The following is a 134,247-nucleotide window of genomic DNA, read 5'->3' as shown; positions in this document are numbered from 1 at the left end:
GTGAAAACTCTTACCATTATGCTAAATGGAATGGTTAACTTGGGGGAACTCTTGGAATGTTTTACATAATAGATATCCAACACAACCAACCTCAATAACTATGCATTATTCAATATCTCTCCTTCAATCCATAATTAAAAATGACTATATTTCTTCAATTCATAATATTCAATTAATCACAACATTGACTCCCCTCCTCCCTGTTTCCTATATAACACCAAATGAATTATGCAAACTTTTTTTTTTTTTTTTTTACAATTCATTATTTCTGTTTCATTTTCAGATGGGAGACATTAGCACAGCCGAGGATTACTTCAATAAATCCGAACAGCTTTTACCAGCTGGAAGCAAAGTAACAGCCTCCAAAATAGCACTCAATAAGTAAGCACCTTTTAAAAAAAAGTTTATTTTTTATTTTTATTCACCTCAAATGAGGCATATTGCCACCAAGAGGCATAAAGGAATACTGTAAATTAGGGGCCAGCTTTATAGGAACATTCTAAGTTGTGCAGCAAGATGCTATTCACATTAGACTTAAATTTCTACATGCTGATACAGTCAAAAACAGGGTGCAGGGATGGAATTTAAACAGCAAGCAATTTGAGGAGAGAAGCTATTATCTGGGAACATCTACAGTGAAGGGGTGAGATTTTGCTGTTTTTCAGGTTTGTTGGTTTATGTTAAGAAGCACAAGTGCAGCAAGTTTGACAGCGCACTTTCTTTGCAGCAGATTTGGTAGTATCTTCTATGTATTTATTACAATTCATGCTGCTTATGAATGTTAGACTTGAGGAGCTTTGTCTTTGTAGCATTAAATGTTACCATACATTTATGATCGCACTCTACTACAGACTGGAGATCATTTTCTATTCATTTCGTTGCATTGGATATGAGTGCATTCAATTTGTCCACATGTTTTGAATGGTAGTGTCATCAGCAAATATATCAAATGTGATTGCATCAAGACGGTTGTTTCTGACAATCAGGAATTATAAAGGTCCATAGATCAATCCCTTGATACATCTGTATTTATGCAACATTGTTTGGATGTATGGTAATTGAGGAAGACCTGAACTTTTCTATTAGCTAAGAAGGATCTGATTATTTTAAATATCCATCTAGTAATACCATACAAATTCATTTTCCTGAGAAACTTTATTTTTGTTATTAGATTCAGTATTTATCATTAATAGGTGTTCCCTTCCCTTTCTCCTTTCACATACTCTAGTTGTCTGTCTTATGTATGACTTAATTTGCAGATGAAGATTCAGCAAAGAGTGCTTCTGGTGGTGCCACAACAGGTGCAGAAGTGTTGGTGACTCATGAGACTTATTTGACAGGGAAAACAGTACAAGGACTACTTCCAAACAAATAGCATGATGGCTGAATGCTGAGTCTTTTAATCATGACCTCTCAACTGAGTTTAATGCTAAGTCTCTTGGCTGTGATCAATTGAACTTAACACTGAGTCTTAAAGCTGTGACCTCTCAACTATTTGAATGCTGAGTATTTGGGTTATGACCTCTCAAAAGTGGATGCTGAGTATTTAGGTCATGACCTCTCAACTATTTGAAATGCTTAGTATTTTGGTCATGACCTCTGAACTGAACTGGATGCTGAGTATTTTGGTCATGACCTCTCAACTATTTGAATGCTGAGTATTTTGGTCATGACCTCTGAACTGGATGCTGAGTATTTTGGTCATGACTTCTCAACTATTTGAATGCTGAGTATTTTGGTCATGACTTCTCAACTATTTGAATGCTGAGTATTTTGGTCATGACCTCTGAACTGGATGCTGAGTATTTTGGTAATGACCTCTCAACTATTTGAATGCTGAGTATTTTGGTCATGACTTCTCAACTATTTGAATGCTGAGTATTTTGGTCATGACCTCTCAACTATTTGAATGCTGAGTATTTTGGTCATGACTTCTCAACTATTTGAATGCTGAGTATTTTGATCATGACTTCTCAACTATTTGAATGCTGAGTATTTTGGTCATGACCTCTGAACTGAACTGGATGCTGAGTATTTTGGTCATGACCTCTCAACTATTTGAATGCTGAGTATTTTGGTCATGACTTCTCAACTATTTGAATGCTGAGTATTTTGGTCATGACCTCTCAACTATTTGAATGCTGAGTATTTTGGTCATGACTTCTCAACTATTTGAATGCTGAGTATTTTGGTCATGACCTCTCAACTATTTGAATGCTGAGTATTTTGGTCATGACCTCTGAACTGGATGCTGAGTATTTTGGTCATGACCTCTCAACTATTTGAATGCTGAGTATTTTGGTCATAACTTCTAAACTATTTGAATACTGAGTATTTTGGTCATGACCTCTCAACTATTTGAATGCTGAGTATTTTGGTCATGACCTCTGAACTGAACTGGATGCTGAGTATTTTGGTCATGACTTCTCAACTATTTGAATGCTGAGTATTTTGGTCATGACCTCTGAACTGGATGCTGAGTATTTTGGTCATGACCTCTCAACTATTTGAATGCTGAGTATTTTGGTCATGATCTCTCAACTATTTGAATGCTGAGTATTTTGATCATGACTTCTCAACTATTTGAATGCTGAGTATTTTGGTCATGACCTCTCAACTATTTGAATGCTGAGTATTTTGGTAATGACTTCTCAACTATTTGAATGCTGAGTATTTTGGTCATGACTTCTCAACTATTTGAATGCTGAGTATTTTGGTCATGACTTCTCAACTATTTGAATGCTGAGTATTTTGGTAATGACTTCTCAACTATTTGAATGCTGAGTATTTTGGTCATGACCTCTGAACTGAACTGGATGCTGAGTATTTTGGTCATGACCTCTCAACTATTTGAATGCTGAGTATTTTGGTCATGACCTCTCAACTATTTGAATGCTGAGTATTTTGGTCATGACCTCTCAACTATTTGAATGCTGAGTATTTTGGTCATGACTTCTGAACTATTTGAATGCTGAGTATTTTGATCATGACTTCTCAACTATTTGAATGCTGAGTATTTTGGTCATGACCTCTGAACTGAACTGGATGCTGAGTATTTTGGGCATGACCTCTCAACTATTTGAATGCTGAGTATTTTGGTCATGACCTCTCAACTATTTGAATGCTGAGTATTTTGATCATGACTTCTCAACTATTTGAATGCTGAGTATTTTGGTCATGACCTCTCAACTATTTGAATGCTGAGTATTTTGGTAATGACTTCTCAACTATTTGAATGCTGAGTATTTTGGTCATGACTTCTCAACTATTTGAATGCTGAGTATTTTGGTCATGACTTCTCAACTATTTGAATGCTGAGTATTTTGGTCATGACCTCTGAACTGAACTGGATGCTGAGTATTTTGGTCATGACCTCTCAACTATTTGAATGCTGAGTATTTTGGTCATGACTTCTAAACTATTTGAATACTGAGTATTTTGGTCATGACCTCTCAACTATTTGAATGCTGAGTATTTTGGTCATGACCTCTGAACTGAACTGGATGCTGAGTATTTTGGTCATGACTTCTCAACTATTTGAATGCTGAGTATTTTGTCATGACCTCTGAACTGAACTGGATGCTGAGTATTTTGGTCATGACCTCTCAACTATTTGAATGCTGAGTATTTTGGTAATGACTTCTCAACTATTTGAATGCTGAGTATTTTGGTCATGACTTCTCAACTATTTGAATGCTGAGTATTTTGATCATGATTTCTCAACTATTTGAATGCTGAGTATTTTGGTCATGACCTCTCAACTATTTGAATGCTGAGTATTTTGGTAATGACTTCTCAACTATTTGAATGCTGAGTATTTTGGTCATGACTTCTCAACTATTTGAATGCTGAGTATTTTGGTCATGACTTCTCAACTATTTGAATGCTGAGTATTTTGGTCATGACTTCTCAACTATTTGAATGCTGAGTATTTTGATCATGACCTCTCAACTATTTGAATGCTGAGTATTTTGGTCATGACTTCTGAACTATTTGAATGCTGAGTATTTTGATCATGACTTCTCAACTATTTGAATGCTGAGTATTTTGGTCATGACCTCTGAACTGAACTGGATGCTGAGTATTTTGGTCATGACCTCTCAACTATTTGAATGCTGAGTATTTTGGTCATGATCTCTCAACTATTTGAATGCTGAGTATTTTGATCATGACTTCTCAACTATTTGAATGCTGAGTATTTTGGTCATGACCTCTCAACTATTTGAATGCTGAGTATTTTGGTAATGACTTCTCAACTATTTGAATGCTGAGTATTTTGGTCATGACTTCTCAACTATTTGAATGCTGAGTATTTTGGTCATGACTTCTCAACTATTTGAATGCTGAGTATTTTGGTCATGACCTCTGAACTGAACTGGATGCTGAGTATTTTGGTCATGACCTCTCAACTATTTGAATGCTGAGTATTTTGGTCATGACTTCTAAACTATTTGAATACTGAGTATTTTGGTCATGACCTCTCAACTATTTGAATGCTGAGTATTTTGGTCATGACCTCTGAACTGAACTGGATGCTGAGTATTTTGGTCATGACTTCTCAACTATTTGAATGCTGAGTATTTTGTCATGACCTCTGAACTGAACTGGATGCTGAGTATTTTGGTCATGACCTCTCAACTATTTGAATGCTGAGTATTTTGGTAATGACTTCTCAACTATTTGAATGCTGAGTATTTTGGTCATGACTTCTCAACTATTTGAATGCTGAGTATTTTGATCATGATTTCTCAACTATTTGAATGCTGAGTATTTTGGTCATGACCTCTCAACTATTTGAATGCTGAGTATTTTGGTAATGACTTCTCAACTATTTGAATGCTGAGTATTTTGGTCATGACTTCTCAACTATTTGAATGCTGAGTATTTTGGTCATGACTTCTCAACTATTTGAATGCTGAGTATTTTGGTCATGACTTCTCAACTATTTGAATGCTGAGTATTTTGATCATGACCTCTCAACTATTTGAATGCTGAGTATTTTGGTCATGACTTCTGAACTATTTGAATGCTGAGTATTTTGATCATGACTTCTCAACTATTTGAATGCTGAGTATTTTGGTCATGACCTCTGAACTGAACTGGATGCTGAGTATTTTGGTCATGACCTCTCAACTATTTGAATGCTGAGTATTTTGGTCATGATCTCTCAACTATTTGAATGCTGAGTATTTTGATCATGACTTCTCAACTATTTGAATGCTGAGTATTTTGGTCATGACCTCTCAACTATTTGAATGCTGAGTATTTTGGTAATGACTTCTCAACTATTTGAATGCTGAGTATTTTGGTCATGACTTCTCAACTATTTGAATGCTGAGTATTTTGGTCATGACTTCTCAACTATTTGAATGCTGAGTATTTTGGTAATGACTTCTCAACTATTTGAATGCTGAGTATTTTGGTCATGACCTCTGAACTGAACTGGATGCTGAGTATTTTGGTCATGACCTCTCAACTATTTGAATGCTGAGTATTTTGGTCATGACCTCTCAACTATTTGAATGCTGAGTATTTTGATCATGACTTCTCAACTATTTGAATGCTGAGTATTTTGGTCATGACTTCTGAACTATTTGAATGCTGAGTATTTTGATCATGACTTCTCAACTATTTGAATGCTGAGTATTTTGGTCATGACCTCTGAACTGAACTGGATGCTGAGTATTTTGGGCATGACCTCTCAACTATTTGAATGCTGAGTATTTTGGTCATGACCTCTCAACTATTTGAATGCTGAGTATTTTGATCATGACTTCTCAACTATTTGAATGCTGAGTATTTTGGTCATGACCTCTCAACTATTTGAATGCTGAGTATTTTGGTCATGACTTCTCAACTATTTGAATGCTGAGTATTTTGGTCATGACTTCTCAACTATTTGAATGCTGAGTATTTTGGTCATGACTTCTCAACTATTTGAATGCTGAGTATTTTGGTCATGACCTCTGAACTGAACTGGATGCTGAGTATTTTGGTCATGACCTCTCAACTATTTGAATGCTGAGTATTTTGGTCATGACTTCTAAACTATTTGAATACTGAGTATTTTGGTCATGACCTCTCAACTATTTGAATGCTGAGTATTTTGGTCATGACCTCTGAACTGAACTGGATGCTGAGTATTTTGGTCATGACCTCTCAACTATTTGAATGCTGAGTATTTTGGTAATGACTTCTCAACTATTTGAATGCTGAGTATTTTGGTCATGACTTCTCAACTATTTGAATGCTGAGTATTTTGGTCATGACTTCTCAACTATTTGAATGCTGAGTATTTTGGTCATGACTTCTCAACTATTTGAATGCTGAGTATTTTGGTCATGACCTCTCAACTATTTGAATGCTGAGTATTTTGGTCATGACTTCTAAACTATTTGAATACTGAGTATTTTGGTCATGACCTCTCAACTATTTGAATGCTGAGTATTTTGGTCATGACCTCTGAACTGAACTGGATGCTGAGTATTTTGGTCATGACCTCTCAACTATTTGAATGCTGAGTATTTTGATCATGACTTCTCAACTATTTGAATGCTGAGTATTTTGGTCATGACCTCTCAACTATTTGAATGCTGAGTATTTTGGTAATGACTTCTCAACTATTTGAATGCTGAGTATTTTGGTCATGACTTCTCAACTATTTGAATGCTGAGTATTTTGGTCATGACTTCTCAACTATTTGAATGCTGAGTATTTTGGTCATGACCTCTCAACTATTTGAATGCTGAGTATTTTGATCATGACTTCTCAACTATTTGAATGCTGAGTATTTTGGTCATGACTTCTGAACTATTTGAATGCTGAGTATTTTGATCATGACTTTTCAACTATTTGAATGCTGAGTATTTTGGTCATGACCTCTGAACTGAACTGGATGCTGAGTATTTTGGTCATGACCTCTCAACTATTTGAATGCTGAGTATTTTGATCATGACTTCTCAACTATTTGAATGCTGAGTATTTTGGTCATGACCTCTCAACTATTTGAATGCTGAGTATTTTGGTAATGACTTCTCAACTATTTGAATGCTGAGTATTTTGGTCATGACTTCTCAACTATTTGAATGCTGAGTATTTTGGTCATGACTTCTCAACTATTTGAATGCTGAGTATTTTGGTCATGACTTCTCAACTATTTGAATGCTGAGTATTTTGGTCATGACCTCTGAACTGGATGCTGAGTATTTTGGTCATGACCTCTCAACTATTTGAATGCTGAGTATTTTGGTCATGACTTCTAAACTATTTGAATACTGAGTATTTTGGTCATGACCTCTCAACTATTTGAATGCTGAGTATTTTGGTCATGACCTCTGAACTGAACTGGATGCTGAGTATTTTGGTCATGACTTCTCAACTATTTGAATGCTGAGTATTTTGGTCATGACCTCTGAACTGAACTGGATGCTGAGTATTTTGGTCATGACCTCTCAACTATTTGAATGCTGAGTATTTTGGTCATGACTTCTGAACTATTTGAATGCTGAGTATTTTGGTCATGACCTCTGAACTGAACTGGATGCTGAGTATTTTGGTCATGACTTCTCAACTATTTGAATGCTGAGTATTTTGGTCATGACCTCTCAACTATTTGAATGCTGAGTATTTTGGTCATGACTTCTCAACTATTTGAATGCTGAGTATTTTGGTCATGACCTCTGAACTAAACTGGATGCTGAGTATTTTGGTCATGACTTCTCAACTATTTGAATGCTGAGTATTTTGGTCATGACCTCTCAACTATTTGAATGCTGAGTATTTTGGTCATGACTTCTCAACTATTTGAATGCTGAGTATTTTGGTCATGACCTCTCAACTATTTGAATGCTGAGTATTTTGGTCATGACTTCTCAACTATTTGAATGCTGAGTATTTTGGTCATGACCTCTCAACTATTTGAATGCTGAGTATTTTGGTCATGACCTCTGAACTGAACTGGATGCTGAGTATTTTGGTCATGACTTCTCAACTATTTGAATGCTGAGTATTTTGGTCATGACCTCTGAACTGAACTGGATGCTGAGTATTTTGGTCATGACCTCTCAACTATTTGAATGCTGAGTATTTTGGTCATGACTTCTCAACTATTTGAATGCTGAGTATTTTGGTCATGACCTCTGAACTGAACTGGATGCTGAGTATTTTGGTCATGACCTCTCAACTGAACTGAATGCTGAATCTTAATAGTAACTGTTCTGCTGCTCTTATTTGGAGAATGTTTTCAAAATGGATGGTTGCTTTTATTTTTGTTTTCATTCTAGTATTAACCATGTTTTTTTATGAATTTTTGCATAAGAGGTTAGAGATATCTTAATTTTTCAGCAAAGCATCTTTGTAGTAGTCAGTAGACAATTCTTTGGCATTAAATCTTCAGGCAAGTCCCATCTGGAAACGACGGATTCTTGGCAGTATACTTTTGATACAAGTATAATGTGACCCCCAAAAATGCCACCCATGGAATCGTTGATAAAATTCACAATTCTTTCTACAATCCAAACATAGTTGTTATAATGTACCTGACTTATCCACCAAGTTTCTATCATGAATGTTTAACAGTCTTTTTTTATCATTGTTCAATAAGCACACAGATATGATGTGCAAAGTTGTCAATAATTCTGACACTTTTATCTTGGCACTGCCCTTATGTCAGCTGCAATGACTCTCTTCAGTTTGAGATGAGGCTATCATCCTTGTACAACAATAAAACAAAAACTGTTTGATATTCATGTGTGAAACTTGGTGGACAAGTCAAGCATGGATCAAAGTTTATTTGTACGAAATATAGTTGGATTGTATAAAAAGAATTTTAAATTTCATTACCAATTCCATAGGTGCTATCTTTTATTTATCGATCACCCTATAGTTGTATTAATTTCCAATTTGAGTGTCTAGATTGTAAGAATAACTGACTAGTTGGTTGTTTGAGGAGTTTCTTGGCTTTCGTAAGCCAGTTTTCCTTGACTAGTTGGTTTTTATGAGTCACTAGCAGGGTGTTTTGAGGTGTGTGTGCTTGGGCGGGGGGGGGGGGGTTAATCAAAACATAAGAATAAGCGAAGTAAATATTTAAAAAAAACACAAAAAAAAACTAACGTAAGGCAAATGAACAATGTTAAATGTAAAAATGGGAAAAACAAAAAAAGAAAACGCGAAACAGAAAAATGAACGTTAAAACTTTGTTAAAAAATCTGAAAAATTTTAAAAAAAAACCCAAAAAACATGTGAAATATGGCTTAAATAACCCTGTTTCAATATTAAAATTTAAAATTTAAAAAATCGAAAAAAAAAAAGAAAGACATCTCACACCACGATCCGAACCCAAGACCTTTAGATAATGAGGGCGCGCTCTAAGCAACTGAACTAAGACGACGTCGACGAAATTGTGTCTGTTTTTTTAATATTTAAAGTAAATCATGTTCCGACATCGTATAACGCATGCGTAGAAGCAAACTTGTCATGAGAGGACGGTTTTTGCTGACCCCTCCCTGTAGAAAACTGATGATTTTAGGGTGAAGAAATTAATGTTTTTGGCCAATTTTTCGATATTTGTCGGGCAAAGGTTGGAAGTTTAAAATGATACCGATCTCGTGAAAATCCGTGACCCGTGTCAAAAGTTTTTGCGAGACAGACAAACATACATACACACATTTTCGCTTTTGCCCGGGTGTTTGGAGGTAAATCAAAACTCCGGGGGTGGGGGTTAAAATAAAAAAAAAAAAAAGTTTTGTGTAGGTGAGTATGAGGATCGAACCCTAACCCTTGAGGCAAAGTTGGAAATTAAAGTGTTATAAAAAATCATGCGATGTTAACGATTGGGCCACCACGAAATACTAATGGAAATACATTTGAATTTATTTAATTACTTGGAATTTGCAGGTGCACGTTTTAATGACTTAATGAGGTAAACTTTGATTGCGGGGGTTTTTATTTTTATTTTCCCAAGATTTTGGGGGTGGGGTGGGGATCAGCTCCCCTTGTCCAAATTGAATGTCAATTGTCTGATATAAGGAAAATATTTCCACATTGATCAAATCTGATTGCTTTCGGACATTTCCGGCGAAGGCGACTGGAAAAATACTGCCAGAATTAGTGCCGCTTTTATTATAGGAAAAAGCCTAATCCACATGCGGTGAGCGAAAACTGTTGAATATTTATCTTCCCGAAGTCGAGCAAATTAAATAGATAGGCGAGCTCCGTTGTTAACTCGGAGATATTATGATTTAAATGTGATATAAAAAGTTTTAAGAAGTTGTGAGCTGACCGGCCGCTTCTCTGAAAAAAGCCTTTCTTGGACATACACAAAAAAACGAACATACATACACACATTTTCGCTTTTATATATATATAGGTGTATAAGGATTAGAGAAGATCCTCATTCAATACTTTCTTCATAGTCATCACTCCGATGCTCATCTGTCTCATAATGGTCAGCATTGCTTTGCTTGGATGTTGTCGCAGCTTTTTTGTTTCATGAAATTTCTCAAATTCATTGTGCAGACAGTCAGAAGGTCTGCTATGATACTTCCTGTTAACTACATCTCTATTGAAATTCTCACAACCTTCAAGGTATTCAAGGAACACTGAGCTGCAGTTAAGATTTCCAAATTTGTGAATCAGACATGAATCATCATCATGATAAAGGTCACTCTCTTCCAATATTCCAATACTTTCCAGTCATCCATTGTTTTCAGCTCCCAAATTTACCAAATAATACAGAAAACCAACCATCCATTGCACTTTCCCACAGTTAAATATTTGTGAAATGAAAGAATATCAAAAAATTTATCTTGAACACCTTATAGAATATTAGACAGATTGTTTTCTTTTACTTTTATTTTTGTCTGTAATTATATTATACATAAATTAATATCCAAGGCGATGCTGGGTTGCCTTGTTAGTATATATATAATATTTAAAGAAAAAAATGCTATCATATTTTGGTATCAATATCATTAGATCTATGATTGCATTTAAATAGCTAACTATTCATCATCATCATCATCATATTATTATTATTATTATTATTATGATTATTAAATTCTAATAATATTATTGAACAACATTGAAATAAATAACAAAAACTCACCCAATATATATTTCAATGTATTATATTATCTGAATACTCTTTCCCTTTCATTTTCCCTATTGCAGAGGTCTTGTGGCATTGTGTACAAGTAACTTTCTGGAAGCTTTCCAACATTTCAAGTCAGCTGTCATTCAGGATCCCAGCAACCCTGTTGTAAGTTTAGACAAATGAAAATGTATTCATTTAAAAATTGATATATTAAATGTGGTGGGACAGATGAATAGATGGGCATTTTACTGAATATTCAACATCGGTTACAAATGAACATTAATAGTCTTTTTTAAATTTATATACTATTAAGAGTTTATAATGTTTTGGGGTTTCATCTATTCATATGCAAATAGAAACATATGATTGGTTGACAAAAAGGGAATAGGCAGAGTATACATTACTAAAGCAGTAGTTTTTACAATGTCAATACCTGAGTTCAAATCTTATGTAAGTTTAAAGTTTTAAACTGGATATGTGTTTTATAAATTTAAAGAAATTAACATAACACATTTTTTTTGATAATCTGAAAACAAAAAATAACAAAGAAAGCAAGATATGAAGTAAAGATTTTCCCCTGTTTCTTTGACTAGAATAGCCTTCTTAATAAGAGGGATGAAACAGTAGTCATCTTTTTTCCCTTGTTAGTTGGTTTGTACAAGAAAATTTTCACTGGAAAACGAGTCTTATTACTATTTGGCTACATCTTATGATGTTCTAATATAGAAATGTTCTAAAGATTTTATTTTTGAATCTAAAAATGCCAACCTGTGATTATAAGTTTTACAAAATATTATTGGCAGTAATATTCTATGACTACTATCCCACCTAAATAAAAATTGGCCAATATGCAAGATAGAGCAAATAAATTAAATTTAAAATTTTTAAATTTATTGAATGACTAAAATGTTATATATATATATATATATATATATATATACACACACACATGCACATATTTTCATATTTTCTTTTCATTTTCAGGCTGTAAACAACATGGCAGTGTCCTCATTATATCTAGGCAAATTGAAAGATGCCCTCGACACTTTGGAACATTTAGTGCAACGAGATCCCAGTCACAACCTTCACGAGGGAATTCTCTTTAACCTGTGCACGCTATATGAGTTGGAATCATCCCATGCCCCACAGAAGAAGCAGGCTCTACTCAGCCTGGTTAGCAAACACAAAGGTGACAGTTTTCATGTCGCCTGTCTCAAAATGTCATAAAATGTGGCTGTAATGAAGGACTATGCATCAATGTTGCACCTTTTGTAAATGCTACATCAGCATTCCATGAAATCAATCATTGGATATTTTTTCTAAACAAGGGTGCTCATAACTTTGTAAAAAAAAAGAATGAAATAAGTTTCATACAATTAAACGTGGATTTCTGTATTATTTAGATTATTCGGACTACTGTTCGCATCTTCCAACATTTCAACTGACGTAATCACCAACCTTCTTTAGGTGCATCTTGTTGAAATTATGAATCTGTGCAGAATTTCAGACATTAATAACATTACACACCTGAAAAATGTTGGCAGTTACATCAGCTGAGAGATTTTGAGACTAACATCCAAGATGAGAACGATAGTCTAAATGATCCAAATTATAAATCCTCATCTCAAAAATTCCAAAACACGTTCCATAATCTAGTTAAACATTCCAACAATCGATTGTTTATCTTCCATCGCGTAATGCTTTCTGAATATGACCGATGTAAAAAGTACACAGTTTCAATCTTTTACAATGACAAGCTTAAACATCTTTGTGGAAAAAAAGAAAAAACATATATCATAATTGCATATTAATTTTTTCAAAAAGTAATGGCAATTTTAAAACTTTAAAAGAAAAATTTAAAAAACTTTTTGTGAAAACGATTGAATTCACTTTTGCCAATGTGGAACACAATAATTTATGCTTTTACTATAAAACCTCAGCCTCTATGACATCTGTAGAGTCGATGAGACTTTGACATCTGTAGAGTCGATGAGACTTTGACATCTGTAGAGTCGATGAGACTTTGACATCTGTAGAGTCGATGAGACTTTGACATCTGTAGAGTCAATGAGACTTTGACATCTGTAGAGTCGATAAATGTCCTAAAAACTAGTGCATTTGTTTGGTTTTGGAACCGTTTATTTTTTATGAAATTGTCTCTATTTTTGAAAACATGGGAGATGAGTCTGGAGAATAAGGTGGATGAGCAAAACTTTCATTCTCAAAATGTTTAATCTTGTAAATGTTATGCTTGCCGCATGTGAACGCATGTGAATTGACTGAGAAAAAAGAAACACCGTCTAGACGACCTAATACTTATTTTACTATTTATAAACAACCTAATACTTATTTATTTATAAAAGAAAAAAACAATTTTTCATTCATTTCAACTTTTAAAGATGTGATGTGGATAAGAAAAAGTGAAAGATCCTAAAATCACATTTAAAAAAAATTCTAACTCTTGCATGATCAAAGCAGATCATCCGTTATTAACTCATGATGAAAATCTAATAATATTTGTTTACAGCAAAGATTTCCTCTCTGGCAAACTTATGAATAGATGTTTTATTTTATTTGTTTTTAAACTAATTTTGATGGTAAATTCAGATTACACAAAAGTTTTGTTCTGCATCATTTTTTCCTCTTCACATATTTCGCGTTTTTACTTGAATGTATATATTTCTAATACAAGTAGAAGAATACCTGTCCCAAGACAAATTAATTGCCCAAACAGAACAGTTTCGTACAACCTTTATGTCTCCGTATGAAAATGAAAGTTAAAATGTAATGCTATTAGAATCCTTATTCCCATTTTGACCAAAAGCCATTACATGATTTTGATTCTAGAAAATGTCTAAAATTTAAAGATTAAGCTTTGAAGGTGTGTGTTGAGCAGAAAAAAAGTGGTAGCAGGTAGGCAGGCTCAACCCATACCGCGAAGGAGGAAAAAAACATGAAAAACAAGTGACATCTTTGCTGTTGCATTGATTGCCAAACTTGAAGTGATGAAGGTTTCAATTAAGGCTAGTCAATCGAAAAGAGAGGATGACTTCCGAAAATATCAGCAAAAAAAGCGACCCCCACCTTGTAGAAAAGTGCTCAGTTGAGGGTGAAGGAATTAATATTTTTAGCCAATTTTTCGATATTTGTTGTCCGACGGGTCGAGCTTCAAAACGATACTGATTTCATGAAAATACGTTGCCTCTGTCGAAAGTTTTAGACAGATATGCATACATTTAAACAGACAGGTGAGATTTATATTATAGATGACATACTTGGAAGCATTATACAACAATTACTCTGCCACAATCTTCCATTATGATCTTCATCTGAATGATGGCTATGAGGTGCACTTTATCTGCTGCTTCAGATTCTCAAAACACAACGTTCTGGCTGTTGATGTGGCCTGATAAAAGTGAGCTTTGTCACTGAACCACATCCATTTTTAAGTTAACTCCATCAATATTAATGATATAATTTCTTTGTGTGATATAGTGGTTGTTCTATCCCTAGCCCTGACTATTTTTTTTTGGGGGGGGGGGGGTGACTTTTCATGTCTTCTCTGTTTGAGTGTCTGGCTAGAAAAAAGAATTTTCCCTTTTATGGAAATTGTGGTTTCATCACTTCCATTTGCTAAGGTCAATTTTTGACTCTTAATCCATCAATCATTCTCTCCATATAAGCTTGCAGCCTTAGTTACTTGGATGATTTTGAAACATTATTCTATTTTCTGAAAAGTACAAAATAATCATTAATATTGATAGTTATTAAATAGGTCACATTTATACTCATCATCATATCTTCTCGCAATAGAAATTAACCCATTGCATGGCGGTGCTGTTTGCCTCCTTAAGGTCTTGGTTTGAGCAATGAGGACCCAATCGGCAGTTTTCCCTAAGGTGGTGTATCGTTTGTACCTCTCCACATGGATATAAAGGTGAGGTGTCTAGGCCCCACTTGTGGAGATTGTCTTTTGTTTTGCCTACTTTGGCTCTGGCTCTATTTAAAGTCACCCAGTTTTTTCTACCAAGGTTTGAATCCTGAGAGAGTGTTTCTTTTGGGTCTGGTAGGGCTTCATTTTTATTCCTGCTGTTATAGTCTCACCATCGTTCCATCCTATAGGAGACAGCTTGCTTGGGATCAATTTCCTCTATATTGATGAAGCTACTGCGAGATTTTAGTCTTTGTCTCACTGATTGGTGGCCAAACAGTGAATGCCTGTGGTCGTTAAGCTGTTTGTACCGTTCTATTCTGGTGATGACTTCTCGCCTGATATGTGGTGGTGGAATACCAGGTAGGCAGTATAGAGCTGGCAAGGGAGTTGGTCTTAGGGCACCAGTTATGGTCCGGTATGCCTTATTCAGCTCTACATCAATTTTATGGACATGGAATGATCTTGCCCATACTGGGGCACAATACTCCGCTGTGAAATGGCACAGTGCGAGAGCTGGTTGCCTCAGTGTTTTGGGGTCGGCACCCCAATTGCTGGTGGCAAGCTTACTGAGAAGGCTGTTTCGTGATGACAGCTTGCCTTTCAATTTGATATGTTTTCTAAAAGAGTGTTCTGTAAGATTAGCTATGCTTGAATAGAATATTCAAATGAATTTGCTAAACATGTGGAGTGCTACTAAACATGTGGAGTGCTACTAAACATGTGGAGTGCTAAACATGTGAAGTGCTAAACATGTGGAGTGCTACTAAAAATTTTGTGCATTACTTGGAAAGTATGCACACATTAAAATAAAAAAAAAAAAAAAACATTGTCATAATTAACAAAGATATAACGTTTTTTTATTATTTTGACTTAACAAACTATAACGAGAAATGAGACATGTATATGATTACATAAATCAGTCCGAATACAGATAAAATGCTCAAGTAAATAGAAAAGATATATGATAAGCATGGAGTTGATCTTGTATTAGAATCATATTATCGTGGTCACTTTTAAGGTTAGCTAGCAAAAGAGAACAACGTTATCATTCTTGATCACATGCTCATATGAGAGTTTCCACAAAATCTTGTGCATAGGGCCTAAGGGAAAACAGCTGATGGTCTACTAGTGTTGTATGTCTGATATTGCCCAGCACCCCTCACTCACTCTAACTGAAACTTTTAAATTAAATAAAAGGAAATGACATTTAAAACAAAAATTATGTTTAAACCAGGACCAAACTCCAAGAAAACCAACCTGCCTCCTGCCTTGAGGCTTGCATTTACGAATATCCATGGGCTTAGAACTAACTTAGATGATGTTGAATCACTTCTCCTAGTAAACACCCCGGATATCTGAGCATTAAGTCAAACTAACCTACACTCTTCCATTCCCTCTAACCACTTTAACATGCCTGGTTATCTCCCACTCTGCCATAAGGACTCAGACAGACATATGCATGGGCTTGGAGTCTATATTCATAACACCCTCTCCCTGACTAGAGAAACAAAACTAGAATCAGATGACCAGGCCTTTATGTGCTTCAGGCTAACCATGCAACATAATATTAGCTACTTGTATTTTCTCTACCACTCTCCCTCAACCCAGGACTGTACCCTAATAAACAAAGTCTCTGACAGCATAGATATGGCACTCTCCCACAGCAACTGAGGCTAACCTGCTTGCCAGTGTGTTTGCCTAAAACTCCACATTGGACCCGGCACACAACTCCCTCCCTGACTTTCCTTTGCGGACAGACGCCACACTAGATGATTTGAAAACTACTACTTCTCAGATACATGGTATCATAAAAAACCTAGACACCTCAAAAGCATGTGGACCTAATCTCATCCCGGCTGTGCTATTAAAAAAATGCTCCACTGAGGTTGCCCCAGTTCTCTCCAAACTTTACAACAAATGCCTTAACGAATCTTGCTTTCCCGACTGCTGGAAAACTGCTTTTGTGGTACCAGTTTTCAAGAATTCTGACAAAAGAACTGACCCATTAAATTATCGCCCCATTAGCCTTCTGCTTTTTGCCAAAATATTTGAGTCCTTAAATAATCAAGCTCTAGTCCAACACCTGACAGCTGCTAAACTCCTGACTGACAAACAATATGGATTTAAGCAAGCCTGTTCCATAGCAGATATCCTAACTGTAATCTGTGAGCATATATACCGTTCACTGGAAAAAACAGGGGAAGGTAGAGCAGTAATCCTCGATATATCTGAGGCTTTTGACAGAGTATGGCACGATAGTCTTCTAAGGAAAATTAGAACATATGGTATCACTGGAAGAATACATAATATAATTAAATCCTTCTTAAGTAAGAGAAAAATCCAGGTTGTCCTCAACAATCGTACATTTAAATAATGATATAAATGCAGGAGTACCTCAGCGGTCTATCCTTGGACCTTTATTGTTTCTGATATTCATAACTGACCTCCTTGATAAAATTGTTTCTGAAATGGGTATATTTGCTGATGACACCACTCTCTATAACAGGCACAAGGGGAAAACAAATAAACACGTACCTAAGGAAATGGCAGAAACACTAGAGGATAACCTCCAATCTGTAGTGGAATGGGGACAAAAATGGATGGTCACATTCAATGCTGCCAAGACTAAACTTGTTTCCTTCAATAATTACAAGAAACTTTCTCTACCACTAATAGCAATGGCCAAGAACACATTACCTGAAAGTACTTCTTTTAAACTTCTCAGCCTAACGTTTACAGGGAACATGAACTGGAATATATACATTGAGAGCATTGCCAAGGCTGCTGCAAAGAAGGTGGGCTCTCTCTACCATGCTAGAAAACTATTTATGCCTGAAAGTATCCTGTACCTCTATAAGGCAACCATTCGTCCATGTATGGAGTACTGTTGTCACATTTGGGCTGGTGCATCTGCTACTTGACTCTCACTCATGGACAGGGTTTGAAAGAGAGTCGCCAACCTGATAGGTCCTGAACTGTCATCTATGCTTCAGCCTCTGTCCCATCGACGAAATGTTGCATCCCTCTGCCTATTCTACAATAACTTTAATGGTGAATGCTCTGACAAACTATAAGCAATTATACCCCCAACCTGAATACCCCCGACACACCCGATAAGCAGCTAAATCCCACCCTTTCACAGTAGAGATCCCTAGGTGTAAGAAAGCCTTCTACTCCAATCGTTTCTTCCCAAGAACTGCTAGACTTTGGAACTCCCTTCCGGGATTCTGCTTTTCCAACTGTACTGATATGCAGAAGTTCAAGTGTAATGTGAACAGACATCTTGCTGCTCATCTACCTTCATAATACACCTGCAACTTATGTCCCCGATAGTAGCCCCCTACTTCAAAATGGCACTGTGCCTTGTTTGGGGTGAAAATTGAATTAAAAATAAATAAAAATAACTGAGTCCATATCTACACAATAAGGATCGCATAAAATGAAGGCTTGTTAAAATATGTGTACATCTATTAAATGAATTTAGGATTAAAAAGTAAAAATGGATATCATATTTGAAATTTCAGCATCCCACAATTAAGTAGGGATATTTATTTTACGATTAGGACATCATGGAAATTCCACATTTCCCATCTTTATTTATATGCTTTTTATAATGATATTTCTCTTGAAATAAAAGATATAGATAATTGTCATCTTACTAATTTTTAAATGAATGAAACAAACGTTTTAACATTAAATTTTATAAGTGTAAATATTTTAAAACATGTCTTTTCTTCTTACTATAAAAATTGGTGTGCAAAAAAAAAAAAGTCGCCTTTAAAAATAATTTATTTAAAATTGTAACAATTTCGTTTACTAAAATAAAAAAAAGAATGAAATAGAAGGTTTTTAAAAACTAGCTATATCGACAGGATGACAGAATTCAATTTTGGAACAATTCATTTTAAAATAGATAAAGTCAAAATCTTTGTACCTTATTTAATTTTCGATCCGGTGCACTTATTTCTAATGGATGTAGTAGGTAATAACAAACATGCCTCAGTGTATTGTTGCATTGTTGCCTTTTGTAAATCCATTTGATTGAATTTCTTGATCGCAACTATTTTTAACATAATTGTTATTTAAAGGAGTTTCTTATTTTTTTTCTTCTCTAAATCATTTTTCTTTTCAATCGACTGAACTCCAATCTATGGTTCCTCATTGCCAAACTTTCACAAAAAAAAACATTCGACTAGCTACAACCACTATATACAACTTCCCCTACTCCCTATCTGTGCCTAAATGTAAATGTAGATTCCATGAACAAAGCTTCCTTAGAACTGCCTACCTATGAAACACTTTTGCTGTCCTACTTCTCGGTTGAATACAACATAGTAACCTTCAAATCCAATGTAAACAAATTCTTGTTGAGCTGTCCCCATAAATAATCACATTCTACCCAATTTACACCATTAATGATTACTACACTATCATCTTACCTTCATTAACTATTATCCTGGTTTTCAGTCGTGGTGACTCTAAAGTAAAAAAAAAAAAAATATATGATCAGATTTTATTGTAGGGTGTTCGGGATAAATTTGATACTTTTTGAAATGTCAAAGAAATTTCTTGGCCAATAATTGATTTGTTCTCAAAATTCAAAATTTATCTATTAGCAAATCTTTTGCTAATATAACTCACGAAAAGAATTCACCTTGAGCTTCCAGAACATGAAGCATGTCGCCTTCACAGTTTTATCCTGGCAATCAAATCCTTTTTGGTATTATGGATGGTACCATTGGTGCCTTTCTCAACTGCACCTTACACATGCGACTGTAATCAGACAAGTTGCAATGGGTGAAGTCATGAAAGTTCTCAGACACTCGCGTCTGAGTTTTCCTGGAGATATGACATGGAGTTCTGCTACCACATATATGGTTTTCTAACAGTCACTTTTCTGTTTCAACTTTTTTTTATTACTTAATCATGCACTTTTTTCTTGTCCTTATTTGTTGTCTTTTCTATCAGATCAAATTCAGTTTACTGAATTTAAAAATTCTTTCAAATAAATCACAAAATGAAAATTATCAGTTTAATGGGTTTTATGGTTTTTCTTTTTTCCTTTTTGTTTGTGAAAAGAATGACGTTTTCTTTCACTACTTTTAATAGAACATTGATTTGATGTAATTCATATTTTAACACAGACAAATTGACACTGTCTGCCTCTCTCTTTCTTATGAACAAAATAAAACAAATTTTAGCTTGCTATTTCCAGCAATATGATTTTTATGCTTTTTAACTCAATTCCACCTTTTTTTTTAATCTAGAAAAAATGTGTTTTCACTTAAATTGTAAAAACTCTCATGAATGTGAGTTTTTTCTTTAATAAGAAAAACTGATTTATGCCAAATCGCTAAAGCCTCCATTTTTTTTTTTTTTTTTTTTTCTATGTGACTGAATTTTATTTTTCTTTCTTCCTCTCTCTCATTTTATCTTTCTTTGTCAATATTTCTTTCTTCCTCTTCCTCTCCTGCCTTTTCCTTCTTTATTCAAAGTTCTGTTTGAAAATTAAAAATGTTAATTTTACTGTGAAAGATAAAACTTAAAACAATTCATGATATTAGTTAGGAGTTGTGAATTTTTATTTTGAAATCAAGATTCTACACAATTCCAAACTGAATGTTTTATTTATTCTGCAGGTGTAGATTGTTCTCATCAATATAGGCAATACTAACTAAGAATATCACAAGTTATGGTTGACAGAATGAAAACAATGGAGTAAAAAGGATTCAGTTTGAAATTTTGTATAGATTTTCAATTGTACCATAAAAATTCCCAAGTTCAAGAAGATGCACCTAAAGAAGGTCAAAGGTCTAATCGAAAAAAACCAAAAAAACCTGGACTCGATTCTCAGCAATACTCTCCGCTCTAACCAGGTTCCATCCGATTCTCGACGACTCAACGGCTCGACTCTCCCAAACATCTTAACTCCCGGCCTTATATTATCTCATTTATGCAAATTAATGCGCAATCGAACCTGCTGATTTGTCGCCTTCTCATCTTCCATCACTCGGGTTTCGAGTTTGCACATGCAGCCCACCTCCGTGACTGCAGTCACACTCAATTTTCACTACAGTTACCTCATCTGAAATGTTATGAAAATAACAATTGCGATGAAAATAGTAATCCAAACGATCAGTCCTCATTTCAAACTTTATGAAACGTTTGAGCATTGTTCCACAAAACGATGTTTGGATTTTACTGTTTTCAGTTCCATTTTATTTTCCATTCCAATAAGAACACAAATTTCCCAGACTCCTTTCTCTTCTATTTTAAATATTATTGAATTGCCTCAGAGTCATGTGATAGTCATTTTCTATATTTATTTTGATTGTTTTATTTGATTAATTTAACGCACATATCTTCATCTGACTTGGACTTGTTTATCATGATTCAAGAAATATAACTTTTAATATTGTTTTATACAGGTTGTTTAGAAAATGGATGGCGTAACTTTAACAAATGTTCTATATGCTTAAAGGAGCCTCTTTCCGCAGAGTGGGGGTGCCTTTGTAATAGCATTCTGTTACGAGTCTAATTTTTTTTCTGGTCCATTTCTTCATCTGTATGATTTTTGGTTTGTTCTGATCATATTTATTTTCCTGTATTTGATTTGGTGTATTCTGTTAATAGAAATAAGAAGAATCAACATTTTTAGGATGGCAACCGCGTCCACCATGTTGGATATCTGCTCAGATCTTTCTTCTGAACCCGACAGTTTTTATATTTGGTGTCAATTTTTTTTTTTTTTATGGTTTTATTAGTGCACGTGGCAATACCAGATCAAGGCTTATTTTACATGTGATCTTGTCACAGAGATAGTGCTTATCTATTCCATATGTAGAAAAAAAACAAAAACAGTGCACATTGCATGTGTTAGTGTAACACTATTTCTAATCCCAAGTGACACTCGCTCATCTTGCTGGCAAACTTGGTGGTTGTGCATGTCTGACACTTGGTCAAAGACTCCAGATTGCCGGGAAGATGATAAAATATTTCACATGTTGGAGAGTCAGAAAATAAATCTCAATAGTAAATGAAAAGTGACACTCATAGATAAAACAAAATAGTCTTTATCGCCATCTGTTGTGCATTAAAAGAGAAACTAAATAAAATTTTGACTTATTTTGGCCAACAGGAGAATTGTGGGTCCCTATTGAGTGACAGACTTTCTACGTGGCTTTATAATGGAAGAACCTTAGACGAACGAAAGAGAATTAACAAAGAGGCTTAGGAGAGAGAGAGAGAGAGAGAGAGAGAGAGAAAAGATTCATAAGAGAGAAGAGGTAGGAAATAATAATCTTACCTAGAAAAGACGAGAAACTGCAAATTCATAAAAACCAGTTGTTTTGACACATAAGAGATTTGCTAGCTGGCTTCGAAACAGCACACTTCTGCTTTGGGCTGACAGCCCTAAGTTGGAGACTCCCCCCCCCCACAACTGATCGACACTGTAAATTCAGAGAATCTAAAAAGTTAGTTTTGAAATCCAAGCACAAGAAAGCTAATCAACTTTGTTTTAAGCTGAAAAGCCTGCATCTGAAAACATTGGTTTGATCTTCTTAAACCTGAGAGAAACCTGAATCGTTTAACCTTTCTTGCACAAAATGGTTATGAAATTATTTTATGCAAGTTATCATTGATTATTGACTGAGTTATCATTCTGAGTTATTGATTGACTGCTTGCTGATTTTGAAAATAACACAGTTGATTTTAGATCTACCTTGAACCGATGTCAAACTGCAGCTTAGAGTAGCAGCATACCAGCCATTCACCAGAGTATCTATGAAGGAAGAACTCAACCACAGCATCTGAAAACAAATGTTCAGCCAATAGTGTAAAAGATATTGCCATCCGGACTTAGAGTCGTACACGTTTTGTGTGCTCAGAGCATCAGAATGGTAATTTCTAGTGACTAGAGAGTGTCTGGTTATATTTTGAAAGGTCCTTCACTAGATGAGGTAAAAGTGTAACCACTGGGATATTGGGTTGGTGCACATCGTTTTACTGTGTATCTGGCCTGTCAACCATAGCACATTGCTTATATTAGATGTTTATAATAAAGAATGTTGATCAATATTTGTTAGAATAACTCAGAAAAATTGTATAACTCTAACGTTGGAATTGAGCAATAATTTTAGATCAGCACAACGAGCAGATGTTCAGCCTGTGCAGTAGATGCACATTCATAATATTTGATGATAAAAATAAAATGGTGTCTCAAGTTGATAAAATGTTCAGGAGTGTTTCAGTCCATCATAAACGATCTCTGCTTTGCATGTCACAACCTATTGCACTTATATATACTGGTTGTGTATTTTATCTGTTTCTTTCTTATATACGATATATCCTAAATATTTCAGTGGATGAAAATAATAAAACTGAAAACTTTTTTCATGTGTTTTATTTTATGGTTTAATTTCTTTGTTTTTATTTTTTGAGAGAGAGAGAAAATAATAGTTTAGTGGTCAACCATATTCAAAAACAGACCTAAAGGCTCCCATTTTATTTATTACATTGCAATGTAGAGGAAGGCATGATTCCTTTGTGGATTCCTCCACTTACCCTTGATACTCACCTTATAATACTGAGGGTTTAGTTAGGTTGGTTGGTTGTTTTTGTTTTACGGCATATCAAACTTTTTCAGGTTATTTAATGCCGAATCTAGTTATTTTGAGGAACGATTTTTAATGGAGTATATTTTTTTTTTAAGTCAGATTCTATTTAACCCATAGTTGGGACCCTAACAGGTACTACCACTCCGGGTCAGAGTGGACCTGGGAGCAATGGCAATTAAAGGGTGGCTCCACACTCCCCAAGGCCCGCAAGGTGGGGCCTCACCATCGGATATAGTTTTAGGTCATATCCAGGACCGGTTTAGTTAGGGGATTATCAATATTTATATATATATATATATATATATATATATATATATGTAGTATTTAAAAAAAATCTTTTGGCATGTGTTGACCAAAGACTGAACCCTGATTTTCCAGTTCGTTAGTGAACACGATAACCATTATGCCAAATAGGGCAGCTAAAATGAGCATAAATTAAAAAAAAAAAATAAATAAATATAATTAACATTTCACGTTTTTCAATCAGGAGTGAACAAAATTACAGAATACGTCAAGGATCTTTTTTTATATTACTGTAATGCCAAATCTTTATATTACTCTAATGCCAAATCTCTTACCAAGTAGAAAAATAATGTATGAGAAAAAAAAAACAAAAAACAAAAAAAAAAAACGAATGCCGCTTTTCCTCTAGCTTCAACAAGAACACAACAGACAAATCTTTTTATTTTTAAGTTTTTTTTCCGTTGATGAGGTTAAACTTCTCCACAATTTTCTATCACTCACGTCTTGAGTCGTTAATCCCTTCAGCTACAAACTGTTTCCAATTCCTTCATGTCAGTCCACTTTTTGTAAATCACATACGTCATACGTTAAAACAAATTTACTGAATTTTTGGACACATCCTTTGCACATGACTAACATTAAATGAAATACACTACTGTTTTCATCTCAACCTCAACCAACATCAAACTGGTCTGGACTTCGTTCTCCTACGACACATTGGTACTCTTTCAGCTAAAAAGATACATTCATCATCATCATTATATTCAGCTTAATGTCCACTTTATATGCTGGCATATGTTGAACGGCTTCTAGAGATTGACTAATTTATCTCTGGCCAGGTCTTTATTTATCTGTCTTAGGTCCATCCTTATGACTTCCTATGTCAACTAACCTGTTACCCATTCTTTCAACATAGCCATACCTTTGAGGTTTCCAGTTCTACACACATCTCATACTGAGGTTATTATTAACAAGTGCTCAATATAATTAATAGAGCAGGTTGTTTAAACACCATGTTAGCGAAGTTAAAGATACAATCTTTTTATAATGTTGTATACAAAAAAGTACTTAACATTGTCCAGAAACCATAATAATCATACAGTATCATCTTCATATTATTGTGAAATGGGGGTTGGGGAAAGGGAATAAGAAATTAGGAATTGACCTGGACCATTTGTTCTACTCGGCATTGTTAAACATCAATAATTGTAAGATTCCAGTATTACTTTTAGTAAGTAATATATACTAGACTACCCGTGACCTGTTGGGTCAGTATGTTATATTAGCTATGGAATTCATATATGAGCGTGACACTTGTGACATAAAGAAAATAGGGTTTTTTTTTGACATAACAGAAACATTTCTATGAAAGTAGATTAAAATGAAAAAAGAATATAGATAGATTTCTATGAGTCGTTCTGTGGTTGGCCATACTTATAGGTAAATGTGCACTGAACAGATACCATAGTACTTATTATAGTTAAATTCAAATTTTGATATATCTGCTTTTTTTTTAAATTTTTTTTTTTTACATTGTTCATTTCTGTATTACGTTTAAGTCATTTTAAACCCCACTCTTCCCATGTTAACTAATAATTTTGAAATAATAACGTTAATATTTCAGTGCGCAGGTCATGTGCGCATGCGCAACCGGAAAGTGGGTTACATACATCGTTACAAGGTCATTTGAGTTTTATAATTATATAGATTAAATCTCTTTAGACTATTGTCATCATCAACATCATTTCTCTTCATATTATTGTGAAAGGGGAGGGATAATGGAATTACCCGGTATCAAGAATGTCAGTGTTTTGTTTTATATATATATCTATATATATATATATAAATGTAATTCTTGGTTCGTTCAAAGTCCATAAAATCATATTTCTACATTACCAATTTAATCGAAATTTTCAGAAAATTTATCTGTAAAGTCAAGGAATGTTTGCATGTTATTTAAATAAATTAAGATCGTTAAGATCGCAAATTATAAAAATATATTAAATGTATTTTTCGTAACTGCGAGACTGTCCGACATTTCATTTCCGGTAGAAATGAGCCTTTCACGTACACCACACGATGACGACTTTCGAATTACAACATTTAACTATCTAATTAATGGATGAGTAAAAAAAAAAAAAAATTCCCTAATTTTTAAATTATATATATATATATATTTTTTTGTACTTTAACCTTACAATTGAATAAAAAAACATAAAACTTTAATTAAACTTGGAAATACGATTTAAAAAATAGCGCGGATCAGTAAGTTTGTTTATCTTAATTTTTTATTTTTAAAAGCTTTCTGGGCGAAGTCTACCTAAAATAAATTTGTCTAATTCTTATTTCTTATGTTATTGGAAAGAAAAAAAAAGGTAAATATGAAGAATTACTCGAAGATTCCTTTAAAATTACCACTCTTATAGGTTTTCGGGGTCGCTGAAAACGAAAATAACGTTTATAATTAAGGCAAACGAGTAGTTTCCAAGATATGAAAAAATGTTAGTTTTAAAAAGTGGAGGATCACTTTTCCATAATAATTTAACGTAAAATGATCACCCACTTTGTGGCCACGATTTTTTTTTTGGGGGGGGGCTGACTTTCTTTCTACCCTTGGAAAATCCTTTAAAATTACTTATTTAAATTGCAAAAGAAATCAAACAAAAAAACTTTTTAGGCAAGAAACTCAGAAAAATTTAAAAAAATAGCATCCATTTTTTTCTATCGAATTCATTTGCTGTTTTTATTGAAAACTATTTTCTCCCGGATTTTTGATAAAATTTTCCATAAAGGGCCGTGCATCTCACGTTCGTATATAACAAAAAATGTTTTTGTATATTTCGGTGTGCTAAAAACGAATCTGCAAATCGTTTCTGTCACAAAAAAATAGTTTTTATGATATGAAGAAATTACTTTTTCGAAAAGTAGGCGATCACTTTTCCATGTAAATTTAACTCAAAATAAGCACCCACTTGAGAGGGGGGGGGGGATTTTTTCCCCATGTTTATTGGCTAAACAGCTTTTGTTTATGCTTGCGCATAGCATAAATGAAGGCTACGGCTATGAAATGGAAAGTAGTCCCAGAGTTCATGCAAAAGAAATCAAACAAAAAAACTTTTTAGCCAAGAAACACAGAAAAATGCCCCTCTCTCAGATGGTCAGAAAATGGGTGCTCATTCTAAGTTAAATTTACATTGAAAAGTGATCACCCACTTTTCGAAAAAGTAATTTTTTCATATCATGAAAACTTTTTTTGCGATGGAAACGGTTTGCAGATTCGTTTTTAGTACACCGAAATCTACAATAAAATATTTCGTTATATACGAACATGAGACGGGCCTTAAAGTAAAATAATGCCAGATTTTTGTGGCAGATTTGCCGTTTAGTTGTACAAATATCCTCAAACCAGGTAATCACTAAAAGGGACTCTTAAAAGTCGTCACCTGTATCGAGCAAAAGTTTAAAACCACTGATTATATGTCAGCCTACGTCACAGTAACATATATTGAGTGAGTTCCTAACAGTATTTTGTATAGTTTTTTAGTTTAAACTCATTTTCCCAAAATTTCCCCAAACTTAATGTGTTCGATACAGTCTGCTGCCATTTGTATTTTTCAAATATACCAATAAACACTGCATGTTTTTGAACCGATTAAACATTATACATTACATAAAAACACTACAATGTTATCCAGTTAGGTAGAACATTTACTTTTCTTGCCTTTGATAACATTTATTTGTTATATATTTATTTTTTGACAACTTCTTTGTATCTGTGTTTAATAATACAAACCCTTTTCATTTAATGTAACGTTTAGTCGGCTCGAAAAACAGTGTTTATCGGTGTATTTGAAAGATACAAATGGTGGCAGACACTGTTGATTATGTTAAGTTTGAGAAAGTGAGTTAAAACTAAAAAACTATACAAAATACTGTCACAAACCCACCGATTATGTCAGCCTATGTCATGGTAACATATATTCGGTGGGTTTTTGACATTGTATTATATAGTTTTTAGTTTTCAACTTACTTTCCCAAACTTAACGCATTCAACAGAATCTGCAACCATTTCTGCTTTTCGAGCCGATTAAACATTTTACATTACATAAAAATAGTAAACAATTATCCAGTTAGGTAGAAATATAACTTACCTTACCTTTGCTTTCATTTATTTGTTTTTGGACAACTTTTTCGAATCTGTGTATAGTAACCCCCCCCCCAATCACTCAAATATCAATTACTAACTCACATTTTTGTATACAGGAAACAAAAAACAAACAAAAAAAACATTTAGCGTTTCAACATTTTTGCTACGTTCAGCTTTATCCACTGATTGTTGGTCGAGCCCAAGCCATGATTGACGGTAATCCCGAGGATCAGTATCCAATTCTGCAAAAGTACCATTTTTTCATTTTCGCCTTTTCTTTTTTTTTAAAACTTTTTGGAGTGGATTGCTGTACTAAGAATATAAGAAACATACATTTTCTCTTTTTATTAGAATTTTCCATTACACCAAATTGAGCCACAGCAACGCGTGGCAGGGTACAGCTAGTGTGTGTGTGTGTGTGTGTATATATATATATATATATATATATACACACACACTTTTTTTTTTTAATATTTATTATTTTTACCTACTGACGATAGTGATTCATGCTTATGCAATAGTCAGTGTAGGAAATGATAATTAGTGCTGGGAGAAGGATTTGAACCCAATGTTAGTCACTTTGCAGCCTAATATTCACCCCTCCCTAGACAATCATTAATTAACATATGAAAGAAAAGAATTTAAAGTAAATATTATATCAAATGGACGGATATATACAGTAAGCTTAGTCATATATTGTTCACCAGCAGAGGCTGGAATATTGCATTAAACATAGATTGACAGTTTATCACAAGTTCTCATAGAGGCCCAATCCTCGTTGAAGGGCATGATGTCTATTTTTTTAAATGTTATTTTTATCTACAGACACTAGTGTTTCATGTTTACAATCTTTAATGTAAGAAACGATCATTACTGCTGGTTGAAGGATATTACATATAAATTTAGATTAAAGAAATGATTAAACATCACAATAATAATCTACTAGTAAGACCGTGGAAATTCCACAAAATGAAATATAATAAATCAACAAATTTTGATAAAGCAAATATTTTTCTAGATAGTGCAAAGAAATAGTTTTGTGGACATTTTTTTTAACATTTTTATGGAAATAGTATCCACTATTTTAAATATAGAATTGATCCAAATGAGATAAATTAATAAGGACTAACAAATACTCAGAAAGTAATATTGTGCTACATAGTTCAATACAAATAAAATCACATTGTAAGAAACAATCTTTAATTTACTCCTTTAGTCCAGCACCTCTTGGCAGACAATGTTCTTTTTTGTCCTGTTTCTTTTGAATGTTACCTTTTTATATGTAACATTTTACTGACTGCCTTTCTTCTGTGAAGAACCACTGCACATCAAAATTACTATGACTTCCTTTTTCATACCATTACAACAATGATCATATAATGATATTTGAAAACGAGGCTACATCAAAGGGAGGTCACTCTTATATTCTTGTCCAGGGTTGCCAGATTGGCCTTTTTAAAGCCAAAAGCAGTTTTGCCTTCAAAAATTGTATTTGACGTTTTTCAAAGCATAATGTACGGACTAAGGAACAAGCAGAATATTATAAAGATTAAAATATGTAGAACAATTATTAGTAAGACCATACCTTTTACATATGTATCTATACAAGACTCAAAGATGAATAAATATACAAAAATGCACATCTAACCAATGATTCATAATAGGCAATCTATACATGTATACCAGGGTTCTCTAAAGTATGACACGCGGGCCAGATCCAGGCCACCAAGGTCTTAAATCAAGCCCATGGAGCTCTTAGGACGATACAAAAATATAATGCAAGGGGAGTAATTTTTTACTTCTTTGAGCAAAGTTGCCTCCCCTTGTCCATAGTCCTGAACTTTAAATTCTTATGATTTCTCATGAGATCAATGACCGGAAGTGGAGAGGGAAGGGAAAAAACAGAGGGACATTCAAAATGGAGAAATGAGCATCATTCCCGTTGTTCCAGTTGGACTTCTATGTACTATGTTTGAATTGTCGTTACGTATGCATGTGTGTGTGTGTGTGTCTTCATAATAAACCTATATCGTTATGTAACAGCAAGTGATTTTCTTATTTGTTTATAATTATTCCATTCTTTCATCATGTGCTGCAAACATGCCCACGTAAAGGCTGGACATCCTCCGGTAAGATATTTTATGTTATATTGATCCTGACCACATCGAACGATATAACATATGGAAAATGCAAAAATATTCAGGAAAAATGTTAAAAATGGAAATGTGTGAAGTGTGTAGTGATTTTTCTTTTTATTCAGAAACAAAGATTAAAAGAATGAGGTTTTGGAGCACCAGTTTCAGTAAAAAGCAGAACTTCCTGTATGTGTATACCATGTCTTCTTCATCTTGATTCTCTGCTGCCGATCCTCATTTTTAAATCTGAGACATGTTTCTCTATTTAAATCTGAGACATGTTTCTCTATTTAAATAGAAGTTGGGGGTTTGCTAATAAACCACTACAATAGTACTCCCCATTCTTATATTTATTATCAAATTAAATATTAACCAGTAGAGAGTAGCATGCCAGTGAAAATTCAATGTACTTTTAAGGGAGTGGAGGAAGTTAAGTTTTTCTGGGAACTGGAAAAGAAACAAACTCAAGATCATGTTGGCTTTTTAAAAACTTTTGGCTTAACAACGTAAGGAGTGCCATCTATTGACTGGATAAAGGAGACTCCTTTTCACAACAAAGACGCCACATAGTCAAGAATTTGAAAAGAAAATTTTATGCTTAATAGCTTTCTCCTCAGATATAAAATTAAAAGTAACAATATAATTAATACATTTTACATTTTTTAAGGTAGGAATTGTAGCACTTAAATACACTTTTGACTATGAATCTGGAAGTTTTAAGGAACAGTGAAATGTGGACTATTTTGTCATTAAATCAGTGTTAGATGATCAAGCATTGTGCTTTATATGCAACTAGTGGGGGTACCCGGCGTTGCCTGGGTGTTTGGAGGTGTGTGTGTGTGTGTGTGTAGGGGAGGGGGTAAAGAATAAGCAAAGTAATAATCTTGTTTAAATTTTTTAAAAATCGGAAAAAAAAAAAAAAAAAAAAAAAAACAGCGAACGGAGGTAAAACTTCTTCCAAAAAAAATTGGATAAACAAAAACCAAAAAAAGAAAAAAAAAAAAAAATGAACGTGTTCAGAAAAAATGGTATAAATAGCCTTGTTTCAATATTAAAAGTTTAAAAATCGACAAAAAAAATATATCTGATTAACTGGGATTGAACCTGGAATCTTGAGATAGAAACACTGTCCGGAAAAAAAAAAAAAAAAAAAAAAAAAAAAAACAGCGAACGGATGTAAAACTTCTTTAAAAAAAAAAAAAAAAAATCGGATGAACAACCCCCCCCCCAAAAAAAAAACAGTGAAAAGCAAAAAAAATGGTATAAATAACCTTGTTTCAATATTAAAAGTTTAAAAATTGAAAAAAAAAAAAATATATATATATATCTGTCTGATAACTCGGATTGAACCTGCAATCTTAAGATAACGACGCTGTCACTTAATTCATCATGCTATGGACGCGTGGGCGAATGTAGGTTGATTTTTATAATATTTAAATGAATTCAAAGGTATGTCTTTTGCGCATGTTGATGCATGCGTAGAAGCCATCTTGTCATGAAGATATGATTTTTTTTCCACCTCTCCTGGTAGAAAAGGGGTTGAGGGTGAAGGAATGAATGTTTTCAGCTAATTTTTCGATATTTGTCGGCCGAAGGTTAGAGCTCGAAAATGATACCTATCAGGCAAAAATCCGTGGTCTCTGTCGAAAGTTTTTGCGAGACATACAAACACACACACACACATTGTCTTATATATACAGATAACAATATTCCATTATTTAAAGATTACAATATCTGATGACATTTTGAAATGAAGCATGCATCACATTATTCATAATTCACTGAACGAGCACGAATTTGAAAAATTTAAGAAAAATTTGTCATCAATGCAGTCCATATTTATGAGGAAAATTGCAGAGAATGAGGCAACAACGTGAGCAAGTTTTAATATGGTGCACATGTTAAGAAAGATTAACCATTTACAGACGATGAACTTGTTAAAAAATGTTTAACAGAGGTTGCAAAGGAAATGTATCCAGAAAAAGTTGATGCATTGTCGTAACTTTTTTTGAAAATTTGCTTGTAAATGTGTCACAGCTGAAAGACAAAGAGAATTTGAAAGCTTTGCTGTTGCACCTGATGTCACACACATCTCAACTGTTGTATTTCAGAGGAATAAATGCCAAGCTTGAGATTATCGAGAAACTAGCATACAGATGCATGAAAAAAAAAAAAAAAAAAAAAAAAAAATGGATATTTTTGTAGTGGGAAAGTCATTGGCCAAATAAAACCATAAATGGAAGAAACTGAAGTGCATAATACTGAAATATGTGTGGAAAAAGAAAAGACATTAAAATGCATATTAACAGTTGTTGAAGATTCTCGTCTGAAACCCCTAACATTACACTGCATCATTCATCAACACTTACTATGTGCAAAGCATCTGAACCTAGAGCCTGTTCCTACTATTTCGATCTTATGGACTCAATCATCACCAATTTTATGACTTTCTTCTGAAAATAGATGCAGAATTTCGAGATCTACAGTAACACAAAAAAAAAAAAAAAAATATCCTTTCATTTCATTCATGGAAGAATTGCCTCCTGAATTACAGACGAAAATTATTGATTTGAAATCAAATGGCATTCTAAAAACAAGTTTAAAGAAGGAAGTTTAATCAAATTTTACAAAAGTCTTCCAGCTGACAAATATGTTGGTCTCAAAGAGTTTGATTGTAAATTAATTTCAGTTTTGGCATTTGGATAGGATCATGTCAGAAATGCACCAATTTCATACAAACAAATAATGACAGTTTTTAACAGAAAATTCTGCATGGTTCAGAATTTGGAAATAAATGGTATGTTAACCCTATTTTATAGGTATTCATTTACTGTCTTGGTTGATGTTTTTATAAATATAGCTCACATAACTTAAAAAAAAAGTCAACAATATAACACCCCTCATAAACTTTGGGGACCCCTGATGTATACTCATCCATGCAGATTGTTTTTGCCACGAACAATACTTAAGACCAATGTGTATATTAATAGATCCACTGGTAGCGACATCAACTTTAATAGTTGTGCAAAAAAATGCACTTGTACTGTACTAAATGTGCATATATTTATATACATCAGATTCAGTAGCTCACATGAGAATATATCTATATAGTAATCCAAGTAAAATTTACATCCAAAGTAAAAATCCGGAGAAATCTTACTGTGTTCAATAATGGAGTTGTTTGATAGGTATAAACATTCTTTTTTTATCAAATAGATTTTTATTGCTAAACAATGTTTGTATAAATAAAGATTATTATATCCAATATCATTAGTTCTTAAACTTCAAAATTTATTATTGAAAATTAAAAGTACATAAAAAATAACATTAGAAACAAATCTGGCATTTGTTAGTGTTCCCTTTCAGTTGAATATTTTCTATTATTAGTCGATCAAAAAACTAGAATAGTGTTTTCTGTTATTAGTCGATCAAACAACAGTTATAATTTATAATCTAAATCTTAAAGAAAAAAAAAAAAAAAAAAAAAAAATCAAGATTGTTTTTTAGTCTAATCATTGGACATTTAACATCCTTTTCATTTTTAAATGAAACTTCTTTTGTATTTTAGACATTTGGACTATTTTAGATCAACCTGCAAACGTAAAACAGATTTCTAATTTTGTATCCTTGTACCAAACTCGTAAACACAGTTTAGCTAGGATAAAAAAAAAAAACCAAATATTTTCATTTAATCGGTGGATAGAGTATTCATCTTCAGTTTCAATATTTAACGCCATCTTTCAGGGTCGAAATAGCACACTAAATTGTTTCTATAACATTCTAGTTATTTCCTAATCAATATCAATCATCATCATAAATGTAAACAATGGTTTTGTTTAATTATGATCATTTTTATTCACATCTTAGTTTAATATCCATTTTTGTTCAAACTAATTTATCGCTAGCCAGGTTTTTGTTTATTCCTCTTTAGAGTCCATTTGTATCGTTTCTTCCAGTGTTTTGCTTGGCCTTCACCTATAAACTGAACCTGTCATCTTAACTGTTCTAAATCTATTAACCAAGAACTCATTCATTCTTTTAATGTAGTCATACCTAAAATCTTCTGTTACTGACCAGCAGAGCATTATCATTGTTGACCAAGGGGGATAAGAGTCTATCAGGCGTGTGTGCATAGTCTTAAAAATTCTGAACTCTGAGGAATATTAAATCTAGACAGTATAGGCATCTGCACTATGACTATGCACACACGCCTGATAGACTCTTATCCCCCTTGGTCAACAACGGTAATGCTCTGCTGGTCAGTAACGGCAGAAGTTCTCTGAATTTACTCCATCCACTCCTAGCACTTGTAATCACACAAGCATTACCAAGATAATACTTTGACAACTTCAATAGGTTTGCTATCTAGATATACTTTCTAAGTTCTCATCCATTTCCATTATCTTACACTTTTTGCACATAAATAACTCTCAACCTAACTAATTCCACTACATTTCTTGCGTACCCAATGCTTACAAGTAACACAAAACTATTAGATTTGGAGCTTTTCTCAACTGCAGCACAGACTTCAACATTATGCAGAGCTATATTTGTTTTTTAAAGTATAACATTGAGTACTCTAGGAAATGTTTAACTATCATTTCATTATTTTTAAAGCTATTTTTCTGTTCTCACCGTTGTGAACCTGTTAAAAAGGAAAAAAAAAAAAAAAAAAAAAAAAAAGGAAAAAGTTTGTATTTTTGGAAGGTAAGAACAAAAAAATACAAACGAAGTAAAATGTTCAATTTTTTTTTTTCAAATCTTTTATTAAATTTTCCAATTTTTTATGCAAATCTTGTTTTCAGTTATTTTTTGAATAAATATACTTTCATTTTGTCCTTAAATTTTTTTTTTTTTTTTAAAACCAATATCCAGTTCACTTCTAATCATAAAAATATTGCTTGGAACTGGTCAGTTGATAAAACTCTTAGCAGTCAACTATTTTTTGTTATATACATTTGAGGCTGGTCGTGAGTGATTGCAAGAAAATGAAGAATGTGAGCCAATTTCTCTCTTTTCATTGTATTATGTAGATCTTATCTACAAAAGTTAGTTTGCATAGTATTTGCAAGGGAAACGGGGGAACGTAATGATTTTAGATTAAAAAATATTTTTAAAAGTATTTCAGATGACTATTCTTATCACAATGTTTTAACTGATTTAATCTCCGAAGTTCAACTTCGGAATTTCTACTTAAAACTAGGAATTTTAAACGGAATACTTTATTTAATCCATGGAGCTTGATTGTCGTAAATCCATCAGTCATGATCAAATACTAATTATTTTATTCTCGGTTATGTTGCAGTAAGGATTGAAACTTCAACCTCTTGACCTGTGACTTAGAACTGATTGTAAATCATGAGTTTTAAATTGATTAAATGTATCGATGATAACTAATAAAACTAACATTTGTACACGGTCATATCTCTTGGAATAAGAACAATCTATCTCCATGGATTAAATTAAGAGACCACAAATTCGAAAAGATGCACTTGAAGGCGAGGGAGGGTGTTACATCGGCGAAAATGTGAATATAACAACTAAGATGAGAATAGTAGTTCAAATAATATAAATTATCAATCATTATTTAAAAAATTCTGAAACATTAAAATAAAAATATACTAAGAATTTTTTTTTCATAGTATAAAATATTTATATATTTTATACCACTGTATCTATGCAGGAGTTATATATATATATATATATATATATATATATATATATATATATATATATATAATTCTCTGGTACATCTCTATCTCACGACTAATATATATATATATATATATATATATATATATATATATATATAAGGATTAGAATTTGAAAACGCCTATTTATTGTTAGATGTGAATACTTCAGAAGAGTTAAACAGTTAAAATATTAAATGTCTGATTTCATCTCTTATGTTAAGCATAAAATTTATCACAATATTCCATTGAAATTCAAACCCAATAAAATATACATTTTATCAATCCTTGTCAAATATAAACTTAATTCCAAAATCTATTTTACAAAATAGTTGGAATTCGTTAACCCTTTTTATATTTTAGAAAATTATTTTCTAAAATTCAAATTTATCAAAATGGGAGGGATGAATTTTTTTCAAGATACAAGAAAAAAAAAAAAAAAAATTATGTCACATTATTTCAAGAAATAGTTTCAATCTAATGATTAATAATTTTTAAATTCTTATAAACATTATTTGTTCTCTAAAATAGTTACCAACATTGCAGTAAATCTTAAATTTCAATATTAAAACAACCACAAAATTTTGTTTTACAATTTAAGTGTTTTACATTCACCAAATTACTTTTTACTTAAAAATATTTCAAGCGTTTTTATTTCAAACTAGACAAATGCAACTAAGATTCATCAGGTAGGATTTTTGTAACATTTTCATCCACAAAACAGAAACACTTGTATACATGACAACTATATCAGAATAAAATTTAATACAAGATTATCACATTTTTTTTTTCTAATTCATTGTTTTACTGAAAGTATTTAGAGATATCAAGGACATCTCTAAATACCTTGTATTTAGAAATGCCCTTCAATTTTCATCACACCCACCATAATGGCATTTTCTTGCTGGTCCATCACACCTAAAGTCGGAAATAATATTTTCTTGCCGGTCTTAAGTTTGAAGCGCTATTTCAATCTGCATTAAATGTACAAATTGAATCGATGCATTTCAGAACGAATCCATTCTTGTTTCATTTCAATTAATCTTAATTGGCAAAAAACTATTCAGACAAGCTTTTCTTTATGGATAACAAAATTACTATTTATATAATACACAAACGCAATTTCATGGTAGTTCGTATGTTATCACCCTTAACCCATTTTTTAAAAAGATCAGATTGCCAGATCAACAAAGTGACAATGCAAAAATATAATTGAAAAAATTCCATCTAATGTTGCTGCTGTATCAAACGTGAAACTCATTAAAATACACTTTATTAGCCTTTGGGCTAGGACCAAAGATATTTGTAATATCCAAAAATCATACAGTAATATTGTGGAGTCTGTATTTGTGCTAGACATCCATAGAATAGAAATATATTGGAAGGTTCCTACAAAGGTTTTGAAAATAGATCTCTATAATCAAATATATTTTAAAACCGCATTAACCAGAATATTTAGATAAGTATTTTGTCAGTTTGAACAAAGGTAGCACAAATAATATTGTAGGACCTACATTCATGCTAAATGTCCATTGAATAGAAATAGGTCACAAACTGCAATCAAGCAAGGCAACATATACAACAGATGAAGGGCACAACTGAAATTTCCATAGATTCTGCTAGTTATAATTCTTGCAATTACAATTTAATGACAAATCACTAAAAACAAAAATAAGTCAATTTTTCTATTCAGAATAAAATTTATTTTTATGATAGTTTGTAAGTACAGAATCTTTGATTTTTTTTTTCCATAAAATTTATTCAAATTTGATCTTTGTTACTTTTAATGAAAAATAAGTTTGAAAAGCATTTTGTAACATGTAACAAATGCTAAAAGTTAATCAAAAAATCTTATTTTGTTACACAAAGATCGAATTTCAATTGTATTGAATTATAAATTTCATTTAGGTATTAGGGTGGTAATCCATTCATACTTTCGTCCTGTTAAGTACAAATATAATGAAATAATGGCAACAATTTTTGTATAAAAAATGATTTTATTTCTTGCTTATTACATACACAAGACAATTAAACAGTACCCAAGCTTTTGTGTAACACCTGACCCCCACATATCCTCACTGCGTCTGTCAGTTTTTTCGGACTTAATCTCTTTGTTAATACAATAGGTGTTTACATCATATCAGATCGTCTGATCAACTTTCCCCCCTTCCCTACTAATTGTCTGTCCAATTTTTGTCAGAATTTAATTTCTAATCACATCACAATTAAAGGAAGGTTTCAATTTCTTCAAAAATAATTCTCAAGTTTTTTTTTTTTTATATATACGTGGCTTAGAATTGTCTGTGTTTACTTCTTAAAATTCGAAAATACATTGTTCTAAAAAAAAAAAAAAAAAAAAAAAAAAATCTGAGAAATATTTCAATTCTTATTAACTAGAAAGTCCATTTTCTAGTAAAAAAATTCTTTGTATAGAAAAATATAGAACATGAAAGAATGTAGATATGGAATAAAATCTAATATTTTACCCCCTCCTCCCAAGAAAAGCAGGTTCAAGTTATCCCATCTTTCAGTGAACAAACTTTTTAAGTTTGTTCATTGAAATCATTAGAATAATAATGTAATGGGAAATGAAATCTTTACAACATTTGTAAAAGATTCAGGAAATACATCGATCTGTTCCAATGATGAAGCATTTAGAATGAAAAGTTGACCAAACATAACTCAAGATTTCAAATGTTTTGAAAGCGATTTACATTTCCTGTTGACAAACTTTAATTCTATGAATCTTATGAACACGAACAAATTCCATCAAATGTATGTTAAATATCTAATTAATGAATATGTTTTTAATGAATATGCTTTTAGTAGTTTGTTTAAAAATTTTGCAAATATAGTTTTTTGTCTAGGAAATTTCTGCAGCTTAATACCAATAAATTGATGGTTATAGCAATAATAAAACTAACAAAAAACGAAACGACTCTTAAAATAAAAAAAAACTTTGAGAGTAACAACTCAAGCAATAATGGAGATGCAGATTTTATGATCTTAACAGAGTTCAATAGAATTTCTATTTAAAACAAACATTTCTTGAAGAATTAGAATAATTCTGGATGCTTTTCTGCAATCACCATGTAAAAAAAAGTAATATTTTTAAATAGTCATGAACTCTTACAATCTCTTGATCTTTTAATGACAAGCAGATCAAACTTTTCTTTCCTTTTTAATTTTGCTTTTACATTCAGTGTAGCCATGTTGTTTTGTGAAACTTATTTTTTATACTTTATACATCTAAACATCAAATACCTCGAAATTTTCAAAGTTTATGACTACTAAAGAATTCACTCAAAAAACCGGTCTATTTAAAGCAAAACATGGTGTAATTGCAAAGAATCCTATTCTGTGAAAGATTAAAAAGAAAAATTAAATAAATCCTACAAAATATGGCCTTATCTTAAAAATAAATGTGATGAATGTTTGGAAAGAATATCATGACAACTTTCGTTATCCTTTCATATTTTGCCTTCTTTATGCATAACATTTGCTAATTTTATTCTGTTAATTGGGGGAAAGTCTTTAACTGACAAAACGCAAATTCCTTGAAAGCACTTTTGTGTATATAAAAAGATGATCGTGGCCTTTTTCTTTTTCAGGTGACAACTTCAGTTGAGTCAGTAAATATCACAGTATTCAGGTTTCTATTTTGCTGTTGCCAATTTTTGTATTTAATCTTTAAGATTTTTTTATTTATTTTATTTTTTATTTTTTTTTTTTACATAGTTTCTTTTGTCTATTATGGAGCTTTATTTTTTCTTTTTCGAAATCATTTCTTTTTCCAAAAGACTAAAGAGAAAATAAACATTAAAAGCGAGATTTTAAGCAATAGCTTCTACTTCTTAATAAGCAGAGGGGACAGGTGAGATATATGTAATAATATTAGGTTTCATTTCAGAATCATATATATATATATATATATATATTATCCCTTTTCAGAGAATTCTTTGCAATTTCTGGCAAAAGGGATACATTTTGTTATGGAGAAAATTCTTTGTCACCTCATTTAAAGAAGCCCGTCTCAAAAGTTGTGTAAAAGAATAAAAATAACCCCTTTCAGAATTGGTCATATCTCACAAGAGTTCGATTTTGTTTTTCAAGAAGTAACACTTTACAGGAAAAATGTATCAGTATGAGTTGTAGAGGCTCAAAATAAGGTAGAAACAGAAGAGTTAAAAATATAAAAATAAGAGAAAACAAATACATAAAATATTGAGCACATTTTGGTCATAGAAAAAATATTTTCTCATATGCGAAAAATTGGTTACTTCAATTGATTAAGCATTAATATTCTGGAAGCAGTTTTCTTTGTTCAAGTCAATTGCAAAAGAATTGCAAAAGCAAAAAGCACTTTTCCAATTGTGTATAAAAGTCAAGGATGGACTGAGGTGAAAAAGGATAAACAGAAGAGTTGTATTTCATCATCTATGTAGAAAAGCTGGAGATTAGAATTTGAAAGTGAGTGTGTATGGGGGAGGGCTTCTTTCTTTTAGAAAATATATATCTTAGACCGGAGACAATACATGTGTCAGTGTAGATACATCATTTCAACATTAGTATTTGGCAATAGTAACATTACATACACATCACAATGCAAATCTAGGCAGGATATCCTTATAACATAGCAGACATGTGTTTATCTATAATGACATTCAAGTACTGTACAATGACTTTGTCAGACCAGGATATTGGATTGGGAAAGACTCCACCGCCTTCAAGGTAACCAAGATGTCCGCCATGAGTGGTAACAGCCATCAAACATTTGTCATTGTTCACTAAAACAAAAAAAGAAATCACGGTAAAATTCAAGTATATGAGCATCTTTATATCACACATTTTAAATGTGATGCATATATTGAAATTTAATATCATATAAACTAAAAATTACACTGGTAAATTCAAGTTAATTATAATGCAACATGGGAATAAAGTAAAGCCAGTCTATTCATATTTCCCACTAATAACTTTAAGTATCATGCTTTAGATGTAAAATTGTATTTCTAATAAATGTTTATATTTGTTAAATATTTAATATTCTTCAATATTTCATTTTTGTCAGAAAAAAAGCATAGTTTTACTCTTGCACTCCAATGTTCTTTCACAGTCACTTGTGAACACTGAACACAAATCAAATCAGATATTTTTTTAAGATTCACCGGCAGTAAATCATATTTCATGCTTTTTCATTGGCTAATAGTATCTTGGATGGAGATGGAAAAGATATAGGGCCAACGTTTTACAATTTTTAAATTGACTTTATTTCAACAAATTTGTGTTGAATTCACATTTTCTCTGCAACAAATATTAAACTACAGGATATTTTAATAAATTTAAGTCTAGTAATTATTAGCCAAGTGAAATAATATTTTGAGATATAAATTTTTATAAATTCTGAAAATAAAACAATTTTTAGACTAAATAATTTGGTTTGTTCGTTTTGATGAGTTTGATGGCATGTTAACCCTTTGGGTTATTTTATGCCAAGTGTCTATGGGTTCAGGGAGCTTTTGTCCCCCCCTCCCGGCTCTGACTGTTATATAAGTAAGTTTTTTTTTGATAAAGAGTAATTTTTTAAGGTATGAAAGTATGATGTGGAGATTGTTTTTATTGAATAAATCCTTAATATTTTTTCTTTATAGAAATGATTTCTTGTTACACAATCAATGCATTCAATTCGTATGTTTTATTGTCAGTGGTGTTTAACAAGGTATACAGATGGGTTGACTTTCTTTTTTTAGGAGATACGAGTGGATTAAATGTGTATGGCCTATTTGTATCCTTATCCTTGTTTGACTTTTGTGTTTAGTTTTGTATATTGTTCTTGTTTTTGAATTTTTGGTATAATTTTGTGAAATTTGCTGTTAGGATATTCATTCCAATAAATTTTCCATTTCTCCATTGTGTATGTATTGATATGTCTTTAGAGATCGGTGTATGAAATTTTAAAATTTGCATCAATTGGTTAATGGATAGCAGTTTTTGCTGCTGAATCTGCTAATTCGTTACCTTTGATACCGGACTGGCTTGCTATCAAGCAGAAAATAATTTCTTTTTGACTGTTTAACTGTTAATTTGTGGAGTAATTATGCAATTAGAGGGTTGTTCATCTTTTTATTTTTGATAGATTTTAAAGTAGATTGGGAGTCTGAAAGGATTATAAATTTGGATCCCCATGTGTAAATACTATGAACCAACAAAGGAATTCGGGGGTGGGGGCAGTGTCGGTCAGATAGAATTAGATTTATTCTTTGCATACTAATCTGGTGGCCAGTGATTTACAGGGCTACCAAATACAAATGAGATTTTCTTAATTAGCATAGTGGAAAAACTATACAAGTCATCATTTTAAAGAAAAGTGTGGATCTAACGTAAAAATTTATCTTTAAGAGAAAAAAAAAACAAAAAAAACAAAAACTATTGGTCTAATCAAAAGAATAAAGTATGGTTGTTGTTGCCGAACCCCCAATCTGCTCATGTTAAGAACAGCTTTCAGGATAGACACCCCTAAACTCTTCATGTTAAGTACGGCTTTTGGAATGGACACCCCAACCTCCTCAGGTTAATTTACAGCTTTCGAAATGGCCACCTGCAACATCTCCTATGTTAAGAACAGCTTTCAGAATAGACACCCCACCTTGTGAGTGGGGGAGGTGTAGTCAAAATATTTGCTTCAAATTTAATCTTGATAATCACTGTCAGGATCCCCACATGCAAATACTATGAACTAAAAGAAAAAAAAAATCGTCATTTTAAAGAAAAGCGTGTCTATAATTCGTCTATAATCAAACACCTGTATATAATATTGGGGCATTAATTAAATTCTAAGCGGTTAATGCTGAAAACGAAAAATAAACAATGGTACCCGTAAATAGTAATGTTATGTTTCAGTTTTTTTTTGTTCATTTTATTTGGGGGGGGGGGCATATCTGCGCAATGTTAATGTGTGCATAGATATAGAAAAATATATATATAAAAAAAAAAGGAAACACTGTTATAACACAAAGTAAAAGAAAAAAAAAACCAACGAAATTACATCGTTTTTGGTCTGGTAATAAGATTTGAAATTAAAAAGATAAAAAAAAAATGCTATCCGTAATTTTTTTGTTTCAGGGATTGTTTTTTTGTAGGAGAGATAGTTGCATGGTGTTAATGTGTGTCTAGGTAATTGAGGGTATCAGTACATATATTTCTGATTACAAGTGGTTACTATTTTTGTATTTGGTCTAATATTTATAAAACGATTGCTTCGTGGAGAAAGAGCTGCCATATTTGTAAAGGTCTGATGCATTCGTTCTTGTAATAAAGGGTGTAATCCAGAATAATCGATTTTTCAATTCTCAGCCAATGACAATTGCTGGAATTTTAAAAGGGAGAAATTACTTCAATAATCCAGTTACGAAGGGTGCCAAGACAATATAGTTATGTGTATATTTCTTCCTGGTGATGAGTGGGGGTGGTAGGACTTCACATTTAGAGGGAAAAATAGGAACTACTTTGTCTGAAGATGGTGTGATTGTGATATTGCTCCTAGGATGAAATGTAGGATTTTATTATAATACATAAATGTATCTAAAAAGTTACATAAGATAGTGACTAATATTATAGACATAATAAATTTGTATGTGGCATGTTCTTGCAAACCTACAGTATTTTGGTCCAGAGGGAAATTTCTGCAATCAAAATATATAAGAGATTAAATGAAAACCACATCTAATAGTTATTTTGAAAAAGTTTTTTAAAAAATTTACAATTGTGTATTTCAGCATTAAGCAATCCAAAATTCTAATTATAAGCCTTAAATAAAACTGCAAATCAAACTAAAAATATTTACTAGTTGGTATTTAATTGCTACTTAAATTACAAATGGAAATGTTTTGGGAACAAACAGGAACTAAAGCTAGGTATGTATATTTTTACATGTAAGATTCTCTAAGCTAATCAACCGATCATTATAAATTTTGTAGCAGTCGCATCAGATCCAAATGTGAACTATATATTTAATTTTATGCAAAGGAGGTGAAAATCTTTTGTGAAAATTCAGATATCTTGGATTTTAGTGAAATTAACAATCTTAATAGGTATTAGACATACATTAATATCTTAGATTTTTGTGAAATTAACTTATATTAGACATACATCATTAGACACCAATTAAACAAGATTTCCTGTTCAACTTTTTCTTAAAACTTCTTTTATAAATCTTTAAAAACTTTAAATTTTACACATTTTCTAAAATCTAAATCATGTAATGAATTTTGATCAAAATGAAAATAAGGATTTTAGACATAAGGTTTAATATCATATCTTGATTTTAATTTTTGTAAGGAGACATAAAATTGATGCAAAACTTCAAAACTGTTCATTTTCTTTGTCCTTAGATGCATATTTATATATACTTGGTATTTGTTACTATAAAGTTGTGCTTTGCTTTTAAAATAATGTTACTATAAAGTTGTGCTTTGCTTTTAAAATAATGACTTAAAAAATCCTCATGAATTAATATATTTTTAATTGATATATTTTTAATTTGGACAAAAACAATTTTTTATAATCGATATTAAATCAGATTAAATTTGCATCAGATAATGTCTCTGGAAAGCTGAAATACTCACAAGCATATTGTTTGGGAATCCTTAGAAGATCTTCAGGAACCAAAGGATCATCAGCAGAATTCAGCAGCAGTAATGGAATTTTGATCTTAAAAAAACAGAAGCATTCAAAATATATCATTAAAATACAGGTAAAGTAAAAAATAGTTAATAAATCTCCAGACTGCAAATACTGGGTGACCCCAAAAAAACCAAGCCCCAACTAATTAGGCCACGTTTTTTAGTGTTTTGTCTGAATGAAATGAAACTTTGGTCATAACTGGTTTATTATATTCAAAACATCACATCAAAACACTAGGGTCTTTGACCTTTTTTCTCCGTTCTACAGCATATGTTCTAGATGGCCTTCATTTAGCTCTTGTTTTTTTGGGTAACCTTGTATATATCAACCACAAAATATGGCCTGGAGATATCCAATCATCATAGTTAAGCTGGTCAGCATTAGCTTTTAACTTTCTTAATGTTCTAACGTTTTGAGATGAGGATTGATTATTCATATTTGGATTCTTTGAACTACTGTTCTCATCTTGAGTGTTATTTGCACAACATTTCGGCCAACGTAACCTGACTTTTGTCAGGGGTATCTTGGTGAACTCGGAAATCTGTTAAACTCAAGAATCTACATGGAACCCTTTATTTAATTCACGGGGGCGTAGCATGCTCTCGTTTTGTCAGCCATGACTGGGTAGAAGTTCTAAGTAATTTGCAATTGTATTTTTGGGTCGCCTGCACTGAGAATTGAACCTTGAATCTCTAAGAATGAAACTGTTACAATTGAATTTCACCAAGTACTCTATTCATTCCACTGTAAAACCATGGACTACCTTGCTCGATAGTTCATTGCATCCAACATTGTGTGCAGTGATTTTGTTTTTCATTGTCTTATCTTCTTATGGTCTTTCTGCTGTAGTCTCTCATACTGGCAGATGTTGAGGAGAGTGCATGAGTTCACACACAAAAGTCAAACAAAAAAAAACAAAAAGCATTTTCTGTGAATGTTCATTGCACTCTAGAAGTGTGTGACACCATCGACCCTCTAAATGCTAAAGTCCTTCTAACGTTCTATTGTGGAGTCTGTATTGGTCAGTCAGTTGGTTAGTTCATGTCCTCATCTACTCAAAGCCACGATCCATCTTTAACTGCGTTCAAACCCCAACTGCTGTCAAGTGTCCAACTTACGACTGTTGTAAAACCTCTGAACCGCCCGTAAACCATTCCCACAAACCAAATCTAAATATATCTCAGGTCTATTGTTCAAACCTCTTGTTACACCCTGACAAACAATCCCATGTCAAGTTTCTTTTGTCTACCCCCAGTGAACAGCTTCCTATCTATTGTCTACTGATAAACCCTTTTTCTCATTTTTGTTATATTTTTCCCTCTTTTACTTACCAACACTTAGGGTAGGTGGGTACCTATAATACCACAGCGCCATGGATTCTTATAAACAATTCTAGCGTGAATTTTAAGAGTTATGAACCTATTTTTGTTTCTAGATGTAAATATCACTATGAATACACACACACACATAATTAACTGAAATCTTGAAATACTTTCAGATTACAGATTGTGTACTGTAAACTTAAAGTCCATATAAATATTAGTATCAATATTTAGAAGAGAATCCTAATCAAATAAAGAAACTCAATATACAATATAAATCAACATATTTAAAGATTGTACAAATTTATATAAGTTCCTAAAAAAATCAAAGATGAAAGCCTTATCATTATGAATTTAACTCTAATAAACTATTTTTATACACACACACACACATTATATATATATATATATATATATATATATATATATATATATATATATATATATATATATATATATATATAATTTAGAAGCATTTAAACTTTTATAGGGAGTAATTTTTTGCTTCAAAATTCAAAACAAATCCTTGTATATTTAAATTTAATTTTTGGAAATTATACAAATTCAATAATCATCTAGACATTAAATCATTTTGAAGTTTCTGAATTTTTTAGATGAGGATTGGTTATTTGTATTCGTACAATAGTAGATGGTTTCCCTTTTACTATTGAAAATTACACTCAAGATGAGAACAGTAGTCTGATGAATCCAAATACGATTAAATCATCTTTATCTTGACAATTAATTTAGTTGAATTAATGATTTAATGACTAAATGATACTGCAATAATTAAATCTTTCAAAATTTTAAAAGACTAAAAATAAAACACGAAATAAAGACTCAGGTGATGGGGTGGGTAGAGCTAATTTTTAATATGGCAGTTGAAATAGGATTGGCTTTTTTATCAGACTAAAAAAATTTCAACTTGGTTAATATCAAATCTAGTAATTTGGGAAAAGTTTTTATGCTTCAAATTCTTTATATATTCAAATTTTTACTCATGGTGTTTGGTTTGGTTATTTTGTAGAGGAAAAGTTTTGTTTTTGACTTCGCAGAACATGATTAAGTTTTGCAAAGGCAAAGAAACAAAAATATCAACGTTTGGTGCATTTTAGTGCAAGAAACCAATATTTTCAAACAGTCTTATCTGGTAGTACCAGGTATGACTTTAGGAAATGCTGGAATGAACAGCTATGTCTGCTTGTTGGCTTAGATGAAGTTTTGTTACATTATATGCATGCATTTGAAGGGACAATATTTTCTCTGGGCAGGATTAATAGACCACATTAAAAGGAATAAAAAACTACCTGTTGTATTTAGTGCAACTAGCATCTAAAAATTAATTTATCACTACTGAAATTTCAAAATCATTTTATTTCCATCTCTCTCTATATGCTACTGCCAGAGCAAAGAATTAAAATTGCATCTAACTAAGCGTTTTAGCTGGTGAAATCAGTTTAGCAATACTCAATATTTGAAAGGAAGAAAAAAAAGTGTTCATAAATCTCTTTACAATTAAAATATTATATTATATTAAAATATTATTGCAAAGATATTTAAGGATATATCATAAGATCTTTTGTTTAAATTGGAGGAGACTTTATAAATATTTGAAAGAAAGGAAAGAAAATGTATTACTTACATTATCAAGATAGTGAATACAACTGCACCATCGATAATATTCTTGAACACTGGAAAAGCCAGCCACTCTTCTATTAAATAAATGATACAAAATAGAAAAATACATGAATGGCTCAACTTAGCACAGTAATGGATCCAGTCTGCTGCAGATGTCCCCACTGAAGGGATATTTCAGCAGTACTCTCAGGAAATTTTTTCGTTAGAAAATAATGGTCACTTTTAACAGTAACAACCTTAAAAAAAAATTAAAAACTTACTGCACATGTGCATTAATCTGACCTAATCTGAAATCCTGTTAAACTTCTTAAGTTTAATGTTAAAACTTGTATTCCTTATAAATATATAATTTATTGTTCATGATATATATACACACAAAAGCATTTTTTTAATTTGGCAGATGAAAAAATTATCTAGAACATGATAGCAAAATGTTCAAGTAAACATTAACTTTTTAACTTGTTGAAAATTGAACTTTTTAAATCTGATGCTTTGTCAAATGCTGAATTATGCATCTATTGAATTATTGAATGCTCTAAGTTTAATTAGAATCGATGATTTGGTGATTTACAAAGAATATAATCAACAATTTGTTCATGTATGGAGTATTGTGGCCACAACTGGACTAGTGCATTTACTACTAGTATCTCCCTCTTAGACAGGATCAAAAAAGGCAATTTTAATAGAAACTGCACTATCTGCCAAGCTCCGACTTCTATGAATGCAATGTTACATCTCTGCCTGTTTTACAAGTATTTTAATGAAAAGTGCTATGATGAACTCATAGCACTTGTGTCCACTCGCTGTGCATACTTCTGACCAACTCAACAAGCAAAATTCCATGCCTTCACTGCAGATGTCCCTAGATGCTGGTACATTTTTTACTCTAATAGTTTCTTTTTTCAAACTGCCAGACATCATAATTTACTTTGTCTTCTGCTTCCCTGACTGTACTAACATGCACAAGTCTAAATGTAATGTAAACTGACATCTTGTTACTCAACTCCCCCAAATCCCATGTTAGACATAATCCCATGTCTAAGTGAGAATACGTCTTGTTTGGGTGTAAGAATAGTTCCTTTGATTTGTATGTGTGTGAGTGGAGAGAGTAGCACGAGCATTACAGACAAACTTTTCTGGAACCTCTTCAGTGTGAATTAGGTCCAAAGTCTCCAAAGTTGTGTTGATACCAGCAAATCAATCCGTTTAGAGATCTTGTATTACAAAGAAATGAAGAGAACATTTCTGTAAAATATTCAATTACAAAAACTGAGCAATTTTAAAACACATTTTCAAATTTTTTATATATAACCCCCCCCCCAAAAAAAAAAAACATTGTATTTGATAACTTTCCATACATGATTTTTTAATATTTTTTCTGTTCAAATTTCAGAAACCTACAAAGTTGTAAACATTTCAACTGAATTGCTTGTTGATGAAATAATTTTATCATAAATGGAAAGATTAATCGATAAAAGCTACATTTTAGGAAGAATTGGGATACACATTAACTGAGTCTGACAAAAATGCAAGGTGTTAGTAAAGTAATGCAAGAGTGACAGAATTATTATCAGACAATTTTTCAATGTTGATATTTATCTGAACTTGTTGCAAAAAGATTTTTTTTCTTCTTTTGGATATACAAGGATAAAAGTTCCCAGTTCTGTTTCAGCAAGATGGCGGACATCTCATTTACACAGTGGTAAAATCAACAGTTTTCAGTTGCTGTGAGGTAGCCATGTAGATCCTCAAACATTACATCACTTGATTTTTATCTTTATGAATATTTAAAAGAACAATTTATATTTTGTATACTTTTCTGATAGACTGTCTCCAGCAATGCATCTCATCATAAGCACCAGTTCAGTTGTGCTTGGGAAAGTTCTTTGTCTGATGGACATGCAAAATTTATATGAATAAGAAAATATTTTTTTCATATAAAAATATTTTCCCATGTCTAGAAATTTATGGGGACACCCTGTAATATATTAAAATAAGATGTTTTTCTTTTCACTAGATAAACCATATCTTTTTCATTATATTTGATTAAATTTGAATTATGCGTAATTTTCTAATAGTGTTTTTATAATTTTATTTTATATATTTAGTTTATATTTTTGTAATAATATATAATTTTATAATAATATAACACAAAAAAAGAAAAATATTAAGATAGAATATTTGATTTTGGTACAAGTTTTGCAATTTCACTCACACATTTTCATTATGAAAATGTCTCGAAAAAATTCAACATTTTAAAATAGCTTAAAAGAAATAATTTTCATTAGATTTCTTTTCAGCTTTTTATAATATGATCAAATGTAAATTATTTTTTGAAGTTTTTCATTATTTTTATTAGACAGAGGTGCAAGATGTAGAAATAAAAAAATTGGGCCATAGAGAATGAACAATAACAATCAAATTGTTTTTGGAGAAGGAAGAAAAATGGAAATGGAGGTATATACTGCTCACAGCCATGTTGGAGGTTGAAAAAATTAAAAGTAAATAAATGTAAATTTTTTGATGGAAGCAGAGGATGGGTGGCTATGGATGTTGTTCAATTCTCAGGACTGACACTCATCTAGATAGCTTCTTCTTGGTTGCATACTGGAACAAGATAATAAAGACTTCATTTTATTCATTATTCTAAAATATTTGGGATAGCCACTCCTTAACTGTGGATTGCTTTTAGATAGATCATACTTACTGCAGATGAGGTATTGCTGCTCTTATCTAGGATCTTAATTTAGTACATCAATAATGGGTCTCAAACTCATCTGATCTGCAACGTCTTCAACATAATGATTGTGCCATGGTCAGATGTACAGGGTGTCCCAATAAAATGTATACACTTTTTAAAATTATCTCAACTTGCTACATGAATATGCTATACCATGTTCCCAAGAGATGTTTAGGAATAAAGAATGGCACTTCCAGCAGGATTGAGCACTTCCCCACTATCATCATGACGTAAGAGCATATCTTGATAGTCACCTGAGAAACAGTTAGGACGAAGAGGAAATATCCAGTACTGTCCATGCTCCCCAGATTTGACCCCCAGCCTGGATTTTTCGCTTTTTGGGTGAGTGGGTATTTGTTGGCATGTTAAACACAGGGTTCACACCACAAAATGAGTTACAATGAATGAGTTGAAAGCGACCATTGAAAGAAGATGTGTCAACATACCAATTGAACTGATTAGGAACGTTTTTGATTCAATCAGTGAGCGTTGTCAGCTGTTCATGGACCACAATGGCCGATAATTTGAACACTTGATAATTAGCTGGTTTCTATATTTGTTCAGTATTTCGATGTATGAAACTTATGATAAATGTTTGTTTTATGGTCATTTAAAGAGTGTATACATTTTATTCGGACAACCTGTATATGCAGCTCGAAGAAAAGATCGCATCAATTATGCAACTTGATATTGGCGAGATTACAGATGCGTGCCATTGCCTGCATCAACTCTATAATGCAAACTAGCTCATACAAAGAATGGTAGACAGAGGAAAACCTGGTTTGAGAGCTTAAGTGATGACTGCATGCAATCTAAAGGATTCCAACCTTTTGGATGGTTGATATGTAGAGCACACATGTGATGTTGCAACACCCTAAATATCAAAGCACAATGAAGAAGAGGAAGAAGAATCCCCACCAAGTTCTAAGCAGTAACACTTAACATCTTAAACCTAATTTGTTGCATGGTTATCACAACCAGATACATGAAAAAAGTAATTATATTTACTCACTTTTTTTTTATCAGGCAACTTTACACTTATTCTATGTTTTTATTTTGTTCTTGATAAGAGACACATTAAGAAAACAGCATACCCTCCTCTTCAACTATAAATCATTGTCAATATTACATTATATTAGGGCAGATCCTAAACTGTAATAATGTTCCCTGCAATCAGACTGGGTCACACTGCAGCAACAGATCAGAGCTGTAATCAGCACCCACCCTACCCCCAGCATCAAAGTCAACATTGTTGAGATGATGGAGGTATGTTGCTGATCCTGTACAGTTCTAGGAGGTCCACCCTCCCAGGCTTTGCCTTCTCCCTTTAAGAAGGCATTAGTTTATTGTTAACCGTCTTAGATGGAGCTGCCAATGCATTTTTGCTGGCCAAAGTGCTTTTACTATAGAGTGCTAGCTTTTCAAAAGCCAATTTCCGACCCTTGTGTCACATCATCCCACCACAAGAGAGATAAATACTGGCAATTGAAGCTAGCTTTGGACAGGTGCGCCATTATGCATTTTGAGAGGAAAACTTCAGCATCCCCAATACTAATAAAAAAATCTTTGTGCATTACTGTCAGCTGTGATTTGTGTTGCACAAAACATCTTTAAAATTGTCGAGGACACCAAATGCGCATTGTAAGACTTATTTTAGCTACTTTCCAGAAATCTATTTAAGATTGCAAATAACTATGGTGCAAAGCATTTAGAATTTGCATCAGGTACCTTCATTTTGCTCAGAACATTGACCGTTTAAATATGTGCAACCAAGTAAACATTCTCAATTAGACACCTGTCATATTCAAAACAACTTACTTCCCTGGACTTGGATTCATTAAAGTCTTAACATCTAGTGACTGACTTATGTAAACATCCTCAAAATTATTAACAACATGGAACACATTTTTTTTATTTTAATGTGTCTAACACACGTGAACATACATACAGTCAGAAAACAGCACTGTTCCTATAACTTTCAGAAACATTTTTCACACAGAATTGTTGGCTACTGAGACACTACATCCTTTGAAACTGACAGTTTCAATTTATACCCTCCCTCACTCCCTAAAACATTTACAACTAAATCTCGCCTAGCTACAACCACTATCAATAATTCCCCTTTATCCTTCTGTAGCTAAAACTAAACAGACAGAACTTCCATGATCAAAGTTTCTTTTCTAGAACTGCCCATCTGGAATAGTACCACAGGGCTGCTTCTTAGCTGACTACAACATTACAGATTTCAAATCCAATGTAAACATTCTTGTTGAGCCATCCTCTTAAATAATCAATTTCTGACCAGTTATAACCAGTTACCAATCCTATCAATGTTTCACCATCGACATCACAAATTCAATAATCCTTATACTCGAGTAGCTTTTAGGCCTTGATAAGGTAACTATTGTGAAAAAATAGAAAGCTAGTGCTTTCTGAAATTCACCAAAACTACACTAGATGCCCCCCTTCCATACACACATGACTCCTACTGTTCATTTCCTTGACATTTGTACATTTTCCTACACAATATACATGAAGTTTTCATGAGTAATAGCTTACTAATGATATTATTATTATTATTATTATTATATAAATGTTACTTATGTTAGTACTAACCTGCTATAATATTCATCAAGTTCGAGAAGTGTGGGTGATTTGAAGATTCGGTCCTCATCAAGAGCTCCATATTTGTTCTTTGCTTCATCGCTAAAAAGTATGTCTTTATGTTCTCGAAGAATAGATTTTTGGCGAGTCGTCAGCAACAGGAGATAGGCACTAAGGATACTGAGGCTGTCATAATAGTGAGGGACGGCGCTGGAAAGTAGAATGTATCAGATTAGATCGATAAATGAGTCTGACAAGTTTGAAACAAAGACAAAGAAATGAGTGGCAACAAAATGTTAAATTTTTAGAAGTGTTCTCACATTTCACATGAGAAGCTTGGTAAAGCTAGGGCTCAGTTTTAAACAACATGGTTTTACAATGTTAAATCTTAGTGGATATTCTAATATAAAAGTGAAAATATATTTGTTCAGATGGATTTGGTGTTATGTTGCAAACAGGATATGTTTTAGACAGGGGCCATGAGATTACAGGAATACACCTGAAAGTTTGTGAGAATAGTAAGTGATAAAAATTAGGCGGAAATGATGACAGACATGATTAAGAGTGACCATTATATAAAACTCTTGATGGAATGAGAAATGACATGCTGCTAAGATGATTTACCCAAAAGAGAATAAATATGTACATAAAATTTTAACTCTGCTCTCCCATCTTTGATTTTGCAGCTTTCAGGGCAATCAAGTTGAATCCAATATGAATAAACCATTTGTCTATTAAAAGATTTTGTATTGAATTAATTGAATAATTAATGTGATAAGCATGTTAAATAGCTTTCTGTTATGGTAAGAAATTTCTCCTCAAGTAGCATCACATGCATGAGGATTTAATAATTGAAATATTCCTTTGTTAAATGACTTTATAAGCACATTATCAATTTATGTAACAGCAAAGTGTGCAGATTCATGGACACCTCAAAAATGCTTTGATACAACTTAAATAAGTGGCTCACACTTCTAAGGGAAATTTCCACTTTTCTGCTTCTTATAACCTTATGTAGAAATTTTAACACATCCACATCTTGCTAGAAATGTCTTCAATCCATCAGAATTGTCTCACAAGTGATGGCTTTCTCTAGACAAGTAAGCACATCTCTCCACTTTGATGTAATAATGAACATACTGATTAAGAGAATAGTCTGTTCAGACTGGGGATAGAATCTTTTATTACATTTCTAAAATGTTAATTTTTCTAAAATAATTTTACCACAGTTTTGAAAATCTTATTAAAGATCTTGTGCATTCTTTTTATTATTACATTCTAGAAATTCATTTACATTGTGCGAGATTTACACAATAAAAAAACATCAATTACATTGACTCGAATTATCAAAATATCAAATACATTTTGCAAATATTTGTTAACATTTCTCTATGTGGTTATCTACAAGGTATTCGTAAATCTGGATGCAGATTATACATGAGGTCAGGCTGTAACATAGAACAAATCAGCTTGCGAGGGAGCACTGAAATTGGATAGAAAAAAAAGAAGCAAAGTACAGAATAACTAACAGTTGAGAACTTGTAAACAAAAAAATTGATGGCAAATGCAGAATGACATTTTCTACAAACTAGTATACTTTTAATGTGTGGAAACTAAGATTGTTTTATTTAAAAATTTGATCTCCATGTTCATGTGTCTTATTGATACAAAAAAATTGTTTGATTTTGCTAATGTTAGGAGGATTAAGTGTGCTTTTACAAAGATTTTAGCACTCGGGTTTACTAGAAGGGTAAGTAAATTTCAGTATGGAGTTAAAGTCAGGCAATCACCTAAAAATCTTGACTGCAAAATTTTTGCATGTTGCTAACTTGCACTAAAATAAAAATCAAATTTTAACCAGCAAATATGATCAATGGTTGGAAGAATGTGATAATGTTTTGGTGAAAAAGGGATCGACTAAAACAAAAACATATAATAGAGGAAAATGAGACCTGTGCAATGAAACTAATTTTTTAAAATTCATTTTTTATTTATTTTAAGTTATTTAAAAGTTTTTGAAATTATTTTAATTATATTGTATTTTATTTCTATTTTGTTTTTACACAACGAATATGTAAAATGTTCAGCCCTTATACGATACATGAGATTAAGTTGGTAAACATTCAGTTCATCTGACCTAAATACAATTCAGATAATAGAGGCTCACATCAGCTGTTGAGAAGGCCCTGAAATGGCACATATTCTCTCCTGATGACCCAACATTATGTGGAGGTTAGAATAAAATACCCCACGTTAAAACAGTCGATAAACATGATTATATACAAGTTTAAAAGGTAAGCCGTTTCTCCAGAATAATATCTTCTGTTGGTTGCTCACTTCATAGTGAGTTTTTGCTGCTGTTCTGCTAACTAAGATTCTTTAAATATCATTCTATAGCTTCCACTAAAATAAAATTATAGAATAAATCTTGAAGTAAAGAAATCAATTCTACTGCATTTGTAATAAATTATTTGTTTTTGTTTGTTAATGAGTGCTCAACTGTTAACTATTCTGAACTTTTAAATAAACAAACAAAAATAATTATTCTAATATAAATTCTCAATACTTACAGATTGGCATCATAGCCTTGGCAGATAGACAGACCACAAAGAAATTGGGCTTGGTTCTCCTGACTCTCTCCCAAGTACTTCAATACAATATTGGCCCCCATACTGAAGCCTACAGCAAACATTTTGGTCCCAGGATAGAGCCTCTGTAGTTCCAGAGCAATATTGTGAAATTCTTCCGTGCTTCCTAAACAGAAAAATAGAAACAAGAATAAAGAATGATGCGGATGTGTTAAACATTCCAAAAATTAAACTTTTTTTTTTTTTTTTTTTTACATAGGCATCACCACATTATCAAGGCCAAGAGGCCACTCAAGGATAAGGGTTAAAGATTGTACATTAGAAATTGGACAACATAGTAATCATTAGTAATGAAAATTTGGAAAATTTGATAACTTATATGGAATGGCTCATCAAGAACTTATTTACGTTAGACTTGAAGACAACCATATTGTAGTCAGCCGGAAAGCAGGAAAACAGAAGACAATTCCACAGGCGTGCAGTTCTAAGAAAGAAGCTTTGTTCATGGAATCTACGTTTAGGTTTAGGCACAGATAAAGAGTGGGGGTAATTATTGATAGTGTTTACAGCTAGACGAGTGTTTCTTGTGAAAGTTTGGCGAGGGGGGACCATAGATTGAAGCTCAGTCGAACACTTTCCATGAAAATAACAATACATCAGAGACAAACTCGCAACATCTCTTCTGTGAGATAGAGGTTGCAAGGAAGAGAAAAGGACATCTCCTACGAGGCTACGAAGTCTATTTTGAACTCTATCAAGGCAGGCCAAGTCCTTTCTAGCAGCTCCTGCCCAGATGTGGCAACAGTATTCCATCCTCTTTGCCAGATTACATCCGTTCACTTTTTACAATCTGACAATATATTGGTAAGACAGAAGTTTATTGTAAATGAAACTTAATGACAGCTTGCAATGCAACTTCGATGGAACAAGCAATACTCAGACAGCCAAAATTGTTTTGGAGTTGTGTCGAAATATTGAAAGGAAAAGATTTGGCTGAAGAAAGCAACCTCTTCCAACTAGCAGTAGATATAAATAGCAGCAATAACATTGCACATGGGACTCAATATTTATATATACTCATTATCTACCTCTCACAGCAGAATGATGTAACAAGAGTCAGAAAGTAGAATTGAAGAGTCGGCACCCGAGAGGAAATTGCAAATTTGACTTGCAAATTTGCTGGTAGAGGCACTTTAGGCTATTAGCCTGAAACTAACCCTTTCTCAAAGGGAGAAGGCAAATCCTGTGAGGGTGGACCTCCTAGAATTGCACAGGACCAAAGCCATACCTCAGTCACCAGGGAAAAGCCATCTTAACAATGACCGAGACTGTTAGCTTTAGTTCACATGAAACTCAAACAATTATACCACAAAAGAAATTTCCCACAAATTCCAATCAAGTCTCAAAACTTTACGTTGAATTGTGGATTATTCTTTTATTGAACTCAAAACAACTCGTTCAAATTAATGAAATTTGCATATCACTGATGGTGCAAAACAAATCTCATCTTGTTCTCCTGAATATTTGAAATAGTTCATGTCCTCTTTCCATTACAGAGACAGTATACAAGTCATTTGTGACTATCAATGTGGATGTCAGTTATCATTGGGACAGTGTTTAAATCATTCGCATCAAGCCCTCAGGACAGTGTACACCCCTCCCCATGAATGGTACAAAACATTTTGTGAAGCCATCACTCAAGCTCATTACAAATTTGAAGATCACTTTCACAATTGTTTTTTTTTTTTAGCATTTTATTTTCATCAATAGCCTTACAGACAGCCTTTAATTGAAACTTTGACAAATGAACCAAGGGTTATAAGCCTTCAGTGAATATTGTCTATCACAAGAGAACAAGCTTACAATAAAAACCAATTAAAACTGAGCAGCAGTTGAACTAATTGACTGGAAATATGGTTAAAGGTGACCGAAAAGCAGAAGTCAATGAAACCATGTAACTTCTAGCCCAGGGGAGGGAGGTCTCTGGCTCTTTTAGACTGACAACTGAAGCAAACAGATGCAAAATAAATGTTGCTGTTTGCAAGGAACCCCAACAGAAGTTGGGTCAGTTGAAACTAATGTAACTAGGTGCATAAGACAATATATCATCTGTGTTTGTCTTTCATGGACACAGGTAGGCTGTCGCTGTTTTATCTGACTGCCTCTTTTCAAATAAACCTTTCTCATAAACTGACGTCAGTGCCAGAGTGTTCTATATACAGATAATCAAGTATCCGGGTTCACATAGGCATAACTGTTTACTCACCCAAGTGGATCAAAACATAATGCAATTATAATAACTATAATAAGAATATACACATCAAATTCTAAAATATTTCATCAGATAGATCCCAACAATATCCTGAAACTTTTTTACCATCATTTCTGGATTCATAAAATATATTCTTAAAAGTTTCTATATGATTGTACACAAAACTTTTGGACCATTTTATAAATCTATGTTTAAACTTTGTTTGGCTAGCACAAAGCAAACATTGATTTCACACACTTTGTTGTCAAAGATCATTAATCACAATTAAAAAAAAACATATTGGATGAAAAGAATAACAGGTGTCAGGTAAAAAGATTGAAAAAAAAAAAAAAAAAAAAGACAAAAAGCTAAAAAGATTAATTGGTGTAGAGTGCAAAAGTTAAATAAAATTAATTAAAAGAATATTTCAAATAGGATTTTATCTCATGATAGTAACTGTTCACAAGTAAATGACATGATGTCATAAAGGCCGTTTATGTATTTTGGAAATTTGTCAGCTACATTCAGAGATCAAAGATTTGAGTATAATCAAATCTCCAAAAATAAATATCAGCTAACGATATTTTAAAATGAAAAACAAACTGAACTTTGCTATATACATTTTTTTATTCAAATGTTTTTAAAATAAAAAATAACTATGGTCAATGTACATGATACTTTTTCTTAAATATATTTAAATTTCATGTTGTAACGAAAAAAACAAAAAAAAACCCAGTAGGCTGCATAATACATTATACAAATTACACACCGTTCTCTTAGCGCACTGGTAGAGCTTCAGGCTCTGAACTCTGGGGTCCTGGTTTCTAATCTCGCTAGATTCAGCCATGCTGATGAGTCATGACAAAACATGTGTCTGTGGGTACTCACATAAAAGAAACTTGTCTAAATATATGTATAAAGAGATAGGGAAACCATATTTTCCACTGACCTTTAAAAGATAAAAAAAAAGTCCAGTTTTCTGTATATTATTGATAAACACAGAAACAATACGTTCTTGAACGTCTTTGAGAATTCACAAGAGAAATTTATAACCATCTCTAAATACTTGACATTTACTTGAAAAGCCAAAACGAATTCACAAACCTTGATATTCTTAGCTTAACCTACAGAGTAATGCAATGTGAGAATGAAAATACATTCTTGTAGACAATACATGTTTACAGCTACATCATATTGTAACAATCAAGCTTCAATGTTGAGCCTGGCCAATACTTAGATGGGTGACCATTTGGGAATACCAGCTGTAAAGTCACTTTTTCTAACACCTTCGTGATAGGTATGAATTAGTCTATCCTCCCACCCCTAGCTTGTAACAGACTAGACTAACCTTGCTGGAACAACTTGTATACAAGCAAGAAAACTAAAAAAAAAAAAAAAAAAAAAAAAAAAAAAAAAAAAGTTCTTTTTTGCTAACTTCCTACTGTCTTTCTCTGCTACTCAATTTAAAAATATAAGTTGATTGTGCAACTCTTACTTCAGTAAAAAGTAATCAAGTATTTTCTAGAGAGTATTAATTATCTCTCTAAACATTATATGGTGAGTTGGCCTTGCCAATATCCCCCCCACCCCAATTTTAATGAGAATTAATGTTAATTTAGAAAAAAGCTTACAATCAGCATTTATATTTATAAATCTAATTATATATATATATTATATAAACATTGTAAGGAGTCTACACAGATTGATTAACATTTCAACATTTTCATGTCTCATCCAAGTGAAGTTTTTCCCAGAATGCCATTGAAAAGGCAATGAATAACTCTTTCTACTTTTGAATGGAATTATTTTATTGTATAATTTTATTTATATAAATATTGGCTACATATGTGTGTACATGTTTTAGCTCTGATTTCTTTCAAAATCTATCAGGTCACTAGTCTCAAACACAATGTACAAAATTTTTTCAAAACCTTTTTTAGGAGGGAAAGTAGGAGGGGAGAAAGGAATAGAAGAAACGTGTGATTTTTGGCAAAGTATTCAATTAGTTTTTCATAGTGATTTAAGCATATAATTATGTTTTATTACTTTTTATCATCTAACCATAACAAGTGTCTTAATTATAGGGAAAACCTTTATACAAATTTATTACCGTGTTATAAATTTGTATAAAGTGCGACTGTCTTGAAATCTAATGCTTCAATTGTTTAAGAACAATTCACACTCACATGCAATTATACACCCATTCAACATATGTATAACTGAATTTATTTCGATCATTTTATCTATCTATATACACTTCCATATTTTTCAAGTGTAGTTTCCTTAGTAAAAAAATTGTACAATCAATAGTGCTCAATAAATAAATTCATTTATTTATATAACTTATTCACACAATCAAAAACACGTTTCAATCAACTATCCCCCTGCCATACCTTCCCTCACTAATCCGATTGTCAACTCAAAACTCTTATAAGCTGGATGATTAAAAATTAACTCAATATTATTAAGTGCTTGTAATTTATTACTAAAATATAATGAAAAAGACTATGATGATAAAGTGATATTGTGGCGATGCATCCTGGGTAAAGTTGAATAACCCTGCTAGTAAATTCTCAAGAGTCATTTATCACATGAGAGAAATGGAGAGAATTTTCATTCTCAGGCATAGAGTTGAAAAACCCCAGCTGGTTAAACAAATAAGTCAACTTGGGATGTGATTGACGATTTATTGCAAGATAAATTACATCAGTTAAATTAACATTTTTGACAATGGGAAAGTTATTAAAAGAAAGAAAAACGAGAAAAGAGAGTAAAAGATTAATTTAGAAAAGAAAAGCCAACACTTCATATGGAAGAGGAAAGGGAAGAGTAGGATAGAGTAACTTCGAAGGGACAAAAAAAAAAAAAGAAAAAAGAAAAAACGAAAAAGAAAAAAAGAGAAAAAAAGAGAAATAAAATAAACCTGGTTGGAATTACCTGAATTGATATAGCCAACCAAACTTCACCCAGACAACTTAGAAGAAATATTAAGTTGAGCCAGCAACAAATTTTTTTTTTAAAAAATTTTTTTTTTTTTTAATCAAAAGACTATAACCATCCATTTTCTATTTATATGACCTATTATATAAAACACGCACTCATTGGAATATAAAAAAATGTTCATATGTAAACGATTACCAATGACTTGTTAATTATTTTTTGCGTTTTTCAGCTTTTGAAAGCGATTCAGTTTTTCACAGGTATCACTCTGATAATCAATACCAAATGATCAACCTTGTAATCCAACAATTGTAGAAGAGTGGTAAATTGACAAACCAGACGTTTTCAATAACAAGGGTTTTCAGCCAAACAGTGACCTTTTGTGAGAACTCACTGACGACAACCAATGACTTGGAGATCAGAAGTACTGGTCTAGTATTACTGAAAATCCGTTAGTGTGAAAATTATGTTGCCACTTGGACTTAGTGGCCCACGCGTTTTTTTGCATCTCGGAGCTAAAACCAATGTTAAATGCATGGTTTCAGTGACCAGTGAGTGAATACATTTGAGGAGTGCGAGATGTCACATTTGTAATCCCATGGTTAAGGATTGCGTTTAATTTGTAACTGCCATGACTGGATAGCAGTCTGTGGGAATGGTAGGATTATAGTATAGCATGGGGGTTTACTATTCAATATTTGCAGCCTCTTAACCATTCTATGAATGATGTTTGTAAAAAAAAAAAAAAAAAAAAAAAAAATAGATAAATAAATAAAGAATTGCTGTTTTCTGGGTTGGTTGTTATTTTAAGAGTTTTTAATCTTCTCATTGTATTTATCATTCAACTATCAGTTTAACCCTCATCCCAGTTTGGTTTTTAGCTTGGAAAGTTCCATGTGAAATCAGTTGATGCAATTGAGAAGCTGATAGTAATTGCTGGCAGTCATTTTGAATTCTAAATGCAACCACATGCTTATATTCACTTACATTTGTGTCAAAATCATATTTCAGTAGTAAATTACAAGCACTTAATTACTTTTCAATCAATTTGTATATAAAATGTTAAATCATGCTTAACTAGCTTCAAAATGCATTTAACTCAGAAAATAAGATTAAAAATTGTAGTTAAAATGGACTAATGAAATTTTAATATTTCAACTCAAAACTGACACGATCATTTTTTTCCTTAATTTTTAAAACTGAATTCTGTGTATAATATTCACTGGTAGGGGCACTTTTAGACAAGGAACTGAAAAAATAAATAAGGCATTGAATTAAATAATTGAGTAAACTAAGCAGTTTGTTATGCAGTTAGTAAAGAATCCTTACAGTGTAACATAGCTCTTATCAGGGAGATGTTTATTTAGGTGTATGTTTGCCTGGGTTAATGTAAACTTGTGTCAATGAAATTCTTATGTTTGCTCTTTGTCTCTTTCCATTTATCTTTCGATTTTTGTTTAGGAATTCTATCTATATTGATTTCTCTCATGCAATTCTTCTAGTACAATTCTTCAGGTTTTTTCCAAAGAAATTTTGATAAAATTTACAGATACACTTTGGAATATATGTTCAAATGTAAACCTATTCTTTCTGCTATTCAGCAAAATTCCTGAAAGAAATGCATTGTATATTTTTTTAATGAAAGGCTTTATATTTTGAAACTCTCACCATACTTTATAAAAAAAATAATAATCTTATATTTGATAGTGCTCAGAAATAAATTCATTTTTTAATATATTTTTACAGCATATTTTGCTACACAATCAAAAATATGTTTCAATGAACTACCCCATCACCACTCCAATTGTCAACTCAAAACTTTAGCTGTATGAAACGCAGTCAATCTTTACTTCTTTGTCAACACTTTATGACTAATTTAAATATTTCTCCCATTACATAGTCTGACAACAGGACCTGTCCAATGTCTTGAGATTTAAAGGCAGCCAATGCACAGACATCTTGCTCTCTTTATATTTGCATTCTTTTTAGCTAAGGTTTCTAAATTCACATCAAAATATATCTATACTAGCATGGGTGCCTGGCGTTGCCAAGGTATTTGGAGGTGTATGCTGAGCAAAAAAAAAAAAAAAAAAAGCGGTCAATTTTTTTTTGTACTTTGACCCTTATTATGACCCCTTAAAATTTATTGTTTTGGGCTCAGAAAAAGTTATTAAGTTAGATTCCTGTCCAATGCACCTATATCTAAAATTTCAAGTGTGTAGACCCAAAATTGTCGGAGGAGTTTGGTAAAGTTCTCAAAAGTCAAATCGTTGAACTTTGACCCCTTAATCGCCAAATTTCTGGCCAAAAACCAATCACATCAATTTTTCCAAATCTCAGTACCCTGTATATCAAAGCCTGTAGACTAAAAATTGACAAAGTTATTGCGTAGAGAAATGTACACACACATATATATATTCTAGTATTTCAGTCCGGCGTTGCCCGGGTGTTTGGATGTGTATGTTGAGCATAAAAAAACGGTAAATTTTTTAAACTTTGACCCCTTAAAATTTGTTTTGGGCTCAAATCAAGTTATTAAGTTAGATCCATGTCCAAGGAATTTATATATAAAATTTCAAGTGTTTAGACCTAAAATTGTCGGAGGAGTTTGGTAGAGTTTTCAAAAGTCAAATCGTTGAACTTTCACCTCTTAATAGCCAAATTTCTGGCTGAACACGGATTACATAGATTTTCCCAAATCTCAGTACCCTGTGTATCAAATGTCGAATCTGTAGATGAAAAATTGACTGAGTTATTGCATAGGGAAATGTACACAGACAGACACACAGACATGTTAACTTTTATTGATGCAACAAAAATATATACATACTAGCATTTCAGCCCGGCGTTGCCCGGGTGTTTGGATGTGTATGTTGAGCAAAAAAAAAAGTAGTAGTAGGAAGGCAGGCTCGAACCCGTACCGCAAAGGAAGAAAAGAACGGGGTAAAACCTAACGTTTATGCTGTTACGACCACCGCCAAACCGGAAGCGACATTTTTTAAAATTAAGGTTAGACAATGTAAAGGAGAGGATAACTTTCAAAATTATCAGCAAAAAAAGCTATCCCCCCCACCCCCCGTAGAAAAGTGCCTAGTTGAAGGGGAAGATATTAATGTTTTTAGCCAATTTTTCGATATTTGTCGTATGAAAGGTCGAACTTTAAAACGATACTGATCTTGGTAAAATCAGTCACCTCTATTGAAAGTTTAAGGCAGACATGCAAACAGACATACATACATACATTTATATATTGGTAACTAAAAATTTTCGACCCAAACTGATGAAAAAGCTTGCCCTATCTCTGAATACCCTTTATGTAAAATTTCAAATATTTAGACCAGAAATTGTCAGAGTAATTTGGAAGAGACCGCAGAGGTCAATTTTTTTTTTTAACTTTGACCCCTATTATGACCCCTTAAAATTTATTGTTTAGGGCTCAAAAAAAGTTATTAAGTTAGATCCATGTGCAAGGAACCTATATCTAAAATTTCAAGTGCGTAGATCCAAAATTGTCGGAGGAGTTTGGTAGAGTCCTTAAAGGTCAAATCGTTGAACTTTGACCCCTTAATAGCCAAATTTCTGGCCAAAAACCGATCACATCGATTTTCCCAAATCTCAGTACCCTGTATATCAAATTTCGAGTCTGTAGACTAAAAATTGACAGAGTTATTGCGTAGGGAAATGTACACAGACACACACACACAGACATGTTCACTTTTATAGATATATAGATTGATTTCATGAAAATTTTTGCTATGAAAATATATAAGTTTTTTAACTGTTCAAATATCTTCCCACTTTGATCAAACGTACAGGTTTTCAAATTTTTATAACTAATATGCTGATAATTTGGTTAATTGTTTAATGGCATATCAACAACTTTTGGGTTTATTTAATGCTGAATCCAGATGAAATCATTCTGGAAAAGTTTTTATGCTTCAAGTTCTCTATACATTCATAGACTTTAGTTTGTTTTGTAGAAAGAAAATTGGTTTTGCTTTTGACTTTGCAGAGCATGATGGAGTTTTACAAAGGGAAAGAAAAAAACAATATCAACGTTTTGAGTATATTTAGTCAAAAAGTCAGTATCTTCAGACAGGATTATCTGATAGTACCAAATGCCCCCAACTCTGGGCCAAGTGGACCTGGGAGCAATGGTAACCAAAGGACAACTCCACATTTCCCACAGTCACCAAATGGGGCCTCACCAATGGATGTCTTAAGGTCATAAAAGCAACTGTCCATAGGGCCCACCATCTAGTATGAACATTACTGTGGCTCATAATCACAGCATGGAATGTTGCATCCAAGGAGACATTACTATTTCAAAGACAAGCCCATTTCTTGTGTGACCTTTTCTCTTAGTAAAATATTTCTCCTATTGCAGGCCCGCCATCCATGGCATCTATGCACCAAACATGCAGCATTCTACATGCTTACAATATTTTTTTTTTTTTTTTGCAACAAACAAAACAATGATTTTTAAAAAATTTTTTTCATTTCAAAAAGGAACACTGCCATTAGGAACATAAAGACTACTATTTGGGATTATATCTAACAGGAGACTGTGGGGGGGGGGGGGGGTCGAGAGATGTCTGTTCACATTATCTTTGAACTTCTGCAGATTAGTACAATCAAGGAAGCAGAAAGAAAATTCCAAATTCTTTCAGTCCAAGGGAAGAAACTGTTAGAGTAGAAGGTTTTCTGGCATCTAGAGACCTTAACAGTGAAGGGGTGGTATTTTGCTGTTAGTCAAGTCAGTCAGGAGTGTGTATATTGAGAGGGCACAAATGCTAGAAGTTCAGAGCACATTCCATTAAAGTACTTGTAAAACCAACACAGGGATGCAATATTATGGCAATGGGACACAGGTCAGAGCTTGGCTGATAGCGCAGGACCTATTAGATTTGAGTATTGAACCTTGTCTAAGAGTGAGAGACTAGTGGTAAATGCACCAGTGCAGATGTGGCAACAATACTCCATGTGTGGATGAATTGTGGCTTTGCAATGATATAGAATACTCTTTGATGTGAGTAATTTTCTAGCAAAAACTACGACAAACAAAAATTAGGATTAAAAAAAAACAAAAAAATCATGTGACTTACCATAATTAAAAACGCGAGGTGAAGTTAATTTAACATCTTTTAGGGTCCCAAGATGGTTCTGTATGACGACACGAAATCCTTGACTTTGGGCATGACTTACAAATGAAGTGATGTAGCAGCTTTCACTGTTGCTGCCAATGCCAGGGCAAACTTGGATTGTATAGTCTACAAACAAAAAAAAGAAGTCAAATGAATTCCTACTTTCAAAGAAACTGGATCAATGTTCATATGAATTAGGCAAAGTATATAAATTTGACACCACAGCTTTATACTAATGAGTCATAATTATCAAGGTCAAAAGTCACTAGAGCATGTTAATCTGATGGATTTTCAGTTGAATTATGAAAAATAAATTGAAATTTGGAGAATATTAATGCTTAATACACATTGATAAAATTCAACAAATCAAATAAATCTGAATTTTCATGCAGGGCTTCCATTTCCTCCTCGCATAAAACTAGAATGAACTAAATATAACTCCTTTGAGACTTTGCTTACTGAATGATGCTGAAGAGTCAATCTGTTCCTACAGCTGGTTTCTGCCCTAAATCCAGCATGACACTTTCAATGAAACCTGGGTAAAAAAAAAAATTCTACAGCATATTTTTGCATACATAGGTTTCAGAAATGTTTAATAATCTCCTTCAGCAAATAAATCCTAACAGTTGGTTACAAGTCCATTTAACACTGGAATTCTGAAATGATTACAGAAAACTCAACAAAATCCAAAAAGAATATACTTTTTTATACTTTTTATGGCTGACTATAATAATTAGATTCCAGAATCCAATGCACACACACAAAAAAAAAAAAAGAAAAAAAAAAGAAAAAAAAAAGATTCATTTTTTTTTTTTTTAAAGTGTTGTTTCACAGCATATCATACTCAAGTATAAATTACATTATTCACAATAAAATTAGAAAAAATTTTTTTTTCAAAATTTAGAACTTGTTTAAAAATAGGCATAATAAATTTTATTAGCCCAAATGAACTAATAGGTTCTGTCTAGACAAAATATACCCTTATTTGGCAATATTTGGTTGAAATGCATCATCACCATCATCGCTTATTCAGTCTTGGGAGACAATGGACACCCCTAGGGTGGCTACATAAGTCATTATGAAGCAGGGGTTGTACAATACCAAACCTCCTTCCAGAGTCAGCACTGCCCAATACTAGTTGCAAGGAATATTCCAGGAAGATTGCAAAACAATGCAGAGATAAGCGGAGAGCCTACACCGCATGTAGTATTCTCAGACACCGTCAAAAATGGGCGAAAATTCAAGTTGCTTTTTAAAACGAAATTACATTTATTAAAATCCATTATTTCTGAGTAACTTTTTTTTCCAGAAAGATAAAACCCTGAATTTTATCGTATAGAAAGCAGAATGTAAAACTGTTTCTATTTTTAATTAAATTTTAAATGTTAAATTTTCCCCAAAAGTTAACAATTGACATTTTTTGTCTTGCACAAAACATGTATATAAATAGTTTAAAAAAAAAAAAAAAGGTTTTTGAAAGAATTAATTTGTTTATTTCTTGTCTAACTAAGATGTAGGGTGATTTTCTATGAGAATATTCAAAATATTATAATATAAGCACCTGGATTTGAAATAATTCCACTTATTCATATAGGCAACCAGTTACTTCACGTTGATTTGATACAATGTACTTGATAAAAAGCAAACTACGGAAAACCAAACAGGCCAAAAAACACTTATTTTTCAGTGATGAAAATTTCAATGTATTATTAACGCTGAGGCTGGCCAGTACCGGATGGGTGACCATTTGTATGAGTTTGGTTTTTAATGTGTATGTGTGTGGGGGTCAGGCTCCCCAAAATGGGGGGGGGGCAATTTAAAGCAGAATGAAAAAGATTTCAGCGCGTTTGGTCCACCGTAGTCGAAAGGCGGCAAACGTTTTCAAACAGGATTGAAAAAAAAATGATATTTTTAACACAAAGGGCACAATATTTATTGATTTTTTTTGTATCGATTTTTTAAAGCATGCCCTGTTTAATAATGGTCATGCATTATTTGGCTCGCTAAAAAAAAAAATTGTTAATTTATTTAAAGATTTTAAAAAGGCTTTTTTTGTATAAATATTAAAAAAAAATGTTTGTTTTTGTTTTACTTAAATTAATTATTTTACTTAACATATTCACCGAATTTCACACTTCAAAACTCAAAAGCAGAATAATTAAACACAATATCAAAGTTCTGATATTCAGACGTCAAAATAAGGTATGCAAACGAGTTTTTTTTTTTTTTTAATCTATAATCCTGTCCCTTACAACACAATGTTTTGTTCAGTTTCAGATGATTATTTTAAGCATATTTGGAACCCCCCTCAAAACAAGGGGGGGGGTTGTAAGCAAAAAAAAAAAATATATATATATAAGTATCGTTTATGAAAAATAAGTACACTGTTATAAAGTTCATTCTTCTCTTAATAATCGCTGAAAATTTCGTATTGATTGGATAATTACCTGATTTTTTGGTGGATTTTTAAAAAGACAGTCCGTCAAAAAGTACTTACCTTACACAATATTTGGTATTGATTTCAATAATTGATATAAAATATTGATTCAGTCATAAATTTTGTATTCTACTATATTATCAAAAAGATTTTTAATTGATGAATATGATTTTAAATCAGCAATGCAAATCTAATCTAGTTCATTTTAAGTTTTTTTCTTAACTTTATTTTTCTGGATGCCCAAGTTTAGCTTAATTGAATTGTATACTCTCAGATAAGTTTTGCAATTAAACAAAAACAATAATAAAAAAACCCAATCAATTTTGATTGAATGGGCACATATATGAACCTTTGCTATATAGTGAATGGCCTTGACTATTAAAGGATATACAGCCTTAACAATTATAAGAAAATTCAATAACTATGCAATGTGACATGATCAACAAACTTGAAGTTTTGACTTTGTAGATTCAATTAGAAGCAAATTGAAGACTGTCATAAAATGTAATAGTATAAATTAGCTTACTCTATCTCTTCGCATACGTTTGCATATTGTACTTGAAAACATGTACTTTAGGTGCAATTGCAATTAACAATCCAGCGAGGAAAACGATCCCCCAGAGTAGATCAAACCTCATGATCCAACCAAGTAAATCTTTCCGAATTTTATGTTTTCACTCTTTAATCTCAAGAATTATCAGCATCTTCAGACTAGAAAGTTACTTATTTTTGCTTACCTATTATATAATAAAGATTCAACAGATATTACTCTCATCATACAAAAAACCTGTATGTATACCTCATACATTGAAAAATGCCATCCATAGAATTGTTTAAATTCAAAAATTTTCCTGTATTCCAGCCATATTTGGTTTAAATAAATTTTTATCTATACCCCAACTTATCAAAGTTGCAATTATGACTCCAACAGTTTTTTTACTTTATAATCATTCAATTATGAGCACATCTGGATACCACATGCAAAATTCTCAATAACTGGCACTTCTCCTGGCACTGTTCTGATTTTAATTGTGCTGACTCTTCAATTTATTCGTATAAGATTGTTTTGATAGACATTTTTGAGAAGCCCAAAAATAATGACTTCCGACTTCTGTTTGTTACTACTTCACAGGTGGCAACTGCTAGGACCAATAATCAACTGGTCTGCTCTACGTATGAGGCACACTTTTGAGAGTGTCAGTAACTTGTTAACTTGGCCATACCAGTTCATATATTATTCAATGCAATTTTTTAAGGAAGCTTTACAGCGAGACCAGCAATTTTTTCCATTTGGTGTGCTGCAACCAGGATGAAGTTTTGATGTTTCTTCGCTGACTACATCCTATGGCATAGGAGAGTACAGGCCAGACATTTATATGGCATACTGGCATCATTACTTCGCAATGAAACGATTGTTTGAAAAATGCAGAACTCGATATAAAGTAATTAGTTTTCTAGTAACAGTTGTCAGGTTGGTAACAGCTGTTAAAATACTAAGTCACAACAAAAATCGTTGAACATAAGAACATTTGACACCTGTCAGTTTTTTTCTTTAAGAGAAAAAATTCACAGGTGTGCTGGTTAATTTTGTAATTTTTAGCTTAGACAAATATTGACTTATGCCTACAATTTGTTTCTGCATAGCATTTTACCAAGATGCCCATGAGAGGCGGAAGGAGTTGCAGTAGGATTTTTTTATTTTTGGAACGAGAGGTAGAAATAGTTGCAGTAGTATTTGTGCAGATTAGTGATGGTTTGAACCAATGTATTTCAAGCGAAAATATCACATACTTGTGTCATGTTGAAATTAGTCTAAATTCCAAAAAATTTATAAAAATGATGCACTAGAAAAATAATTACAAGTAAAAATACAATTACTTGAATTATCAACTTTTGTGTTTTAATCGGGAAAAGTGATTCTTTAACCCTGCACATAAATATGTATTCAACATTATGTTCAATATGGATCTGTTTGATTGTTAATGATTTTACTGAAACAAAGGTATAAAGGGCATTCTGAGGGTGTAAATCTACCACAGTCAACCAATACTTAATCAACTTCAGTTTTTCTCTAAATTATTTGTAACTATAAAAGTCTCAGGTTTTACTTGGTTCTTGAAATGATTTATTGAATGAGGACTTTTACTTTAGGAGTAGCAGAAAATGAGAAAAACATTGTGCAATTATTTTTTTACATTGTTTTCATGGAAATGGTTCCAGACAAGGCATGAAATCACTTGATGTAAGGAGCTAACAAGCACGAAAGATGATTATTTTAAAGAGATGCCTATTGGCCATAGTCTTGAAAAGACTCAGATTATAAGTGTTAAGAAAACAATCAGCAGGAAGAGTTTCACAAGTCTGCAGTCCTTGGAAAGAATCTACTTGAAGCTGTATTAGAATAAGGTATCAAAATAGCGAATTGATAGAGACCACTAGACCAATGAGTCAAACGAGCTGGAATAAAGGAAGCACTAAATAGATAAGACAATTCTGAAGAATACATGCCATAACAGTATTTGCAGAAAAGATTATAGAAATATTGAAGACAATCTGGCATGATCAGGATACATCGTTGAGAATAAAATCTTTTATTGCTGTTGAGCTAAAATATGCTTAAAATAGTTTATTGCTAATCGCCTGAGGCGCTTCTACTGAGAAGCGTCAATAGGACTGCTTAAGAATTTTTTGTAGGCTAGAGTGCACTGGCTGTTCAAAACCCACCTGACTTTGTGCCTTTCCACAAAAGAGGTAAATAAACTAAAAATGTGTTGGCTATTTAACATATAAAATTAAAATTGGATTTTCCATGCTGTACCTAAATAGCAATGCATCTGACAAACTGACATTTGCTACTGACTGGAGATTTCTTTTTTATACTTGCAACATATTCATTAGACTAAAAAAAAAAAAAAAATGAAATTTCTTTCCAAAGGTTTTGGTAGGAAAAAAATGGAGACAATTTTAAATAATGATCAAAAAAAGCTCAAAATGAAAAATAATTCCTATTTTGCTTCTGAATTTGAGATGAAGATTGATTATTCATATTTTCATATTTCGGTTGAAGAAGCAGTGCATATGCTGGGTGTAGACCTAGCAATTTGGAACCATTAATTATATCTATCTATCACACACACACATACTTGTATAGGCATTTAAAATTATCGTAGATTCTTGAAAATTCAGTATGCTATTGCTATACATCTTATGAGATGACTGACCAAGTTTTATGATTTCAGGTTTAAATTAACAGTTATAGCAGGAATCGGAATGCACCCTACTAAAGCCAGATTGTCACAGCTAATGAATTTCAAAAATGCTATCTGGACATGAGGACACTTTAGAAGATAGATATGCAATAAAATTCTGTTTTAACCTTGGAAAAAATGCCACAGAAACGTATGGAATGCTTTAGACTGCTTTTAGACCATCTTGCATGAATCGAACATCAGTTTTGGAGTTACATTACAGATTTAAGGAGGCAGGGAGTCTGTAGGATGATGAGAAGTATAGGAGTAAAGAAGTCAGAACACCAGAGTTGATTGGTCAAATAAAGAATTTCATGGATAAGGACCATAGTGTGTCTATAGAGACAATATATGCAGGCCGATATATCGGCCCCGTAGTGTCCAAAGGATTGTAACTACAATTTGTATCGAAAAAATAGCCAGGTTTAAATATGGTCCAGTAATCTCCTACGATTGGAACGAGTTTTTTTTTTCATTATAAGGCTATTTTAGCGGACAACCAAAGAAGCTTTAATTTTAATAATTTAAAGACTAATTTAATTATAAAATGCAATAAATAAAATATTTAAGTTCCATAGAGTGTTCAATTGTTCACAGTATATAAACAGTATATAAATTAATGAGTAGGGCAATGTCAAGAATATTCTTTAATAAAAAAACAATTCTTTACATATATTGGGTTAGAGAATATTCTTTTGATAAAAAGCATATTCCTTAAAAAAAAAAGAATATGCTTTTTAAAAAAGAATATGCAAAATATTTATGGAATAAGTTTTGTTTTGCCAAAAATATGCTGAAAGAAAATATTTGGATAAGAGTTTTTAATTTATTCATTTTTTTAGATGAATTAAACGTGGTATAACCCTAACAGATGTGAATTTACATAAAAAAAGGGTCTAAAATTTGGTCTGTTGAAAAAGAGTGGTATTATAGGCATATATATAAATATGTATAGACGTCTCGTCCTTGTAGATACTCAAAGCATGTTAGTACCCAGGACGAATTTACAAGATCTAAAAAAACTAAACAAAAAATGCCGAAAATAATTAGCACTCCTGCTGAATGGATGGCAAGATATGCCGATGAATTTGAAGATTACCAGTTAACTGGCAATTGCTTAACCTGCAAATACTGCAATATCCAGGTAGGAACAAACTTTAATACATAAAATTTGCAATATAGTTGACTAATAGATTGGCGTTGTTATAGTAGTTTTGTTTTGAAATTCTATAACGGTAAATCTAGCTGTATTAAACTTTGATTGAACGTTGAAATTTACAATTTATTTTATCTACTTTTTACGTTAATTAATAAATGTTAATCGGCTTCAAATAACTTTTTCCACCCTTCCTTTAAATGTATATATTACCATTGAATAATTGATTTTTATTTTTACAGATCAAAAGTTGTAAAAAATCTCTAATAAAGCAGCATTTAAAAACCAACGCACATCTGGCAAAAAAGACCTACACGGCAACGTTAGGTGAAGTTCCTACTGCAGCAACTGATTTAGGAGCCAGTACGAATAATTTGTTCAACGCTGACTTATGCAAAGCGTTGATTGCAGCGGATATTCCGTTTCATAAACTGAACAATAATGTGTTCAAAGACTTTCTTCATAGGTACACACATAGAAATATTCCAAATCAGACTACACTAAGAAAATATTACGTTAGTGAAGTGTACGAAGCAAAAGTGAAGTCACTCAGAAAAAGCTGCTGGAATGAAACTGGGTCTCGATTGATGAAACCACTGATGTAGAGCAGCGTTTTATTGCTTGCTTTGTGTTTGGCATTCTTGGGGTAGAAGAGGAACGCAGCAAGTGCTATTTGGGAAATATTGCATGTCTGCCAAAAGTTAATCATTCTACAATTGCTGCTTTTTTTAACGATTCGTTGCAGTTTTTGTGGCCGCAGCAAGTCCTTTATAATAATATGCTCCTTGTAACCACTGATGCAGCTGCATATATGTCCAAAGCTATGAATGCTCTTCAGGTTTTATACCCAAAAATGGTGCACGTTACTTGTTTGGCCCATGGTTTGCACAGGGTTGCGGAATTAGTCAGGCAGACGCACCCAAAAGTAAATAAACTGATTTCAACTGTAAAAAGTTTATTTTTAAAAGCACCCAATCGGATGAAAACTTCAGAGAACTAGCCCCAGGAGTGCCCCTTCCACAGAGTCCCATTGTAACAAGATGGGGTACGTGGTTAGATGCAGCGCATTATTACGCCAAACATTTGCCCGAAATTACTCCTGTCATAATGTCTCTAGATTCAACAGAGGCCCAAAGTATATTGGAGTCCAAAAAACTGTTGGATGAGGAATCGCCGCCATTTGATCTCGGCTTTATCGCCAACAGTTTTTCCATTTTTAACAAAAAATATTGCAAAGTTGGAGACTAAAGGGCTGAGTCTTTCAAAATCTATTGAATTAATTAGAGGTCGAAATGACACTTGAGGAGATTGATGACTCCCAATTTCGTAAAAAGCTGAAGAATGTCATTTCAAAGAACAAAGGTTTTGCTACTTTAAAACGTCTCGATGCACTTATTAGTGGGAAGGCTTTTGAAAATGAAGGAAATTTGGATGACATAGATCATTTAAAAGTTTTAAGTGCCGAAGAAATGGCCAGCTTGAAATATGCCCCAGTAGTCTCATGCGATGTGGAACGAGTTTTTTCCCAGTATAAGACCGTTTTAGCAGACAACCGCAGAAGTTTCAATTTTGAGAACTTAAAAACGCATTTAATTGTAAAATGCAATGAATAAAATATTTGTTTAAGCTTGATAGTGTTTAATTGTTAGAAGTATTTATAGCATAAAAATAAACGTTTTTTCTATATATTTTCTTGCGTTTTCGGCATTAACTGAAGCTTTTACAAAATCATCAATAGAATTTATAAAAAAAAACAAATAATTACCCCTTTCGACCCTAACATTGCAAAATTACCAACTACTCAACTATACCCGTTCTATTAAAATACTATAGTAAGGCCGAAATATCTGTAGGTCTTCTTTTACCTTAAATCCCCATGGCCGATATATCGGCCCATTGGAATCGAAAGGGTTAATATTGTTTCAAACGTAAATCTAAGGTACCTAGCATAAATATATTCGCTTGAAGTAGAGTGAAAATATGCGATTTATAAAAATAAATATACGGTAGCCAAAGAGAATATTCCGTCTCAAAGCAGCATATCTTTTTAAAAAAGAATATTCCTATGCAAAAAAAAGCATATTCTTTTTAAAAAAGAATATTCCCGTGTAAAAAAGCATATTCTCGAGCATATTCTTAAAGAATATTCCCGGCATATAAAAAGAATATAGAGCATATTTGAAAGAGAATATTGTCACAGCGCTAGTAATAACATGTAATAAAATAATATTACAAATTATATGTAGTAATAAAATAGTGATGTATAATGATAAATAGTAAGAATGTATATCTAAAAACAAAAATAGGTACAAGGCTTTTAAAATCCATTCTAGAATTGTCTGCAAGGACCCATGGCATAGTGGATAAAGTACTTGGTAAAATTCAGTTGTAAGTTACTCTTTCGAAGGTTGAATGCTCAATCCTCAGTGTGAACGACACTCAAAATACAATTGCAAATTACTTAGGAGCATACTACCCCCATGGATTAAATAAAAGGTTCTACTCGAAATTCCATGCAGATTCATGTGTTTTTTGACAAAAAAAAAAAAAAAAAGGTTGGAGGTTACATCAATTGAAATGTGTAAATAACACTCAAAATGAGAATAGTAATCTGAAGAATCCAAGTATGAATTTTAATTTAAAAGGTAAAAAATTTAAAGGTAAAAAATATCGGTAATTTTTACAAAACTTTTTTCCATCTTTTGTATAAAAAAAAAAATTGAGTTGGCAATAAATCATAATTGAAATCTAAAATTGTTGGTCAATGAATTTTTTTTTTTTTAAATGAAAACAGTTTCTTGCTAACTGTAGCTTGAGATTCATTAATGTCATTTTAGTATAATTAAAAAAATTAACATATGTAATATCTTTGATTTAAGTGCACGGGTAAACCATACTATACAATTTTGGGGTTTAAACATTAATTCAAGCCCAAATTTTTTAAATTAAAAAAAAATTTTTTTTCAGCACTTTACATACAAACATTACTTTTTTGAAGTATCACAATAGAAAACATGTCTGCCATTTTAAAATCTATTAAGATATTACAATAGTTGACACCAGTTATTTTGTGTTCCTAAACTAAAGTGATTAATTTTATCATGGGTCCCCATTGTATCAAAGCCTACACATTCCTTTAGCATTAAAAGTCTTAATATGCATTACCATATCTTAATTATTTAATTCAATTAGCAGTAATTGAATTCATCTTACAGACCTAAGATTCATGTTCCTTTGAAGCATCCAGACATTTTGTATTATACTGCATAAATATATGCAATATGGCTGATCATAATATATTTATAGGATGGCCAAAAGGTAACTTGGTAGATTAATGGAATTTTAACATATCATTAAGACAATGGAGAACTTTTTTTGCAAACAAGAAAAATGAAAAAGAATTTATGAAAAACAAGATTAAAAAAATGATTTACATTTTTAGCTTCAAATTTGTGTCATTTCTAAAACGTTATCCATGATGGATTATAAAATCATTTAATTCCATAAATCCATTCTTAATGTTCTCTTTCGATTCCTGTAGAGTTTCAGGTTTGTTAATGCAAATGTTTTCTTTGAGATACTTCCACAAGAAGTTAGAACCAGTTAAGTTTGTGACGATCAGTTGATATTGCTAACTTTTTCATTTTTTGCAAATTAATCTCCATATGTTAATAAAGTGCCATAAAAATAAATCTATTCCAATTAAAAATCCCTAAGTGACTTTTTGGTCATCCCATTAATCGGTATAATTTACTATCAATAATAGTCATTCTGAAATAAATGTTTCTCAGGATCAATATTATCGAGAAAAAAGAAATTTTTGCAAAAAAATAATTATCAGCTAAATATTCTTTAAATAAAAAAGTAATCAGTTTGTTTAAAAAAAAAAAATTAACATGCTCTGCTACTTAGCGTAAAAATAATGGTGAGCTAAATTTTCTTCAAATCAAAATGTCATTTTCAAATTTATATAAAATTGTCACGTTTTAGTCTATGGAGCATTTTGATTTGGGAACAATTAATCTTAAAATACAAAAAGTCAAAATTATTTACATTAGTGAGGTTTGACCAGTCATCAATCACCATCTTTGTTAATGTGTGAAATGTTATTTTTTTTTTATAAGAGAGTCATGAGAAAATGTTCTCTGGATTTTGGAGTAAAAACAACTCAATACTTAATTTTGTCTTTAATTCTAGCCATAAAATATCTTTTCTGCTTAAATGCTTCAAAATTATGAATTTTGAAAGTATCATGATAGCAAGAGTTTAATCCTCAGTGTGAGTGATACTAACATTACAATTAAGAATTGCTTAAGACTTCTACATGGTCATAACTGACAGATAAAGGACAAGTTACCCCATAGATAAAACAAAAGATATAATTCAAAATTTTATATTTTATTTCAGAATTCAACAAGACACAAAGTTTGGAGGTTACATCAGCTGAAATGTTGTGAACATAACACTCAAGTGTGAATAATCCAAATGAGATTTGTTTACAGTTTTTAAATAGATGGCCGGCGGCAGCAGTTAAAGGTCTTGCCAAGTGATGCAAAGATACCTTGATCTGAATTAAAGTTTAAAAATCCAAAAATATTATAGTTTATTTTTGCTTACAAGTCAAAAGACAGCATAAATTTTCTTAAAGAATCCTAACGTTTACTAACTTGATTTACTTGGAGTTAAAGAGTGAGAGAAAAAAAAAAAAGAAATCCTACCGCCTCCTTTTGGGTGTGGTTGAGTTGGCTGGAATACATCAAAGGTCACTGTAGCACCGTCCTCCATGGTCAGCTCTTTCCTCTCTTTAAGGTCATGAACTTCTTGGTTTCGTCTACGGACACCGCACACCAGTGTTTGGAGGTGGCCATTTTTGCCCCACAACAATGATGGAATGTAGCTGTAAAAATATAAGGAAATAGACTTTGTAATTAACATTAAAATAATATATTAAATAAAAATGTCTTTAAAGCAAAAAATCTTTAGAAATGAAACGCTAAACCAACCTGCTGAATATAAAATAATGCAAAGAGGCGTTTCAAAAGTTAAAGATCTTTATTTGCATTTAATAAAATGACAAATTTTAACATTAGAAATACACAAAATATAACATTTCAACATTTAAAAAGTTAAGAGCTACAATACTTTATATATCTACCATAATTCTGAATTTGTACTAATTGATGTTATTTTAATATAATACATGTGAAATATATTTCAATAAATAAGTAATTGTAAAGAATTTATCTTAAATTTGCCTATTACTGGAGGGGTGGGAATCAGTTTCTCTGCTAACTGTGCTGTTATCACTATAAGCAAGAGAAACGTGCGCGCGCATGTGCGTATATGTAATAGAACACATATGGTGGTTATAAGCAAATATAGAACTGTGTGTGAAATGACGGCATTAGAACTAAAAAGAAAAAAGACTACAAAAAAAAAGAGAGCATGTTAGAGAAGACAATCACATTAGAGATATGGTGACGTCAAAGCCATAATGAGAAGTCATGCATGGTAGGAGAATGAAGAAACAAATGTTAAAAAGAAAAAAAAGGAGTTAAGTTATTACTTGTTCTATGTTCTTTGCAATGCAGATTGCATACAATGTGTGGGTTCCATGTGTACACATGGGTACTGTTTATTTTTATAGGTTAGTTCCATCACAAAATTTAGTAAGTAAAAAGTTGCAGACAAATCCATACCAAGTATTTAGTGAAATTGAAAAAGCAAATCGCAAGTCAGACAACTCCCTTCAATTTCCATAATGAGATTTTTTTTTTCTTCCTCTACAGATTTGTTTTTATTTTTTGTTTTATTAACTTTCCAGTTCGTTTTAATCTGTGCTTTTTAAACTTTACCAATTCAGACGTTATTTTACGAGGGGCGTGCAATAAGTAATGCCCCTGACCCACTTCCCATAGTAGTAGAGCAATGAAACTTGGCACAGTTATTAGTCTTTCTCTACATAGGAACCACCCAGAGTTATACATTTCTTCCATTGTTTGATGCGACTCTGGAGACCGTTTTTGTAGAATACCCCAGGTTGGTCCTCCAACCACGGCGTGACTTCAGAAATCAAGACTGCATAATCTGGGAAACGCTTTCCTTTCAAAAACAACTTCATGGCTGGGAAGAGGTCAAAGTCAGAGGGTGCAAGGTCAGGAGAGTAGGGAGAATGGGGAAAAATTTCATAACCACACACCCGTGTCTCTGATCTGGCGACATGAGAGTTGTGGACCGGAGTGTTGTCCTGCAGGAGGAGGGTACCTTTGCTGATCTTGCCCCGCATCTTGATTTTGATAGCTTCCCTTAATTTCCTCAAAAGTGAGGCATAATAAGCTCCTGTAATTGTGGTCCTCAACTTGACGGACAGATGCCTCATCAATGACAGAAGGGGGGGGGCGACCAGTTTTGGGAGCTGTTTCCAGACTTCCGGCCATGTTTGAATTCACAATGCCAGTGTTTTACAAGGTCATATGATGGGGCATTATCACCATAAGTTTCTTTCATCTCCTGTGGTGTGCATCCTTTCAAATACAAAAACCGGATCACTGCTCGACATTCAACAGGCTCCATTTCAAACCTGACTCAGTTCAAACACCTGTAAAACAGAAACCACAATTAGTTCAGAGCTGTAATTTGCCACATAACCCATAGAGATAGAAATCATTGCACATGCAAAATTTCAGCTAGATCAGACAATTGGAAGTGGGTCAGGGGCATGACATTTTGCACGCCCCTCGTATATGAATATGAACACAAGCACAGAGGATTATTTTATATCATTTTGATGGAATGTATCCACTCATATTTAGATTTTTTTTTTATTCAATATTGCTATCATTCTAAACATGCTACCATGGTAACCATGCTATTTTTAAATACTCAAAGTGAATTGGGGCAGAGGCAAAAAGATTTAGTTTAACATAAATTTACATTTTTGTGGCATGTCTTAATCCATACGTGTATATTTTTATTACATATCCATTATCTATTGAGACTACAAGCAAATTGACGTTTTTTCTAGAAGTCACAATAACTGATTTGTTATTAGTATTAGTTGATTAACAGGTTATTCAATACCGCCATATCAAACTATCGACTCAGGTATAATATGAGAATACAACCCAATATTACTGAAGCTAGAAACTGGAATAAATTATGTCATTATGTATAATATGAGATTGTAATACAACCATCCCTGTGTAAATTGTATTTTGCAAAAGATTTAGTGGCACAGAAATGCAAACAGAAAGTCTTTTTGGAGGTGGAAAAAATGAATAAAGTAAAAATAAACAATGACCCAGGGGGGGGGGAACACTTAAGAAATCTCATTTTTATCACAGCGCATTAAATATTGTCCATTCTGTGTCTGCACCGGCCATACATAAAAATGAAAAATAACTAAGTTCAAAATTATAAAAATGAACCAATAAACATGGAAATAGTAATATGAAGTTTAAGGCTTTAAGCAGAATTACACATGGATCCATTTTCATTTTGGAATAATGCCAAATGAGCTTAAAAACTATAAATTTACTGAAAATTTTTGCAATAAGATGTCAGTATAGTTATAGCCACACACAATGCTTAGTATATCCTTGGCTTTATCTCTCTCCCTAAAGAAATAGCATATTATACAATATCAAAAAAAAAAAAAAAAAATAGAATATTAAAAAAGAATATTGTGTAATAGGATTCCTCATTCAGTCTTACTAATCTACATTAATAAAGTAGCTGCAGGAATTCTCTTCTAGAAAAAGTAGCATAGATTTTCAACAACAGATGCCACATACAAATTCAATACAATTAGGCAATTAGCCACTATCTTACATAGCTTTTGAACACCTTTGCAGACACATTCAATCGTGATAAAATACTACATTACATTCTAGGAGCAGCACCATCAAATTTGCAACATCGTTAGAGGAAGGGGTACTTATTTTCCCTCTAAATATTTAAACCTACTACTGCAACCTGTTGACACCGGGAGGAGGTCTACATGTTCTAGATTCTACACTTACACTGACCATAACTGGCCCATACATAGATATACCATTATCTTTCCCATAGTAGAATAAAAAAAAAGTCTCCCTCGAGAAAGTCGGCTGCCTCTGATTGGTTGCCTGCTAATTCTTATTCTGGAATTAGATCATTCTAAACGAACACTGCAGGCCATCAATTTCAGTTGATATGCACTTAATTTTCAACATAACAGTGAACGAATCGTCCACCCCTTTTAATAACTAATGACGGTTTAGCTTTTCTGCTAAGACTAAAACCTACAAAAACATACATATATTCAAGATCCTTCTTTCTTTCCTTGTGGTCGTCGCAGTTTCTTTTCTGATTACCTACAAGCGGAGGACGATGTTTACACAAATTATATGCTGCGGTTTAATGAATAATGTTCACTTTTTTTTTTGTATGTATAGATTCATACATTTACACATTCAATTTTTCTTTAAACATTCATTATATTCTTTTTGGACTTAAGTGCATTGAAATAATAATTTAATTATTCAGAAGCCCAATACACGAATCAAGAAGGGATATCGTTTTGCAACTATTGCATACTTTCACCTAACAAATTAATAACAGATGCTGTAAAAGCTTAAATTTAACTAGAATATATTTTTTAAAGATTACTGCAGTAAAATAACTGCATGGTGGATTCTGAGAATACATTCTAACATTAAAAAAAACTCTGCAGGAGGCAATAGGGATTAAAAAAAAAACAACAACAAATGCAAACAATAATCGATCAAATGCAGAAAATTAAATACCGGTAACCTTAAAATTATTCTAATGTTTCATAAATACTGGAAAATTATTTTTAACAATTCAGCATGTTAACATATATGCATACTTAAAAAAATATACATAACATTTTTTAACACCCGCTAATTGCACAAACAAAATTAAGTCAACTTCCAAACATGATACAATTCTGATAAAAAAAACCTATATAGTATCTTTTAAATCTTGATAATCGCTCAAAATTATAAAAATTAAATAATGGAACCCTAAAATTTTACTACGGTGAACTCTAACAAAAGTTAGAGAATTATTGGCATTTTAATATGCATTGCTAACTAATTCTTTGCACAGACGGAACTACCATAAAATGTAAATATATATTGCTCTTTCCTTGCACAGACGGAACACTCAAAATGCAAACACATTGGTTTAGGAATGTGAATATGCACAAAATACAGACATGCCACTATTCCCCCCCCCCAATTTTTTTTTACAGGTACCAATATTTAATTTTCTATTTTTGAGCGATTATTAAGAGCCATTTCAAAAGTTAAGATCTTATATTGTAGCAATGATGTTATATTTGATTTTTTTTTATTGCATTATTTATTCCTGTTGACGATTTAATTTTATATTCTTGACCGATTAAGCTGTGACTTATGTCGGCACTTTCTTTTTGAACTGAATAAACTCTTCAAAACAAGTTGAAACATCAAAATATTATGCAGGTAGGTTCCAAAGTAAACTTGTTTTATATATATATATATATATATATATATATTTTTTTTTTTTTTTTTTTTCTCATACATGTATTATTATGGTATTATTTAGAAAACATTCTTCAGATGCAGGGAAAGTGTTTTATAATTCTGTACTTTCACCTAACAAATTAAAAAAAGATGACAAAACTGGAATTTAATTTAATACTGTTTGTGGAAGATTTGATTCCCCCAAATAAAAAAATTTTTTTAAATTTTGTTCTGGATCTGTCATGCTTTCACTGGGCAATGCCGATTAACAAGTCTTGCTAGTTTTACATAATTTTATGCCAATTTATTTTACACATGATTTCCAAAGCATATTACTTGCAAACATATTACAAAATGGTACTTCAAAAACAATAAATGTCTCATTGGTCAAGTTTTAATGTGGCGTAGATAATGGGGATTTAGTATTGAAAGAATTATGTAACACTAGGATATGTTCATGTTCAATGAAAACGTTTTAGTTGTTCTCATGAGTGTTCAGCAATCTAGCCAAAAGAAAAATATCCAGACTAAGTACAATGTACTAATTGGTGAAATGGAAGAAATACTGCAGATTAAAAACTAAGGATTATATGGAAGGACATAAAAATTTCCATTAAAAAAAAAATTGTGCCTGAATTTTGACATGAAAAATGTTGCAATGAAGACCAAATCCTAAACTAATAAAATCAAATACAGAGGGTAAATTAATAATATGTAACTGTATTGCAGTTTAAATTCATAAATTGGAGACAAAGCATTTGAAATACAGATAGAGGCTATGATTCATGCCGTTTGCAAAATTCAAAATTTTAACAATTTCTATGACTGCCTTTAAATTTTGTATTATTAATCGTAGAGTTATATAGTATCCTAGCATTAGGCCATTCCCTTGTTAAAATTGTAAAATCAATTTTTTTTCTTTTTTTTTTTTTTTTTACTTAAGAAATGAGGTGATCAAAAATGGTCGAAAAATCCAAAAGAGCAGGAAGATTCTCTGAACTGGAGTTTCTTGGAAAGTTTTTCTTTCATTTGTAAGATCAAATTCTGCTTCCAGGGAGCAATCAACAGTTCTCAATTTTGGCAGATATATTTTTTTCTATTTTAAGCAATAACGGGACACATTGTGCTATGCATGCCATTATTTTCGATACCACAAAAAAATAAAGTCCTATAACACCATTATTCCGATACTATGCATGTCATCCAATGGCTTCTGAATAGTTTCTTTGTACCCACAACTGGACTTACAAAGCTAAGATTAACCCAAAACCTCCAAATAACACCTTGACAGTATAAATGAAAATTTTTTTTTAAACCAACTATAGAAAATGTTACATCAGAAATTATATAGTAAATATAGTTATATTTACATTTTTTTCATGCCGTGTTTACCAAACATTTTAAATTTATTTTAAAAAGAGATCTCTGAAAACCCTAGTGAAGATCTCCATCAGCTCCACCCCCTCCCGGAGCAAATAACAGAATGAACCTACTATATATATATATATATATATATATATATATATATATATATATTCATTCACACAGCCACACACACATAGCATAATTACATTGACTCAGCAGTTCTTGCTATCTCACCGAAGTGATATTGAATCTGGTGAATATCCGATGAGCAATCATTTGGGAGTCCTTACAAAAACTAGAGTCAAATTATTTTAGACCAGGATATACATGGGGATTGCTTGTAAATTTAGTATTACCTAGATACTTCCTTCAAGAAAACTGATTTGGGGCGAATACAAGAGTAAGAGATACATTTTCTTTACAAAACATACCCCGCTAAAAAAATGTTCAACTATCTGTGCTAATAGAGTGGGCAGTCAATACATACACTTTCTCCTTCAAGAGACATTAAATAAAAAGTTCTGATACAAAAATGCAGAAACTTGTGAAAAAAAAAAACTAAAAACGGCTTAAGATTTGAAGAAATTCATGATTGGTTACATTTTTGTCTCGGCAGTAGGAAAAAGGCAATTAAAAGTCTTTAACTTTCAGAAACTTTCTCTCTGCACATTAAGTGGAATTAATCATTCCTCATTAAAATAAGTTTGTTCAAGATTGACATTAATAATGAAGGGACGGTGGTGTGTAGAAGGCTGATGATGCCCGGGAGTCAACTCCTTCATTGTATGCCTCTTTGAGATGACTTGAGTAAAAGTCTCAGTACTGCAAAATATGAGAAAGGAAATATTTTAGATATGATTGGATGCCTCCTTCCAATTTGGATACGGTAGACTACTGACCTGTTGCCACCCCTCCATTTCCTTTTATCTTTTGTTTGTATGTTTTGTAATTTCCTTCCAATTACCTTCTCAACCCTTTGAGCTCTCCTGATCGGAATTTTGATCTAGCTATTTATTTCACTTTTGATGCTCTCAAAAGTGGGAAAAGGAAAAGCGGTATATTAAGATACATCCATTCAATTTGCACAGTACTTATCAATCTGAAAATGCAATTCAAAACAGAAGTGCAAGAAACTTTCTGGACAGACAGAGCCTCTCAGAGTGATGCTTGAACACATCTAAAATATGAGGTGTTCATTCAATCTGTGCAGCATTTTTTACTCACATGCTGAATGACAGGACCACCAAAACCTTGCACAAATGGGAGTTTTTTTGTTTTTTTTGTTTGTCCCCCCATTCCCTCATATTCCAATGAATTTCTGCATATACAAGCCTATTTATGGAAAATAAAAATTTCAAACCAGTTCCGAAATATCTCAAGAAAGATCGCCTCCCTATAGTAAATGTGGTATAATATCAGGAGGTACACATTCAACCCAGATGTGCATGGAATAAAAATGTCACAAATTGCTTCAAGAGTTTCAGACCATAAAAATCATATATTCTGAAACTATATTAACCAGAGTACTTAGATAAGTAGGTTTCAATTTGAACAAAGGTGGCATAATAATATTGTAGGGTCTATGTTTACACTGGGTGTCTATAGGATAGCAATATATAACACATGAAAGATACAACTGTGGAATTCCTAGTTAGTCCTGGTAGATAATTTGGTGAGACCAATAGGAAGGAGAGTTGGTTGATTAGTTGTTTTACTGCATATCAACCATTTTCAGATTATTTAATGCTGAATCCAGTAATTTTGGAAAAAGGTCTTATGCTTCAAGTTCTTATAATTTTTTTCTTACATTGTTTGATTTTAATGTTTTGTAAAATAAAATTGTTTTTGAGTTTTGTAAATGAAAAAGAAAAAATAACATCAATGTTTTGTTTTGTTCAGGAAGCCAGTATTTTCAGATAGCTCGATCTTGTAACACCAGATGCCCTAACAGGTATTACCACACTGGGTCAAAGTGGACCTGGGTGCAATGCTAAAGGGTAACTATATTACCACAGCCTCCAAATGGAGCCTCACCACTGTATATCTTTTAAGGTCATACCCAGAACCCAAGAAAGAGAGGGTGTTTGCTTTTACAGAAAATGTTTTCCTATGAAGAATTAGGGTTTGTTAATGTTACGAGAAATTAGTATCAAGCATTTTGCACTCAAAGAATTTTTTAATGTCAATAATAAAGATTATGTTTCAAAACTTTTGAGGTGGGGATTGATAATGTGAATTATTTCCAAAACATAACCTCACTTTTGATAAGTAAGAATAAAATAACATACTCAGTCAGGACTGATGAAAAAAGAACAATCTATCTCAGGTTCAGTTTACAATTTCCTATAAGTTCCAGATTTGGACAAAGATTTTAAAATTCAAAAAGATACTTGAAAATCAGAATTCATCAGATGAAATGTTGAAAATAATTAAGATGAGAATACTAGTCTGATTAATTCAAATAATGAAATTGATCTTTTTAGAACTAATTGTACAAGCAGGCTTTTGCTGAACAAAACTTATTCAGATTGAAAATTTCATTATTATTCTCTAAATGCAAGTTTGTGATTGGCAGAAAGATCATCTTGAAATTTTAACCAATAATCATCATAATCAATATTGGGCTTCAAAGGAATTGATTTTTGCTTCAATTTTAATAACTCATTTTATTCACGTGTTAAACCAATTTTCAAGGTGGTTAATTTTCTGATTTCCCTGCAATTATTCTGAAGAATTAGCACATAAAATATTTTTGCAATCAAATTGAGCTATAGAATATCATTAGTTCAAATTTTATAACTAGCTGGGCTACTTGGTGTTTCCTGGGATTTCAGGAGTAATCTTATGTCCTTTTGTTGAACATTGGCTGCTCGCCATGCTTCAGCCCAACTATTATCGCCTGACAACAGCTGCATAATGACCTTCCAACTCACCATCTTTAATTTAAATAGTTTTTTTTTGTTGATCAGACTGAAAAAAGGAAAATTGTCCAAAAATAAACCACAACACAAATAAATTCAATAAGTTTGTACACTCTTCTGGAAAAGCCATGATTAAGTAGATGATTATTTTTTGGATTTACTTCAACATTTATCTGCAAAATATTTTGCATGTATATTAAAATAAAAGCAGACAATTGAAAAGAAAATTTTTTTTATTAAAATCAAATTTTTAAAACTTGATGTTAATTGGCCATCTCATTCATCCTGAACAATTATATATTACGAATATTCCAATGCGATTCAAATGAAAAAGGTTTAAAAAATAGGGTGAACCGGGGTAATTCCACCCATGGGGGAATTTCACCACCTTTACATATAATGGGAAATAACTTGTCAAGAGTGCTGTTTCATCCCTAACTTGAGTTGTCCATTTAATAGAGTTGCTTCCCTTGAATAACATTTCTTTTCCAGAAGGCATGTTGGTGGGAAATTTGACTGCTTCAAGCTTGAAAACATCATCCTACTCCATCCATCAAGTAAGTACACCTTTCACACTTTTTATGATGAGATCATGAGTCAAGATGTTGCTTTCTTAATCTGACATAATTTGTTATCCTTTTTTCCTCACTCTGAAACACTCAATCTTTCTATTTCAGGCCTAGTATAATCACCAGGTGGATGTTATCTTTGCCTCTTGGGGGAACTCCAACCCCTAGGGGGCAGGGTGGATTTCGCAATAGTCATTCTGTGGAGTCCTGAAGGATTATGCTAGCAAAAACAGTTGCCAGGATATATAGAGAGTGTCTGACATCTGAATTTATTCAAAGGATGGCACAAGAGGAAGAAAGGCAGCCAAAAAGAGCAAAACTCGGGCCAGCTAAAAAGATGGAGGGAAAGGGAAAAGGAAAGAAGAAATCAAGAGTGGAAATATCTGCTGATGACAAGTCCGAGCTAGAGTTCAATTGTGACACTGAAAGTAATGAAGATTGGCAGCCAAAACGGTCAGCACAAGTTGGCAACAACGATGAAGATGAAACTTCCTCAGCAAGAAAGCAGAAAGTAAAGAGAAAGGGAAAGAAAGAACATGCTACCATATCTGATGACGATTCACAAATCGAGGACAGTGATGAGGGCTGGTCAAAGCAGTCACCCCATGGTGATGACGACAATGATGAACAAACTCCGTCAACCCGGTCAAAAAGCCTTTTTGAAAACTTTTCAGTCAAATAATAGGCTAGGCTACCTTGTGTGGGGTGTAGAGTTGACTTTGTTCATGTTAGATGCCTTTGAAAAGATACTGTAGATCAGTTCTATTAATTACACTTTTGATGCTCAAAGGAGGCAAAGGAAATGGAAGGAAGATGGAGGGGTGGAATTGCCCCTTTTTTTCGTAAATATTGAAATTGATTTAAAACAGGTTTTTTTGCATGGTCCTGGATATGACCTTAAACTATATCCGATGGTGAGAGCCCCAACTTGCAGGCCTTAGGGAGTGTGAAGCCACCCTTTAATTGCCATTGCTCCCAGGTCCACTCTGACCCGGAGTGGTAGCACCTGTTAGGGTCCCAACTATGGGTTAAATAGAATACAACTTTATTTTATTTGTTTGTTTTTTTTCACTGACCTTGTTACAGGAGTTCAATTATTTTTTACATATTAAACTATTTTTGACCTATATATGTGTGTGTTAAGTTTTCTTTTAGTAAAAACTATGATTTTGTTTTTGGCAGCCAATTTTGTAAAGTTGGGGGTGGAATTACCTCGGTTCACCCTATATATTTAACGTTTTCTTTATTTCAAGACTAAATAAATAAAAAAAACAAATATACTATATTAAAAAATCGTTCTTCAAAATCACCAGATTCGGCATTAAATAACCTGAAAAGGGTTGATATGCCGTAAAACAAAACAACCAACCAACCAAACACCTGCATGCATTATTCATATTTATTGAGTATCCACTGCAGCAAAAGAGAGAAAAAAATTATTAATCAAATTGAACAGAAATAATGGAATGGGATGTGTTTGGTTAGAATGGCTAACTTCCCACCTAACCATCACCATGGTTATATTTAGAAAGGAAAAAGGACGCCAGGGCAATTGAGAGGCATCAGCAAATTACAGATCAAAGAACATTTGTTATTGCTCATAGAAATTAGATGGACCAGAAAACTAATAAAGATGCGACCAGGTAGAAAACTTGAAAAATACGATTTTAAGAAAATCAGATATAAATACTAAATAAATAAAGCACTAATAGTATTTTTCTTCAGTGAAGAAATACATTTCACTAAAAGCAACAAAGCAGGTAGTTAGTATTTTTTTTTTTTTTCTGAAAACGTGGTCATTAGAATTTTTAAAGATCTCCAAAGATTAACAAATTTTTATACCTCCCTCATCACCAGGAGTTATTTTTACTAGACTGTTTAGCCCATTGATTTAGAATGAGTGTTTTATGTCAAATTTGTATAGTGAATATGATATTATGGTGACTAATCCCTAACTGTGCATCGAATGGATACCATAATACTTAGTTTGTGCACCTTAAAGGTCCATGCAAAATTTATGCCAGATCAGCCCTGTAATTTCAGAGAAAAAGTGGAATGGGCAGACAAACTAATAAATATAATATAGATTTACTTTATACATTATATATATATAAAAAAAAAAGAAAAGAAAAGTATCATAGTCAATGTAACGTCCGACCTTTAAAATTTGACTTCCAAACTAATTTATTCTTTATCATGCTCATCCTTATCACTTCCTAATCGTCTACCGACCAGTTGTTTATACTAAATATTTTTTTTACTCTATTTCAAATCCAATATACCGGACTGATAATTTAAGTTAAATTGCCAAACCAAAGGCAAAGCAAAAAAAATAAAATAAAATAAAAAATTCAATAATGTTTCCTTTGATACATTGTATGGTGATGCCTTCTCCATATTTAAAGCATTTGTTTCCTGTATTTAAATTCAACAAACTGTTTAAATCCCAATGCACACACAAAAAAACAAAAGAATGACACCTAAAGTCGGAGGAGACATGGACCAAAACGTAGTAGAGATGTAAATATTGATGTTGACGAAGACAATATGAAGAAAAATAATGTAAAATAACCAAAAAGTCAAATTCTGAAACTTTTTGTATACTTATTTTTTTGTAGGTAAATCTTATTAACATTGATTATGAAAAATGAACAGGGACCATGATTAGGGACATGAATACTTTATAATCTATAAAGTTATCTTCTAAGATTTCAGAATTCACCCCCAAACAAACACATCGATATTTAATTTTACTTACCCATTTTGTCTTATTTCATTTCAGTATTTTTTTTTTTTTTTTTTTTTTTTACAATACTGAAATGCCTAGCTTTACTTTGAGGAAAAAATATCAGGTTAAGAAAAATTTTTGCAATAGAGAAAATTTATAACGGATCAAATAATGTAAGTTTTTACAACTTAAAATATGACAGTGTTATTACTGAATATTTTTATTTCAAATGCAGCTAGTATTAAATAATGTTGTCCAAAATAAGAAAAAATATTTTACTTTATATTTTGTTTCTTATCTGTCAATACTTTAAGTTTTTTTTACAAGGGAGTCACTACTTATCAAGGCTCAAAGGTCACTCAAGAACAAGAGTTAAATAGTGGATAGTGGTCACCGGGACAACAGTGTAGTAATCGTTAGTGGTGAAAATTGGGTATAATTTGATCATTTAAGGAGATAACTCAACAAGAACTTGTTTACATTGAACTTAAAAACGACCATGTCATGTTAGTCGGAAAACAGGCCAACAGAATAAAGTTCCACAAGCAGGCAGTTCAAGGAAAGAAACTTTGTTCATGGAATATATGTTTAAATTTAGGTAGCTAGAGAGTGGGAGAAATTGTTGATAGTGATTGTAGCTAGTCAAGGCAGATAGAGTGTTTCTATCCCAGCAGCTCCTGCCCAGATATGGCAACATGATTCGATTCATGGACATACTTGGTTCTTATACAAGTAGAGGATTGCATTGGCAGTGAGATATTTACTGGAGTAGTAGAATGATGGAGAGAGATGGTCTATTTTATCTGATTCTTCATAAAAGATAGTTTCTTCTACAAGATAAGCTAAGAGTGCTAGCAGAACAAGGAAAGAATTAGTTTGCATATTACTTGGTTATATAACATTCGTTTTTCATTGGCTTATTGTGTTTATTAATATTTATATTTGAATGGAGTGTTTACAACTCTTCCACTTCTGCTTATCAGTTAAGTTTCAGAATTTGTTATGACTGATTTGTGTATACTGTGTAATGATATTTACACAAGCATCAAAGTAAATAGATACTTTTATTACAAGACTTCTGTCAAATGAACTTAATGGATCAAGACAAGAAAAGATTGATTATCTACTTGCTTATAAAATGGATAATCACTAAATGGAAAGTAGAATCTCGAGGCTTGTGACAATTTAGTGCTGATTAAGTCCACCTTCATATGAACTTATATAACCCCTTTGAAATAATTTTAATGCTTCTTTGACCCGTGTCATACTTAAATGGCGATATATGATAGAAAAAAAAATTATTTTTAAATAAAAAAAATTAGTATAAAATATTGAGGCTTCAAAACTTACTGCTGCTTTATACAGTTCAGAGTGCTGATCAAAGTTGAAACTACACATTAATTATTTTTGTGCCTATTTTATGTCTGTATTTACATGAGAATGCTGGAAGGGTTCAGTTGTATGTATAAACGCTGATTTTATTCAATGTATTGACTATTTTATCTAATTACAAGATACATGATCCTGGTGTATTTTTTTCACAAAATTTTTGACTGAATTGCATTGGGTTCAAGTGTAGGTATTTCATAAGATTGTTTTGTTGACTGACCGTTTATTTTAAAGTTTCTTAAAATTCAAATAAAGGGAAGACGGGTTAGACCAACTAAGAATAATTGACAGTTGAGGTATTAAAAAGTGACCCTCATAAATAAACAGAAGTTGGGAATTAGAAATCAATTACAGACTTAGATTATGGTCTCTCAGCAAATCTCAAAGCAAGCAGACAAAAAGTTGGTGCTTGCCCTAAAACCCCAAATTTAAAAATCAAAATCATGAAATTTGATCAAAATTGGAATAAGGATTCTAAACAAAGTTTAGTATCATTAAACCGGATTTATTATCTTAAAAATAATTTTATTTATATTGTTAATGTCATTAATTTGTATAATTGTGTTCGATAGTCTATTTTATTTTACTAAAAATTATGTTGATTAGAGATGGATCTTAATCAATGAGACTGAAGTGTTAATGCCAAAACATTTGCATTTCCTTAAATGTTATAAAAAGGCATTTTTCACTAGAGTTATTTTATAATAAAATTTAATAAGTGAACTTTGATACTTCAATAGATAATATCTTGGCTATATTTAACGGTCAGTAAAAGAGAAGAAATTAAAAATGGTGGTAGATCACTAATTGGTCTAGAATTTGTAATTACTAATAGAAATTGACATTTCCAAATATAAATTACAAAATAACAATCATAAAATATCCTGACTGTAGGCAATAGTAGAGCTATAAATGTCAAATATTGTAAATAAGGCAGTATATATTAAGGAACCAGATGGAAAAAAGGCAATATATAAAAAAAAAAAAATAATTATAAGAATATGAATTACAGATAGTGTTTTTTTGTTTTGTTTTTTCTTTTTTTGAATAATTTTAACTTCTCTCAAAGATGTCTTAGAAATTGTCATGTGCAAACTGTTCTCATGACAGAATGTTTGTCGGTCACTGTTAAGCAAAGTGGATGGTCTGAACCACTGAATCATCCTAATGACAATATGCTGGTCATTAATTTATGGAATAGTGGATAAGCAAGCAACATACTAATAGAATCACAAAACACATTAAAACTAAACCAAGATTCGTTCCACCATATTCGTTAAAATAAGCTTTATTAAACAGAACATACACATTTTAATATAGTGAAGCATGGGAGAAAAACTCAAACGGTTGTGAGAGGGAAGTAGATGCTGTATGTAGTGGGTTGGGTATATGAGATGAGAAAATAGAAATATAAGGTAAGGAAAGAGTAGGAGGTGAGTATTAAGATGCAAAGAGGAAGAGTGAGTGGAAGGGTAAACAAAGGAGAGAGATGTGATTAGAAGTGTTAGGAAATTAAACATGGTTGTCAGAAAAATAAAATTAAACCATGTGATAGAAACTGAAAAAGAAACATGATGAAAATTAAAATGTGAAGAGAAAGATGGTTATGGATAGAAATATGGGATAAACTGATGGTTAAGACATCTTAATTAAACAAAAATTTTCAAAAATCACCTCAGGCGCTCTGCAAGAATGTTGAAGGCTGAGTAAAACAAACATTAACATTATCACAGACTTGACAAATCAGATTATAAAAAGAGGTTATCCCAAGAGACTAGGAACTTAATCCATGTAGCAATTCACAATTGTACTAAAAGGATGCACTTGATGGAGGTAATTACAGAGGCTTAAAGTTAATGGATCAGGTTCTAAAAGTGATGGAGAGAATAACTCGCCAGTAAAAATTCGAATTTCTGGGAGACGATTTTAAGGTTATTATTTTTGGGTCGACTTATATATAGGTAATGTTGATGGAAATATTGTTAAAGAGCAACTAGGTGCTTAATCATAACATAGAATATGCCATTTTGTTTGTGCACTTGGTATATACCGGTAATCCTAGCAATTAATCGCACTCCTTCCGAAATCCAATGCAATGTATATTATTTAATTGGAATTCATTATTGAGATGAGTTTTATTTATTAATTTTATTTATTGCGAACTATTATCCTCATCTTTTCATAGTTGTTTCACAACGTTTTGGCCAACTATTCCTCTGGCCTTTGTCAGGTGGTAACCACGACGGGATAGGAACTCTGAATCTCCTGACTGCATTCTCAGCAATCCGTAGTTGTCATCTCGCAATAAAATTAATAAATAAAACTCATCTCAATAATGAATTCCAATTAACTAATATATACCATTTGGTACGGACCCGACCATGGAAGATCAGATAATAAACATTAATTTATAAGACCAAAAAATTCTTGATTGTCCTTCGGGGCCCGTGGTGCAGTTGATAGAGATGTTGAGTCTCTACAGTTCCAGGTGAGAATTGTCTGAAAATAGCGGTTTCAATCTTACCCAAAGCCGGCCAGAGGTTTACTTAGCCAAAACGTTGTGAGATGACAATGACAACCACAGAAGGCAGTAATTGCAGTGGATGGAGTCAGGAGATTCAGAGTTCCTATCCCATCGCGGTTACCACCTGACGAAGGCCAGAGGAATAGTTAGCCAAAACGTCATAAAACATCCAGTGTGTTTACCAACATGTAAGAACATGCGCGGTTTTTCAGTGAGAGGCTTAATAATAATTGGAATAACTCTCGCAATGTTCACTCTCTATATGTGGCTATAGGCCTAAGTTTGATTATGATGTATTCGGTGATGATATGACGGTTGTTTAGTAGGTTAGGAAATGTAGTGTTTACAATATGTCATTCTCTCCCAAATTCAACAAGTTTTAACAATTTAATGACAACTATTTAATGAAACCATTTAATGGCACTTAACGCATGCATTCACAATATTACGATATATTACGGCTCGTGCAATGTATATGTTTACGTTATTATGGTACGTGACATAAATTATGTTTAAAAACAGTAACTGAACCTGGAATCTACAGCATGTTATTGATCAGAATGTCTGATTAGCAACATTTGCGTTCGTTGCATGTAAGTGTGCAGTGGGTTTGTTTTATATATGAAAATCGAATAGACCACGCTTGCGTAAATGCATGTATTATCACTCATGGATGTCGAGAAACAATTTATATGTCTTACAAAAAAAAAACATCAAGAAGGAAATTATCTGTGCAAGAGCCATGAGAAACCATTTAACTTGACTAGAATCTATAGTCCACTTATACACAGGTAATACCTAAAATGACAATTTTTTGTCTTTAAATGTACAATGCCATACACAAGATAGACTGATACACACAAGTATATACGGTAAAGCAAATGAACATAGATGAAATGTAGTTTGGTTTGGATCTCAAAAGCTTTTGACTGTTAATGGGCTTTGTATAAACTATGAAAAATAAGTTATTGGTGAAGATTGTTCAAGCAACATACAGAAATGCTTAAAGTTGTGTTAAAATTAATAGCACATTTAGTTACAGCTTTAATGTAGGAGTAGTACTAAAATGCAATATCATATTTTCATCAGACATCAGCAAAATTTCACAATGCGCTTAAATCATACTTTTATTTGCATGCTAATTTTTAAAACAATTATATGGAAAGAGAAAAAAAAATTAGTATTCCAATGATGTTGATTTCATACGCCTTTAAAAATTGAATATTTTTATATTCCAAGTTTATAAAAAAAAAAAAAAAAAAAACATTTTTCTTTCATTTTTATATTTTCATACCGTACCAATGTACATGGAGTTTAGATTTGATTGGATATTCTTTAGATTTCACAGACTATTTAAACCCAGAGCTTAAAGAGTTTGTCTCATGTGGTGTGGGTTCATAGTATCGCTAGAACCGAAGATACAACCTATTAAAGTTAATTAATATTTTAATTAAGAATATTTTAAAACTGATAAAGTATATAGATGTACATCAGGTTTCATAATTACTTTTATATATAATATATAAATATTTGCTAATTTTTAATGGTGCAGTAATTTCTTTAAAATCTTATGCTTTGCTAAATCCAACAAGTTGCTAGTGGAATAGTGAATATTAACTTAATTTTGCTATCTTATTCTCAATATTATTCGGCACACAGGCTTACTTCCAAACAATAGACTCTTCCCTTCAAACAAGATATTAATTCTATATAATTCTATATAAACACACAAGATTCATTATTTCCTGAGCAACGATAGAGTTCAAATTTCTAAAACTAATGAACATTAGAATAAGATGCTCCTTTTAAAAATTACCAAAAAGTTTACCCTTGTTTTCATTAAGTGATGCAAGTTGAATGGTTATCTCAGTTGGCATTTGAGAATCTTCAGCACCAAGTTATATACTGCAACTTCATGCATTTATGCAACTTTATGATTGACATAAAACATTTTTATAACCAAGAATTTTATTTAACCTTGCAATCTTCGTTCATGAAACTAAAAAAAAGAGTTCAAAAACAAAAAAGCAGATGTACCATTCAATAAAAGCCAGGAAAAAGATAAAAACGAAACAACTTATCTCGCCTTTGCTAAAAGATAAATTCCATAGAGATAAAAACCGTTATTTTGATGTGAATCATGTCAGTGTTAGCAGCTCTTCATTCCTACTACAGAATTTGGTAAATAAAAATGTAGCAGAAAGTAAAAATAACATCTGAAAGTTAAAACGCAGAAAATTTTCTAATATGCATAGAAAGCATAGTATCTGTTCTGACGTTACATTTAGTCTAGAACTTATGAGAAGGTAAGTAGGAACAGGTGCTTGTTTCAGGCAATGTTGGTTGGGGACGAGCAGCTCTTGGTCCATTCGGTCGTCATATTTCAGGACTTAAATTATCATGAAAATTAGAATACAAGTAGTATCTTGTTTAAACTTGCATATCTCAGAATAACAGAATATGAATAATACAAGTTTCTAAGGAGAATTAATTTGCATACTGAATAATATTGTTGAATTAAACTGTAGACAACGCTTTATGAAGTAGGTTGAAAAGATTTTGTTTTTTTTTAATTTAAAAAAATTAGGATAATCTGAAGATCAACTATTAAATATAACATTTAATTTGAAAAAAGTTGTTTTTTGTTAGAAATGTTATTTTGGTGGAAGAATGGGACAAAAATAAAGTAGGTGGTTCATTTGATGTTAAATGTAAAACAATCGCTCTACTAAAATTGAATAAAGAATTTACAAAAGTTTTATATATATTAAAAACTAGAGCTTAATCTATAATCAGAATCCCACCCCATACTAAAAAAAAATTATTTTTTTTAGTTTTAAAAGAGCAAAGTTTTTTTTTTTTTGTAAGTTTGAAATAATATGAAGTCTGGTTATACAAAACGTATATAACCAGGAAATGTCACACAATCTCTCTAAGACAATTTGAAGGAGACATGCCATAATTTTCTAAGTCATTTCAAACGGTTATAAAATTTTGTATAATTTTGTGGCAAGTTTATTTTTACTTATTTTTCTTTGAAAATGCAATGTATTGTTTTTAGTTTACTTAGACTGAAATATGATAAAAAAACTATTAAATGGTGATCCCCACTATTTTTATTTTTAAATAGAAATATGTGCATAATCTAAAAATTCTTACATGTGAACAGTTCAAATTGTAATTTAGTGTTACATCTTTTATTTTTTGATTGAACCTCTATTGCAAACTCCTTGGATAAGTTTCTAACATTTCTTTTTATGTACGTCTGACACAAACACAGACCCAACATTATTTTAAACTTATTTGCAAAGTAACAAAAAAAAAAAAAAAAGCCAAAGATCTTTTTTTCACTTTTTTGCCACTTATGGTAAAAATTTGATCTAAATAAAATCTATTTAGAATGTGTATTGAACATATTTTTTTCTTACATTCAAAATTTCTGCCCATTTGACACTCCTCTCCCGAATCTGATCCCTGTATGAATAGTAAAGTAATTTTTTATATATAATCTGCTCGGGTCCACACTAAATTCCAGGTTTCCAAGTGCATCATGCATCTTGTCTAATTCTTGATATCCTACCAGACACAAAAAATCAAATTATCCTTTTACGTAATAATTGAACAGGGGTTAAAACCCAGCTTTGAAATCTAGGTGATGTTCTTTTCTCCTCCCTGCAACCTTTTCTCAAAGAGATGTTGCGAGTCTATTTCTGCTCTATCATTATTATCATGGCAAGTGCTTGACTAAACTTCAATCTATGCCCCCGCAAAATATCCACAACAATTTCTCCCGCTATCTGCACTTAAATCTAAATTCCATAAAGAAAATTTCTTTCCAAAAACTGCCTACCTGTAGAACTATACCTTGGGCCTGCTTTTCAGCTGACTACAACATGGTAATCTTTAAATCCAATGTAAATCAGTTCTTGTTGAACCGTTTCCTTAAATCAAATTCTATTCAATTTCCACTTCCACTGATCATTACACTGTTGTCTCACTGGCTACCTTACGCTTATTAACCCTTATTCTCGAGTGGCCTTTAGGCCTTAAATGGTGACTCCTTGTAAAATGCCAGGTGTAATGTTTTCTGACCATTCATCCATTCTCAGATGCATACACTAGTGTAAAATTAGAACAGCAGACAGTAAGCTAACCTAGCAATTTTTTTCTTTTTATTAATCGTGTAATAAAAATAAAAAAGCAAAGAAAAACACACACAAGTCAGATTTAAATAGGCTTAATATTCAGTGGGAAGTGAGCTTGAATAAACACACAATCTAGCAACAACATTTAATGAATAAATCATCCTCATTAAACTTATGAACAAGTCAATATCAAATAAGGTTTCGTTAATAGAAGGTTTGTCTAAGAATAATACACGAGTTTCTGTGTTAACGTTTATTTTGGCATTCATATCTTAAATGAGTTTATTTTATTCATATATGCTCTACAAAGAAAAAAATGTTAAAGACTTCAAAACACCGATAGAATCATTTAATCTTAAAAAAAATTGTTTTCTTTTGTTCAATCGAAACAAGGCATACTGCTTCTGTGATAAGGGCTAGGTTTATAATTTGACAGTAAGATGTTTATTCACATTACATTTCAAATGTAATGTGAAACAGAAACGGAGGAAATTCAAAATGCAAACGACCTGAGAAAAGAGACGATTAAAATGAAAAATCTTCTTGCATCTAGAAATTTCTACAGTGAAAGGGTGGGATGTAACCGTTGGTCTAGTGGGTTGAAATATTTTTTAATGTGGTACAAATGCAGCAAGCTCATATGAGTTATTTAATGCTGAATCCAATAACTTAAGAAAAGTTTTTATTCTCCAAGTTCTTTATATCTTCAAATATTTATTAACGATGTTTGGTTTGATTCTTTTGTAGAAAAAAATTGTTATGGCTTTGACTTTGCAAAACATGATTGAATTTTGCAAAGGGAAAGTAAAAACAATGATATCAATATTTGGTGCATTTTTGTTCAGGAAACCATTATTTTCAAACAGCCTGATTTAGTAGCACCAGGCGCCCTAACAGGTATTACTACTCTTGGCCAAAGTGAACCTGGGAGGCATTAACTAAAGAGCAACTCCATTCCTCACAGCCCCCAGATGAGACCCCACCACAAGACCGCTTTTAAAGATATAGAATACTGCCAGGTGGGCGAATTTTCTAGCCCAATAGTATTTTTTGTGTGTGTGTCAAACTTAGCAGCAGCTTATTCCACTACATGTTGGTCTAGAGTGTCAGGTCAAGGAGTTGAATCTTGAGAAAGGTTCAATCGAACATGACAGTTGATGGTTGGAAAGTTTCTTATAGACGGTAAAAGTAAAGTTCTGTCATGGTAACATTAAATGTGACTAACAATTTTTTTGAAAGTAACAGATAAAAAAAGAATTTTGATTGAGCTTTGTATTTAAATTTTATTTTTTTTAAAAGAATATACTTTAAAAAAATATGTTTATATAAAAAAAAATCATTTACCTTTTTAAGAAACAGACAACTGAGTGGCTCTGCTTTGACATTGCTTATAACGAATTCAATTTCTTTTCAAATGTGATACATAATCAAAAATATGGTTGTGGAGTCAGTAGAGTTGCATCCCTAGAGCAAACCAGACTCTGCGGTCATAAGATCAAGACTTAATTTCAGAAATTCAGACAAACACATCAAAGGCATGAAAACATTGCCACCTGAAGATTTATATTAAGGCCAATCAGCTGTTTCAAGCATCTCGTAGGATTCTATAATCTTTAATCTTCTTTCGGTTGACATATCTTTGTCAATGGATTAGAAAACGTGACCAGCGGATTGAGGTAAATAGGATTAATGCCATCCAGTTTTAAGTAAGCGTTTCCAAAGAGTAATGGACATTTTTGGTCGGGAGATAAATACTTTGAAAGAATAGACTTGCAGCATCCATAAAAGAAAAAGGAATCTATAAAATTAAAAGAAATAATCCTCAACGAAAGCGTGGACTTAATTTGGTATTAACTACTAAAGAGAATGGAAGGCTCAAATTAGATTTCAGATCAAACGGTTTTTATTGATAATCATAAAATAATGCATTATCCTCTTCGATTAGAGTTAGTAATTTCTGGAAATTATACATAAATGAAAATGCTGAGGTATGAATTAATGTTAAAGATTACCTAATATGACTAAGATTCTTACATATACATGATTAGTTGAAAAAAAAAAAAAAAAATTTTTAAGTAATTATTACACTCAGTTTAACGTAAGTTTTGCATGCTGGCACATGTTAAACGGATTTTAGAAATTGACTTCTAAGCTAACCTATCTTTCACCAAAACCATCATTTTCTTATATACATTCTTATCATTTTCTCTCATATAATGAAAGATATATTTTTTAAAATGGTGAAAAAAGTGTTTTCTCTTCAAAATAAACAATACATTAAATACGTATGATTTGACTAAACTGGAATGCAAAAGTATCAGAATATTTATTTCTAACATTTATGTACTTTAGAATAAACAGTTTTAAAAAAGGTTTGATACTGATTATATATATATATATATATATATATATATATATATATACACTAGCAGGGCTGCCCGGTGGAGGGGGGGGGGTGTAACATTTCTATTAAAATTTCTCTAATTGATTATTTTTCCTCCTTATCTCCAATCCCTTCTTTCTCTTTCACTTGACTCATTCTTGAACTAGTTATGCACACCTCTCATTTATATAACACTGAAAAAAAAAAAAAAAAAAAAAAAAAAAAAATCAAACCTGAAGAAAATCTGACCCGGTTAACTTTCAGAGAATAATTTTTCTAATTTTTAGATATTCATCACAGGTAATGCTGATCAACTTCGCAAATATTTTTTTTCATCGTTTTTGATTTAACTGCAAACAGACACAAATTTCATATAATAGATTGTATGACAAAAAATTGACTTATAAAGATGTGGTGTAAAACAATCTTGAGCGGTTCCCAAAATAAATTTACTTTAAAATGGACGACATCATAAAGTGTGAATAGTAGTTGCAATTTATTTGAAAGCAGCAGTAGCCGTATGCTTGAAAGCTACAACTGTTGGTGGGTATCAAGCATTATCAAAGTTACAAAATAATAAAATATGAAAGATATTTTTCTTTTCATTTACTTTCTAGAAGAGAAATTTGCCTGAGAAACATCTTACAACTATTAAATTTTTTAAAAACATTTTAAGCTTAACTGTTAAAAGTATATCTACATAATTTTTTCTGACAAAATTTTAAAGTGGGCAAAATAAAAATACAACTGAGAATGCATCTAAAGTACTGTTAGCTGGATCCCATCCCCTTATCATAAAGTGATTTGAATGTAGTGTGAACCAACTCTGCTTAAGTAAGCGTTTGTTTATTGGTTGAAATACTTAATATTGATTGAGTATTTTGATAAAATTAACCGATCTGGATTGGATGAAGTTTGGTTTCAGTAACCAATCAGTCATTCTGGGAGCTAAGCACCTTTTTAGTATTGACTAATTTAAACAAGAACCTAAGCACAGGTAACAGTGAGAGACTCAACTTGCCACAAAAATTCTTGTCAGTCACAACACTACTTCACGTTTCTTGCAGGTAAACTAAATCTAACTTTAGTTACTAAGCCACAGGTATGTTATATTGTGACACCAGCGTTATATTGTTACTTCTGGCACCAGATGTATAGTGTAAAACTCTGGCGCCAGTAGTTATATCGTCATACAAGGTATTGTATCTCAATACCAAATAACGGTCACAATAACAAATTTAGTGTACAGTAGCAAGAAAAACAGATAGCGTATTACGGTAAATATTTATTGAAAGAAACAAAATGGTTGAAAATGTCTCGTTAAGTATCTGAGAAGAAAATAAAGTCCTTGTCATTAAGGTTTGTTAGAGTGAAAATAATTAGAAATGTCTCTTGTTGACAGGATGTTTCGAGGTGAAGAGAATATTAAGGTCTTTGTTATTAAAGTTATTAAAAGGTATGAATATGAAATGTCTCTTGTTAGGATTTCTGAGAAGATGAAAATAACAAAGTCCTTGTTATTAAGGTTTGTTGTTATCGGTGGGCGAACAGTTTCTACTATGATGAGAAGGGAGAAGAAAGCTACTATGAGAAAGAAAGGGCGAAGTTAGCTGCTACTGCTGCTGTTAGAGAGAAAAAGAGTAATCCAGAAAAGTCATTACATCTGCCTCTGCTACCGCTCAGTTGATGTGGACGTAGTTTTAGACGTTTTTTCAGGTGTTAAGAAACCTTTGTTGTCAGATGTACTTGTACTTGAAACGACATTCACCCTGGAGGAGTTGAGTCGGCTTCATGAAGATGCACATCTCGTATCGCTGCGGCCCAAGCCCGGCGATCAGAGGCAAGATCCCGAGTGAGCAACAGCCAGTCACGTCTCCAACGAGACAGGCCATAGATGAGCGGGCCCGAAATAAGCTCAGCGTCGGCTTTGATAGTCCCGAGCCACGTTCTTAGCTGGCCACCGACACGCTTTTTCCAGACGGGTAAAGGACGTGGGGAGATAGCCTCGTGGATAAAGACCTCTGCATCACAGCGAGAGGCATAGCCGAACCATCGAAGGCGTCCAACGCCTTCGATGGTTCGGCCATGCGTTAGGATATGGCTAGTCTTGCCATAGAGAAATGTTTGTTTCCCTGATTCTGTGTTTTATTTCTATTTAAACCTGGTGCGTCTGCGAATGAGTTTAGACACAGTTTGTCATTTGTAGTCCTTTTATCACATTTTTGTATCTCATCTTTTTGTATCTCATCTGTGGAAATCTCCTGACCTTCTCTCTCTTAGCGTAGCTATTTCTTTGTTTTATCCGATAATTCTTTGCTATTATGAACTGTATCGTAGTGGAATGATGGGTACAAAAAGCATAGTTTCTAACAAGTTAATGCGTTGTTAACATTCAAATTGAATATTGTAGTAAAGCACAGGTCAGCACCATATTGCTTATGAATTGACGCTGTCATATCAGTGGCTGCTCCTGATATTTGGATATCTTTGCTCCTTCTGATGCAATCTGTTTTATTTACATGTCATTATAGGCTCAATGGAGATCTTATATTTAACAATATAACAGGTATCTCATCAGACAACAGAAGACAGTCATGGCCTACTAAATATAGTGATAGCTTATACAGTCTCAAACTCACACAAGTTCACATTCATACAAACAAAACACCCGATTCATCATTACATAATTATGATCTACTTTCTTTGGCACTAGCATGTTCTCAATCATGGAATGATTTATACATTGTCCAATGAGAACCGTTCTTGTAGACAACAACTTCCACTTCTGGCAAAACCTTTTTCATAATTTATGAATAGTCCCAGTTAAAATGTCGATGTGAACAAACAATTTTCTAGTCTTGGCTTGGTTAGATGAGATAAAGCTCCCAGGTCAGATCCCATTTCAAGACCAAAAAGAGCATCCTTTACTACAAAATGACGATCCCAACATTTCAGAATCCTTTGAACTCTTTACCTTTACTTGTTCACAAGACAAAAAGTTGATAGATTTTATATATGGTAGACATGCTCCTTACTTTTGATAATGCATTATCCATGTTTAAATCTTAACTGTTAAAAGCGTTTGTGAAATTTTATCTGACAATATTTTTAAGATGAAAAAACAAATATCTGAAATCTCAAAAGCACTACTGGACGGTGCCTCCTTCTGGTAGAGAGGTTCAGATGCAGTTTGCACCAACTCTGTCTAAGTAAGCATTATTCATTACTTTTATAACAATACTGCCAAGGTTCAACCTTTGTTGAATCACCAGTGTTGAATTTTTTTGTTTTACAAATACTTCCATGGAATGTACTCTGTCAAACTTACATTTGTACCTATTCTCTCAAGGTAAACAGGACCCACTACTTCTACTAGAAGTCTTTCCTTAGCTGCTCCTTTTATGAATTTCTCCTTATACCTAGTTTCTCTGTACTACGACATACAAAACTTAAATATAATATGATCAAGCATCTTCTGCCTAATTCCCCACTCTCCTATAAATCTAACCCAAATCACAGTAGCTCCCTTACGCTTTAACAATGTTTGTTTGAGGGCTAACAAAAATGTGACAGACAGATTACTTAAAACTGTTTGCTTTAGACAAAGTGATTTTTTTTAATGTGTATACATTAATCTGCATATTTAGCAATGAAAATGTCATTTCAAACTTAATCTTGGCAGATCGATGAACGGACAGGTCACATCGAAGAATTGTTCCCTGAAAATTGCTTTTAATAAAGAAAAAACTAAAATAAACAAAAAAACATTCATAACAAATGAACAGTTAAAGGCAGTTAATAATAGCATTCATTCTTATGGAGGACAGAGGCATTCAAAAGTGACAAGCAATTATCCACAATGTAGAAAATTGCAAATTTGTTCCTTCATTCGGGACAGAATTGTAATGATAGAAAATCATTCAGATAAAAATGAAGCTGACAGTTTTAATGCCAAATCAAAGATGACCAATTTGGTTTGTCAATCGAGAATTGAAATTGGCATTTGTTATATCAACACAAAAGGAAAAAATGTTTTGTACAAAATAGCACATTTTTTTTATCCATTTACTAACTGTAACTACATAGCGTTGCCCGGGATTCTTACTTTCAATTTTGCTTTTTCTTGATTTCTTTCAAGAAAATAAATATTTATACTTTGCAAAAAATAATGTATTTGAATAATTCAAACTAATATTCACACACCTTGGTTGTTATATTCAATGTCATAAATGAGTTGGGGATAAAAACGGAAATCTACCAGATTCTGGTGAAAACTTATTACAGGTTTAAACTTAGACAAGAAATTTTAAGTTTGACTTGAAGGTTCCAAAATAAAAAAAAAATGCACCTTAAGACATTCGTAGATTACAGAGTTTAAAATGTGAATATAAAAATCACAATGAAAATCGTAATCTCAATACGAATTACAAATTTTCATCTTAAAAATTCTAAAATTGATTCTACAATGAAATTAATCAGACATCAATTCCATAAATATTTTTAGATTAAGTTTTTAAATAGAATTTTGGTAAGTAAATGTATTATAGCACCATTTGCTTATTAGATTATTAATTGAACAAAATTGTTATGAAGCTAAAATTAAATTCAAGAAGATAATTATTTGATTATTGGAATTGGAGAGGAGTAATTTGTATATTTATTTAGTTGCAGACTTATCCTCATCTTTAAAGGTCAGAGGAATAGTTGGTTGAAACATTGTGAAACGACAACTATGAAGATGAGGATAACAGTTTGCAAATAATTGATCAAGCAAATCGGAAACAAAGTGGAGAAAATGTCCGACTTCAAATATCAGCAAACAGGCTCATTAAAAAAAATGAGTGAAGATTTATATGAAGAATGCAAACAGGAAGAAACTCATTACATGCTCTAAGTTTGATGCAAGTAAAATGGAAGAGAGCCTTTTTCTTTTTAAATAAATAAAAAAAAGACAAAGTGCATACTTGTGGATTTATGAATTTAAAAAACAGAATTAAAAAAATAATCAAAAAAATAAAATTACACTGGGACGAGAAATACATGTGTAATGTGGTTCCATTTTATTAATATAGATTTTGAGCAACTTAATCTTTATAATTATAAAACTCAAATGACCTTGTAACGGGTGTTGTAACCCAACATCCAGTTTAAGACTTCCGTTTGTGCATGTGTACATAAACAAATTATTAGTATTGTTTTACTATATACGTTTTCAGTGTCCCAATTGTTTTTTTTTTTCACGTTTAAATTATCCAAATAAAAAATTGTTAATACTTTCTGCATTTTTTTTTACATCGTTCATTTCCGTATTACGTTTAAGTTATTTTAACGCAATTTTCTTAAAAATAAATCCACTTTAACCTGTTGACAACCATAAGAGCATTTTACAATCGCCTTTTTTAAAAATTTATTGTCTATTTTTTAATATGCCTGTCTTATAAAACATTCATACATTTTCTTTTACACTACCAACATAAATAAATAACCCCGAAAATGTTTTTAATTTGCGTTACAAATAAATATTCAACGCGACAATAAAACATTTTTTTACTGTGTACGTTTTCAGCATCCCAATTGTTTTTTTTTTTTCGCGTTTAAATTAAAAGATATATCAAAATTTGAATTTAACTTTAAGTATTATGGTATCTGTCCAATGCACATTTACCTATAAGTATGGCAAACCACTTATAATTCAATGGCTGTAAGTTTTTTTTTGTTTTTTTTAAATAAACAATTATAAACAGAACGACTTATAGAAATCTATATTCTTTTTTCATTTTAATATACTTTCATAGAAATGTTTGTTATGTCACAAAAAACTATTTTCTTTACGTCGCAAGTGTCACACTCATAAATTAATTCCATAGGTAATATAAGATACTGACCCAACGGGTTATGGGAAGTCTAGTAATAAATAAGCTTTTAATGCTTGTAATAGAAGCATTAAAATTATGTCTACATATCTATAATTCTAAATATGAATACCTTAGGATGGTCCCTATAAATCTGGCCTCTTAAATATTTTATCAGATGAACTTCAAAAGTATTCTTGTAAATTTTTTTTATTTATTATTATTTCTGAAAATATTTTTTTAAATACGCTAGTTATTTTTAGCTTAATCAACCAAAGTGTTATAAAATTAAATTCTTAATAAAAAACTACTTTGTGTAGTAGTTTGACATTTTTTGCCAATAATTTTCCAGTGATAGCAGACAAAAATAATTTCCACGTTTAGTAATTCCATTATTTTGAAGGTAACGAATCTTCCATCATTCTTCTCGGTTACTCAAGAATAAAGTAAAAAAAAAAAAAATTGAGGCATCAAACAAAACAATTGAAACTAAAGACTCCAGGCAAAATATAAACCAGCTAAAATATTCGTCTATGCTGTGTTTCAACTGTGCTTGAATTTTATAGCCAAGATTTCTAATCTTGGCTATAAAACATGAAAATTCTAACCTATTTTTATAATTGAGAATTTTATTAAACTGGAGTAACGATGTGGTTAAGAAAAATTGCTAAAAAAAAAGTCAATCTTTTTGCAAAATTATTCAACTCAAATTCTATAGGTGAGTAACAGCTTCACAACAAAAATGAACACAAAAATATTAATATATAAATTAAATTGTCAGATTTTGATACTGAGATCAAATTAATCTGACCAATATTTGGTTTTGGTTAGTCAATTTCTTATTTTCCATTGTACATTTTATATATATATGTGTGTGTGTATATATAACTACACGCACACAAATATTAAATAATCTTGATTGGTTACCTGTAGCAGACTTTAACCAATCAAAAAGAGTGTTGTAGGAACTGAACACGTGTATGTGGCCGATATAAGCAAGAGACTGAGTGCTGTAACTAGTAAGAGCCCCAACTTACAACAGAAACCTATCATGTACATGGTGTTACTAACTGCTATACAAATTTGATGTGGAAACGAACTATGGCCATAGCCCGTTGGTTACTGGCATCTCAGCAAATAACACAAGTTGGACATGGGCTCCTAAATATAGTGAAAGTTTATAACTAGTCTCACAAGTTCACACACAGAGACAAAAACACTTTCATCTTGACCCTTTGAACATTTTTTCATATTTGTTCAACAAGATGTAAATGACCTTGATATATTATCTATGAATAGACTGACATGACGTTTACTTTTTGCCTTTTTCGATTAAAATTTAAAAAAGGCACAAACATTAATCGCTTTTTATAAAATGCAAATGTTGAAGTTTCCAACAATTTACTACGTTTTGAGGGTTGAATGTACAAAAATCATTTTCACTGAAAAAATTTGTTTCTTTAAAGGTTAGATGTAACAGAATGTGTGAGAAGAAAAACTTGCCACAAAAAATTATATTTTCCTTATTTTAACAAATGATTAGGTTTTCTTTGCATACATTTTGTTAAGACATTGTATAAGCATATATTGTGAAGTCATGAAAAAGAACATCTAGATCTGTTAGATCAGTGATTCCAAAGCGGCACAAAGTGGAAGAGTGATGTGAAGATCCAATAATCAAAGATTTCAAAACCTTGTCAAAAAGTTCATAGCATTGTTTTATACTTTCCAGATGGTCAATGGTCTTTTTCTTTAATGCAGTTTGAGAATCACTTATAACTTCAAATCTTTAAAGTTGAATCGCACTTCTCATCTTTCGTCTTTCTCTAGATTTCTGTATGCCAAATCAAAATTTTATTTCAATATCTGAAAACTTAATATGGGGATATATCTTTGCAATATATATATAAATAAATTGTACCAAATGTTATTTTGATAAGCCTAATTAACCACTGAATTATGAATATTCAAAGTTTGTTGGAAATTAGAAAATATGCAGTTTTGTACTTAGCCACTGAAAATTGGCTTCTGAATTAACTAAAAATGCAGGTTTCAAACAAATGAAAAACCTCTTACAAACTAAATGTTTTGTTAATGAAAATTAATCATAATGGAAACGATTTTTAGATCAAAGTAAACTAAATATTGGGAAAAATTTCATTACCGCTTGAAAAGACATGGAAGCACAATTTTGACTGTTTATATATATTTCAATTGAACAGGAAACACATTAAATCTTAATGGTTCATATCACAGTAGAGATCAAACTAAATTTTTCCATTAATCAACAAAATAAACACATTTGAACTATGTAAAAAAAACAGATGGAAACAATAGGGAAAAAGGCAGACCTGAACGAGAATCACCCCTTCCACTATAATTTTTATAGTATGTTTTAGTATGTAGTATTGTTTTAGAGGTTGAGGGTGTTTATTCTAAAAACTGTTCTTAACACAGGGAAGTTAAGGGTGTTTATACTATGCTGGGGTAGGTTGTAAAAAAAAAAAAAATACCAAATTCAGAATACCGGTTAAAATTATAGGGGAGTGGGAGGATTCTCATTCGGAAAAATTTTATTCAATAAAGTTATAAGCTTTAATTTTTTGTGAAAAGCAAATTAAAACCTATTAAGCCCACTATATTAACAAGTGGCCCTTTTTCTTTAACAAGACTTTTTACACATTATTGTGCGCATTAAGTTGAAAAACAACATTAAGAATATAAATCACTTGTCACTAACAATAGTAACTTAACGTGAAGTAACTCAAAAAAATATCATGATGCACAAGAAATAATTAGATTTATAGGAGAAAAAAGGATTAAATTTTGTCAGAATAACTAAAAGAATTAATACAACTTTAAGAGGTCGATGTAGTTTGCGTGAAGCATTGTATAGTATGTAGTTAAATGGAATGTGTAGAAGGCGGTGCAATGCAGAGGTAATGGAAAGACAAGCTGAAGCAGGTGAGAAAGTTTTAATACAACTTACAAATACATGTGTACATATTCATATATTTCATATACACATTATATTTATATTTGCATCGTGGTTACCTGGGAAAGTCAGTCTTGTGGTATATCCGTGTTATATAATATTTCGAGAAAGATCTCTTCGTCAGATATTTACTTGACTTTGGTTCAAACGTGCTGTTGTAAACAGTAACAGTCCCGCGGCAAACAATTTCCCGGAACTTGTAGAAAGCATTTTAAAATACACCCCCAGAATGGGAATAATATTACTAAATAAATAAATAAAATACATAAGTAATGCAACGTTATACACTATCTGAGAAGAAATATCTGTAACGGTTATCTCCCTTAGATCAGCTCATCAAGTAGTCTCCCTTTACAAACCGATTTATTCAATGTCTATGCCCTACCCCCTCTCAAACAGAACACAGAAACATAAACACTTAATTAAATCTCCTCAATATAAAATATAAATTATAAAAATAAATAAATTAGAAATAAAAAAAAAAGAGAGAAAAAAAAAAATTAATCATTAAATTAAAATGCTATCAACAAATTCCGGCCAATTGTTTACCGCTAGACTGTTACTGTTTACAACAGCACGTTTGAACCAAAGGTAAACTATTATAGAAAAAAATATATATAAAATAAAAAATAAGAAATAAATTAGAAATAAAAACAAAGAAATGAACAAAAAAAAAAACCCCTAACCATATTAAATTAAAATGCTTTCTACAAGTTCGGGGAAATTGTTTGCCGCGGGACTGTTACTGTTTACAACAGCATGTTTGAACCAAAGTCAAATATCTGACAAAGATAGCTTTCTCGAAATATTATATAACACGGATATACCACCAGACCGACTTTCCCAGGTAACCACGATGCAAATATAAATATAATGTGTATATGAAATATATGAATATGTACACATGTATTTGTAAGTTGTATTAATAAAACTTTCTCACCTGCTTCAGCTTGTCTTTCCGTTACCTCTGCATTGCACCGCCTTCTACACATTCCATTTAACTAAATACAACTTCACATTGAAAGCAATTTCACTATAGTTACCATTTTCATACATTAAACTGGTTTGTGATTCTTATTTCTTATGTGCATTTATTTATAATAATGAGTCATCGCTTATCAAGATGATGAAACAACTCGAAAATAAGGGTCAATCAGTTTGTCAGTTTTATGATGAAGAATATGAAAGAATTGGAAACTTTGGGTGGAAACGGAAGGATTTTATTACCCAAGAGGATGGCTTGACAAAAATTTGTTAGTGATCATTTGGAAAATGATCATATTGTAGTCAGTTAGGAAGAAGCCCCATAGAATTCTGTTTCATAGATAGGAATTTCTTGGACAGGAATTGCTCATAGAATTTACATTTTTACAAGTGGAAACTGAAGTTCGGTCGAGCACATAACATGAAAATGCTTTTGTGAGAAAGGTGCTGCAGGGAAGAGATGTTTACACTATTGCACAGCGGTTGTTTTATTTATCGGATAAAAAGAAAAGTAGAAACAAAATCCAATTCTTAGAAAGTATCTAAACACAATATAAGAATGTGTTAATCTGTTCTGAAAACAGTTTTCTTGCACAAGATAAAGATATTATTCATCAATATTATTAAGTTGATGAGAAAGTTCTTGCATAATTTTTATACTGATTTCGAATTATGTATTTTCAAACAAGTTTTTGTTATACCTTTACTTTATATATCATTTTAAAGTGCGTTTTTCGCTCTATCTAATCGTTTAAATTACAATCGTTTTAAAACAATTAGGTCTCTTTTTCTGAACATTGAATACAAGATGGAAAAAAAAGCAACCTCACAATTTTCTTATTTCAATTCAAGCTAGGCCAAAAACCTGTTGAAACAGATCGCAATATCAATGAAGCGCTTGGCCCAGGAACCACGACTGAACGAACAGTACAATAGTGGTTTAAGAAATTTTGTGGCAGCGACAAGAATTTGGAAGATGATGAGCATAGTAGTTGGCCATTGAATGTTGACAGCGATCAATTAAAAGCCTTAGTCAAAGCCAATCCATGCACAACTGTTCAAGAACTTACTTCTGAATTAGACGTAACGTATACAACGATTTTCAACCACTTGAGAGATTGGAAAGACAACTTGATTAATGGGTGCTTCACGAATTTAACAACAACCAAAAGAAACACTTATGAAACGTCATCTTCCCTTCTTTTATGCAACAAAAACGACTTGTTTCTTGACTGAGTTGTGACTTGTGATCAAAACTGGATTCTTTATGACAACTGGCAATGCTAAGCTCGGTGATTATACATAGACGAAGCTCCACAACACTTTGCCAAAGCTAGAGTTGCACCAAAAGAAAGTCATGTTGACTGTTTGGTGATTTGCGACTGGTTTCATCCATTAGTTTTTTGAATGCAGCAGTGAAACCATTACAGCAGTGAAGTACTGTCAACAAATGGATGAAATGCATCAGAAACTTCGACAACAACACCCAGCATTAGTCAACAGAAAAAGCCTAATTCTCCTTTATGATAATTCCCGACCGCACATTGCTAAACACTGCAGATGTTGAACAAATTGGGCTATAATATTGCTTATCCAACAGACCTCTTACCTACCAACTACCACTTTCTCAAGCATTGACAATTTTCTGCATAAGAAATGCTTCAAGCTATATCAAAAATGTCTTCAGCGACTTTATTGCCACCAAAATGCAAGATTTTTACGTTACTAGCATAAAAACACTTGTTTTGCATTGGCAAAAGTGTTGATTCTGATGGTGCTTATTTCGATCAATAAATTTTTATTTAAGCTGAGATATGTTCATCTGAGTTTAAAAGGTAAAAGGCAAGAACTTTCTTGCCAACCTGATACATCATCTTATCAAGCTCAATAGTCAAGATACATTTCAAGTTACTCTACATTTTCTATACGACTCGTTTTAAAAGGAAAAAAAATGACAAGAAATAAATGACAAGAAATACTTGTTTTGCACTAAAGGGGATTGACTAATTTAGCAAGATTAGAATCTGGATCTGTTAGATCAGCGATTCCAAAGCGGCAAGGTTAAAAATGGGAAATTCTACTAACAAATGAAATTTTCCATTAGAGCAAAACTTAGGCTGACGTGTATTGGAAGTGGTATCATGAGAAGAAGTATGTGGCAGAGGTAGAGTTCTTCTCCTGACAATTTAGCATCAAAGTAATCAAATGCAGCTTAAGATGCTTCTACCATCCTATGGAGATTGGTTGGAAGGACGCAGCTTATCTGAGCGTACTTACTATAAAAAGCAAATACTCCCCCCCGCCCCTAAAAAAAATATTGACTTTATTTTTTTTATAATTACTTTCATAATTCCAGCCACAGAAAGAAAAGAGCACCATCTCTGGGACTGCTACTGTTACCACTCCTAGAGACATAATTATTCAATGAGCCAACTACATATAAACAAGATAAACAGTTTTCTGTAGACAAAGGTAACAAGCAATCATGAGAATAGAAGAAACTTCCCATGCAATGATATTTAGATTTCAAAGTATCAAGATACATAGAAAATAAAAAATAAAAAAATGACTAAAAAATAAAGAAAATAAATAACTACAGAGTAACTATGGAAAACTAGCAAGAAGATCCAACATTGTCCGGTATTGAGTGAGAAACCCTAAGGCCTTTGGAACCAAACCTATTATTTTCTTTTTACAATTTATAATCAATTTTTCAGGTGAAGCTCGAAGGATGGATTCAAGGTGTGTGTGTGTGTGTGTGTGTGTGTGTGTGTGTGTGTGTGTGTGTGTGTGTGTGTGTGTGATCTATATAATAAAGCTGAACGTGTGTGTGATCTATATAATAAAGCTGAACGTGTGTGTGATCTATATAATAAAGCTGAACGTGTGTGTGATCTATATAATAAAGCTGAACGTGTGTGTGATCTATATAATAAAGCTGAACGTGTGTGTGATCTATATAATAAAGCTGAACGTGTGTGTGATCTATATAATAAAGCTGAACGTGTGTGTGATCTATATAATAAAGCTGAACGTGTGTGTGACCTATATAATAAAGCTGAACGTGTGTGTGATCTATATAATAAAGCTGAACGTGTGTGTGATCTATATAATAAAGCTGAACGTGTGTGTGATCTATATAATAAAGCTGAACGTGTGTGTGATCTATATAATAAAGCTGAACGTGTGTGTGATCTATATAATAAAGCTGAACGTGTGTGTGATCTATATAATAAAGCTGAACGTGTGTGTGATCTATATAATAAAGCTGAACGTGTGTGTGATCTATATAATAAAGCTGAACGTGTGTGTGATCTATATAATAAAGCTGAACGTGTGTGTGATCTATATAATAAAGCTGAACGTGTGTGTGATCTATATAATAAAGCTGAACGTGTGTGTGATCTATATAATAAAGCTGAACGTGTGTGTGATCTATATAATAAAGCTGAACGTGTGTGTGATCTATATAATAAAGCTGAACGTGTGTGTGTAATCTATATAATAAAGCTGAACGTGTGTGTGATCTATATAATAAAGCTGAACGTGTGTGTGTAATCTATATAATAAAGCTGAACGTGTGGGTGTGATCTATATAATAAAGCTGAACGTGTGGGTGTATGTGTCTCGCAAAAACTTTCGACAAATGCGTCAGAACGTGACAAAATCGGTATCGTGTTAAAGCTCAATCTCTTCAAATATCAAATAATTTGCGAAAAACATTAATTCCTTTACCCTTGACTGGGCAATTTTCTACAAGGAGGGGTCGGTTTTTTCATCGACATTTTCGCAAGTCATCGTCTCCTTTTGATTGACTACCCTAATTTTCAACACTCGTGAAACCGGTTTTGTGATGGCCGCATCAGGCGCATCACCTAAGACATTAGGTGTTTTTTCACCTTTACCTCCTTTGTGTTACGGGTTCGAGCCTGCTTGCCTACTATTTTTTTTTATTTTTTAATTTTATTTAAACACCTCTCTCCACTCGGGCTGCCTACTGCTGTTTTTATCCCCCTCCACTACCACTTTTTTATAACATCCCCCCCCTCCGGGGTTCCTTACTACACTACCTCGTCACACCCGGCCGCCGCGGCGCCGCGCCGCTGGGTACCTCCGCTAGTTTAAGATATATCATTTAAAAATAAATCTTTAAATTTCAACGATGTTTCTCATGGTTGATGTCCGCCGTCGTGTGGTTTGTTCTTTGCTAATGAAGTCAGAGATGGCTTCGTGGCCGGGTTCGAATCTCCCGACCGGCAGTAATCGTGTCTTTTCGACAAACATTCAATTGTTTCGTTTGATCGCGTATTGGCAAATTCAGTTATACACCGAATTAAGTTTCCTTTTCAAAGTTTTTAAAAAATATATTAAAGAATATTCTACTTTATGTACAAGAATCGTACGCTATAGCAAATTATGTATTTAAAAAAATAAATCTATAGTTTTTGTTTGTTTTTTAGCGATTCAATTCTTACCAGAGGACGTTAGCAGACTATCTCGTGTGTGAGAGCGTTTCTCGCCTTTACGTAACTTTGACAAATACACGTAGAATTATTTAAAGTATTTACTATTAAATGTGTGTGTATATATATATATATATATATATATATATATATATATATATATATATATATATATATATATATATATATATATATATATAAAAACAATAAAAATATGTAAACATGACCTTTTTGAATTATTTTGCTTCAAGTCCTTCGGCAATATGTCTTTACTTAAACAACACCGGATAAAGGTTTTTTTTTTTTTAATATTTTAAATATTATATTGAAAAGAGAGTTTTAATTTAACCTCAATGAATTCGATAAGATACTAAGAGATAAAAAAGTAAAGCATTCCAAAATTTTTTCTATCGTCCTAAATAAATAATACTGTAGACTGCGACTGAAACAAAGAATGCTTTGCACACACTTAAATCTAGGAGAGAAATTTCTTAGTGAAATCTTCAATAACAAAAAAGGCGTTGTACAAAAATACAGAATTCGTTCACCTACCTCTCTCACTGCTACAAATTTAGACCCAAGGTTAGTTTATGGCGAGGGATCCAGGACGTGTGCAAAATTAGTCGTGATCGGAGCAAAATTACCAGGTGATCGAAAATAAACTAATTCCCACCTTTTTTGAAGGAGAAGGCAATGCTTGGAAGAATGTTTAAGACTAAGAACATACATATTCTAACAACGCCATATTACAAAACAATAATACTAAGAACAGCGTATTTATTTGGTTAAGTAATTTAAAATAATTATTTTCATTAATTTAGCCAAGTTATAAAACAATAACTAATTTTGTCAAGGTAATCTCTAAAATTATCGGATGTAATTAGGTAAAAAATAAAAATAACAACGAACAAGCAAGAGAGATCATGAAAACATTGTGGGCTGCTGCTGCAACCCACGATATATTTTTTCACTTGCAGGTGCGTGAAAGAAAAAAGTGCTCGAATAATCATTTTAGATTTAGAAATAAGATAAGTAAATAAATAAATAATAGACACACTGTCGTGGGTCGCATCCCACGACAGTGCGTCTATTTTTTGTCAGTTTCAGGCGCAAGTTAAAATACGAGAAAAAAAAAAGAAAAAAAAAGAAAATAAATATAGTATTTAAAGTAAGACCGTCTGAAATTCTCATGAAAGAACCTAGTTGAACTAATATTTCTGAAGAAACACATTGAAATATTTCAATTTTAAATTTTGTACAATCAAATAAATGAATAAGCATTGAAACCGCATATTATTTACTGTACACAGCACGTTTCGGCTTTTTTTTTTTTAACTTAAAAAATAAACTTAATTATCACTATTGTTTCACCATTAAAGTATTAATTGAACCAAATTGTTATACTAAAATTGTCGTTTAAAGTACGGTTTTAATATAAAATTATTGAGTATAAATAGCTTTCAGAACTTTCAATATATGATGGACTGATGGAGTATGGACTGTTAATTTTAAAACAGGTTTAAATGATCTTCTATTCGGCGGATTAAATTCCTTTAAATTTAGAAGGATCAAAGTGATTTTTGGACTTAAAAAATCAATTCAAAGGTTACAACCGACTTGTTCATAGAGAAACCAAAATGCATTGTGGTGGATTTAATTTCGTAATTAAATTTTAAAAGATTTTTAAGTGTTATTTTATGCTACTGCATTTATTTCAATAAAATCAATTTAATAACAACTATTACAATGTATGATTATCAAGGTACATCAACACGACAGATACAGACATGATGATCGCAATTATATCATCTACAAAGCAGAAATCTCCCAAACTTCATTGCTAAACTTATTTGGAAGGAGTGTAGAGAAAGAAAGAAAAACAATCAGCTGTTAGCTAACGAGTGAATCACTCATGGCAACAACAGTCATTCACGCATTCATATTCATTTTTATTCTATGGAATTTTGACAAAGAGTTATATTGAAGCGGTTTCGCTCCACAAATAGCTGCCAAATTTTATAGACTAGGTTTGACTGTTTTTGCCAGCAGTGAATGAATGACAAGGCAAATGAATCCACCTATTTTTTCTTGTGGATTATTTGACGAATATTAATTTTTAAATTTCAGGAATTCATTGTGCACCATAAAACTTTTATAATAAAATACTATTTATTCGACAATATTCTACATTAGACACACTATTATGTTTCAACTTCATTTTAATAGAAACAGTTTCATTTTATTGTTTGTTTCTTACAAAACAAAAACATACCCTCCCTAAACCCTACTACTAATTCTAATTCCGGGTGACAAACTAATATTGTGAAAACAAATGAACTTATCCTGCAAAATAATCCGAAAAATAAAGATACAATAATGTGAAAAATACATATTTTTTTAAATTCAAAAAAGAAATTTCGCAGAAATCAAATTAGCAACTGGATAGGCAAAATTAGTAGCTAACATTTCGCAGCCATTTTAGGAGTTAACCACTTCAATATACCCTGAAAAAATTGTATAAATCCAGACTAGATAAACTGAGATTTTTTTTTGTTTTTTTGTTTATTTTATAAATAACGTTGTATAAATTATTCGGACTACTATTCTCGTTTTGATTATTTATATTCAATGTTTTTAGCCGATGCAACCTCCGACTTTCTTCTGGCGCAAACTTTGAAAACCTAGTCGAACTTGGGAATCTTTAGGTTTCCAACTTCGAAAAGATGCACCTTTAGATGGCCAGAATTTACATCGATCGAAAATATTGTGAAAACTAAACAAGATGCGAATAAAAGTCCCTAGAAAAACTGGATTGAGACAAAGACATAAATTGCCTCAGTCTAGCGGGACTTCTTCGCTAACCGAGGACAGAAAAATAAAGTACACAACAGTATCAAAACAGATACTAAACTTTGCTCTTAGCCAACTATGAGAGTTCATTTATATTTTATTTACTATTAATCGAATATTGATTGAAATCATTTAATAGCGCAAAATGAAACGAACATTTAAAAATCTTATTTTCTTAATTACGAAATTAAATCCACTAGAATGCATCTTGATTTCTTTGTAAACAAGTACGCCATTTTAATATTTTGTCAACGATTGATAAAATAGATTTTTTCGTGACGCATTGAAATTTGGAAGCCTTTAAACTTAAATAGAAAGTAATTTAAATAGTCTTTCACATTTTGAACAAATGCTCACATTAAAAGATTGAAAGTTTTTGATTTACATTTAATAATTTTATAATAAACAGATATAAACAGCAATACAGCACAGCAGACCTTAAGAAAATTAGTTGTAGTTTAATAACAATCTGGTTTAATAATTTTATAATTTACTAAACAATACCATAGTTAAATTTCACTTTTAAAATTCTATTAAACACAAATTAACTTATTTTCCATTTTTTTTTTTTAATTAATCGAGAAATCGACACAAGGAAGGGGGTGTTCGCGCGCTCTCTTTCGTTTTTTTTGTTTTGTTTTTGTTTTTTTAGAAAAGCTATTATTATTTAGAAAGGCAAGCCAAGACGGAAAATCCAAAAATAGTTTTACATTTTTGCCTACTAGAGAAAACTAAATAAATAGATGTCAATAATAATAAACATGTCCAATACAATGTTTACATAGTAACTTTCAGCATTCAAAAGCGATTTCTGGTTCATGAAAGTTTAAAGGAAAAAATCTAGAATTGCGGTTCCGGGTTCATTCGTGATGCCGAAACTAACATAGTTTTTTTTTTTCGGGTAAAATAACTTAATTTCCGGTAACGTGATGTTTACTGAACTTTTATGATATACTAGTTTCGTTTGACATTAAACTTTTTTAAAATTATTTTTTAATTATACGTATTTTACTTATATTTAAATAATAAAAAAAAAGTTGTCTTTTAAGTTTAATAATTCACATCTTGTTGTTGCAATCATAGAGTATTAACTAAAGTCAAATTAATAAAACATTACATTTTTGAGAAAAATAAGTAAATAAAGTTTAAAAACTTACGGTTCACGAAGTAATGAGCAGGAGTCCAATACATTTCGGACAAATTGTGATTTCTGAGTGTAATAAAGTTCCGGAGAGAGGGAAGGGCTGCACAGGTTAAGCAGACGAATCACTCCATAAAGGACGCAGATGAGGAACACTCCTAACAGAACCGACATAGCATATCTGAGATAGTCGCACCTCTCTCTTTCTATCTCACTCGGACGTGCTCGGAAGTGACAAACGCGCGTAGAGAGGTGCACCGCTTTTATACCTGCATCGCTGCTGCTGCTTCAAGATGTTTTTATCCGTGGCAGTGGTAAGAGTAGAAAAGGATAAACGAGGTTGCAATAAAATCAGAGGAGTAGTATTAGTAGTAGTTGCTATCGTTGACAATTTCCAGTACGCAATCAGCTTCATTCTTGGAGTAAGACTTTGGTTCAATCGTAGCATAGGAAGCACTGGAATATTTCAGCTATTTCGCTTGGTTTTCACAATACTAAAATATCTACAGCAATGTGTATGTTTCTCGCCTTTACGTGACTTACAGATTATTATTTTTTTATCGATTTTTTATTGAAATAAAAACATACAATAGCGTAAAATGCTAAAAAACAAACAGTTTAAGAATCCTATTTAAACAAATAAAATTTAATTACGAAATTAAATCCCCCACAATGCATTTCCGTTTCTTTGTACACAAACCATCTATTTTAATTTTAGTGTATGTATGTGTGTGTGTGTGTGTGTGTGTGAAGGAGAGAGAGAGAGAGAGAGAGAGAGAGAGAGAGAGAGAGAGAGAGAGAGAGAGAGAAATTAATTACTTCGTGACACTTCAAATTTTGAAAGGAATTTGAAAGCATATAAACTATCGAATAGAAAATTAAAATGCTTCGAAATTATTTTCAAAATTCGAAGAGTCACACAGTAATTAATAAATTTTTTTCAACTGGCTTTAATTAGAGGTTCAAATATTCAATTAAATTCTATTAATTTAGCAAAAAAATAAAACAATTGTGCTTCCCTTACCATATAAAGAAAAAGTGTTAGAAATTTACACACAGCACCTCACCTGTCCAAATTCATCTTGCATTTCTGCGTTGTTGGCGCATTTACTCTCTTAGAAGTCTATTCCAAGATTCAGGGACCCTTATTAAGAATTGTAGGGGAAAAGAAGTTTAAGTGAAATTAAATCTCTTTGTCCCAAACAACATAATAATTGTGCGAGTCTTTTCTAGTCTCGCACAAAAACACACATTCACATTTCAAGCTATGTCATATACATACGCACACACAAACATACACGCCCATGTCTACACACATACATATATTCACGTTCGTGTACATACACTTACATTCACGTATATATACACACATGCTAACGTATACACATGTACTCAGACACGCGCACACGAACGCATACATGGACGACGTCACTTCCGCTTTCTAAGGAAATACACACATGCACAAAAGACCACCGGAAACGAGTATAAAACAAAGAGCAACAACCGGCTTCTTTTTTTTCGAGACTAACCTCCTAGTTGGCTGGTCGGCGCGCTAGCAGCTGCCGTTTCGGCGCATGCTAGCAGCCGCCGTTTCGGCGCGTGTACACGCGTACCTCACGCCCACTTATAACTATGTATGGGGCACGAGCTAACAGACCGTATGTATGCCTTTTCACTCTTTCTCTCTCTATCTACTACTGGTCCCTGAGAACACCTTCGCGTAGCTGACTGCTAACTGACGTCAACTCTCATATCCTCTTCTTTGTCTACACGCTGGACTATCATTCCAATTTCCACTACAACACTTATTTCTCTTCCCACGCACGAACAAACGATAATGACCCGAACTTGAGATGAACACACATTTCCTATTCTTTCTACACCACCAGTCCTGCAACAAACATTGGTTACACACACGCGGACATGAACACATGTTATATCTAAAACATTCTTTCAACAGTAAATAAACAACACGTTTATCTCATCCATCAATTGAGTCTTTGTTTCCTTCAATTCCATTCGTTTCATTATTTTCTTGTGGCGAGCTAGGGTATTATATCCTGGTCCCTTACATAATTAAAAAGAAGGAATAAAACAAAATGAAACCTCCTTATGGTTTAAAATGCTCTGCACCGCATTTATTTTGTTTTAACAAAAACAGCAAGATGAATAAGCAAAGGTCCGATCGGTGAAAGTTCTTGCGAAATCATTATGATTAGAATGTTAGATGAAAGTCCTTCGTTGAATTAATAACGTTAGAAGGTAAAAGTCTTGTGTGAAAATAATGTCCTTATTTTAAGGTTCGTATTTTAACTGGCAAAATTCGCCTTATTCAAAAGTCCCATGAGGAAAGTAATTCGTGAGGAAAGTAATTCGTTGTTATTAATTAGAAAATGTGCGAAATGGGTGCATGTGTGCATGCATAAGTGTGATTTTTGAGTGCCCGCAGGCATGTGCAATTATGGTTTTGACGGCTTTGACAGCGACGATGTTATGAAAACGAGAGGCATGTTCTTGAGTGATATCGAAGTGAGAAAAAGAGAAAAAGAAGGGAAGAAAGAATTTTTTATGCGTTTTTATACATTTTGAACCGGCTCCAAAACAAGATTGCTACTGCTGATATTTTGGTTTTCGGAAAAGCATTAAAAACACAATCTTCTAAATTTTCTCATTGGTCGCTTGTGTCACGTGATATTGTCATCAACTACGTCCGCCAGAAATATGTTCATTTTACTTTTGTTATTGTGAGAAAAGTTGAAATTATGCCGTTACTTTTGTGCAAAATGCGCAGGGAAATTTAAATGAATAACCGTTCGTTTATTTGCACGCGCGTGTGTGTGTGTGTGTGTGTGTGTGTGTGTGTGTGTGAGTGAGTGAGTGACTGCATAAATACTCCCCCCAGATGTAAAACAAAAGATATAAAACTGTTTTTCTCTATTTTTCAATATGTAACATATTCCTTGAAACGTTTTGGCCAGTGTACTTTCCTGCCAGTTTTTGTTTTGGTAGTCGCGTCAGCGTTCTGTACAACAGTAGGTTTTATAAGAGGTTGCTTCAGTGAGGGAATGATTTGAAAATCTTCATCTATGTATGCCGGTTTAAGTCGGCCCAACGCGATGGTGTCTCTTTTCTCGTTTTTTGAAACAGTGAAATATTTATCCTGCCTGTCCAGAACTGGGTATAGACCCAAATAATTTGGACAAAATGACTTTTTCCTGAGTCGTTCCTGACAAATACATGTTTGGTGGTGTGAAGATCTTTTGGGATATAAAATTGTCTGTCTGTCCTCCTGCTGAGTGTGAAATTTAGACGAGACATTTTGTCTTTCAACTCTGTTATGAATGTGGTTGTAGGTGAGATCTCCGTGTGTTGATCAAAATATTGACCTTCGATATGTCAAGAGCAATTGCCCTGGAAAGGAAGCCTTTGTCAAGAGATTCACTAATCCTATGAGATATAACCACATACATGTATAAATACATCTGCTGTAGATCTTGCAGAGCGGAAACCATATTGCATGTCACTAAGAAGGTTGTTTCTGTTGAGGTGGTTGACTACTTCTTTATTTAATATGGATTCCAACAACTTACACATGACACACAGGAGACTTATTGGTCTGTACTGAGAGGGAGATGACTTTTCACCCGAATTCTTAAATACAGGGCATACTGATGAGGTTTTCCAGGGTGTTGGAAATCACTTCTCCTTAAGGCAATGCTTAAACAGTTTGGTAAGTATGGGGGCAAGTTCTGGTTGGAGCTTTTTCAGTACTATAACTGGAATGCCGTCAGGGCCAGTTGCTTTATTGGAATCAAGGTTCTTGATTAGCTTGGTGACCTCACGCACAGATATTTGTATTTTGCATAGCGTGTTGTCTGTTATAGGAAGAAATAAGGGGAGTTGATGGCCTTTGTCGCATAGGGTAGCTGCAAAGTTCTTGGCAAATAGCCTGGCCTTGTCTGATGCTGACGAGATGACTTCAGGTCCATTGATGATAGTTGGGATAGAACGCATACTTCTGTTCAAGATCCTGTTTGCTATTTGCCAGAACTGGTGGGAACCAAGCCGCTGCTCAGCTACTTTGGATTTAACGGATTGAGCATATAGTTCTCTCGCATTTTTTATTACTCTTTTACAGTGGTTGCTGGCAGTCCTGAAAGCAGCTTTAGTATTCTTCCTTGAAGATATAATATTGGATTGAGTCCTGTAATCCAAAACTTTGATTGACACTCCTTTTTAATCACCATCGTGAAATTATTATTTTTCATCTCTTTTTCATTTTCTTCGTTGAAGAAAAATGGTAATATGGAGGCTGTAATATGGAATTGTGCTCTGTAATCCACAACTTTGATTGACTCTCCTTTCTCATCACAATTGGAATTTAATTATTTTTCTTCTTTCCTCTTCTTCGTCATTTGGTTTATTTTACAAAATAAATAAATAAATAAATAAAAAACAACAAAAAATTATAAAATACATATTTTTCTCCAGATCCGTGTTCTTATTCTATTTGTTTCTGCCTTATATTTATGCATGCCTATATTAACCTGCCATTAATACATTCAGTCACAATTCACGAAATTTAGTTTCATAAGGCCATACACAGTTCGATGTTATTCGAAAATTTCCCCTCCATAGGTTTTCAGATGATAGGGAGAAAACTGGTTGGCACATTTTTACTAGTAAATTTTCCTACTCGCTTTTGTGCAAGATACCTGAGAAAAGAAATGTAACAATGTGCAGTAGTCATAAATAAAATAAAAAAAACTTTTTTTCTCTTGTGAGTTAATGTCCCTGCTGGGTGATTTGACCACACACTGACGAATCAACTTGCAGGACACATTGATTCTATCTGTCCTTTGAATTTTTTCAGTTTCTTTGAGAATCACAGTTGATCAACAGAGAGAACCCTAGAAGCATCTAAAAAAGACATCCCTTCCTCTCTCTCTCTCTTGCTCTCTTTTTCTTTCTCTCTCATTCTTTTTCTCTTTCTTTCTCATTCTCATTCTCTCTCGTTCTCTTTCTCTCTTTCTCCTGGTCCTGTCCATTGGAAACTTCAGCATTAACGATCTTCACCTGAAGATAACTTTTAACCAAACTTCAATAGCCTAAAAACTTTCAACTCTTCCTTTTCCTCACTCGGACACTGTCCAACTTTATCTTACCGAAATAAATGCTTTCGTTGTTGTATTAAAGGAGGCTTTGTTTTTCCTTCAATGTTATGTTTTCATTTACTACTAATACATAGAAGTTTAATCTCGCACGACTAAAAAGGCATATGGCACCAGCTGAAATGAACACATGTACACTCTTTCACTAATAAAAGCATGCCAATGCGCACATGCTCACACACACACACACACACACACACACACACACACACACACACACGCACACATACAATATATATTCATACCTATTCATAACACATGCATTAACGTACAGAGTGCCAGGCAAACATCTACTTAATTTCTCCTTACAGACAAACCTCTATCTCTCACTAGAACATTCACAAATGCTTTGAATTCTCATTCTTTACAAACACATTATTTTGCATTGTTGATTTGTTCATAAAACAATAAAAAAATAATTAACTTTGTGTGGATTTGGGCTAGGAACAAAGTGTAGTATCTGTTAAGAAACTATTCATCTTCTGTCCTTGAAACATAGGCAATTTTTATTTTTGTCCCAGTCCAAAATTACTCTTTATTTTACAGAGTTGAATTTGTAGAATTTATAAATAGAGACTTTTTTTCTCTCACAAAGAAATTTCCCTGCTAGGTGATTTGGTTACACACTGACCAATCAGCTTTCAAAGTGCATTGGCCTTATTTATCTCCTGATGGACTACTTCAATCCCTTTGGAGAATCATGGTCGGTCAGCAGAGAGAACACTAGAAGCAACAAGTAAAGACCCCCCCCTCTTTCTTTTTCTCTCTCTCTCTCTCTCTCTCTCTCTCTCTCTCTCTCTCTCTCTCTCTCTCTCTTGTCTCTGTCCACTGGACATTCAAGCATTGACTAACTTAGTCTGAAGATAACTGCTGATAGACTTCCTGGGACCCAAAGAACTTTCTAACTTTCCATTCTTTCTTGGGCATTATCCAACTTTCTTCTACCTACAGTGCAAATAATTAAATAAATTTTGTTGTTGTTATAAAGAAGTTTTGTTCTTCATGTTATGCAATGGTTTTGACTACATACTACTAATATATAGAAGTGACATCTCATTTCTATAAATTTCTTCAACATTAAAAAACTCACATTGTGTTTAACTCTGCTCTCAGAAATGAAATAGGGATTTTGTCATTCTTTGATTTAGTAATGCCATATCCTCCTCACCCTATTTAAAAAAAAAAAAAAATTCATCCAATGAAAAACGGCATTGTTAGAAATAGCGATACAAAAAGCGAAAATAAAACGACTCCTTGCAAATGCTGGTTAGGAATTACAATTAATCTAATATATAAAAGGCTATATGTCTGTCTGTCTGTCTGTTTCCATATTTTCAAACTCTATCTCCTCGAAAACTAAAAGTTGCAGAGTCGTGCTAGGGGCTTCAAATGATTGGACTTTTTAGGGACTATTCCTTTATGGGTCTTTAGTTTTTAAAGATGTTGTGAAGGAACATAACTGGCTATACACCGGTTACAAACTGTATATATATATTGGACTGTTTGGCAGACAGCGGCAGACAAGCAGTCGCAGTAAGACGGATAGTCTTACGTGTTGATTATCAGACTTTCTTCCCCATACTTGTTACTATGTACTTCTATTTACCTTAGGCGAGCAGCCTTACGTTTCTGTATTATAAATAAACCCCATTACACATACCACTCGGTGTAACTCACGTTTGTCTTTATTTCCTAAGTATTTAGGAATATAACAATGGCGACGAAAGGATGTTCTTTCTCTTAACAGAGATAAATTACCGTACCAAGGACTGTGTACAATGCAAGGATTTTTTGTTTTACGAAAAAAACAAACTACACAAGGATTTTTGACCACGTGCGTCAATGAATTTAAAAATTTTTCCTACCTAAAGTAGCGAAAAGTACGGATTTTTCTTCGTAAAGAACTCACAAGAAATTATAGAAACATGTTCAAGGTAAAGTGGAATTTATATTTATTTTGACAAGTAAAAAAAAAAAAAAATGGTCGCAAGTTGAATTCGAAACTACACTAAAGGATTACGAGTTTCGAAAGAAAAAATATAAATACAACGACTATTGTACCATTTTATGCCACGTGGGAACGGCAGCCATATATTTTTTTTTTTGGAAAATTAATTGTTTGTTATTGCCTTTATATAAATAATTGGAACTATTTGTCGTGGGAAGTAAGAAATATTTTGTGTATGAACTTACGTTGTTGAAAAAAAAAAAAAAAAAAAAAAAAAAAAAAAGAATTATTTTACAAAGCCTGTTGAATTACTATGGATGAACTTTGTTGAAACGTGTTGTGTCTGCATATTGCTACTAATTTACGATATACGTAAATTTACGATTTTTCTTTGGAATTATTGTGTAGAATTCGAAAAGACATTTTTGTACTAGAAGCTAACATGGAACAATTAGCAGAGTTAACTAAGGCTCTAGCCCTTAGCATCCAGGAACAGACAAAAATGACTCAACAATTTTTAGCGCAACAACAACAACAACAACAAATTCAACAACAACAGCTACAGCAACAGCTGCAACAACAACAAGAAAGAACACAAAAAACTTTAGAGGCACAACAAGAACAAACAAACATACTACAACGACAAATGTCGACACAGCAAAAGAATTTAGAAAAGCTAATTCTAACGTCGACCGGGAAGAAGACTAATTTTTCTGCCGAGGGTATTTCAAATTCACTAACGGAATTTCGTTACTCCCCGGATACTGGTGTTACTTTCCCTGCATACTACAGAAGATACGAAACAATTTTTACGAAAAGATGTTTAGACTGGACCGATGAGGAAAAAGTTACCCTGCTACTACAAAAACTGGGTACTGATGAAAACACCAAGTATGCAAATCTAATTCTACCAAAAAAAACGGAGGAGGTTTCGTTCGAGGAAACAATTAGTACCTTGTCGAAAATATTTGATAAAAGGGATAGCCTATTTCACTCTAGATACAAATGTTTGAACATTCAGAAGGCAGAAGCTGAAGACTATCTAGAATATGCTTGCACTGTGAACTGTTTATGCGAATCATTTAAATTGAATGAAATTTCCGCAGACCAATTTAAATGTTTAATCTTTGTACAAGGTCTCACAGCACCAAGGGACAAAGATATACGTTCACGGATCCTAACAATTATGGAGGCGGATCCTAACATAACATTGCAAAAAGTCACTGAAGAGTGTCAACGTCTGATTAACATAAAGAAAGACAACACTCGCATTGAAGAGAAAAATATTTTTAAGGTGCAGCAAGTAAAAAGGCAAGAGACCACAAGAAAGTCCAGGTTCCAAGAACACAGGATCCTTAAAGGATACAAAGACCCAAAGCTAAAGTGTAAATGTTGTGGTAGTTTAAGACACAACAATAAGACCTGCTGGTTTAGGAACAAAATATGTTATGAATGTGGTCTCAGAGGTCACAAGGGAACATACTGTGCCCAGAAGAAAAGACAAGGGACCGATAATGTAAATACGCTTCGCATGAATAAAGAAAAAAGCTGCGAAAGACGGAAATATGTTGATGTTCGGATAAATGGACATCTGGTTACATTGCTTCTGGATAGCGGTGCAGATATTAGTATTATAAATGAAGATATATGGAAAAGGATAGGTCGACCTGAATTAACGAAAACCAGAAAGACGGCGAGAAGTGTGTGCGGCAAAAGATTAGAGTTCAAGGGAGAATTAAAATGCAAAGTGACATTCGCTAACCAGACTCATAAATCCAAAGTGTACGTCGTACCAGGAAAGAATACATGCCTGTTTGGGGTAGATTGGATTGTCCTGTTTAATTTATGGGAGAAACCCATAAATTCGTTTTGTAACGTTTTAACTGCAGAAAAAGCAAACCAAAGGGAAGACTTCCTGAAGGATTTGAAAACTGAATTTCCCAATGTTTTTGCCGAAGGACTAGGACTCTGTATTAAGACAGAGGCAAAATTTGAATTAAAGAAAAATGCCACTCCAGTATTCAAACCTAAAAGGAATGTGCCTTTTTCAGCGATGGACGCAATCGAAAAAGAGTTGGATAGACTTCAACAACTGGAAGTCATTGAAAAAGTTAACCACACAGATTGGGCAAGTCCAACCGTGTATGTAAAGAAAAAAAATAACAGAATAAGGGTCTGTGGAGATTTTTCAACGGGTTTAAATGACTGTCTATTGGACCATAATTATCCCCTTCCGTCCGCAGAAGATCTGTTCTCTAAGCTTAACGGAGGAAAAATTTTTTCTAAGATAGACCTCTCAGATGCTTACTTGCAAATTAAGATCAGCGATGAATGCTCCAAATACTTAGGCATAAATACTCATAAGGGCATTTTTAAGCTAAAGAGGCTTCCTTTTGGATTAAAGGTTGCTCCTGCTATTTTCCAGCAAATTATGGACACGATGCTGGCAGGGTTGGAATTTTCAATGGCCTACCTTGACGATATCCTAATTAAAAGTGAAAATTTGCAAGATCATAAGAAGCATGTAAAAGAAGTATTCAAAAGAATACAGGAATTTGGTTTTAAATTGAGCCCAGAAAAATGCGATTTTTTTATGAAAAAAATTAAATATCTAGGTCAAATAATCGACAAAGAGGGTCGAAGACCGGATCCACAAAGGACTGAAGCAATTGAAAAGATGCCTGCTCCAGATTCAGTGACAAAATTAAAATCGTTTTTGGGATTAGTTCAATACTATGCAATTTACATCCCTAACATACATAATTTAAGGGCTCCTCTTAACGAGTTACTGAAAAAGGGTGTTAAATGGAACTGGAATAAGGAATGTGAATCTGCTTTCCAAAATATCAAAAGATGTCTACTGTCAGACTTAGCATTGGCACATTTCAATCCAGAAAAGGAACTAATACTAGCAACGGACGCCAGTGATTACGGTGTTGGCGCTGTATTACTTCACAAGTATGAGGATGGTAGGACAAAAGCTATCGCCCATGCTTCAAGAACGTTGGTTGCAGCGGAGAAAAATTACAGCCAAATTGAAAAAGAGGCGCTGTCGATAATATTTGGAATTACAAAGTACAATCGATTTCTCCATGGACGATCTTTTATTTTGCAAACCGACCATAAACCCCTACTTACCATATTTGGATCAAAGAAAGGCATTCCCACACATACTGCGAATCGATTACAGCGATGGGCTGTAACCCTCTTAAACTATCAGTTTAAGATGGAACATGTATCCTCAAAAAAGTTAGGACACGCAGATGCATTATCACGGTTGATCCCTAAAAGAAGCGAAAGTTTCGAAGAAACGGTAATTGCTGCGCTTAAAGACGAAAGTGAATGTACAAGTTCAATGTGTAATATGATACGTGAACTTCCGGTAACTTTCGAAAAAATAAAAAAAGAGGCAGTAAATGACATTTTCATTAAGAAAATGAAAAATCAATTGGGATGGATAAAAAAAAATAAAAAGGTAGATCAAACAACGCCTTTTTCCATCTGTGAAGATGTGCTCATGTATGGTGAGAGGATCGTAATTCCACTAACGTTACAGGGGAAAATTCTGAAGGAATTTCATACAGGTCATCCGGGCATTTCGAGAATGAAATCCCTTATGAGAGGATATGTGTACTGGCCTGGTATGGACAAGGAAGTTGAAAAATGTGTCAAGACATGCAGAGGATGTCAATTAGCAGCTTGAGATCCTCCAGTAAAAACGACGCCATGGCCAAAGACGGACCTACCCTGGTCACGTCTGCATATTGATTATGCGGGACCTATAAATGGTTATTTTTACTTGATTATTGTAGATTCTTTTTCAAAATGGACAGAAATATTTAAGTTTAGACATCCAACAGCAAAAAACACTGTGAGTGCGCTTAATGAAATTTTTAGCCGTTTTGGAGTGCCAAAAACCTTAGTGAGCGATAATGGAACAGCATTTACTGCTCATGAATTCAAAGAATTCTGTGACTCACTAAATATTCTACATATGACAACACCTGTGTACCATCCACGATCGAATGGGTTGGCCGAAAAATTTGTAGATACGTTTAAAAGGGCACTTAAGAAAAATCTTACTACGGACACAGACGAACAATGTATTCAAACATTTTTAGCAATTTACAGGGTGACACCAAATCCTAATAATAATGTCAATTCTTCCCCGGCTGAGCTAATGTTTGCAAGAAAGATAAGATCTGTCTTCGATAGGCTGCTACCAGAGAAAAAGAAAGTTTTCAAAAAAGAAAACCTTAATACCAAGTGCTTCTCCCCAGGTGAAAATGTATATTTCAAAAATTTTCAAAATGGACGAAATCAGTGGGTTGAAGGTATTATCAAAAAAAGGATTGGGAGCATGGTCTATACCATCCAAGGATTAAGTTTTGTCTGCAAAAGACACAGAAATCAAATACGTCCCAGACTGTCTCCAAATGTGGAAGAGACACCAATGGAAACATTGTGCGATATTTTTGATATACCAAAACCAGCGTGTGTACCGCAAACAATGAATATTTCGCCTGAACCGACCATACGGGCTGGACAGAAACCTTTACCCCGGGTAACGCTGACCAGAAGGAAAAGCGCAAGAAAGAGAAAAGTTACCAGGAGATTAAGCCCTGACCCTAAAAGGAAGAGGTATTTAAGCTAAAATCAGGAAGATTTCAGCTTCAGGGGGAGGTGTTGTGAAGGAACATAACTGGCTATACACCGGTTACAAACTGTATATATATATTGGACTGTTTGGCAGACAGCGGCAGACAGCGGCAGACAAGCAGTCGCAGTAAGACGGATAGTCTTACGTGTTGATTATCAGACTTTCTTCCCCATACTTGTTACTATGTACTTCTATTTACCTTAGGCGAGCAGCCTTACGTTTCTGTATTATAAATAAACCCCATTACACATACCACTCGGTGTAACTCATGTTTGTCTTTATTTCCTAAGTATTTAGGAATATAACAAAAGAGTAAATAAAAAAGGGGTTTTTAATGTGTAAAAATTGAAAAAATCATTGTACATTTTGTACATTCATCTTGGTTTATTTTTCATTTTAATTTTTAATCAGTTCATATGCGTGTCACATTTGACTGCTATGGTTTCAATTCTATCTGATAGCACTTAAATACTATTTTTTTTTCTTTTGAAAGCACGATTCTTTAATAATATATACAAAATCTGGACAAATTAAAATATATTTAAGCATATTTTACGCCTGCCCCCCTCCCTTTAGTGAGTTTTAAAAAAGTGAAATTCAAGGAATCTTTCTTCATTAGTGTCTAATGACTTTAACGAAATATAGCCTACATTTGGACTCTTTACTCCTAGCAGCTGTGTTAAAAAATTCATAATGATTGATTAATTAGTTTAGGAGTGAGCTCTGTACATTCCTTTATAGGTTAAATGGTTTTTAAGGGGTCAAAAATAGATCAAAATTGAAAAATCGTTATGCAATTTGTACAGTCATCTTAGTTTATTTTTAATTTTTAATTTTTAATCAGTTCATATGCGTGTCACGTTTCGATTCTAGCTGATAGCATGCAAATACTTTTTTTTCTTTTGAAATCACAACTCTATAATAATATATAAGAAATCTGGACAAATTAAAATATCATATTCAAGTGTATTTTATGCCTGGGCAAAGCTCCCCTACTCCCACTAGTGAGTTTTAAAAACAAACTGAAATTCAGGGAATCTTTCTTCATTAGTGTCTAATGACTTAAACAAAATATAGCCCACATTTAGACACTTTACTCCTCGCATAGCTGTGTTAAAAATTTTATAATGGTCGATTAATTAGTTTAAGAGTGAACGCTGTAAATCTAATAGATAAAAGGCTATATGTCTATCTGTCTCCATATTTTCAAACTCTATCTCCTCCGAAACTAAAAGTTGCAGAGAGGCTTCAAATGATTGTATTTTTTACAGACCATTCTTTTATGGGTCACAATTGAAAAAAAAAATCTTTATACATTTTTTACATTCATCTTAGTTTATTTTTAATTTTTAATCTATTCATATTCGTGTCATATTGGTACAGTAGGTTTGGATGCTACAGTTTTGTTATTGGTTTCGATTTTAGCTAATAATGCCCAAATACTTTTTTTGGTCCCCTGACAAAAAGAGGGTGGATTTGTAAATTCACCCTTGTCCGTTCGTTTGTTCATCTGTCCGCACTTTTCTTAATAACTATGGCTTTGAATTTTAAAAAATTTTGCACAAACATTCAACATGATATGAGTAAAAAAGTAACAGAACGGATTTTCCGGGAAAACTTCAGTTGCTCCCCTAGACGTGCCTTTTGGGTTAAAATGGCTAAAATTGAAACTTTTGTGCTTATTAAAAAAAAATTGATGCCTTGGATTTTTATAAAACTTTTGATTGAGTTTTTGACTTGCGATTAAAAGTGGATCCTTTACAACAACCAGTGACGATCAGCTCAGTGATAAGACACAGACGAAGGTCCACGACACTTCCCGAAAACAGAGTTGCACCAAAAGAAGGTTATGCTGACTGTTTGGTGGTCTGTGATCGGTCTCGTCCATTAAAATTTTTTGAATGCCGGCGAAACCATTACGGCGGACAAGTACTGTCAATAATTGGGTGAAATGCATCAGAAACTTCGACAAAAACGCCTAGCAACAGAGAAGGCCCAATTCTTCTCCACGACAATACCGACCCTGCAGAAGTTAAATAAGTTGGTCTACAAAATTCTGCCTCATCCGCCATACTCTCCAGCCTCTTACATACCGACTACCATTTTTTCAAGCATCTCAACAATATTCTGCATGAGAAATGGTTCAAAAACCTAAGCAATATCAAAAACGCCTTCAGTGAATTTATTGCCACCAGAGCAAAAGAGTTTAAGGCAATCAATACACTTGTTTTGCATTGACAAAAGTGTGTTGATTCTAATGGTGCTTAATAATCAATAACTTTTGTTTGAGCCGAAATATATTCATCTGAATGTAAAAGTTAAAAACCACAAAAACTGTCTTGTCAACCATGATAATAAGTTAAATGGCAAAATTAAAAATGAGCCTATTAAAAAAACATAATTTTATGAAGCAGCACCCCCAATAATCTTAGCCAAGAGCCGCCACTGTCTGGGAGCTTTCTAACACTACAAACACAGATCATCACTTATGGGTATAATAACATTTATTAAAAAATAAATATAGTTATAGTGTTATAATAAAAATAACAACATGGTTACCAACGATTAAAATAGTGTATAAAAGTTTGATTTTCAAGATTCTGTATCGGAATTTTTAATAACTAATAAAAGTTTCTAAATTTGTGAAATAACGATTGATTATTTGATTATTTTTATTATTTAAATATTTGTATTATTTAAATATTTGTATTATTTGAATATTTGTATTATTTGAATATTAGTATTATTTGAATATTTGTATTATTTGAATATTTGTATTATTGAATATTTGTATAATTCGAATCTTTGTATTATTTGAATATTTGTATTATTTGAATATTTGTATTATTTGAATATTTGCATTATTTGAATGTTTGTATTATTTGAATATTTGTATTATTTGAATATTTGTATTATTTGAATCTTTGTATTATTTGAATATTTGTATTATTTGAATATTTGTATTATTTGAATATTTGTATTATTTGAATATTTATATTATTTGAATATTTATATTATTTGAATATTTGTATTATTTGAATATTTGTATTATTTGAATATTTATATTATTTGAATATTTGTATTACATTGAATATTTGTATTACATTGAATATTTGTATTACATTGAATATCTGTATTATTTGAATATTTGTATTATTTGAATATTTGTATTATTTGATTATTTGTATTATTTGAATATTTGTATTACATTGAATATTGTATTATTTGAATATTTGCATTATTAGAATATTTGTATTATTTGAATATTTGTATTACTTGAATATTTATATTATTTGAATATTTGTATTGTTTGAATATTTCTATTATTTGAATATTTGTATTATTTGAATATTTATATTATTTGATTATTTGTATTATTTGAATATTTGTATTATTTGAATATTTGTATTATTTGAATATTTGTATTATTTGAATATTAGTATTATTTGAATATTTGTATAATTTGATTATTTGTATTATTTTATTATTTGTATTATTTGAATATTTGTATTGTTTGAATATTTATATTATTTGAATAATTATATTATTTGATTATTTATATTATTTAAATATTTGTATTATTTGAATATTTGTATAGCATTGAATATTTGTAATACATTGAATATTAGTATTACATTAAATATTTGTATTATTTGAATATTTGTATTATTTGATTATTTGTATTATTTAAATATTTGTATTATTTGAATATTAGTATCATTTGAATATTTGTATAATTCGAATCTTTGTATTATTTGAATATTTGTATTACATTGAATATTTGTATTATTTGAATATTTGTATTACATTGAATATTAGTATTATTTGAATATTTGTATTACATTGAATATTTGTATTATTTGAATATTTGTATTACATTGAATATTAGTATTATTTGAATATTTGTATTACATTGAATCTTTGTATTATTTGAATATTTGTATTACATTGAATATTTGTATTATTTGAATATTTGTATTACATTGAATATTAGTATTATTTGAATATTTGTATTACATTGAATATTTGTATTATTTGAATATT

The 134,247-nt window shown here is 32.3% G+C and overlaps 2 protein-coding genes across 2 annotated transcripts in view; one reads left to right on the top strand and one right to left on the bottom strand.

The window, feature by feature from the left end:
• The window catches only part of LOC145245975 (uncharacterized), a 92,157-nt gene extending 78,447 nt beyond the window's left edge, over positions 1-13,710 (top strand). The window contains exons 13-15 of the mRNA XM_080107764.1: positions 284-381; positions 11,170-11,257; positions 12,077-13,710. Of these exons, the coding sequence (XP_079963890.1) occupies positions 284-381; positions 11,170-11,257; positions 12,077-12,319 (429 nt within the window). The 3' untranslated portion in view covers positions 12,320-13,710. The remainder of the gene's footprint in view (positions 1-283; positions 382-11,169; positions 11,258-12,076) is intronic.
• A 26,366-nt stretch (positions 13,711-40,076) lies between these two features.
• On the bottom strand, positions 40,077-118,669 carry LOC145245974 (monoacylglycerol lipase ABHD2-like). Its single transcript, XM_080107763.1, has 8 exons — positions 118,441-118,669; positions 77,328-77,506; positions 65,730-65,894; positions 55,416-55,599; positions 52,858-53,055; positions 47,506-47,575; positions 44,484-44,568; positions 40,077-40,646 (listed from the first exon to the last, which is right to left on the bottom strand). Exons 1-8 carry the CDS (start codon positions 118,596-118,598, stop codon positions 40,486-40,488), a joined length of 1,200 nt encoding a protein of 399 aa, XP_079963889.1. The 5' UTR covers positions 118,599-118,669; the 3' UTR covers positions 40,077-40,485.
• Between the last annotated feature and the right edge of the window lie 15,578 nt (positions 118,670-134,247).

This window comes from Euprymna scolopes, chromosome 23 (assembly GCF_053919585.1).
Source record: "Euprymna scolopes isolate OS-2025 chromosome 23, ASM5391958v1, whole genome shotgun sequence".
Lineage (NCBI taxonomy): Eukaryota > Metazoa > Mollusca > Cephalopoda > Sepiida > Sepiolidae > Euprymna > Euprymna scolopes.
The sequence above is the reverse complement of the archived record's forward strand: the minus strand, read 5'-3'. Positions and strand labels throughout refer to the sequence as shown.

Bases quoted from the DNA above. Each gene is read 5' to 3' on its own strand.
- LOC145245974 (XM_080107763.1), bottom strand. From the start codon at position 118,598: ATGTCGGTTCTGTTAGGAGTGTTCCTCATCTGCGTCCTTTATGGAGTG. The intron at 55,600-65,729 runs GTAAGTCACATG...TTTTCTGTTTAG, and splicing joins ACCTCGCGTTTTTAATTATG to GAAGCACGGAAGAATTTCAC. The intron at 40,647-44,483 runs GTGAGTATTTCA...TTTTTGTTTTAG, and splicing joins GATTCCCAAACAATATGCTT to TGAACAATGACAAATGTTTG.